General features: G+C 36.0%; 1 protein-coding gene across 2 annotated transcripts; it reads right to left on the reverse strand.

Annotated features, from left to right (window-relative positions):
- Positions 1 to 1255: 1255 nt before the first annotated feature.
- Positions 1256 to 117394, reverse strand: NDUFS4 (NADH:ubiquinone oxidoreductase subunit S4). 2 transcript variants are annotated; one of them, XM_007972250.3, is made up of 5 exons: positions 117268 to 117394; positions 75795 to 75873; positions 32908 to 33080; positions 21003 to 21076; positions 1256 to 1467 (listed from the first exon to the last, which is right to left on the reverse strand). In XM_007972250.3, the coding sequence occupies exons 1-5, from the start codon at positions 117360 to 117362 to the stop codon at positions 1364 to 1366; spliced, it is 525 nt and encodes a 174-aa protein (XP_007970441.1). In that variant the 5' UTR covers positions 117363 to 117394; the 3' UTR covers positions 1256 to 1363. The 2 variants fall into 2 exon arrangements, with proteins under 2 accessions (XP_007970441.1, XP_072870870.1); XM_073014769.1 differs by lacking the exon at positions 117268 to 117394 and adding an exon at positions 78496 to 78709.
- Between the last annotated feature and the right edge of the window lie 26785 nt (positions 117395 to 144179).

A 144179-nucleotide genomic window follows, 5' to 3' on the forward strand; every position in this document is an offset into this window, starting at 1 on the left:
GGAGGCAGCAGAGCTTGCAGTGAGCGGAGAATGTGCCACTGCACTCCATTCTGGGCGACAGAGCAAGATTCCGTCTCAAAAAAAAAAAAAAAAATCCTAAGAAATCATCTGACATTAACTCCATTAGCTATTTTTAATTATTTTCATAACTAAAAATAGAGTATGAGTTTTGCAGACAGACAGATATAAGTTCTAGCCCCAGATTTGGCACTTAGGACTTGCATAACTAAGATACAGGGTCTTACTCTGTTGCTCAGGCTGGAGTGCAGTGGCATGATAGCTCACTTTAGCCTTGACCTCCTGAAGTGAAGTGATCCTCCTGTCTCGGCCTTCTGAGTAGCTGACTACACATGAATGCCACTATGCCAGGCTAATTTATTTATTTTTAAAATTATTTATTTATATATTTTTAGAGATGGAGTCTTGCTATGTTGCTCAAGCTGGTCTCGAACTCCTGGCTTCAAGTGATTCTCCCACCTCTGGGATTACAAGCATGAGCCGCAGTGCATGACCTGTGTGATCTTGAGCAGACTATTTAATCATTTTCAGCCTTGATTTTTGTCTTTTCTTTGCAAAATGGGTAAAAAAATAGTTCCTGCTAATAGGGTTATTATGAGGGTTAGTATACGAAGTGTTTTTTGAATAGCCAAACAAAGCATGTGTTTAACTCATAATGTATGACCTAAATGTTTAACAATAAAAGCATGTATCTACTTATATTTCAAAAAAACAACTGAATATTACGAATCCCCATGAATGAACTGATTTTTATTTTCTCTGAGTCTTAATTCCTAAGAATATGAAATCTTCACCTGAACTCCTCATAATCAGGAAGTGTTGATTTCTGGGCAGAGATTACTATGAAATGCAATTCATTGAGGCTCAAAGTACCTTACTAAATTATAAAGTAGTAATTAAAAGAAGAGAACTTTAATAATGATGAGACAGGGGTTTAAGTTTATAAGACTGCAGTGTTATCGTGTACTTCTCTACCTATGATAAAACAATTTCTAAGACAACATTTTAATAATGTTGCCTGGTGATTTATAAACAATATTAACTTGAGAATGGCTATAAAAAGCAAATATAAAACTTCAATGTTGCAGCTGATTTCAAGCATTCCTGTTAATAGATTCTAAGTACCAAGATTTCCCAGAAGTATGATCACCTCAAATCTTCTCTCTATATAGGAAATTGAAACATGCCCAATTTGAGACATCAAAAAACATTTAAAATAGACACCACAAAATGTATCTATAGTTTAAAGGTCAAATTTATTAGGAGATTATGCGATGTATATGGACTATAAATACTGCACAGCTGACTTTATTAACAGTCAAGCACAGATATAGTCAGTGCCAACCTATTTTGTGGATACTCTTGTTCTTTTGTTCCAAGAAAAGTTTGCACCATAAGACTTGGACTTGGGTTTTGGAACCTTCCTCTCTTCAACGTCATAGCTCCATCCTAGGAGGAAAAAACAAAGACAAATCCACAGAAACAGAATTAAAGAGGATACCTGAAAAGCACAGCAAGCAGAGGCTAGCTTTTGTAACTTAATGTTCACTTATCATCAAGAGTATATGTCAACACATCTGAGATATACTTACTGTTTGTTCCCTTATAATCCTCTGTGAGAAAAGGGTCCAAAAGATTGCCTACAGATTATTTACCATATCTCAAGTTAAAGATGTAAACTATGATTCAGTTTCTCCTTGTTCAATTACTGATATCTATGTATTACATTAAAATTTCCATTGCTCTATGTGGTTTAACAAAGGACTTTAAAAACAGTTGCAATGAAGAGCAATGAACAACATAACCAACCTCACTATTCTTCCAAAAATTGGTTTCTTTACAAGAGTTAGTTTAGAACTCTTCCAAAGGGATATAGAAAAATATGTACGTGTGTGTGGGTGCGTGTGTGTACTACATAGTTGAAGTGGACCATGAGAGGTTACTTGGTTCAACCTCCTGGACTTGGACAGGCTACTGGTTAAACTCAAAAAGATTTTCAACATTTATTTCAAGGGCTATCTCACTAATTGGACTCACATGCGAGTCCCCGATAAACGGTGCAAATTGTTCGGCCTGACCAAAGGCCCACTAGATCAGAATCTCGGGTAGGGACCTAGGAAACTACACTTTATCAATTCCAGGAGATTTTTATGCATACAAAAGTAAGGGCCACTAATCAAAGCTGTCTATTCTCTTCTGAGTATTTATATTTTCCATCCAAAGTCATTTCAGCATTTTGTAATTTTGAAAACTGGGTATATGTATGTCTACATTTTCTGTACTAAGTTCTATTCTGTAGTTCTCCTAAAACATGGGAAACAAATCAACATCCTCCTCCTTAAAAATATAATTAAGTCATTCTTTTATTCCCTAAGCTAGGTAACTCCTGTAACATTCACTTTTCTTCATAAAAGCCATTTTCCCACACCTGTAATTTATTCTTCTCTTAGGATTTTATTCAAAGAACTCATCTTGAAACCTCTAATTCATGGCTGTATCATGCAGTCACTTATAAAACATCCAAAATGTGATTATTATATGGTCTAATTAAGTGAGCTTCTTGATCTTGGTGAGTATAGTACCTTCTGCCACAAAGCTTACATTTCAATAGTCCCTTAGTTAGTACTCAGTTTTACCACAAAAGTTAAGCCTATGAAACTCAACTCATCAAAGTATACTACTGCTACTGTACACAAAGGAAAGTAACAACATTTAACAGAGTATTTTAATTTAAACTTTTAATCTACTTTATCCATAGCAGAATATTACATTCCCAACTGCTGGAACTCCATCTCCAAAGAAAGTCCAATATAAGGAAATGGGGAAGCAGGAAAGCAAATGAAACATCAGAATCCAGGAGAGAAAATATTAATTTACTTGCTCAATATAATCTTATTTTCACAGAGTAGAAAATACGTTTTGAGAACTTTCTTATCCATTAAAAAAAAGTTACAAAGCTATAGCTTACTTTAAGAGAATCTGGACTTATAAAGTATGTACGTAACCAGTAGTTATCTCCATTTCAAAAAATTTACTAAAGGGCATAAGAAGTTTGTATTTCATAAGGTTGTCATGAGGATTAAAGTACACGTCTTGTACTTCATATGGATGTCATAATTCATGTAAAGTGCTTAGAAAGCACCCCCACTTAACATTTACTGAGTTCTATGAGAAAGAACCTTTATATGAAGTAATATTATCCCCCTTGTACAGCTGAGTAAACTGAGGCTCAGAGAGGTTACGTAACTAGCGTAAGGTCACTCAGCCAAGAAGGGACAGAATCAGGATTTAAGCACAGCTGGCCAGATTTTGGAGGCTACGCCTTACCCATTATGCTACACTGTCTCTTGTGGTTTATAGTAGGCACTCAACAAATGTTAAGTATTATCTGGTCCTCAAATTTGATTCACAACTTCCTAGCAACATGTCTCTATATAAATTTCCATTACATTAGAGCCCACTAAATTTGAATTTGTGATGTTTTGGGTATAGCTAGCTATAATCTAACCTAGTTATTAACTACAGAAACGGGTTTTGGTAAGCAAATTAATACTGTGATCTGAGCATAATAACTTTAAAATTATAAACTACTTAAGCACGTCCCATATTAACCAGCAAATGATGCTGATAATTACAAAAAATATTCAATTTAATAAAGGAGGTATAACAATATTTACCGAGCATTGCCATTCATTTGATAAATATTATTGATTGCCAACTCCATGTCAGAGACTCTTTTTAGACAGTGGAGGCAGACTAGTGAATAAAACAAAATTTTCCTGAACTTCTTGAAGTTAGTAGGGGAAGAAAAGTTAGTAAGTATATAGTATATTAGGTGCTAATACAGTAATACCTAAATTAAAAATGTGTATTACATCCTAGTAAGTACTAAGGAGAAAACATTTTAGATGGGGTATACAGGGGAGCCCTCCCTCCCTGAGAAGTGGGCAGAGAACAGTAACTGCAAAGGCCCTGAGGCAAGAGCATTCCTGGTGCACTAGGTAGTATGTTCTAGTCCCCATGCTGAGTGCTTGAAATGTATTTTTATTGAAATTTTATGTATGGAGTTTATAGGTTGCATGGCTATAAGGAAGGCATTGTATATATCTTAATTTTACATTAACTTAAAAAAATATAGAGAAAATAAACAGCCTAAGGTCACAGGGTTAATAAGTGGCAAAACCAGGATTTTAACCCAGATGGACTTTAACACCTAACTATTTTATTAATAAAACTACATTTCTTTTTTTTTCTCTTTTTTTCTGAGACGGAGTCTTGCTTTGTCGCCCAGGCTGGAGTGCAGTGGCGCGATCTCAGCTCACTGCAAGCTCCGCCTCCCGGGTTCACACCATTCTCCTGCCTCAGTCTCCCGAGTAGCTGGGACTATAGGCGCCCGCCACCATGCCCGGCTAAATTTTTGTATTTTTAGTAGAGATGGGGTTTCACCATGTTAGCCAGGATGATCTTGATCTACTGACCTTGTGATCTGCCCGCCTCGGCCTCCCAAAGTTCTGGGATTACAGGTGTGAGCCACCACGCTCGGCCTAAAACTGCATTTCTTTAAAAATATTCTGCAATTACAAGTTTTACCTATTTCATTCATTTCCTTTTATTTGAAAAAATATGTTGAAAAGACTTTTAAGAGTCCCTGGGAAATCTATGTTCCACATATGCTCTCCCACAATTGTGAGGAAGGAAATCGTTTCTAGTGTAGATTCTGTATTTGGTTATAATGACAGCTGGAAAACTAACCCAAGACCTCCATAATCTTTTCTTGCCAAATGATAGGTAAGAAACCTAAATCTCTCTCCTCTTACTACCTCCCAACACACACTCACCAGGTCAATAAAGACATTAGGAAAGAAACTGCAGAAATGAGAAAGCACTCAAATATCTAGGAACCAGTAATATACACACAAACACAAACCTGATAGTCACTTTCTCATTCACTCAATTACCCTTTCAGCCACCAGGGAGAATTCTCTGTACTACATCAGATCTCAGACACAGATCTAATATCTATTCTGGTTATGGAGTTTCAAAATGTGGTCAGGGTCACTGCAATGTGAGAAGAATGAAGTTTTATACACATAAAAGAACAACTGGTTTGGGTTTTTTCCTGGTAACTAAGGAGTGAGCTGGCTCCTGGGAATTGTGAGCCAGATTACAGTTGCTGTTGATGGTGATAACAACAATAAATAGAAGTATCATGACAGGGATTGGAATGTGGATGGGCAAAGCACCCTGTGAAAAACAAACAAAAATACACACAGAAGAAGCCTGCATTTGCTAATAAGATCCATCTCTATATAATTACCACTGACCATTCATGATTGTTAGGACGTGTAGGGCAAAACATTTATTATCTTCCCATTTCTCTGTGATAAACAACTTTGTTTCCAAAGTTGCACATGCAACTGTGCTTCCCTAAACGCAAAGGAGTATATGAGGAAGTCCAATGACAATTCACAATAGAGACTAAAACTAAAGTAAGAATCCACGTACATCTTTGGATTTTCTATTCATTATTCAGAAAACTTTTCTACTACGTAGGGCTGTCATCATAATAAACATTTGCTGTTTTTTGAGATACTGTTAAGAATCTGATCACATTTCCAAGCATCCTCCTCCAAGGTGTTTATTTTACAGTGACTGGATGAACAAATTTACTGGTCCCACTATACTCGAATATAAAGGTTACCTGAGCAAACAGTGAAGTTGAGCTAAAAAGGACAACACTTGAAAGGACATTAAGCATGTGTGCTTAAGAATAGGTAAGTTACACAAATTATACTCATCTTTCCTACTTCCTATTTGAAACTTGTTGCTAAAAATAAAGAATATATTTTGCAAGAAATAAAATATAGATATTAAATGTTTAAATTTCTATAACAATGTCTTTTTTAACCCTAAAATAGATAAATATATATATATTCTTTTTTTTAAAGAAAGAGCCCAAACTTGTTTTTCTGAATGGGAAAATGGAAGTGAAAATACTTGCACTCTCCGAAGAATGCTTATATGCTTATATAAAATGAAGGTATAGTCTACAATCATAATGGTCCCATATGTTGTCCTATAGGGTACTGAAAACCAGCCCCTTGCTCTTCCCAGCTGTGCAACAGAAGAAGAGCAAAGCAATGGAGTCCAAGGCAGCTGCCCCAGGGATGGGTAAAGCCCCCAGTGCTGCTGTCACTTCCTGGAGGACAGTAGCCATATGGCACAGATTTGCCACAAACCCAACTACCAGCACCTAAATGATGAGAAGCTGACTCCCTTTGCTGTTTCACACACTGAAATGCTTTCACAAAAATAGCTTGAACTTTAAGCCCTAGTATCATTTCCCTTTGGAAAATGCTGTAGTAAACTTAAAATGTGATCTTTAACATCCCATGCCCAATTTCTTTTTCTGAAATATGCCAGTTTATTTTGTAGATCTCCACATTGTGGTTGGAATATTCTATTTCCTATGATATAAATGGTATAATCTTTTCAAATGCCAAAAATCCCCAACCTCTGAACAAAACCAGGCCACAATTAACTTACGAATTCCACATATAAGACAGAAAAATAAAATCAATTCCATTCATTTTTATGCAGAATCATTTCATTTATGGTTCAGTAATATAAAAATACAAACATCCATCAGTTCTTTTATTGCTTGCGAAATGTTTTACCTCAACCTTGATTGACGTTCTGTTAAAGGTCTTTCTTCTCTAATAACTTAATCTCAAACCCTGACATGAGTTTGGAAGTGAACAGCTAAATGATTTTTCCTACTCTCCATTTGTGCACTGAACAAGAACTACCACATAATTTGGCACAAACTGACATAACTGACAGTCACTTCCAACTGAAGCATGGGATCAGAAGAGCAAAGCTTTGGGAGGCCAAAGCAAAGTACACTGGTACTTGGCAGGTTTCTAGATTCTTCACCAGGCTATGCACCTATATTATATCTGGCTGAAAGCAGAGCATAACCCTAACATATAATTTTAAGGAGGAGAAAAGAAAAATAGCTTTTTAGGAATTTCACTTTAAAAGTATCTTTACTTTGAAATTACCAATTAGATATATAATATGGGGGTAGGGTAGGGTAGGGGGTAAATGGTTCAGAATAACATAAAAGTATCCTAGATCTTTAGAAAATACTATGGAGAAATAACAGCAGTTTTGGATACACTGCAAAGCAAGTCTTCCCATGAAGTTTATATAAAGTGATTTAAACAAGCAAATAAGGTGAAAACATGAGGCACCTGAAATATTTGTTAGATTAGTAGTACCCTACACCTGCTGTAGCTGTGACACCTCTCAATACTGCTTTGATGTGACAGTCAACGGCTCCTTGAAATTTTATCTTTTCAAATAATATACTTGTTATGTAATATTACTATTGTTTTCAAAGCAGTAGTTGTAACTATTCAGCATTTTCCACAAAACAAACCAAGGTAGTAATCCACTACTCCAGCTGTTGTGTTCCAAAAGTACATCTGAAAATCAGTCATTAGAAATTTCTGGAGGAAAAAACTACACAAATAGCCAAAAACCACTCCCAGAGATCTGCAAGCTACTCATAGGGATTCTCAGAATCCTATTTAATCTATAATATACCAGAAATGTCACTAAGTCACCATATATAATTCTCTCTAGCTCTCGCGCGCTCTCTCGCTTGCATGCTCGCTGTCGCCCTTGCCTTAGCAGCATTTTCCCAGCCACAGACAGGATACGGGATTAGACACTGGGAGGAAAAAGCTATGTATATAAAAAAAAATCTTTCGTGAATTCACCTATTAACTAAAGTTTGTGACTCCTAAATCAACACCGATGGTGCTTCTGTGGTCATTTGTGACATGTGGAGAATGCCAAAAAATTTGAGTCCTGTAACACACATTTCTAAATGAAGGGAAGCAGGATAATGCTCTGCCTTCTTGTTTCAGCTCTCATACTGTAAACAAGCATACTTTCTGTGCTCTATTTAGTGCCAGTTTTTTGCATTTCTGTGCTGGTTTTTGGTAATTTCACTGTTTAAAATGGTCCCCAAACACTGTGCTGAAATGTTATCTAGTGTTCCAAGCAAGCTGTGATGTGCCAATACGTGTTTCAGATAAGCTTTGTTTAGGCATGAGTTATAGTGCTGTTGGTTGTGAGTTCAATGTTGATGAATTAACTGTATTAAATAAGGTGTCTTTAAACAAAAACACACATAGAAAAAGGTTATGTACTTGTCAGATGACAAACTATGTGACCAGAGGCCTGCAGGAACCTAACCATGTATATCCCCAGGAATAAGAATTCTTGCCAATTTAGTGTTTCATAGTGACTTTAAAAAACGTAACTGTGGGGCCTGGCACGGTGGCTTGCACCTGTAATTCCAGCACTTTTGGAGGCCGACGCAGGCAGATCATGAGGTCAGGAGATCAAGACCATCCTGGCTAACACGGTGAAACCCCATCTCCACTAAAAATACAAAAAATTAGCCAGGCATGGTGGCGGGCACCTGTAGTCCCAGCTACTTGGGGGGCTGAGGCAGGAGAATGGTGTGAATCTGGGAGGTGGAGCTTGCAATGAGCTGAGATCGAGCCAGTGCACTCCAGCCTGGGTGACAGAGCGAGACTCCGTCTCAAAAAAAAAAAAAAAAACATTAACTGTAAATAAGGAGAATCAACTATAACTGATAGATATATAAAGTCTGTCCTCTCTCATAGCTTTGACTCCCCTCTCAACCCAGTCCTGGAAAAACCAGTTTTGTCTCAATTTGCAATTCATCTCAACATTTCTTTACCCCACATAAATCTGTGCTGTTTGGCTTGTCCTTTGAACTGGTTATAACATTTGCCCTGCTCCCTTATATCAGATGAGTAAAATCCTTCAATACATGTTTATTGTATATCTATGCTAGAGTCAATGTATCTTTTTCTGGAAAATTTCTTTTAACAATTTTGGAGGTCCCCTTGAGACATCTTATAGATTTATCGACCAAAACTTCTTCATCAAAGAAATGGTATACCTCATGCTTAAGCCTGCATACCTCTTTTCTTGGCTCTAAAAGGTGAATCCAGCAGCAAGAGAATTCTGCTGACTCTGGTCTTTTGCTCTCTACTAATCTGGGGAATTGGTTTTGCAATCTGACCATCTGATGATCCCCGTAAATGGATTAATGGTTTATAGAGGTCTATTCTCTGTTGGGTAGGAAAAAAATGGAGAATCTAGTTTGTTAATCTATTCTATTTTGGACTCAAATCAATTAAGAATTAGTACTCAGAAAAGAACAGCTCTTTGGTATTTCATCATTTTGTATTATTAACTAATGGCTGAAAGTTTAGAACTGAAGTTATAAACTCTGTGTGACTATATGTCTATCAATGTCTGTATAGAGAAAAGCCTTATTGTGCATGTATTTAAGGCTTTTCTACCTTTAGGTGGCATTGATGAATTAGATTATAAAGTCTTTTTAAGGAACTCTGTTCTGATTAGCTTATAGAGAAAAATAAGTGATTATGTAAATTGAATCTTAAAATTTTCAAAGAAGAAAATGGAACTTCTCATACGTTCAGTGTGCTAGAAATTTTTAAGAGTACTTAAAGAGTACTCTTAGAGCAACTAACAAACATTTTGAGACTTTAAGTTCATATCGTGTAGGTAAATCTTGACAAACAAGACTAATAATTTTGGTTTAATAAAACAGCAAGGTTTTCTCTGGTTTATCAATGTTAAATATACAAACAGACTTTTATTCCACTTGTGTATTTTTTAAATTATACATGTTTACTGATAAAATAAGCCAGAATTACTTGTTTAATGTTTAGTCATGAAAAATGTACACCTATGATTAACCAAATTGATTCATTATTGACAACTTTATTTCAACAATAATTACGTTTTGTAATACGTCACTTTCAAAATTAATTTCCAAGATCGTCGAGTAATTAATAGATATTTATTAGATATCCAGATCTTTTACTTATTTTTTAAATTATTTTTTAAGACTAGTGGAGTCAAGCTGTGGGAGTGGAAAAGGAGTAACGAAATCTGTAATCGGTTGTGATCAATTAGTTGTGAACCCTAGATCTCTTCTAAGTAAGACAGAATACTAATCCATTGATAATGATAGGGTTCAGGACATGCTACCCTAAAATAATGGCACCTTGGCATTTGAAGAAACAGAGAAGGCCACTCTGACCTCCTCCCACCCTTGTACCTTGAAGTAGACCATAAAATAATTCCCTGGCCTTCTCATGGAAGAAATCATAAGACATTCATGTGCCCTATAACCCAGAGGCAAGGAATATTACAGAGGGATGGACTTAAGAGAAGAATCTGAACAAACAGGCCTGGCTAAGTTCTCTCTAGCTTATTACTACTGGATCATACCTTCTTTATCCAGTCATATTTCCACACACAATGTACTTTTTCTTCAAATTTAGCATAAAATACACAAGTATTCCTGTTTCTTTGGGTTTTCATTTCTGAAGGGTCCTGTATCACATAAAATTTACATTAAATATGTGCTTTTCTATTTTTAACTGTCCTTTATTATAGGAGATGAACCTATGTGATGGGTGAGAAAAGACATATTTTCTCCACTATAATTACTAAGCAAAATTTTAAATGTATATAGTTTTGCTACTTATTTTCATATGCTACAGAGAGGCTGTATCTCTGGGTTCGTTAGTGAACATTTTCATTTTTGCCACCTGGAGAAGTTGAAGTATAAGGAATGCATATAGCTATAGAAAGTTATGTGTATTTATGAGATCTGCTAGTCTACTAAAATGCTGATGTGTAACCATTTCAATTATCCATCTCCCAGTTTCTCTATGGAATCAGTCACTTTGGTTAAAAGATACATATAAATGAAACTCGAATAGGAGAAATGGTGGTAGAGAGGTAAAACTCTGCATGCAAGGTTATGAGATATGTTTTTGTTTATTAAAGGAAAAAGAGAATAGTTATGTCCTCAAGTAAAGTGACTGTGCCAGAAAGAGAAAGAGAATGCTAAGAGCTAAGGTTCTTTACCATCATATTACTTTCTATATTTAAGTTTTATTGTGACTTTGCAGTGAGTGGCCACATATCATTTCTCAGGTACCTGTGATTCTATATCTATCCTAACTGTTCACATCTCCTGACAACTTTTGATATTTACCTTCCCACAACTGAATCCTAAATGTAAAATAAAACTTTCAGGATTTCATTGCACCTAGAATTATCTTTGAGATTCCCTAGAGGGCCTCTGGAAAATTACAAAGATATATTCTTTCATTTTGTGAAAACAGAGGTGCTAAAAAGAATTAGGTTTATTTTATAAGCTATAATTAACGAGCTACTTGGGAAGAGTTGTCAACTATGAGAAAAGTTGTCAATTCAGAAAAGATCCTTAGCCATCCCAAGGTTAAATTTCATGGGAAAAGTGTTATTAACCAAAATTTATGCTATATGGTAAGTTCCTGGGGAATTATCAATGCCTTCACTGCTCAAGATGTGTTCTATTTACCTGAGTCCTTGTACTGCTTTGCCCAACAAATAATTACAGTATAGTTTATCAGTCATAATTTGTTATTTTTAATAAAAACATTAACTTGATTGCATCTTTACTTCTGTAGTTTAAATATTGCATCTTCTAGGCCAGTAAATGTCAACTGGAAATCAATGTCACTTCTCTGAGTTTTATTAATATACCGATATTTAGGACATACTCCAGACTTAAATCTTTTTACTTGATATTTATATATTTTAAATATATGCCAAGCATATTCATGTTATGTTTCAGTATTATTATGTCATATCTCAAGATTTTTTCTCCATAAAATATGTTCATTTTTATAAATCAGATGAATATTCACTGTCTTTGAAAATAGGCTTAAGTGACCACATTACCAGATATTTTGCTGAAAACGTTTGTGGATTAAGTTGCACTATTCTTGCTATGAACTCTTAACCATATATTTCACTTTAATTTTTTTTTTTTTTTTTTTTTGAGACGGAGTCTCGCTCTGTTGCCCAGACTGGAGTGCAGTGGCGTGATCTCAGCTCACTGCAAGCTCCGCCTCCTGGGTTCCGCCGTTCTCCTGCCTCACCATTAATGGGCCAGGTATGGTGGCTCACGCCTCTAATTCCAGCACTTTGGGAGGCTGAGGTGGGTGGATCACCTGAGGTCAGGAGTTCGACAACAGCCTGGCCAACATGGCGAAACCCCATCTCTACTAAAATAAAAAATATTAGCTGTATTAGCTGAGCATGGTGGTGGGCGCCTGTAGTCCCAGCTACTTGGGAGGCTGAAGCAGGAGAATCGCTTGAACCCAGGAGGCTGAGGTTGCAGTGAGCCAAGATCACACCATTGCATTCTAGCCTGGGCAACAGAGTGAGACTCTGTCTCAAAAAAAAGAAAAAAAAAAAAAAAGAAGGAAATAAAATTACCAGTAATGTTAACTACAGCCATTTTGTCTTTTATAATCTACAAATAGTTTTTATTTTTTTTTGTTTTACTCTGATGCTTCCTGGCAAACTCTTGCAATCAGCTACAGGGCAGAGTGCTTTATCTTCAACAAAGGACTGTCTCAGAACCCTGCGGAAATGGCCCATGCCAGATGCTTTGAGGGTAGAGGCTTTTGATGCCATCACTTAATTTTAAGACCATACAAGTAGACTGACTCAGGATATCCAGAGTGCTAGTCAAGAAGCAGATACATTTATGATCCAGTAGAACAAATAATAATTATATAGGACTGAAGAACTGATGAGGATCGATCATAATTTTATGTTTGGAATACCGCTGATATTGTCTCAATGTATTCTTTGTACATGTAAGAAAGCTCTCTTTCCTCTTAAGGTATCTATAACTCATTACAATTTAGTAGAGTTTACTTTGTAAATTGAAATATTTGTAAATATCTCATTCTCCATGACTCCTCCAGAATTCAGAAACTCTAATTGAGTATTCTTATTTTCATGACAATATAGTTATTTGCATATGTCCAATAACAACACGTCCTTCTGGGAAAAGTGGCCTAGCACTTGGCTTATAAGATTCCCAGTCTTATGGTAGCAAGGACTCTTAGGATAAAGGTAATACCAAATAAATCTAGTGGCAAGTTCCCGGCGTGGTTTCCTAGCTCAAGAGACTTAAAAGTCCAATCAGAGATTCCTTGTAAAAACTTTCACCAAAGCAAACAAGAAAGCGTATATGACAAATTAACACTCTTGCTACACGTATGTAAATAATAAGGCTAACTATCATACCAGTCTTATTTTGTGATCACAAATAATCTCTTGCTGAGATTATCTCCTAATCAAAACGGAGAAGGAATAGAAAAATAAAAATTTTTGTTTCAATGGAAAACTATGCATTGTTTCTAGCACACCCTTTCCCTTCCAGGTCAGATTTTAGATCAGTTCCTTATCTTTTAGCTACCGGGCAATTCTTTTTAGGTTGTACACAATTGATACACATGCAATTTCTGTCCTGTGTTCTACTTAATAGACCTCCCCCACCAAAACCCAATTTTGTCTCTATTTGCAATCCACTACATTTCTTTATTTCACACGAATTAGTGCTGTTTTGACTTTTACTTTGAACTGGTTATGATATCTGCCTTGTCCCCTTATATGAATAAAATAAATTCTTTTACTTGCATTTTATACCTGTATGAAAGTCATGATTCTTGCCTTTGAGTTTTTGTTTTGTTTCGTTTTGTTTTTTTAAGATACATGGATGTGAGGTTGAGACCCTCATAAGAAGTTACGTTAGGTGGAAGCCCAGACCTTACTGATGTTCACTTCTGGGATAATTCTAAGTACTAAGCTACATCTCCAATTATTTCTTTCTTTATTTTCCTGGATCCAGGGCCAGACCTGTTTCCTTCCCTGCTTCTACCTTCTATTACTTCGGAGGCGGGTTTTCCACCTCAATAGACCCACTATGAACAGAATGCAGTTTCACAGCTTGTCCTCAGCCCTCCTATTCCTGAAAGAAACCTTCCTTTATTTTGAGAATTTCAAAGAGTTTTTATAGCTAACAACAATGAGAAAAACACAGGGGGTAAAATGACATACTAGAGAAAAGTCACAAAGTTTCAAATCAGATCAAACGGGGGGGGGGGGGGGGGGGGAAGGCCATTTCTAGTTTTCATTAGCATGTAAATGGTAGTAGATTCTAGTCTTCCACCGTCCAAATTTTCCACAGCTGTCTTCCACCTTCTCTCTCCATGATGTAGCTTCCTCCACCCCGATCCTTCTACCCCATCACTTACTACATAACACAAGGAAAGACAAAAGCCACATGGGTGAGAAAGGTGGGTCTTTTTAGTACACAAAGAACTGAAGTGAGGTTCATCTACATTTCAGAGGAAACCCCAGATATTCTTTTTCCCTCTTTACAAAGAAACGTTATCATTAAAGAGTTCCTTTGGAATAGATGCTGAGCTTAAGATGTTTAGGATAAGGCCCTAAGGTTAAGGCTAAAAGAATCAGGGGTTATTTATATTTGCTTTGTGTGTCAGTATGTTTGGGGACATGGTAGTGGAAAAAGGGAGAAAGAGAAGTCATAGGGAACATTCAATCTTTTCTTCTTTTCCACTCCCCAATTTCAGAACACCAGCCTTCCATAAGAAGTGAGGTAAAGAAGAGCGAGCTATGCAAAAAAGATATAAGCTGAGGGGACAGCTGCAGAAATTATCAATAGCGGGAGAAAGAGAACTTCTTTTCATCTCAAAAATGAGAGTATTCTTATATAAAAAGATGAGCCTGTATAATACCTTATTTGGTTAAGAACTGAAAACAGATGATTAATGGGGGAACTTGTGTACTTATAGATATACTATAGGTATACAGTACATCCCTACATTATTATCCCTCCCTATTATCTCTACTATAAAGATACTATAGAAACTTATAGCATCTCTAGAGTACACTATATAGAGTATATATAGTATATTCTCTCTATATATAGATACGATCTAGATAGTATATATAATATATAATATATAGTCTAGAGATACTCTATAGTCTATTCCATATATCTATATAGTAAATATATATATAGTATCTCTATATTATACTCTAGAGATACTATAGGAACACTATGGTATCTCTGTAGAGACCTACAGTATCTCTATATTATTTTATAAGTAACAAGAGTTTCTGCATATCCTTAATTCATTCTAGGTAAGAGTACCTGAAGAACAGAACTATATTTCTTAAGAAGTATTACATTTGAACTTTTCCAAGTTGAATATGATTTTCCTGTTTCTCACATTTACTACAGGAATTAATGAACTATTTATATAGAATATTCTATTTACATAGAATATATATATAACGTATAAACTGTATATTGCTAAATATATTGGTGCTGTTCAGTAGAAATATGTAAGCCATACATAAGTTTCTAGTAGCCACATTAAAGAAAAGGAAATATATAAAATTAATTTTAATAATTTACTTAGTCCAATATTTCTAATTATCACTTCATAAAATAAGAATTGAGATATTTTGTTTTTTTCATACTAAATCTTTGAAATCCAGTGTGCATTTACACTTACAGCACATCTAAATTCGAATTAAACACATATCAAGAGCTAAAATCACATGTGGCTAGTGGCTACCATACTGGATTTGTGTAGATCTAGATTATTATTTGTTAAGATCTACTAGCATCATAGTATCAGGAAAACCATTGGACTTGGAATCTAGAAGGTTAGGCGTTGTCAGAAGCAATGTGATTGATCTGGGGCTTGTTTTGTTAACTTCTCTAGGTTTTGATATCCTATCAAAGGGAGAGTTTAGAATAAATAACATACAGTTTGGAAGCAATTCAAACATTATGAAATCATCATTTTATGTATGTTTCAATACACTTCAGGATGCTAAACCTTAATAAACTCAGGATAAACTCCAAATTAACTTGACAGGAAAACATTCATTAGTTGTATTTTACAAACACACTAAAATGTAATAAATTGTTAATCATCCTACTATACTTTGCTTTCTTCAGGTTTCTAATTACAGGGAATTAACAGATTAACAGTTCTTCTAAAAAAAACAGTAAGTCACCAAATTAAGGTGATTTAAAGAAAAGTTTAAAGCATAATCTGGAGAATCATTTACAACATTACTAAATTTGCTGTTAAAATTCACCAATATTTATTGAGCACATTAAAATATAAATAGGACTTGTTTTCCCTGGTAAATTCTTATAATCCAATAGGCAGGATAAAATATTACAGTTTGAGTGTAAGAACCATGCCTTATTTAACTATCCCCAGAGCCTAGCCATACAGCACTGACATAAAATAGGGTGTGTTCAACATGCTTCTGACTGAGTGCAGTACAAAAAAGGTAAAAGAGAAAACCATACTATAAGAGCTGCAAGAAAGGAACAAATTACTGTGAAAGTTAAAAGGAAGAAAGAGGAGTTCATCCAGTAGTAGACGGGAGGTGGAAGTGAAGGAGGGGAATAAGAAAAGGGATGAAGAAATGAGACAGCATATGAAATAGACTTTGAAGACTAGGTTGGAGTTTCATAGGCAGGGATAAGAATGAGAATAGTATTAATGAGCTTGTAGAGGGAGGAAGGTGTATAGAAGGTTTGGAATGTAAGGGCAGAAAGTAGAGTTGGAACACAGTAAGATAAAACTTGTTAGTGCTTTGGTAATAAGTTGGTGCCTATACTGTGAAGAACTTTGAGTTATCAGTTGAGGAATTTGTCTATTAAACATAGACTTTTGAAGATGTTTGAATAAAAGGTATTTTGGGACTTATACAAATGTCAGAGTATTGAGGCAGTATACATAACAGTTTAGACTAGAGATCACCTAAAATTTTCTGTAAAGGGCCAAGTAGTAATTATTTTTAGGCTCTGGGGCCATATAGTCTCTATTACAACTACTTTTCTACCACTGTAGCTGAAAAGCAGTCATAGACCATATATAAATGAATAAACACGACTGTTCAAGTAAAACTTGTTCACCTTCTTGTAAGTATGTCAGTGACCCTGTTACTTAATGTTACTTAATGTCTCTAAACTTGTTTCCTTGAACAATTAAATGGAGATAACTGTTCCTGCTTCATAGAGTTACTAAATGAGAATGAAAAGCACTTAGCATAGTGCCTAGCTCATGATTTAGTGTTTATGTTACTTTCTGTGGTGATAATACTTATTACCCAAGTCTCAAAATATAATTAGAGGGCATTAAATATGTTTTGTAAGGCTGGGTGCAGTGGCTCACGCCTGTAATCCCAGCACTTTGGGAGGCCAAGGCGGGTGGATCATCTGAGGTCAGGAGTTCAAGGCTGGCCTGGCCAACATGGTGAAACTCCCGTCTCTTCAAAAAAAAAAAAAAAAAAATTAGTTGGACATGGTGGTGCATGCCTGTAGTCCAGGAAGCGGAGGCAGGAGAATCGCTTGAACCTGGGAGGTGGAGGTTGCATTGAGTCGAGATCATGCCACTGCATTCTAGCCTGGGTGACAGAGTGAGACTCTGTCTCCCCAACCCCTCTCAAAAAAAAGTTTTCCAGAAAGCAACTGAATCTGAAAATCTTACTCCTCTTATTGTATTGATTTTCTACAATCTTTAATGTCAAGGGAAACCATGCTCATGACTTCTCTTTTTATTTGACATTTAAAAGGGAAATGAAAAAACTAAGGTGATGAAAGGTAGGCTTTTATTTTCAGAATAGTCCCTGAATTGATATACAAATAATCAACTGTATATCAAATACAATTGATATTTGATTTGTATATCAATGATCAAATACAATTTGATAACTGTCAAAAGCTAATATACTTTTAGGCTACATTAATATAAAATATAATTTGATAAGTGATATACAAATCATCTTTTGTGTAGGAATGTGGCAGTTTTACCCTAACTTCCTATTTCTAGATACTACTGAAAGGAAAGCACTAACGCCCATAAATGTATAACCTTTGTCATATTTTACTGTTAACACAGAATCAGCTGTATTAACAAAAACTCATTTTCCCCTAGACAGCATATGAGTAGGGCACTGGGCTAGAGAGCAAAGAAATAAAGACATATATGAACTAGCCCATGGGCTTTAACATCCTTAAGTCTATAGTTTTTGAACATTACCCAATCCAACTTCTCATTTCAAAGATAAAGAAATATGCTTCTAAAAGGCTAAGGTGTACTGAAGCATGACTTGTTCAAGTTCTGCTGTGAGGCAGACCACTGTGGAATGAGAATCTTAGTTACCAGCCTCTTAATCCAGTAGTCTTTACATATTAGTGCATCTGAACTTTTTTTTTTTTTTAATGCCTTCACTTATCAGAACATTGGTTTGCTCAACCTTCAATAGCACTAGCTGACAACAAATGACTTAGCTGGGGGATAGGGAGGATCCATTTGTATGTCCTTCACTACTATTTACCTATCCAAGAGGGGCAAATCAGAAGGAAGGGGATGCTGTGGAATTTGGAAAAGATCCCCCACCTCCACTTCTGTAATGCTTCAATGGTGTTTATTTAGATCTTGCTTCCACTGTAGCTGAAGAAACAGGCTTTATCTATTTAAAGACATAGAATGCTATACATTAAATAAATAAGGCAGATCGTAAGTACTATAGCAAAATCAAGAGTGGAATAATCATTGAGGACGTTTCCAGGAGATGAGAATGGTTTCAAATTCTTGAGTAAAGAAATATGTTTCTTTCTATTTATTTATTAATTATTTTTTGAGACTGAGTCTCACTCTGTCACCCAGGCTGGGGTGTAGTGGTATGATCTCAGCTCACTGCAACCTCCGCCTTGTGATTCTCCCGCCTCAGCCTCTTAAGTAGCTGGGACTACAGGCGTGCACCACCACACCCAGCTAATTTTTGTATTTTTAGTAGAGACAGGGTTTTGCTTTGTTGGCCAGGCTGGTCTACAACTCCTGACCTCAGGTGATCCACCCACCTCAACCTCCCAAAGTGCTGGGATAACAGGCCTAAGCCACTGTGCCCGGCCAGAGAAATATATTTTAGAAAGTCATTTATTCCATCAGATATTGAGTGTCCATTATATGTCCGGTTTTGTGCTAGGTGTTAGGCACAAAGCAGTAACCAAGACAGGACATAGTTCTGCTATCTGATAGGTTAAAATTCCTGATTCACTGTTAGCCTACAATTTTATGTCACTAACCATTAGGCTTTTTAAAGTTACACTTTCTATAGACTTTGATAGTGTTCCTCAATTTTCTTTCCTGGGGAGGTAGAAGTCAGATGAGAAAGCCACTTGATTTTAATAGGAAGAGTAGTGAGCTCACACCGGCAATTCACATGGCAACTGTAGTCATGCAGTCCTTGTGACCACTTAGAGAAAGACTAACCAGGGATTTAACCATTTAATTAGATTTCCCGTTATTAAACTCACGTCACAGACTTCAAATGAATAATTTTCAAAGTGTTGGACATGAAATATGGTAAGCTGAAAAGATAAAAAAAATTAATGGAACTGTTTTCCATAACTATGTTACAGTTTAAAAAGAGAGCAATGTTATTTTAAGTCACAATAATATTTTAAAAGACCACTTTTAAGAACAATTATGTAATTAAGAAACTTGGAACTTGCCAACAAAGTATAAATAAAGAATTACACTTAAGAACCTTTTGAAAAAAGTTTTTTAAAGTCTATTAATAACATAATAGGATATATTTATATACTATCATATACTTACTATTTGTGAGACCCTAGTATAACCACGTACTTTTACTTTTATTAACTCATTTAATCCTCATAGTAATTCTCATTGCACATATGGGGAAACAGAAGTATAAAGTCATACAGGTAGTGACTCAACACAGATTCAAAGGCCGATAGGTTGACTTCAGACTTTTAATCATAAGCTATACAATACTAAGTGGAAAAGAAAGCAAATATGTTAGATTATAACCTTTATAGGGCTTTCACATTTCTATGTCAGATATGTTAGACAACACTAATAATCTCTTATTTTTATATACTGCCTTACAGTGACAATGCACTTAGACAAATTCAATTTGACAAACTAGAATAACAGGATACATTAGGTACAAATGTTTAGTAGTGCATTTGAATCTAAGGAAAACAAACAGCAGACATACTGGCTGGAGGGAGATGAAGGTCAGAACTAATAGTTATCAAGTAGAATATCTATTATGTATCAGCTATCTCCCGCTTCATGAGGTAGGTACCCTTATTTCAACTAAGAAACATTAAGTCCATTATGAAACTAATCCAAAATCATATAGCTTCAAAGTGGCATAATCAAGATTAGAATCCACACTAGTCTGACTACAAAACTTCCTTTCACTATACTATGTTGGCTTAACAGCAGAAAATAAGGAAAAAGGAAGACATTTTGCATTTTTGTTGATAGCAACATCAATATAACCCAATGATGTTAGGTGGCTGCCCTAAAAGCGAATATACTCTTAGGCCGCATTAATATTATTATACAGTTGAGATTAGGGTTGGTATTACGCCCACCATATCTAGAAAAGTAGCAAATGTGGGCATTTAGGCTGAAGGGAAATTTTACAGGCAATATGACAATATTTTCAAATAATTGAAGAGTTATTAAATAGATTAATAGACTAGATTTTGGCATTGTATTTTGGCTCAAAGAACTTAATTGTAAATGGAGGTGTCAAAACTGGACTAGGCTGCCATATATGTTCAATTAAGTTTAACCAAATGTTAGTAATTTTACAGACGAATTCATAAACAAGGTAGGTGTTCAGTAGTTTCATTCCCTGTCTGTACTTTAAATTAGAGCACTTTGTCTTTTACATGTTAGATGAGTATTCCAATTTAGGTTTTTTTTTTGGAGGTGGGTGTTCTGACGCAGATTAAAAAGTCTGAAACCACTGAATTAGATACATTAAATATTAGATACATTGAAAGCACTGGATTTCAACTCAAATTCTGTATACCTGATTGATTTTAATTAAGGTTAAGAACATAAAACCATATCTTGACTTTGTCAAAAACAGACCAAACATACCATTTTTTTCAGCAAAGGAAACTGCATCTTCTTTAGTACGGAAGGTTAGAACCATGTTGGATAAGGGATCAGCCCTGTAAGAAACAATTTTTTTCCAACGTTTAACATCAAGCTTTGGCTGAGAAACAAAATCAATATTTAAAATAAAATAAACAGCTACTATAAAATCAAATAAGTACATTACCGATGGAATATTTTATTTGTAATAATCTCTTTAAAACTGTTAGTTGGAATACCTTTTTCTGTGTTAAATTTGGGAGATTTTCTAATATGTATTGTCAAATAATAAAATTCATAATTGCAAAGGCATTCAGTTAGTCTTTAACAATTTTATTCAACTCTAAAAAAAAATCTGAGATGAATTAAAAAAACCCAGGAGGATTCTTAAATGGAACTTAAAATTTACTATCAAGATTACTGATGTGTAAAATTGCTAGTACTATCATTACCCAAGAAAATGCAACAACACATTCTTGTTTTTTTTTAATTAACTTCTTCTGAGTCTCCTTTTTGAAGATTATCCACTCTTGACAAACCTTCCATCACTAACAATATTCTTTTAAAGCACAAAAAAATAAAGCTCCAAGATCTGACATCCAATTGAATTCTTCAATGTAGTACAGTGTTAATGTTTACAAATCTACATAGGCTCTTTAGAAAATCCAACTTCAAGAAATGTCACTTTTATTTATTTTTTTAAATTTTTTAATTGTTTAATTTTTTTTTGTTTTGAGATGGACTCTCACTCTGTCGCCCAGGCTGGAGTACAGTGGCGTGATGTGGGCTCACTGCAACCTCTGCCTCCCAGGTTCAAGCAATTCTCGTGCCTCAGCCTCCTAAGCAGCTGGGATTAGAGGTATGCACCACCACACCTGGCTAATTTTTGTATTTTTAGTAGAGACAGGGTTTCACTGTGTTGGCCAGGCTGGTCTTGAACTCCTGACCTCAAGTGATCTACCTGCCTCAGCCTCCCAAAGTGCTGGGATTACAGGCGTGAGCCACTGTGCCCGCCCCACTTTTATTCTTACAACAAGGTAGAACACTGTTTGCTACAAATGTTTATTGTGACTCTATCAGAGGTGAATAATATAGCATTCTATGAAACATTGTTTAGAAATGTGGAAGTAAAAAATATATAAAGGAGGATTCAAAAGGTAATTTGGAAGTGGAAAGATATGAGAAGAGAATAAATGGGGAGTACCTCTCACTAACGGGAAGACCCACAAATTACTGCTGCCAAAGTTCTGGTCACAGACCATGGTTGCTACTCTGAGATTTCTATAATTATATATATTTTTATCATAACCCACCCCCTACCCTTTGTAAGCAAAAGAGCTTCATATGGCTGGCTATATTAGTACTAACATCATAATTTTATATTGGTTCCTCCTTTTCAAAGCACACATGATTTTCCAGTTGATAGTTAAACTATACATACTGAGAACAGAAGTGTCAACATAAATATGATGCAGTAATCTGTTAAGTGTTGATAGGCACACTGGCTTAGTTGAGAATAAGAAACAAGACAGAAAAAATTGCAGGAAAACTTAGCCAGGAGACCAGAGCTCTGTTTCCTGCAAAGATGGTATAGCCTGTATTATTATCCTCACTTTATGAATACATACATATAGAAATCAAATAGTAACAACTTATATCCATTGTATCCAATAGTAACAACATTCATCCACTGGAAGAAGCCACTATTCTTCCAGCCATTCGGTTTCTACCCTTCTCATTCTCCTTCATTTCCTGTATTTTGCAGTTCTTTTCTAGGTATGCTGTCACCACCAGTTTAAGCTCTTTTTCATTCTTCCCATAACCCCATCCTAACTAATCTTTCTGCCTCCTTGACTCCAATCCATCCTTCACCAAGATTAGTCTTTCTAAAGTTCAAATCCCAAACTTACTCACTGCCCAGTTCAACAATTTCAAATAGTTTTCACTGTCTATCACATTAACTTCAGGCTTCTACCCTGGCATTTAAGCACTGCTATAACATGGACAGAACTACTTGCTAGCCTTCTTTTTAATTACTCCCCTGAGAAGTAACCAACCAGTCAAATCAGGTTGCTAATTGTTTTTATATAAATGCAGGCTGTACTTTCCCATCAGTTCAATTTGTTCCTTCCTCTTGGAATACTCTCCTATTATCTGTATATGGAAGTCCATTCAAATAATCCCTCATGGTTCACTTTGAATACTAACTTATTCCATGAAGTCTTTCACATCCTACCCTCCTCCAACTGTATATAATCTCTTTTTCAACCTCCACTAAATATAATTTGTGCTTTTATTTTTAGACTTTATTTGCTCATTTCTCAATTACTGAAGTTCCAATTTGAGTAATGGCAGAATATTATATCAGATTTATCTAACTATAAACTCTGGACAAAACAGAAAAATAATTTTCAGAGACCAGAGAGTGACTAATAGCAGGAAAAAAACTAGGGTTTTCTTTCAAAAAAAGGAACCACAATGGATTTAGATCCAACTTTATACGGTGTTTCCCATAAGATATTCTCTAGTCTAGACAAGCTAGGAGCATCGAGAACTCAAGCAGAAAGCTGTAATCTTAGAGCAAGGTGCCTGGAGATGGAGTCCAGGATTGCCAGAGCAGCTGGAAAGGAGTAATCCACAGAGCAGGGAGCTTTTGAACTGTACATGATTGAGCAAGGCTTCAAAATGATAGCTGGGAAGGCTGAAAGAACTGAGCAAAGATTTCAGCAGCTGCCTGTTACAGGGGAGACTGAGTCTGAAGGGACAATGTGGGTAAACACCTTGTGCTTTCTATCAAAACTTCAGAAAGGCCGTGCCTTTTTATTTTTTAACACTAGGTTCCAAGACTAAGGGTAAAACTGAAACAGATCCACTCCAACAATGCATAATCCTCCACAAGTTCAAGGTGATCTGTCAGTAATTTCACTGTCTGTTGGAACAAAACTTACCAAGTTGCTACTATCATTAATTTGAGAAACATCAGGGATCAGATAATTAATAGATTGTTATTTCTTAATATAAATTGTTTGAATATTAACTAGTGACTAATATTTCAGGGACTAATTAGCATATTAGAAAGCCACATATCCACTATAAGATATTACGAGATTCTTCATTTTAGTACTATATCATACGTAATAACCCAAACAAATTTACACAAATAACCATCAATAAACAGTGTGCAATGGATGAATCTCACAAAGTTAAGCAAAAAAGCCAGTCACGAAAGAGCACATAAAGGATGATTTTCTTGAAGTGAAAAAGAAAAAAAAAAAGGCAAAACTAATCTATGTTGTTAGAAGTCAGAACAGTGGTTACCTCTGGAAGGCTGAAATCCAAAAAAAGCATGGGATGAAATGGGAACTTCTGAGGTACTGGAAATGCTGTTTCTCAATTTGGGTACTATTCACATGCACATGTGTTCAGGTTGTAAAAATTCACAAAGCTGTATGCTTCTGATCTGTATACTTTTCTTAATGTATATTTAAATAAAGTTTAAAAAGCAATATTAAGCCTGGCAAAATAATACATTGTATCTGTTCATATTTCCAAGGTTGATTTTAGGTATTTTTCCTCCAATATCATTTCATATACTTTACTACACACTAATGAACATCAGTAAACCAATAAAATGATACCAAAAATTGTTTCATAATTATAATGTCCAACATTGGTTGGCGAATTGCTTTTTGTTCTACATCATAAAACAGACTTTGTGAAGATATCTACCATTTGTGTATTTCAATGATCATTTTCTGCTTACGAGCAAAGCCTATTTAATATTATTCAAAACAGATCTAAGTATCAATACAATATAAAAATTAGCATTATAAATATCAACTGACTCTTGACTTTACCTAAGAGAACTATTCATGCATAAAATATATTGGTGAAACATTTTGGCACTGCGAATTTTTCTTAGATGCCCTCTGAATGGCACAGAACAGCAAGTGAATGACTTTCTTCTTGGGAAGTTTAGCTTATTTATTTTTTTAGTTTAAGTATCAATAGCAGTTATAAGTGGCTCTAAATGCTCTTAGTTTGATTAGCACCATTCAGAAATATCAGGTGGTTATCTTTCTGCAAATAGCAGACATATATAATGAAGACCATAGAGAAAAAATATGTAATATTAAAACCAATATTTTAATAAATACTTTTGTTGTTATTTTAAAAATATTCTGATGTAAGAAATGCCAAATAGCTGGGCAAAAAAAAAATTATATTCTGCTATAGAAGTTATGTGTGCACACTCCCTCCACCCTCCATCAGGCCAATTCCACTGATTGGGTGAATGCAAAAATGTTAAATACATATTACCAAACACATATTACTTAAAAATAGTAAATCCATATCCAATTATAAAACATATAATTGGATTAGAAAATATATAACTACACTACATCAACAGATTAAAGAAGAAAATGCCCTTCAATAGATGTTACAAAAACATTAAAACTCAATACCCATTCCAGATTTTTTTTTTAATTATTGGTAGATCAAGATTAGAAAAGAACTTTGTCCATTTTAGTATATCAGAAATATTTCTGCTAAAAAATGAAAAGGCAATAAGGATGTTGAATATCATAACTAATATTCAACTTTGCAAATTTCAGCCAATGCAACAAGGCAAGAAAGAGAAATTGGCTATAAGGAGAAAACAAACTGCCACTATTGTTAGATTATACAACTAGAAAATCAAAGTGAATCCCTTGAAAAACCATGAGAACTAACGAGACAGTACATAATGTGGCTTATATGTAAAATCAACTTTAAATATTAGCAATACTCAACTAGAAAATGTAATGAAGAAACCTCATCTGAAATAGTGATAAAACTAAAATATCTAGGCATAATTTTAATAAGAAATGTGAAAAACTTATACTAAGAAAATCATGACATTTCACCAAAAGACATATGAACTTAAATATATGCATATACATACAGTGAAAAAAGTCTGGAAGGATATATACCAAATTGTTGTGGGGGCTGCTATGGAAGGAGGGGGAGTATACTGGTGAGAGGGTAGTAAGCAGGGGAGGGAGGGGAGTAACTGGTAACATTCCTGGCTTATATGTTATATATGGAAACATATATCTATAGTTTAAATCTAAAATGCAAACAGTCATTTACTTGTTCAAAAGTCAGTAATGAGATGAAAAGTAGACAGAATCCTTATTTAAATTTAATTTAAAAAAACCTGAATGACCTGATTAAAGCAAATTCTAAAAGTGCCTTGGCAATGTGTTACAACGTAAAGGGGAAAGATGATACAGACAATACTTCCATTTGCTACTTACTCATCATCAAAAGAATTATCTGCCAACCTAAGTAAGATGTCCACTTTGATAACTTAAGGCTTGAGGATCAAGTGATGAGAGAATTTGCAACATCTACATTAGTGCATATCTCTGCTTAAACTGTTTGACCTTCTATGTCCACTATGATGTGGAACAAATCCTTGTTTCCAGAAGCTGAATGACAGATTCATAATTTTCCAATGAAAAAATATTTTTAAAATTTAACACAGAAGTCACATTTTCAGAATGTGATTAACACAAAAAGTACTGAGTCCAATGATCACTGAGTTTCAATGACCAATGTACACTAATACAGCTGAGGAAAAATAAATCATTTTTAGGTTTAATCAAAATTAAAGTCCTGCTTACAGAAATAAATGAAGAGTAAGTATCTACTAACCTAAAATATAAAAGACTGTAAAAAAAAAATGAGATTAATAACCAATAGTTATCTTTGGCAACTCGCTACAATATTAAACAAGGATAAGTCATGTTCTCTCTGTGCAACAGGATCAAGGAGATTTAAAAAGTAAAAACACTTGGGTCAAACCCAAAGGATAATTTTGCACCTGAAGATATTTTTCATATTTACACAAAGATAAATCTTTTACCTTTGAGTTCTAACATTTAAAGACTCAGGTAATTAAAAGAGCATAAGAAAAGCTCCACTTTGGATGAGAGAAGAAATGTAAATACAGTACTTTAAAATATGAGTTTAGAAATCTAAAAACAAAGATCAAACACATTTATCTTAAAATCCTACATGTGAACCAAAGTGGCCTTTCAAAAAAATACTGTAGATAAGCAGATAACAATGAAATGTATTCAGTATATTTTAAAAAAATAAAACGATGTTTATAGTCACGAAGCCCATTTTCACAATGAGGATCCTTCCCCTCAATCCCCACTGAGGAAAACAAATGGGAAAAGACTTAAGATTTCAAATTTCTGTCACAATATTACCATTGTAACTTTGTAAAATTACCTTTTCCATTAGCACTGCCTCTGCTGCTCAATGAAATGTGTCCTTTCCTGTGTCTTTAAAAGCAAGATAAAAAAAAGAAAAAAAAATCCTTCCAAAGGTATATAAAAATAATCTCTGCAGGTGTTACATTTGTCATATTTCTTATACTGCATACTTCTAATCCTCTGTAATACTCTTACATCAGCAGGATTAGATGTCTGTTAAATCCTCCAAGCCATTCCATCAATATGATAGAGCTAGATAGAATTATCTATCAGTTAGAAGAAATGAATAAAGTTAAGCCCAAGATCCCCTAAATTAGGAAACCTTGTGGCTTTGGAAACAAATATATTCTAGGTATAGGATGAATAGTCATTTCTCTTTTAGCATATCCTAAAATCATCCCTTGACCACAGCAAAAAACACATGAAAATATTAACATTCTCTTTTCTCCATTAAATATAGTAATTCTCCTGATTAAAAAAAAAATACAAGTCTATATGAACTTATCTAGCCAGGTTTAAAGTATTTTATATCTTTAATATTCTACATATGAGTATTATATATATAATTGTAAAATAAAATATAAGTAGGTTGAGAACCCAAACTATGGTAAACCCATTAATTTATCTGGGACACAGGTTTACTTTTTAATTAAGTGATAAAATTTAATTAGATGATCATGAAAAACCTTCAGCTTACAATTCCAACAATTTTATAAAAAGCTTTAAAATATCTCACAAAAAGAAGTCAGAATTCAATATGTTCAGGCAGTAAAATTATATACTATTTTTGTGTCATTAAAAATGCTAAAAAAAGAGTAGCAATTCTCTATTCTAATCAAATCAAATAAGTAAATATTTTAAATAATAATTTTTTTCTTATATTTTTTCATGCTACTGGTTGTTTCTTAACATCAGAACAAAAAGAAGTAATGAATATTTTTAAAAAATATTCAAGATTCAAAATAACGTCTCAGATAAACGAATTGCAGACAGGGTCTATTGCTTCAAAAAACGTTTTACTTTGGCAAAACTACGTTTTGAAAAGAACTTTACCTCCCAAACATGTAGTATATCTCATTTTCAATCAATATGTAATAAAAACAGCATTTCCATTTTTATGCACAGTAGGTTACAGTTTTGTCTTAAAGCATCAGAGTATTAAATCACTACATATTTCAAAATTTAATTATGCTATTTCCAGACTAAGCAATACTATAATAATGATTGTGTGAACCTTTGTACAAGCACAGCAAAGTAAAACTTTATTTATTTAAACAACCCACTAATGGTCTTCAGGACACAGTATCCCCAAAATATGGCAGCTTGGCATTTGAGAAAACAGCAGAAGCAGGAAGGTCTCTCTGACACTCTCCCCTGAAGTAGGACATAACAGAATTATCTGACCTTCTGAAGTCAGTCCTAAGACCCTCATTCCAGAACTGTCCACCCTGTAACAGGAGGAACGGAATGTCCTCATTTCTGAAGACACAGAGACACAGACAAGAATCTGAACAAACAGGTCTGGCTAAGTTCTTCCTACTTTATGATCATTAGATCATAAACTCTGTCCAACCATCTTTCTGTATGACTGTCCACTCTTCCTCAAAACTAAGCACAAAAATACACAGATTTCCCTGTTTCTTTGGGTCTTCATTCCTGAAGGCTCCTGTATCACATAAAACTTACACAAAATGAAACTGTATGCTAGAGTCTCTTGTTAAACTATCTTTTGTTACAGATGTCTCAGCCACAAACTTTGCAATAGATGTGAGGAAGATATTACTTTTTCTCCTCTATACCACTCAAATGTATATTCTTATATAAATATTTTACCCATAAACAATTTAGAGTATATAAGGCACAAGTACTCAAATAATGATTTATTACTGAATGTTGCTGGGAATGTATTACAACAGTGAGTCTGGGGAATAGATGAACATGTAAAAATCCCATGTGATTGAAAAACAGTAATCATTAACATTTCAATCACTGGATAGGGACAAATTTTTTTCCTTATAAATTCTTTCAGCTTCTAGAAGCCTGTGGTTTACCAAATGACTCCATATATTATGTGAAACATAAAATAAAAAGGATACCAACACCTACACCTCAAAAGAAAACATACAAATGGCCAATAAACATGAAAAATGCTCAACAGCACTAATCATCACAGAAATGCAAATCAAAACTACCATGAGATACCATTTCATACCAGTCAGAATGGCTATTGTTGGCAAGGATGCAGAGAAAAGGAAATGCTTACATTCTAATGGTGGGAATGTAAAGCAATTCAACCCCTATGGAATACAGTATGGAGATTTCTCAAAGAACTAAAAACAGAACTACCATTTGACCTAGCAGTCTCACTACTGGGTATCTACCCAAAGGAAAAGAACTCATTTTGTCAAAAAGAAACCATTCATAATAGCAAAGTCAAGGAATCAACCTAAGTGTCCATCAACAATGGACTGGATACAGAAATGTGGTACATAAAGAAAATGTGATACATAAACATCATGCAATACTATGCAGCAATAAAGAAGAGTCAAATCATGTCCTCTGCGGCAACATGGATGAAGCTGGAGGACATTATCCTAAGTGAATTAATGCAGAAACAGAAAATCAAAATACTGCATGTTCTCATTTGTGAAAGCTGAACGATGGGTACACATGGATATAAAGATGGAAACAATAAACACTGGGAACTCCAATAGAGAGGAGAGGGAGAGGGGGCAAGAGTTGAAAAACTGCCTATTGGGCATTGTGTTTACTATTTGGGTGATGAGTTGACTAGAAGCCCAAACCCCAGCATCACCCAATACATTCATGTAACAAACCTGCACATGTACCCCCTGGATCTAAAATTTAAAAAAGAACAAAAATATTCAATTACGTATGAAAGGCCTTAGACTACAGGGCAAAATTTCCATGAACAGGGGGATATTCTAAATCACTTTATTATGAAAGCAAACACAAGATAGAAAGAAAATAGAGATTCCTATTGTTTCTGATATAAGGAAAGGTAATCCCCAGAGAGCATCCCCTCACCTATGCCATAATCAACTATCTAGAACAAGTCACGGACGTAGCCATACCTTATGGAAGAGGATGATTAGAGTTGTAACAAAAAAGCAGATATCCTGGGGCATCTTAGAATTCTACCTACCACAACCACCCTTGTACAACAATGTGATCTAACATCTCACATTGGTGGGGATATTGCGTTTTTGTAAGGGGAAAAAAAAAGGTCTCAGAAAGTATTCTCCTTGATACTGGGGCTTTTAATCCTCAGCATCTTCTACTTTTGGGAGGCCAGAAAATTATTTCTTGGTTGCAAAGGAGGGCAGTCCTGTGTCTCATAGCACTGCCATTATTAACTAGATGTCAGCAGAAGCCACCACTTGTTACAACCAGGAATGTCTCCACACACTGGCAAATGTCTTAAGGAAACAAAAGCACCCTCAGTTGAGAACCACTGCTTTTGTCTATATATGACCATACTTACTGATGCAGGCACCACCAGGAATCTCTTGAAACAGTAAGGTGCATTGGGAAATCTGACCTGGTATTTATTCTTTGAAGTTAGAGTTAATGGGAGACTTCTGTTTTCCTGACAAGCACTCAGAATATACAACCCACCAGAGCAAGATTACTTAGGAAAATTATCTCATGTATGAAAAAGTTTGGAAGCCAAATGTTCCTCCATCTGTTGTTTTCCAGAAACTGGGTAGATTCAGTTTTCCATTTGGTAGCTCCCTTTCTAACAATTTCCAGGCCAGGTCTTATACTACTTCTACAGGAGACATGACAACTATGGGCTTCGAGGGAGATGAGCTGATTCCATCCCTTCCTTATAACCATGACGTGGCGGCCTCATCTCACATATACAGATTCACTACAAAGACTAAGTTGGATAAGTATCTATTTCTCAGCTTTATTACCAGTGAGTGCTCCAGACTCTACTTAGGTGGTATGACAAAGCAGAATATTCTTAGCAAAGTGTTTCATTTTGGTTCTCTTAATTTTATAACACATTGAATTATAACTAATCTCATAACAAATTTGTAGATCTGTGGAAGTACATTTGTATTTTTATGATGTTCTAACTGAATTTGTATTGTTTGACTTTTTTCTCATTTTAATAAATGAACTAAACTGCAACATAAGAAAAAAACTAAAAAATTGTGCCTATATATCATTTGCCTAATAAAATAATTATATTTAAACTGCAACATGATGTTTTCTTAAAAAAAGTCTCCCAAGTAATCAACAGGAAATGATGTTGCATATTATACTTTTCTAAAACAAGACAGTCTACATTTTCTAATTTAAGTTTATAACTACCTTCAACGGGAGACTGGACACATATAATGTTCTAAGAGTTTCAATATGAATGACAATTTTCTAGCTTATCTGCCTAATGTTTTCTCTAATGTCAGCTTTTTAAATTGAACTAGAATCAGCCCTTCTATTTAACATTTGGGCCCTATTCCATTATGGAGAATTAGGTCACTGACTTCATTAGTACCACAAGAATTTATTCCAACACACTGTTAAAAAGCAATTCAATGGCCAGGCGTGGTGGCTCACACCTGTAATCCCAGTACTTTTCGAGGCTGAGGTGGGTGGATCGCTTGAAGCCGGGAGTTGGAGACCAGCCCGGGCAACAAAGCGAGGCTCCATTTCTACAAAAAGATAAAAAAAATTAGCCAGGAGCTGTGGCATGTACCTATATTCCCAGCTACTTGGGGGATTAAGGTGGGATGACTGCTTTATCACTCAGGAGTTCAGGGCTGCAGTGAGCTAGGATCACATCACTGCACTCCAGCCTGGGCAAGGGGGCGAGACCCCATCTCTAAAGAAAATAATAAATAAATAAAAATAAAATGTAATTTATTAATCACAATATCTCAGGAACTTACAAGTTTCCCTCAAGTTAGCTAATTTCTAAATTCACCTAGTTCTTACCCCCCCCAACAAAAAAGATATATATATATATTATATATATATAATATTACAAAGAAGTTTATTGTAATTTTAAGACAAGTTAGTGTCACTATATTACAAATACCATTCATACAGTATCTTGGATAAAACAGTATTCCCCCTTATCTGAGGAGGGGGGACAAGTTCCAAAACTCCCATTGAATGCCAGTGGATGTTTAAAATCACGAATAGTACCAAATCCTGTATTTTCCTAAACACACAGACCTATGATAAAGTATAACTTATAAATTAAGCATAGTAAGACATTAACAATAAGTTGCAATAAAATTGAACAATTATAATGATATACTGTAAGGAAAGTTATATAAGTGTAGTCTCTCTCCATCTCTCGAAATATCTTATTGCACCGTCCGTCGGATAACTGAAACCGTAGAAAGCAAAACTGCAGATAAGAGGGGACTACTGTATACATAGCTTTGAGTTCCATAACAGTGCTCTCAAACTCAGTCATTTTTATCTAATAAGTAGTACTCTGAAAAAGACTATGTCACAGTTTATTGTGCTAAGAGCACAGCATCAAAAAGTACTGTCCTAAGTATACTGTACATAAAGGAGTTTGAAATCATATTTAAAATAAAAATCTACATAGAAAAAGAGAGCTGACAATATTCACATTAACCTAAAGTACTCACGTTGATGCCCAACCCATCAAAGGATTTTCCCATCGCTCCCTGGTATCAAACTCCATCTTCCATTTCTTTGTGTTGTTTACTCCAGACTGCATGTTATTGCGAGCAGGAACAAAGATCCTGACTTTTCTAGTTTTTATATGCTCTTCTGGAACACCAGTTAAAGTACTGAGATCCTACAGAAAAACAGGCCAAAAAAAAAAAAACATATTTCAAACAGCCTATATACTCACTTATGCAATTTTGTTGTTTCCTATATTCATACAACTCCATTCAGATTTGTTCATAAATTGGGAGAAACTTTCTGGTTTATTTCACTACCATTCTGATACTTCAAAATATAAATTGCTATTTAGATACCTGTAAATGGTTTATTAGGGGGAGGTGGTAGGAGACAGTGGAAAAGGATTGTAAAAAAATTTACGCCCTTTTGTCCAACAAAGCATTGGCATTTTCTGAAGAGACTGTTTGCTAGGAGAAGAGCCTATAGTCAACAATGCTCTTACTTTGTGAACAAGTGTGAACTAGTCAGAGGAGAAAAAATATAAAGGAAATATGAAAAGGGGATATAAAAAGTATATCTTTATTTGCATGTTTATTTAAATCTTAAATAGAAGACAATCTGTTATTTATAGTTTCTGTGTCAAATTGCTTACCCACAAGGCATTACCTTCAGAGGGAAACCTGAACTTTTTGTAAACAATTAAAATTAACAACTTTAATTAGCATTTTGATGTATCTCCCTTTGGTGAAACCTACTAGAGAAATGATACGATCAAACATACTCTGCAAAAGTAATCCCAAACAGTGGCACAATTCTTGCCAAAATGTGAGATGAAATCAATGGTAACTTTAACTTGATTTTCTATAATGTTATCCAGTAACAAATGCTCATTTTAAAAATGCACAGAATTTTGATGCCCCAGAATAGATACATTTATCAAAACATAGTGGCAGTCAGGACACAAATTAGTAAAGTAATTCAGAGTTTAAAACCTATTTATGCCTACTGTTCCATTATTGGAACTCTAAGCACGTGGGAGTTATTTATATCCTACTGCTCAAGGCCATTGCCAAGGTCTGATTGCAAACATTGAAAAAATTGCAACCTCAGACATAAATGGGTTAAACCTCCATTTAGTAATGGTAAAATACTTTATGTGATCAAAGTAAATCACACTGGGGTCAACCATATGCTTAATAATGAAGCATTTTAAAATCATGGTTCATTTACTAACGTAAATTTTGGATAACTTGGTAAAAACAAGACTTAACATAAAAACGATTATACCAAACTTGTGAAAACGAGAAAATGTCTGTGAATTTTTATGTCATTATAATACACACCCTAGTGAAGACTAATGTTTATTTGTAGTTTCAATCTATCAATGCTATGAACCAAATAATTGGCAAGAATACTTAGCTGCAGTACATACTAGTGGGAAAAACACTTAGGCACATTTCTGACTTGACTAGTCTCTCTATCCACAAGATTGAAAACCAGTTCTTTAAGTTATTTTAGTTGGCAACCAATCCTCTATTTAACACAATACCTTTCCACCTGCATCAATAATTAGGTGTGGCTACTTTGTCACACCTTGTCTGTTTAGAGAAACTATCAAAATTATCCATATAAATATTTACACAAATATGCACTTCTAATATGTGCCTACATTTATTTATTTTTAAAGTTTCTCTATATCTAGGTTAAAGTAAAAACAAAATGAGTGAAGTTGGCACATAATTTTTAAAGGTGTGAAATATTTTAATTGGTAATTTCTAATATTCAGGTTCAACTTCAAAAAAAGTTTAAGCATTATTACATTTAACGACTTCCTGAAGCATATATGTCTCTAAGAGCTTAAGTGGCTCAACTCCTGGGAAGTCCTCAATGTTTAAATCCTCCTTTGAATTCACTGTAATACTTGCAATCTGCCATAGTAGTTTATTATTTAATATTATATACAGCTTAAGCTGGGTATAAACAAACACTATAAGCATGTTATAGAATTATGGGGTGGGGCATCTTTTCCAAATTCCAAAGCATTCCCTCTGTTCTGAGCTGAGTTCATAAAAGCTGGAGCTGTAAATTATGTCTATTTTTAGAACTATATGAAAGGAAACACATTAAACTCTTAACACTAGTTACCTCAGGAAGATTAAACACTTTTACTTTACCTACTTCTATACTGTGATACATATATGTCAAAGTGATTAAAGAACTTAAGATTTTAAACTTTTTCAAGTTTTGAAAAAAATTGAAATAGTATTTCCTGATTTATACTATAAAACAGTATTTGATCTACAAAGTAGAAAGGACAGTATAAATTTTAGGACAGAAAACCTTTTTTAAAAAGTGTCTACACAATGTTGCTAAGCTATTTATATTTTGAACTCGTAACTACCAAACTTCCATGTCTCCTCCAATTACGGCAATTATTTGATATCTTCCCCTAATTTAAAGTTGGCATTTGAACAAGTGGGTTTCTGATTTTGGGAATCCAAGTTGTCATGACACAGAATCACTGTTTTTGCATGCAGAAGACATGTAAGGTACTACAGCCCAGTTGAGCTGCTGCCAAAGACAGAATAAAGAGGCTTGGCATCTCTCATATACTTGACACCTAAAGGGTACAGAGGCTCTAAAATTCCTAGTCCCTGTAGGCACACTCTCAGTCTAGACAACCTGATTTCTCACACTTTAAAAATGCATCACGGCACCCTATTGTTATCATTTCATCCACACAGCTTCGGCTAGTGACAGAAGAACCTGTTCTTTAAGTGCATTTCAATGGGTTAAAGCTCCCACTCCAAGATTCCATGAAAACAATGTAACACTTGAAAAGAACTATGAGGCGCTATGCTGAACTCTACTTGTGTCTTCAACGCTTTGTGTGGTTCCCTCTAAATTCTCACGGAGCTACCTGAGATCTAACTTCCACAAAAAAAATTTAAAATCTGTAAACTATTTAAATTATATTGAACTAATTGTATTCTTTATGGATTTCTACTTTTGTATGGCAATATGGATCACCTGTGAGTTTTTGAAACCTATTTAGAAAAGCTAGAAATGCTTTGGAGAAAGACGTCACTATTGCCTTTTACAAATTTCTCATTTTATTGGTAAAATAGAGATAAATAATTTATAAATAATAATTCAAAAAACGAAATCACATAGGTATGAAAAGCCTTCAAGCTGGCACCTGAAGAACCTCAAGACTCACCAATTAATAATTATCTATAAATTCCAATAAAACAAGCTACTCCATAAGTAATATACAGATTTATTGAATTTTAAAACTTTTAATTGTTGAATAGTTGGGTCAAGTATGAAACCTATGTTTCCATTATTAATGTCATTATCCTAATAAAGTTTCAGAAATACAACCTTGTGTACAATATGCTATTTTAACAAATGATAACTAATAAGTCAATGATTATTCACAGATTAAGGGCATTCAAGTCAAAATTTGCTAATAGAAAGATGCATGTTATAATTCCAAAGTTCATTCTTTCAATACTATATCTTCAACAATTTTAAATTTTGGAGGAGATGATAGCTGACCTGCCATTTCACAAGTCTACATAAATGAAGAGGAATTTAAAAAATCACTATGAATGTACCAGTATATGTATATGAACTTTATTCTTTCAAATACCAATTTCCATGATAAAATATTAGTTTTCCATATTAAAATTGTATGATTCGGTTATCAACTGTCTCCATTTATCTTCTGTGAATTCAACTTTTTTTTTCTTTAACAAAGGAAGCAGGGAACAAGCAATGGGAAGTTGGTGTCAAAATGCAGAAAAACCTCCCAGCAAGCTTCTTGCAACCACCCAGGATTTAGAGTCTTGCTGGCCGCTCTCTTTTCAATACCAGAATTTCACACATTTCAATGACTATTATGACTTCAAAGAATCAAATTTTCATCATTGTCCGTCATCTGCCGGTTGATTTGTATAAAGGAGTTCTTCTGCATGCACTCCAAACAAAAGCCTCCTTACTTTTGTGGCTATATATCAAGTTTAAAAGTTTTGTTTGTGACAGTTGTGTCTTTGGTAAATTAGGGTAACACTGAAGGAGTGCAGCTGCTCTGCAGGAACCTCCTTTTTGGCACCATTTCACTTAAATAAAAACTGAATAATTAGCTTCTGCCTTTATTAAACCACAAAAATGCCACTGGCCTTAGTAATTACTTCCGGTTGCCCCACCCACTTAACCTTAACAGTTTACACTTGTCATAAAGAGAAATAAATGTCAGGTTTTTGCACTTTGGGATGCATTTTTGCTAGATCTCTCAGTACACCCAGAAAATCCAAAATTTTTACTATGCTTTTCCTAGTAAGTTCATTAAGTTGCATGTTAGTATGAATCAATGCTGAAAAGTTTTAGTAGAGTACATACTGAAACATTAAAAATGCTGCTTATAGAAACTTGTTCTATTGCAGACTATTAGTTATTTACAGCTAAAACTAATCTAAATTTGATGACCGAATTTATATTCTATTTCAACCATGAAAGATGTTAAAAGAAAAACAAGTCTTAGGCCTGTAATAAAAACTTTCTTTCAAGTAATCCACAGATACTTAAAGCAAGAAACTCATTAAAGGTCTCATAAATAAGGACATTTTACAAAATAAAATTTTACAGTTTAAAAAATGTAAAGAGTTGGCAGATAGCATTATCATATGTATTTACTTACTGTGGAAGAACCTGAACACTTCTAAAAACTTAGGGGCCATAAGGATTCAGATATAATAAAAAATATAAAAATAAATTTGAGTTGTGCCAGTAGAATCAACTTTTGTTTGTTTGTTAAAGTAAGAAATTGATGTTGGAGTCCAACCAGGCAATGAATTAAGTGTTGGAATGTGACATCTGTTATATTTTGCATACTGGGCAAAATTATTATCGAGCCAAAAGTGTAGTTTAAATGAAATGCTGTGGATAATATGATAGAAATAGTTCATGCAAATGATGCTAATGATCATACAAGGAGTAAAAAACTAATAATTAGAGACATGTTTTTCAATCTCAAACTATTTTTACCACTCCTAGATCCTTCTGAGCAGGAAAGCCCTGGCTAAAAGCAAAGGGCTGAGTCAAAACTGGGTTGGAATCCCAGTTCTCAACTGTGGGCAAATTAATAGACCTCTCCTTTTTCATCACATATAAAATCAGTTTGCTATGCTAAAATGAGTACTAAATAACATATGTGAAGTGCTTACCTTCAACAACAAAAAGAATGTTTCTCATTTATTCAACGTATTTTTAGCACCTACTACATATTAGACACCGAACACAATGAGCAACAGTGAAAACAGGATCTCTGTCCTCAAGAAAATAACAATTAAATATTTTTTAAAGGACATTCTCTGTCCAACCACACCAGCTCTCAGGGAAGTTTGTAATAAAGATCCCGGTCTTTAAGGGGATTCTGTCATCTCAACCTTAGCTGCTTGGTTAGTCACTTAGTTAATGTCACAGGTTAATGTGTGCGTGATTACAGGCATGCCACGTTTCATGGGAAACTGGAGATCCATAACCACTATAACAACAAAGGTCTTTTCTTTCTTTTTGCCTATCTTTGGAAAGGGTTGTCTCCTCCCAATTTCATGTTAAAATTTGATCCCCAATGTTGGAAGTGTGGCCTAATGGGAGGCGTTTTGGTCATTGGAGCAGATACCTCATGAATGGTCTGGTGCTGTCCTTGTGGTAATGGGTGAGTTCTTGCTCTATTAGTTTCTGCAAGAGTTCCTCCAAGAGCTGGTTGTTTAAAGAGCCTGACACATTACGTCTCTCTCTCTTGCCTCCTCTATCACCATGTGATCTCTGCACAAGCCGGTTCACCTTCACCTTCTGCCATGAGTAGAATCAGTCTGAAGTCTTCATCAGAAGCAGATGCTGGCACCGTGCTTCTTGCACAGCCTACAGAACCATGAACCAAATATGCTTCTTTTCTTTATAAATTACCCAGTCTCAGGTATTCCTTTAGAGCAATACAAATAGACTAAGATACTGCCCACACTGGCTCCTTCCTCTTCCTTCTGGACCTTTTTTTCCATTTTCTTCTGCTCCCCTTTCCTCCTTCTGATCTTCCATAAAGTAACTTTGAATCTTGATATTTTCCCCTTCAAGTTCCTACTTTCCCATCCTTCTGTCTACCCCTGCCAGACTCCCTCTCTTTCCACTCCAACCCCTGAGTAATTTGAACTTCAAGTACTCCTACTCTCCAGGGATTCAAGGTATCCCAAAAGCAACCATGTAAGGCTGAGAAGAGGAAAAAAAAAAAAAACTATCTGAAAACAGAAATGGATGTTTTGTTTACTTAGATGAACTTTGGGGAAAGACAACTGCTAGATGTTTCCTCAGTCACTCACTCACCTAAAAATTTCATCCACAGCCTCCGTAAGAAAAATCTTTGATAATAGGCAAAAATACGTTACAAAAATCCTCCTTGGAAAAAACTTACATTCTTTTTCTGTGCCTTTGAGATGTAAATTTCCTACCTGTCTTCTCTTGAACTCAATAGTTATCTTTTAGAAATATAAACTTCAGGGAGACAACTGTTACCAAAAGAAAAAAAGAGAGAGGAAGAAGCAAGTTTAAACATAAGTTTAACTATTTAGTTTCTTTGCTTCTATGATATTTTTGATAATTGCCTGATTTTTCAACAAGAAAAATAAAATGATGCTTAGCTTTGTTTAATGTCTCAAGAAGTTGTCATGAGCAGTTTGAGTATAATTGTTGAGCACAAGTAAGTTAAATAAATATAACTGGAGTAAAATTTGTAAGTGAACTTTTCAATAATAACATTTTATACAAGACGTCAACTTAAAAAGAGGTTCCAAAATCTTTTTGGTAACTTGCAACTTTAAAGTTATACTTAAGTAAGATTAAGTAACAGATATTCATTAAACGTCTAGGTCATTTCTTAGTAAAATAAAATGCTGAAACATTAATTGCTGAACATAAATTTGAATTTATATACTTTTGGCATATTGCTTTTATACACTATAGAGTATCTAAACATATTTGGTCTGTTAATAAAAATGAGAAATTGTACTATAAGGAAGCATGTTTCTAGAAATCATAATATTAATCTACAGAATATTACTACATGACAGTTCACAATTGTTAAGTATTAAAATTCTAATATATATATAGTTTAAGTTACAAATTTAGAAGGGTGAAGAGAAACAACTTTTATACAAAAAAATATGCAATAAAGGATGTATTTTTTGGTAAGAGAAGTTCTAAGGCATGAGGATATATTTTCCATTATGGGAAAAGAGTAAATTAATTCCGTGCTAAAGTAAAATGAGTAGTTTGCCAGAATAAGAGAAAAAAGCAGGAAGAAAAAGCAGTTGGATATTTGTTTCAAGACTAAAAAAGGCTTATGGAAAAGGAATCTTGGGGAAAAAAAATCTTATCTCATGTGGTCAAAGATGGCTGAGATTGAATGAATTCATTTACATAGTTTTATTAAAATTAGCTATAGCTATAGTATTAATAGTACACTGATGCAAAACTAGAAATTTGGTTTTCTCTGTTAAAATGACAAATTTTCCTGGAGTACTGGTTTAAGAAACCAGTACTTTTCTTTATCTGTTAAGTAACTGGCCAAATAAACAAAGATTTTGTGTTTTATCAAGATAATTTTTTTTTTAACTTTTATTTTAGATTCAGGAATACAAGTGCAAGTTTGTTGTATCGGTAAACTCATATCATGGGAGTCTGGTGGACAATTATTTCATCACCCAGGTACTAAGCATAGTACCTAATAGTTATTTTTTTCTAGTCCTCTACCTTCTCCCACCCTCCTACCTCAAGTAGGCCCCAGTGTCTGTTGTTCCCTCTTTGTGTCCATTTGTTCTCATTATTTAGCTCCACATATTTATAACTATGTAGTTTTCTGTATTTGCCTTTAAAATCTTTTGTCACTGGTAATGTTTCACAGTGCCCTATGGGCCTATTTAATCAAATGCTTTAAACTTTTTGACATTTTTTTACTTCTTAAAGTAAAATTCTTATTTTTATACAATATAATTACTTGCACAAGTTCAGGAAGAATATGTTCTTGTAACGGGAAATTGTGTATTTACTGCTTATATTACCAAAGCTTTGACTAGAATGTCTTTTAAACCTCTAATTTTGGAACTTTCCAGAGGGTCCCTGGAAAGTCTCAAAGGATTTGTCTCTCAACCTGCTGGAGATATTAATTAGGCTTATTTGATATATTAAATTATATGGGAAGCACTGTCAAATAATAAGTGATGTTCAGACTTCTCAAAATTATTATCTGTGAGTATGTTATTAATGAGCATTCCATAAATTATTTGACATTTCAAAAATTCTGATACGTTCTGGTATAATGCTATCAATCATAATTCTGGCTAGTATGTTAACATTTTGTATACCAAAAAACTGCCAAACTTCCTTGCCAACTGCATCATTATGATAATGAACAGTCATCAGACTTTTAACCATGGCCATTTTAAGTCTTCTGTCATTCATAAGACAGTTACTATATATTTTGATTATTTTTTGAAAGTGTTTGCAGTGAGCTGTAGTTTAAATTGCCTCATCTTCAAGAGGATTAATGAAAAAGACTGACAAGTACTCTGGAACACAGATTTCTGGTAACTTTAAGATTATACCATTGGACTGCATAAGAATTTCCAGAACTCGAATGAAGAAACTAATGGGTTCGTGAAACTGCTCATCAAGATCAAGCAGAACAAGAACTAATTACATGATGGTGAATGAACTAATGAGGATAATTGTTTGTCTGAAACATTGTGGGTCTTTAATGTTTTGTTTTCCAGATTTAAGGAAATTCGTTTTTCTTTTCTTTTAAGCTATCTATATAGCTTACAGCAATTTAGTATACTTTTATAAACAAAAATCGAAAAAATTCTCTCCCTGCATAATCCTTCTAGAATCCAGGAACTATTAGCAAGTATTCTTATTTTTATATAACATAGTTACTTGCACAAGTTCAGGAAGAATCTGTTCTTGTAACAGGAAATTGTATATTTACTGCTTATATTACCAAGACTTTGACTAGAATGTCTTATTTTCAAATACAACCAAATAACTTTAAGAAGCTAAGTTTGACTTTATGGAGCCAATAAAAACCCCTTATGGGTTAAAAAACTGGCCTGGTAACTAGAATACATGGTTGTATGGTTGCCTTACAGCTAGGTGAGTAAGGAATGCCACTTCTTGGAAGGCCCAGGAACCTCAGGATATTTGGGGTCCTCAAAGAGGAATTCACCTAATCTGTAGGAATGCAAAGTCTTATGAAGAGTCCTTGGCATGGCCTTCTAGTCTTGAGAGGCTTTTACAAATTCAATCTGAGACTCCTCATGAAAAGTTCCAACAAAACAGACTTAAAAAGAGCCTATGCTGCACATAATGTAAATAATCAGGCTAAGTATATTAGTCTGTTCCCACATTGCTATACAGAAATACCTGAAACTGGGTATTTTATAAAGAAAAGAGGTTTAATTGGCTCACAGTTTAGCCAGCTGTACAAGAAGCATGGCTAGGGAGGCCTCAGAGAGCTTTTACTTTTCACTGCAAAGCCAGAGCAGGCATCTTCATGTGGCTGGGGTAGAAGAAAAAGAGAAGAGGGCAGATGCTACATACTTTTAAAAAACCAGATCTCATGATAACTAATTTACTTACTATCACTAGAACAGCACAGATGGGATGGTGCTAACCTGTTCAAGAAGAACCACCACGATGATCCAATTACCTCCCAACAGGCTCCACCTCCAATGTCGGGGATTATATCTCCACACGAGATTTGGTAGGAACACAGATCCAAACCATATCACTAAGTTTAGTATGATTAAACTTATTTTGCAAACAAATTAGTCTTAGTTTGATTATCTTTGATAAAAATGAGGATGACTGTTGAAAGAAAAATTATATTTTAGAAGAAAACTATAGTGTACCTATTAGATCCTAGCACATTGTTTTTGAAGTTTTGTTACTTACCTACAAACTGGAATGAATCCTAAATTCTTCTGGTTTCTTCTAATATCTAGCTACAGTTGTCCAAACTAATATTTCCAGTTTTCTCTCAACCTTTGACTTGGAATTACTGAAATTAAAAGTTCCCTTTTCCTGAAGTCTTATAAACTGAGGCTGGATAAATTGATAGAAACTTCAGAGAAATCACAACAACTCATGTGTAGACAACGTTTATGACATTCAAACTGCAAACCAGGAAAATCTATCAGACTGCCACTGCCTGTAAAACTTTGGTTTTTTAAAAAATCTTTTAGCTGGATACAGTGACACGCGTCTGTAATACCAGCTCCTCCTAGGGAGGCTGAAGTGGGAGAACTGCTTGAAAACAGAAGTTTGAAAGCAGCTGGGGAGACCCCATCTCTTTAAAAAATAAATAGTAAGTAAAACATTTGTTATGCTTTTTTCTTGTTAATCTGTCTTTTGTTACAGTAGTGTCAGTCATAAACTTTGCAATGGGTATTCCAAAGATTTTCCCCCTAATAGTAGTATATGATTTGACATATGACATAACCAAATCAAGTCTACTAAGGAACTATTTTATGATGAATGCAATTTTAGAAAAATGATGTAAAAATACAATTTTTCCCCCAAATAAGAAAAATCTATTGGAACACCTTTTTGCATTTTTATAAGGAAAACCAAAAAATCTTAGTTTTCTAAGTTCAAACTCTGGAACAACTGAAATTGTTGAAAAATATGCTTAACAAATAAATCAAGGATCAATGCCTCGATGAAAACCAGTATGTTTAACAGAAGCATTTTGAAAATTATTAAACTAATATATTTTTTAATACTTACAATTACAAAAATGTAACATTTAATAATTTCAACTTTTTAGCAGCTAAATGGATTTGCTTTTTAACCCAATACTTCAGGATGTTTTTTTTTATTTTTACTTATTTATTTATTTTGAGAAAGGATCTCACTCCATCACCCAGGCTAGGATGCAGTGGCTTACTGCAGCCTTGAGTTTCTGGGCTCCGGTGATCCTACCACCTCAGCCTCCTGAGTAGCTAAGACTATAGGCCACATGCCACCATGCCTGGCAAATTTTTTGTATTTTTTTTTTTTTGTAGAGACGGGGTTTCACCATGTTGCTAGGCTGGTCTTGAACTCTAGCAATCCACCTCCTGCTGAGTAGCTGGGATTACAGGCATGAGTCACCATGTCTGGATGGATTTTTGGTTGATTGGTTGGTTGATTATTTATTTATTTATTTGACAGAGTTTTTGCTCTGTTGCCCAGTCTGGAGTGCAATGGCGTGATCTCAGCTCACTGCAACCTCTGCCTCCTGGGTTCAAGCAATTCTCCCACCTCAGCCTTCTAAGTAGCTGCGATTACAGGCGCCCGCGACCTCGCCTGGCTAATTTTTGTATTTTCAGTAGAGATGGGGTTTCACCACGTTGGCCGGGCTAGTCTCGAACTCTTGAGCTCAAGGTGATCTACTTGCCTTGGCCTCCCAAAGTGCTAGGATTACAGGCATGAGTCACCACACCTGGCCCGATTTTTCAGATTTTTAAATCATCAAGTCATGTACCTATTTTAGGATTCCTGGCAGCTTTTCAGAAGCTATAATAAAAGGTGGGGGGGTGGGGGGAAGTCTGGCCATTAGGTACCTGGAGCTTATATAACATTACCTTTTGCAAAGAACCAATCTAAACCAGATAAGGTGGAATATGTCTGTAATCCCAGCTACTTGGAAGGCTGAGGCAAATCAACTGTTTGAGCACAGGAAATTTTAGACCAGCCTGGGCAATAAAGCAGGACCCACAGGGAAGGAAAAAGGTAAGAGGGACAGGAAGGAGGGGGAAGGGAAGGAAAAGAAAGGGAAGCCAAGAAAGAACAGAACAGAACGGAACCAATCTATTATTTCTTAATTAAATAATACTCTTCATCTCCTGGTAATAAATTAAAAAGACTAAAGAACATATAGCATACATTAAGAATTATGAAAACAAAAGGTATGGCAGTAAACAATTAAAGATGAAATAATTTCTTAGATAAACAAACATCAGGACAAAGGGTCAGAACATAAATTTCCTAAAATTAAGCAATGGTTTAAGCAATAAAGGAACTTAATTATATCTGAAAAGGACATTGGAAATAAGAGAAAATAATGGATTGAAAACTGAATGCTTATGATTTAATAATGAAATATTCATGAGGCAATGATGTGCAAGTCAAACTAGATTGCAAGAAGGCATATTAAAAAAGTGTAAGGGGATTCCTTGTCAATTTAGCATAAGAATAAAAAACTATGCAACAGAAGTTTCCTTTCTGTTGTTAAGAACTGGTCCTAACTCAGTTGCCTGAATATACTATTAAAACCAGGGAAGCACTAAGTAAGCAAATATACACAAACCTTAAACATTATATTATAATGCAAGAATGTACATCTGCATTCTTTTAATAATCTGATTTGGGCCATGCCTTTTGAGTATAGGTCCATTTATCAGAATCCCAAGTGTTGTTTTTTCCATAAACCATCAAGAAAATATGTCATCTACAATTTATAGTTTTGGTTTTGTAAATGTGAAGTGAGAATATAAAAATGTTTGTGAAATAATCTGAGTCCAAAATCTGTCTAGAATTTAATGATTTCCTTTTACACCACACACAATCCTTTTACTCGACATACTTTGACAGGAATTATTAGTATGGGGGAGACAAAATATCTTTTCTTCTACCCATCTTAGGTTCATGGTTGAGAGTCCCAAAACAAAAGACAGTTTAACAAGAGAAAAGCGTACAAATTTATTTAATATAAGTTTTATGTGACACGGAAGGCTTCATATGGAAATGACCCAAAAAGGAGTTAAACCTGTGTGTTTTTATGGGTAGGCTAGATGAAGAGTGTTTTTATGGGTAGGCTAGAAGTAGTCAGAAATATGATACGACAAAGGGGGTGTGATCTAATGGTAACACACTGCAGAAACTTAGCAAAGCTTTTTGTTCAGATTCTTCTCTGTGATCCTTTATCTTCCTCAACATATAGGTAAGGCACCTCTCACAAAAAGGTTATATAACCTGCTTCAGGGAAAGGTTAAAAAAATCCTTCATTTTACAACCTACCTCATAAGAGACAGGGAGCAGGGAAGGTCAGAATGACCTTTTGCTTCTGCTTTCTTCATAAAATATTCAATATGCCACGTCGCCATATTGTGGGGTTGCAAGTCTTGAATACTATCATTAGAAATTCACCTTTATCGTCTTCTCAAAGTATTCAACAGAACTGTAACAGAAAGGACTCTCTTGTCCTCATATAAGCAGACTGTAGCATTCAATTACATTATGAATTACAATGTCAAGTATAACTGGCAGAGACAGGTATGGAAGTAAGCTTGCTGAGTCTTGAGAAAGCATACGACTCAATGACAGAGCTGAAGTTTGGCAATATACTAAAATGAAGCCTTAATTAAGCTATATATGTAGTATGTCAAGGGTGTTAGTAGGTATATTTTATAAAGAATTGAGAATATCAATAACTGAGCACATTTTTAAAGGTTGGTTTAAAAAGTAAAGATTCATTAACAAAGCCATTGTTGCAAAAGAACTGTCACAGTGTAGTAGATGGATCCTGCTGCAATCCATAATGGTATCAGGCTACCACTCTTGCCTTTTACAAACTATAAAACTAGGAAAGTTGCCGGGTGCCGGTGGTTCACGCCTGTAATCCCAGCACTTTGGGAAGCCGAGACGGGTGGATCACGAGGTCAGGAGATCGAGACCATCCTGGCTAACACTGTGAAACCCCATATCTACTAAAAATATAAAAAATTAGCCGGGTGCGGTGGCGGGCGCCTGTAGTCCCAGCTACTCGAGAGGCTGAGGCAGGAGAACGGTGTGAACCTGGGAGGCGGAGCTTGCAGTGAGCCGAGATAGCGCCACTGCACTCCAGCCTGGGCGACAGAGCGAGACTCCGTCTCAAAAAAAAAAAAACAAAAAACTAGGAAAGTTATTTTAAGCAACTATTTTCAGATATTGGACAACCTGATGACAGAAAGCACAGCACTGTGATCTCTGAAAGAAGGAAAACTCAAGATGTAGTACTATAATTGTCTCAGCTTTATGCATGGGGGCACATTTCAGACTATGGTACAGAGAGGTAAGTCCCAAGCAGAACAAAGTGATCTCACAGAGCAGAAAAGGTAGGGATTGGCATTCAGACATGCTGAGTCAAATGACATTTCTGAGGCAGAGTTCTGAAGAGGAGTTAAGCAAAACAGGAGTTTCAGAAATCTGCACAGTGTTTGTCTACAATGAGAGTCTGTGAAGTAGGACAAGCAATGAGAAGTTCTAACAAGTCAGAGTGAAGATTTTGCCGAACACTCTGGGCATTAAATTGAGACACAAGAAAGGTAAAACATAAGAAGCAGAGCAACTCTATGACCGCCCATGCAATGCTTAATATCAATCACTAAAAGGATTAAGCTGATCAGCAGTAGTAGACTGCTGAAACAAAACTAAACGCTGTATAAAGGAAGACAATAAAATCTAGGCTCCCAGTAACAAAGCAATCAGAACATCAATTACACACTTAAAAATCATTAAATGTATTTTCTGGCAAGCTGGCCAAATAGGAACTGCTCTGGTCTGCGGCTCCCAGTGAGATGGGCGCAGAAGACGAGTGATTTCCGCAGTTCTAACTGAGGTACCTGGTTCATCTCACTGGGACTGGTTGGACAGTGGGTGCAGCCCATGGAGGGCGAGCAAAAGCAGGATGGGGCGTTGCCTTACCAGGGAAGCACAAGGGGTCGGGAATTTCCCTTTCCTAGCCAAGGGAAGCCATGACAGACTGTACCTGGAGGAACAGTACACTGCAGCCCACATACTGCGCTTTTTTCCATGGTCTTTGCAACTGGCAGACCAGGAGATTCCCTTCGGTGCCTGGCTTGGTGGGTCCCATGCCCACGGTGCCCATCAAAGCTAAGATCCATTGGCTTGAAATTCTCGTGGCTAGCGCAGTAGTCTGAGATCAACCTGGGATGCTGAAGCTTGGTGGTGGGAGTGGAGTCCGCCATTGCTGAGGCTTGAATAGGCAGTTTCATGCTTACAGTGTAAACAACGCCACTGAGAAGTTCAAACTGGGAAGACCCCACCACAGCTCAGCAAGGCAGACTGCCTCTCTAGATTTCACCTTTGTGGGCAAGGCATTGCTGAACAAAAGACAGCAGTCCCAGTCAGGGACTTATAGATAAATCCCCAATCCCCCTGGGACAGAGCACCTGGGGGAAGGGACAGTTGTGGGCAGCTTCAGCAGACTTAAACATCCCTGCCTCACAGCTCTGAAGAGAGCAGTGGTTCTCCTAGCACAGTGTTCAAGTTCTGATAATGGACAGACTGCCTCCTCAAGTGGGTCCCTGACCGCCATGTAGCCTGACTGGGAGACACCTCCCAGTAGGGGCCGATAGACACCTCATAGAGGAGAGCTCCGGCTGGCATCTGGTGGGTGCCCCACTGGGACAAAGCTTCTAGGGGAAGGATCAGGTGGCAATATTTGCTGCTCTGCAGCATCCGCTGGTGATACCCAGGCAAACAGGGTCTGGAGTTGACCTCCGGCAAACTCAAACTGATCTGCAGCTGAGGGGCCTGTTAGAAGGAAAACTAACAAACAGAAAGGAATATCATCAACATCAACAAAAACAATGTCCACACCAAAACCCCATCCATAGGTCACCAACATCAAAGACTAAAGGTAGATAAAACCACAAAGATGGGGAGAAACCAGTGCAGAAAGGCTCAAAAACCAGAACGCCTCTTCTCCTCCAAAGGTTCACAACTCCTCACTAGAAAGAAAACAAAACGGGACAGAGAATGAGTTTGACAACAGAAGTGGGCTTTAGAAGGTGGGTAATAACAGACTCCTCTGAGCTAAAGGAGCATATTCTAACCCAACACAAGGAAGCTAAGAACCTTGGAAAAAGATTAGACGAATGGCTAACTAGAATAACCAGTGTAAAGAAGAATATACATGACGTGATGGAACTGAAAAATGCAGCAGGAGAACTTCAGTAAGCATACACAAGCTTCAGTAGCTGAATCTATCAAGCTGAAGAAAGGATATCAGTGACTGAAGATCAAATTAATGAAACAAAGCGAGAAGACATGATTAGAGAAAAAAGAATGAAAAGAAACGAACAAAGCCTCCAAGAAATATGGGACTATGTGAAAAGACCAAATATACATTTAATTGGTGTACCTGAAAGTGACAGGGAGAATGGAACCAAGTTGGAAAACACTCTTTAGGATATTATCCAGAAGTTCCCCAACCTAGCAAGGTAGGCCAACATTCAAATTGAGGAAATACAGAGACCACCAAAAAGAGACTCCTCGAGAAGAGCGACCCCAAGACACATAATTATCAGATTCACCAAGGTTGAAATGAAGGAAAAAATGTTAAGGGCAGCCAGAGAGAAAGGTCGGGTTACCCACAAAGGGAAGCCCATCAGACTAACAGCAGATTTCTCGGCAGAAACTCTACAAGCCAGATGAGAGTGGGGACCAATATTCAACATTTTTAAAGAAAACAATTTTCAACCCAGAATTTCATATCCAGCCAAAATAAGCTTCGTAAGTGATGGAGAAATAAAATCCTTTACAGACAAGCAAATGCTGAGAGACTTTGTCACCACCAGGCCTGCCTTACAAGAGCTCCTGAAGGAAGCACTAAACATGGAAAGGAACAACTGGTACCAGCCACTGCAAAAACATGCCAGATTGTAAAGACCATCAACGCTAGGAAGAAACTGCATCAACTAACAGGCAAAATAACCAGCTAGCATCATAATGATAGGATCAAATTCACACATAACAATATTAACTTTAAATGTAAATGGGCTAAATGTGCCAATTAAAAGACACAGGCTGGTAAATTGGATAGAGTCAAGACCCATTTGTGTGCTGTATTCAGGAGGCCCATCTCACATGCAAAGACACGCATCGGCTCAAAACAAAGGGATGAGAAAGGAAGATCTACCAAGCGAATGGAAAGCAAAAACCAAATAAACAAACAAAAACAACAACCAGGTGTTGCAATCCTAGTCTCTGATAAAACAGACTTTAAACCAACAAAGATCAAAAAAAGACAAAGAAGGGCATTACATAATGGTAAAGGGAGATCAATTCAACAAGAAGAGCTAACTCTCCTAAATGTGTATGCACCCAATACAGGAGCACCCAGATTCACAAAGCAAGTTCTTAGAGACCTACAAAGAGACTTAGACTCCCACACAATAATAATGGAAGACTTTAACACCCCACTGTCAATACTAGACACATCAGCGAGACAGAAAATTAAGAAGGATATCCAGGACTTGAACTCAGTTCTGGACCAAGCAGACCTAATAGACATCTACAGAACTCTCCACCCCAAATCAACAGAATATACATTCTTCTCAGCACCACATCGTACTTATTTTAAAGCTGATCACATAATTAGAAGTAAAACACTCCGCAGCAAATGTAAAAGAACAGAAATCACAACAAACTGTCTCTCAGACCACAGTGCAATCAAATTAGAACTCAGGATTAAGAAACTCACTCAAAACTGCACGGCTACAAGGAAACTGAACAACCTGCTCCTGAATGACTACTGGGTACACAACGAAATGAAGGCAGAAATAAAGATGTTCTTTGAAACCAATGAGAACAAAGACACGATGGACCAGAATCTCTGGGACACATTTAAAGCAGTGTGTAGAGAGACATTTATAGCACTAAATGCCCACAAGAGAAAGCAGGAAAGATCTAAAATTGACACCCTAACATCACAATTACAAGAATTAGAGAAGCAAGAGCAAATAAATTCAAAAGCTAGTAGAAGGCAAGAAATAACTAAAGTCAGAGCAGAACTGAAGGAGATAGAGGCATTAAAAACCCTTCAAAAAAATCAATGAATCCAGGAGGTGGTTTTTTAAAAAGATCAACAAAATTGATAGACTGCTAGCAAGACTAATAAAGAAGAAAAGAGAGAAGAATCAAATAGATGCAATAAAAAATAATAAAGGGGATATCACCACTGAACCCACAGAAATACAAACTACCATCAGAGAATACTATAAACACCTCTATGCAAATAAACTAGAAAATCTGGAAGAAATGAATAAATTCCTGGACACATACACCCTCCCAAGACTAAACCAGGAAGAAGTTGAATCTCTGAATTGACCAGTAACGGATTCTAAAAATGGGGCTATAATAGCCTACCAACCAAAAAAAGTCCAGGACCAGAAGGATTCACAGCCGAATTCTACCAGAGGTACAAAGAGGAGCTGGTACCATTCCTTCTGAAACTATTCCAATCAATAGAAAAAGAGGGAATCCTCCTTAACTCATCTTATGAGGCCAGTATCATCCTGACACCAAAAACCAGCAGAGACCAAAAAAAGAAAAGAAAATTTTAGGCCAATATCCCCGATGACCATCGATGAGAAAATCCTCAATAAAATACTAGGAAACCAAATCCAGCAGCACATCAAAAAGCTTATCCACCACGATCAAGTCGGCTTCATCCCTGGGATGCAAGGCTGGCTCAACATATGCAAATCGATAAATGTAATCCATCACGTAAAGAGAACCAAAGACAAAAACCACCTGATTATCTCAAAAGATGCAGAAAAGGCCTTCGACAAAATTCAACAGCCCTTCATGCTAAAAACTCTCAATAAACTAGGTATTGATGGAATGTATCTCAAAATAATAAGAGCTATTTATGACAAACCCACAGCCAATATCATATTGGATGGGCAAAAACTGGAAGCATTCCCTTTAAAAACCAGCACAAGACAAGGATGCCCTCTCTCACTACTCCTATTCAACACAGTATTGGAATTTCTGGTCAGGGGAATCAGGCAAGCAAAAGAAATAAAGGGTATTCACTTAGGAAAAGAGGAAGTCAAATTGCCTCTGCTTGCAGATGACATGATTGTATATCATGAAAACCCCATTGTCTCAGCCCAAAATCTCCTTAAGCTGATAAGCAACTTAGGAAAGTCTCAGGATACAAAATCAATGTGCAAAAATCACAAGCATTCCTATACACCAATACCAGACAGAGAGCCAAATCATGAGTGAACTCCCATTCACAATTGCTACAAAGAGAATAAAATACCTAGGAATCCAACTTACAAGGGATGTGACAGACCTCTTCAAGGAGAACTACAAACCACTACTCAACAAAATAAAAGAGGACACAAACAAATGGAAGAACATTCCATGCTCATGGATAGGAAGAATCAATATCGTGAAAATAAGCATACTGCCCAAAGTAATTTATAGATTCAATGCTATCCCCATTAAGCTACCACTGACTTTCTTCACAGAACTGGAAAAAGCTACTTTAAATTTCATATGGAACCAAAAGAGCCTGCATAGCCTAGACAATCCTAAGCAAAAAGAACAAAGCTGGAGGCATCATGCTTCCTGACTTCAAACTATACTACAAGGCTACAGTAACCAAAACAGCATGGTACTGGTACCAAAACAGAGAGACCAATGGAACAGAACAGAGGCCTCAGAAATAACCCCACATATCTACAACCATCTGATCTTTGACAAACCTGACAAAAACAAGCAATAGAGAAAGATTCTCTATTTAATAAATGGTGCTGGGAACTGGCTAGCCATATGTAGAAAGCTGAAACTGGATCCCTTCCTTATACCTTATACAAAAGTTAACTTGAGATAAATGAAAGAGTTAAATGCAAGACCTAGCACTATAAAAACTCAAGAAGATAACCTACGCAATACCATTCAGGACACAGGCGTGGACAAAGTCTTCATGACTAAAACACCAAAAGCAATGGCAACAAAAGCCAAAATAGACATATCAGATCTAATTAAACTAAACAGCTACTGCAGAGCAAAAGAAACTATCATCAGAGGGAACAGGCAACCTACAGAAAGGGAGAAAATGTTTGCAATGTATCCAACTGACAAAGGCTAATATCCAGAATCTGCGAAGAACTTAAACAAATTTATGAGAAAAAAACAAACAGCCCCATCAAAAATGGGTGAAGGATATGAACAGACACTTCTCAAAAGAAGACATTAGTGCAGCCAACAAACTTATGAAAAAATGCTCATCATCACTGGTCATTAGAAAAATGCAAATCAAAACCACAATGAGATACCATCTCATGCCAGTTAGAATGGTGATCATTAAAATGTCAGGAAACAACAGATGCTGCAGAGGATGTGGAGAAATAGGAACGCTTTTACACTGTTGGTGGGAGTGTAAATTAGTTCCACCATTGTGGAAAACAGTGTGGTAACTCCTCAAGGATCTAGAACTAGAAATAACATTTGACCCAGCCATCCCATTACTGGGTATATACCCAAATGATTATAAATCATGCTACTATAAAGACACATGCACACATTTATTGCAGCAGTGTTCACAACAGCAAAGACTTGGAACCAACCCAAATGCCCATCAACGATAGACTGGATAAAGAAAATGTGGCACATATACACAATGGAATACTATGCAGCCATAAAAAGGGATGAGTTCATGTCTTTTGCAGGGACATGGATGAAACTGGAAATCATCATTATCAGCAATGGAACACAAGAAGAGAAAACCTAACACCCACATGTTCTCACTCATAAGTGAGAGTTGAACAATGAGAATACATGGATAAAGGGTGGGGAACATCACAACCTGGGGCCTGTTAGAGGGTCGGGGCTAGGGTAGGGATAGCATTAGGAGAAATACCTAATGTAAATGATGAGTTGATAGGTGCAGCAAACCAACATGGCACATGTATACCTATGTAACAGACCTGCATGTTGTGCACATGTACCCCAGAACTTAAAGTATAATTAAAAAAAAACAAACATTAAATGTGTATGTAAAAGGGAAACAACTACAATAACAAAATAATCAATAGAAATAGGCCCTGAAATGATGTAGATTTATAAATAACTACTATAAATATGTTTAAAGATTTAAAGAAAAAAGATGGACAAAATGAGTGAACAGTTCAAAAATTTCTACAGAAAAATGGAAACCATATTAAAGAACTAAATAGAAATTATAGTGCTGAAAAATATAGTATCTAAAATGATAAATACTGTAAGGGATTAATAGAAAACTGGACACCAACAGAAGAAAAGATCATTAAATTTGAAGACAGGACAATAGAAACTAACCAAATTGCACTACATAGTGGAAAAAGACTGGAAGTAAAATAAACTGGGCCTCAGGGACTGGCTGGAAAATATTAAGCCGTACAATATAAGTGTTATAGAAGAGGAAAGACTGAAGCAGAAATGGTTTTTGAAGAAAAATTTCCAAATTTTCCAAATTTTAAGAATACTAATAAAAAATTCCAAGAATCTTAATGAACCCTAACCAAGATATATGTAAAGAAAACCACACATAAACACAGTATAACGAAATTTCTAAAGTTTAAAGATAATAATCATAAAAGTAGTCTTAAGACACTCTACCTACATGGTAATGATGCTAAAAGAAAACAGGTAACTGTAATCCCAGCACTTTGGGAGGCTGAGGCAGGCAGATTGCATGAGCTCAGGAGTTCAAAACCAGCCTGGGTAACATGGTGAACCCCATTTCTACAAAAAATAAAGCCAAAACTATCTGGGTATAGTGGTGTGTGCCTCTAGTCCCAGCTACTCAGGCCTCTAGTCCCAGCTACTCAGGAGGATGAGGTGGGAGGATCTCTTGCACCCAGCAGGTCAAGACTGCAGTGAGACAAGATTGTGCCACTGCACAGTGAGACCCTATCTCAAAAAACAAAAACAAACAGAAAAAACACACCAAACAGCAACAAAAACAAAAAACCCAGAAAAGACTGACAGCTTTTCTTTTAAATGAGAAAAAAGACAATGATGCCTACCTTTACTAATTCAATTCAGTGTAGTATTGGAAGTTCTAGCCAGAGCAATTAGACAAGAAAAAGAAATAAAAGCCATCCAAACTTGTAAAGATGTATAATTATCTCTGTTCCCAGATGACTTATGTGAAAAACCCTAAAGATTTCACCAAAAAAATCTGTTAGAGATAATAAACAAGTTCACCAAGGTGGCAAATATAAAATCAATATACAAAAATCAGTTATGTTTTATACACTCACAATGAAAAATCTAAAAAGTAAATTACAAAAACAACCCCATTTACAATAGCATAGAAAACAATGTAATACTTAGGAACAAATGTAACTAAGAAAACAAAAAATCTGTATACTGAAAACTACAAAACACTGTTAAAAGAAATTAAAGACATAAAGAAGCGGGAAGACATCCTGTGTTCGTCAACTGGAAATGTCAGTATTGTTAAGATGACAACACTACCCAAATCAATCTACAGATTCAATGCAATCCCTATCAAAAAGTGACATTTTGGCCGGGCGCGGTGGCTCAAGCCTGTAATCCCAGCACTTTGGGAGGCCGAGACGGGCGGATCACGAGGTCAGGAGATCGAGACCATCCTGGCTAACACGGTGAAACCCCGTCTCTACTAAAAAATACAAAAAACTAGCCGGGCGAGGTGGCGGGCGCCTTTAGTCCCAGCTGCTTGGGAGGCTGAGCTTGCAGTGAGCTGAGATCTGGCCACTGCACTCCAGCCTGGGCGACAGAGTGAGACTCTGTCTCAGAAAAAAAAAAAAAAAAAAAAAAAAAAAAGTGACATTTTGGGGTAGGAAAAGAAAAATCCATCCTAAAATTCATGTGAAATCTTTGTTTCAAAACAATCTTGAAAATGAAGAACAAAGCTGGAGAACTCACAAATCCCGATTACAAAACTTACTACAAAGCTACAATAACTAGTGTGGTAGACAGAGAATAGACATACAGGCCAATGAAATAAAATAGAGAGCCTAGAAATAAACCCTTGCATATACAGCCAACTGGTTTTTTAAAGGAGTGCCAAGATCATTCAATGTGGAAAGCACCAACAAATGGTGCTGGGAAAACTGGATATCCAATTCTAAAGAATGAAAATGAATCCTTGTCTTACACCATATACAACAGTTAACTCAAAATGGATCAAAGGGCCGGGCACGGTGGCTCACGCCTGTAATCCCAGCACTTTGGGAGGCTGAGGCGGGCAGATCACGAGGTCAGGAATTCAAGAGCAGCCTGACCAATATGGTAAAACCCCGTCTCTACTAAGAATACAAAAATTAGCCGGGCATGGTGGTACGCGCCTGTAGTCCCAGCTACTTAGGAAGCTGAGGTTGTAGTGAGCAGATATTGAACACTGCACTCCAGCCTGGGCAACAGAGGGAGATTCCATCAAAAAACAAAACAAAACAAAAAACAGATCAAAGACCTCAATAGAAGAGCTAAAACTATAAAACTTTGAGAAGAAAACACAGGAGGAAATCTTCTTCACAGTGAATTTGGCAAGGAATTACTGGATATGACAATAAAAGCATATGCAATAAAAAACTACAGATAAAACGGATGTCATCAAAAGTAAAATTTTTTTTTTGCATCAAAGGACATCTAGCTGATAGAGGATTAATATTCAGAATATACAGAAAATTCTGAAAACTCAACAGAAAAAACAACAATCCAATTCAAAATGAGCAGAGAACCTGAATAGACATTTCTCCAAAGATATATAAATGGCTAATAAACACACAAAAAGATGCTCAACATCACTAATTTATTAAGAACATGCAAATCAAAACCACACTGAGATACTACTTCACACACATTAGGATGGCTATTATAATGAAAATGGAAAATAACACGTGTTGGTGAGGATGTAGAGAAATTGGAAACTTTGTGTATTGTTGTGGGAATGTAAAATGGTGCAGGCAATAGGGATAACAGCATGTAGTTCCTCAAAATGCTAAACATATAATAACCACATGATCCAACCATTCTACTTTGGGGCATCTTCCTAAAAACTTGAAAGCAGAGATTTGAACAAATATTTGGACATCCATATTAATAGCAGCATTATTTCCAATAGCCCTAGAAACAATCCAAATGTTCCATGATGGATAAACTAAGTGTGATATACACATAAAATGGACTATTATATATAGCCTTTAAAAGGAATGAAATTCTGACACATGCTATAACACAGAAAGTATAATACAGGTTATGAGGAACAGGGGAGAGCATAAAGGATAGTTACTATTTAATGGGTACAGAGTTTCTATTCGGGATGATGAAAAAGCCTGGAAATAGATAGTGGATGAATAGAATGTTGAGATGACTGCTCAACATTATGAATGTGGTTAATGCCACTGAATTGTGCTCTTAAAAATGGTAAACTTGGTATGCAATGTATATTTTACCACAATTTTTTTTTTTAAAGGAAACTGGAATGGCATTTTTAACTCATTCCAATCTTCAACCTAGAATTCTATATCCAACGAAAAGGTCTGCTATGAACTGAATGTTTGTATTCTCCCAAAATTTGTATAGTGAGGCCCTCATTCTAAATGTGATGGTGTTTAGAAATGGGGCCTTTGAGAGGTAATTAGGGTTAGATGAGATCATGAGAGTAAGGCGCCCTTATGAGAAGAGACATGACAAAGCTCACTTGCTTTGTCTCTCTCTCTGTGGCCATGCAGACACATCAAGGAGGTGGCCTTCTACAAGCTAGGAACAGAGCCCTCAACAGAAACGACCATGCTGGCACCTCAACCTTGGAATTCTAGCCCTCAAAACTGTTCGAAAATAAATTTCTGCTGTTTGAACCACCCAGTCTATGGTATTTTGTTGTGGCACCCTGAGCTAAGACAAGGTCTTTCAAAACCGGAGTCAAAATAAAGGAATTTCCAGATAAACAAAAGCTGAGAGATTTTTGCCCAACAGAACAGCACTGTAAGACATGTTAAATAAGGCTCTTTAGGCTAAAGGAAAAGGATACCAGATGGAAATTTTATCTATATGAAGTATAATTATTAAGAGTAACAAAAATGAAAAATTTGTGAGTAAATATAAAAGATTTTTCTTCTCACTTCTAAATTTATTTAAAAGACAACTGCTTAATGCAAAAATAATAATTTACTATGAGGTTTACAACAAATATGGAAGTAAAATGTGTGTCAACATTAACAAAGGACTGGAGTGACAGGTGGAAGTATTGTTTTAAGGTTCTTATATTACATATAAAGTGATATATTATTAGTTCATGGTAGACTATGAAAAGTTAAGGATGCATATTGTAATCCCTAAAGCAACTGTTAAAAAAAAAAAAAAAAAGAAAGAAAAGAAAGAAAAAGGAATTCAGGACGAATAGAAAACAAGCAGCAAGGTGGTAAATTTAAACCCAATTATATCAATAAATATTTTGCACATAATTTTTTAAACACAAAATTAAAAGACAGAAATTGTCAAACTAAACAAAAAAGTAAGGTCCACATGTAAGCACGAAGGTCAAACTTTAAATATAAACTCACAAATGAGAATAAGATGTACCATACAAAAAAAAGAATAAGAAAACTGAGGCAGTTATATATTATTATCAAATTCGACTTCAGAAAAAGGAACAGCATCAGAATAAAGAGGGATATCACGTAAGGATAAAGCAACAACTTATCAAGAACACACAACAATTTTCAATGTTGATACACCACCCAACAGTGGAGTTTCAAAATAAGTGAAGCAAAAAAGTGATCCCACACACACAGGAAAGATACCACTTATGGTCTGAGATGTTAACTCTTCTCTCTCAAGAACTAACAGAAAATGTGGATAAAAATATTGGTAAAGATATACAAAATGTGAGTGACACTATCAGTCAACTTAAAACTTAATTGAAATTTTTGGAACACCAAACTCAAAAACTGAAGAATGCATAATCCTTCAAAATGTACATGAAACATTAATCAAGACAGACTATATACTAGGTGACAAAAAAGTCTCAAGAAATCTGAAAACTGAAATCATACAGTATGTTGCTGACTACAAAATTAAATTTGAAATCAGTAATAATGTAGTTCACCAAATAAATGAAGATAAGTACTGTAGATATTTCAGAGGATGATGTTTACCTTGCATTGTTCTGGAAAGGCTTTATAACAAAACAAAAACATAGACTGAACGTAAGAATAGGGAGAAAGTTTCATAACTTCCTCAGATACATTATTTATGCCACAAACTCTGCTATAATGCATTATAAAATAATAGTAACAGTGGTACTAATGTAGTAGCAGCAGCAATAGTTGACGCTTATGTAGCACTAACTGCTATGCATTGGCCTAGTATTTTACAGAGATTTGTGACAGAAATCTCATCAACCAGCAATACCCACCAATTTATAGTACAATGATACATAAATTTACAAGTTGATCCTCAGGATGTACTAAGCCTTGAAGTACTTCTAAATCAATGTTACATCATTAATGTGTTAAGTATTTTTATTATACTCTAATTCTTAGATATATGGTATTTATCTATTAGGTAGAATTTGCTACACACCCCCTATGTCAGAGTCTGAAAAGTATCCACAGAACTAGGCCATGTATATTAAAAATAAAGCCATATCTCTGAAGTTACATTGAGTTAATTGGTAAAATCCTCTCTAAAGTATTCTGTATCAATTATCTCTAGGTACCAAAAAATATTTAAAATGTTGATACTTTTTTGTTTTCTTTACATTTTTTGAGATACGGTCTTGCTATGTTGCCCAGGCTGGTCTTGAATTCCTGGGCTCAGGCAATCCTCCCACCTTGCCACTGTGCCTGGCCTAAAATGTTGATACTAAACCCTTCAATTCAGTAATCCCACTTCAAAGAATTGATTCTAAAATAAAGATGTCATCAAAGATTAGACTTAGGTATAAAGAGGTTCATTCTAGCATTGCGTATAGTTGCAAAACACTGTAAACAACCTGTAGTACCAAAGCTGCACGATGGCTGAGGTATTATGGTACAGCCAATGACAGATTATACATTCATTTATAATTATGTTTTTGAATAATTTTAAAGAAATATAGTCACATTATAATAAACTGAAAAAACAGGATAAAAAACTATAAAACAGTTTGTCTTACATATAAATACATTAGATATGAGTGTGTTTAAATATTCATATAAAAAAGAAGTAAATTCACCAAGACTGAGATTAAGGTGATTTTAACTTTCTTCATTACGCTTTCTTCATTTCCAAATTAATGTTTCCACAATATGTACATATAACTATGCTTTTAAAAAAATTTTTTTATTGGTAGTAAAAATTGATATATTTACAAGGACTAGAGGCACCCGCCACCACGCCCATCCTTTTTTTTTTTTTTTTTTTCTGTATTTTTAGTAGAAACAGGGTTTCACTATGTTGGCCAGGCTGGTCTTGAACTCCTTGAACTCCTGACCTCGTGATCCACCCGCCTCAGCCTCCCAAAGTACTGGGATTACAAGTGTGAGCCACTGTGCCCAGCCTCTAATGTGATTTTTGGTATGTGTATGCCTTATTATTAAAACTTATTATTATTATTATTATTGGAGATACCTCATTCAGTTGCCCGAGCTGGAATATAGTGGCATGATCTTGGCTCACTGCAACCTCTGCCTCCCGGGTTCAAGCAATTTTCATTTCTTAGACGCCCGAGTAGCTGTGACTGCAGGTGCGCGACCCCACAACCGGCTAATTTTTTGTGTTTTAGTAGGGACGGGGTTTCACCATTTTGCCCAGGCTGGTCTTGAACTCCTGAGCTCAGGCAATCCGCCCACCTCAGCCTCCCAAAGTGCTAGGATTACAGGTGTGAGCCACTCTGCCCAGCCTAAAAGCCAGTAATTTTTTAATCACACAGGGTTTAATAGCCAAATATAATAATAGGAATAAGTACTTTGGAAACTTCCTTGAAGTAATACACTTTCAAATTTCCACCATTAAAAATAAATTATAAATGACTAAAGAAATTTCTCACTGGAAGGATAATTATATAGCAATACATCTATCTACCAATTAAAGAATTACATAGTTGATTGTCAGAAACTGTATAATGAGAGATAATATTATAGATGATATTAGCGCCACAGGCTGTTAGAAAAGGCAAGTTACATGACAAAAATCATTACCAACTATACATGTACATACATATACACACATGACTGACATAGGACCACTGTGAGGCCAACATTGGGCTCCCAGGTACCCTAGAACTCAGTACCTGCACTGCAGATTTGATTCACAAGAATGGTCTCCATAATAATTCAAAATTGATTAATAATAATAATTATAATTCCAGTTTGCTTCTCTCTCCATGCTAACAACTCCAAGTAGCAAAAAAAGGGAAGAAAAACACTTTTTACTGAATAATGAACATAAATGTGTTATTTATTTATTTTGGGGACAGGGTCTCGCTCTGTCACCCAGGCCCGAGTGCAGTGGCATGATCACGTCTCACTGCAACCTCAACCTCCTGAGTATTAATAGCTCAGCTCCTGCCTCAGTCTCCCGGGAAGTGAGGACCACAGGCACGCACCACTACCCTTGGCTAATTTTTGTTCTTTGGTAGAGATGAGGTCTCCCCATTTGCCTAGGCTGGTCTCAAACTCCTGGGCCCAAGTGATCCTCGCACCTCGGCCTCCCAAAGTGCTGGGGTTACAGTTGTGAGCCACTGCACTCAGCCTCTCCTCTTGTTTAGTGTTGGTATTCTCAATTAACTTTCAAAACAAATATAAAAAGGTATGTTCATTTTATAAGATGAGGACACTCACAGAAGTTAAATAATTTGCTTCAGGTTATACAGCTAAAAGAAGAGATGACTAAAGATCTAAGGCTGTATTTATAATTAGTCCATGATCTTGCCAATATCCCATATATCTCACTAGAGTGAACATTTCAAATAATGTAATAATGTATAACCCACTTCTTTTTCGGTTATTAAATGTCTCTAAAAGTCCTATATATTTACAAAAGAGGAAATACGACAATTTAAAAACAAGTGCTTAGAGGGTGGGGCCACCTTTTGTCTCTCCCCACTAGTTCTGATATTGCTCCTTAGTAATTTTGGGAAAGTGAGAGAAAGAAGAAAAATGATGAAAGGAACAGAAGTATGTAATAAAAAGAATGGAAGGAAGAAGAAAATGGGAAGGAGACAGGGGAATGGGGAAAAAAATGACATCCAAAGAATGACACAGAAAGCCAAAACTGAAGAGAGACAGGAGAAGGCAGGAAAAATGAAAAAAATGGGAGGCAACAAGGAGGTATCAGGAAAACATGTAGCCAGAAAGGGAGAGAGAGATGACGTACAGCTACACAGCAAAAGACAGAGAGAGAGTCAAAAGACAGAGGGAAAAAGCCATACAAACTGCAAAGAGAGATTTCAAGAAGCAGAGAGAAAGAGGGGGGAGAGGAGAGGCAGAGCAAGAGGAAGTAGAGTTAAAGTTAAGATGAAGACAGACAACTATCACCATCAAACCATGCCACTGGCAAAAGCAAGGTACAGAACTCAAATGTATTTGAAGCTATCAGCACCAAACTGGTGGACAGCACCTCAGCCAATTTATTCTTATCTTCCTTTACCACTATGATAAGCCTGTAACATTTTTTCCCTTGGTCGAGAAGGGCGCGGGGCAGAGAAAGAAGGGCTATGGAGAATGAGAGAGATAAGTTTATTATTCCTGGTCCCAATATTGCCTTTCTCAAAAAGCAATTTCAAATTCAGAAGATTCCTTAATAGAAAAAAAAAAAATCACCAAATTGTTATATCATATATAAAACCTATGCAAAGACAAAAATTAGGTTCCTTCAAATAAAAATGGCGGCAAACTAACCATTTCCTTTGAGCTTCTTTAAAGTTGCCCTTAATCATAATAACTTAGTAATTTTCTAGCTTTTAGAATTAAATCAGATCAAACCACTTTTGTACTTAGAATTATATAAAGGCTTCTAATTATAATTCGAATAATATTCAAATTTCTTACTATGGGCCTAAAGGGCCTTCTCACCTGATCCAGCTCCTGCCCACACCTCTGATCTCATTTTGTATCATTCTCCTTTCTTGTTATGTCATATCTTTCCATCTGTTATTTGACTACTACCAGCTACGCTTTTGGTCATTAGCTTTTCCCTTTACTCAAAATGCTCTTACCTTAGATTCTCACATAGCTGCTTCTTTCTCATCAATTCAGATCTTAATTCACATAGCACACCATCTCAAAGTGGGTTTCGTTGACTGCCCTACTGAAATGACCCCTATTTCACCCAAACCTCAGCTATTCTGTCTCATCACCTAGCTTTGTTTTTTCCATAATATTATCTATGAAAAATACCGTAATTATTTATGAATAAAGCTAGCGTATGCTTAAGCATGAGAATATAAGCTCTAAGGACATGGATGTTGTGCTTTGTTCATAGCTACATCCCCATATGCTTAAAAAAATTGAATGAAGGAAGGAAAGTATAGTAATATTTTACATTATAAATAAGAGACAAGCAAAAAATCTCTTGAATGATCTTCACATATTGTCCTAGATGAAAACTACTAGACCGAGAGGAGTTTTAATCTCAGAACAACCTAGGCACAGGCTATAGCAGCCATATTTGAATGTTTAAGATATTATAATGCATACTAAATCAGAAATCTGGTTTTAATTCTTTGGATGTCAAATCTTAAACTACCTAATTAGGTTTAAAAATTATCTTGAATTGATACATCTTAACACAATACATACTCAGTAGTCACTGGAATAGATGTACATCAGTACACTAATCAGATCCTCAGTTCTTTAAGTTAGCATTCTCAGTCCAACATTTTAGTATATTTCTGTATCCTGTATGTTGTTTAGAGAAAGCCAAGTTTATTTTTCATGTCTATTTTATTGGAAGCATTAACATTTTAAAAACTCTCATCAACTAACATGCAATATGCTGAAAGCCTTTAGAAGTAAAATATTAAACATGAAACAACAACTGAACAAAAAGCCTATTCACATGTTTCTAGAAAAGTATGCCTTATAAAGAAGCAGCTTTGTGGAGACATAGTATACTGCATACAGTAAAACTTCCATATCACTGCCCTATTTTTCAAACTTTCCCATCTTGTAAAACATGAATATCTCACATACTTGCAGGTGGTATTTTGAAGAACAGAATAGAAGCAGAGACTAGGTCATATAAAATTAGAAAGCCTGAACACAGAAATAGAATCAAAGTTTTCTAGTCTCAAATTTTAAAGTCTATTCTCCTTTCTTTTGCTCTAATTCTATTCTGAGATACATGATATAAAAAGAAAACATAACTGTCACCAAAAGATGCTACTTCTATTTCTCTACCTCCTCTCACCCAACCTTCATTGAGAACTTACTACAAAATGATAGATATAAGGCTTTAACAAGTTTAAGTATTTGGATTAATTCTTGGGTTATAAAATTATCTGGCAAGCTGGCTAATTCAAAAGCTATAACTTTAAAAACAAAGTACTATTTACTACCAAAAAGACCAAAACAAAACAAAAAACCCCAAAACCAAACTCAAATACAATGTAAAATAAAGCATCAGGTATCTATCTGCATACACTAATATAAATTTGATGGTTTCTTTACAATTACATTCAGTTAAATGAAAAGTATTAGATAAGTAATTTTCAAGGAGATAATATACAGTTTATGTACTTCAAATTCACTAATGAGTAACACACTAATAATATATTTTCCGATATAAATGAGTACTCTCTAGAATATGACAAAAAACCTAAACTTAAAATCCAAACAAATAAAATATTATCAATTCTATTTTCTTGAGAGCCAAAGTTTCCTACATAATAACATGCAAGAATTTTAAATTCTTGAAAGCAAGTGCCAAGTACTATACACAATTTCCATACACAGCAGGTAGTAAAGCAAGAAAAGAACTGACACAGTTACTCTCCTTAAAAGAGACATACAAAGGAGAACTGTTACACAGCACTAGCATACTACAGGTCTATGCATTAAAGATGTTGTGGCTATTAACAGTTTAAACCTTTACTGTATTTTGCTAATTGGTACATAGAACTTTAAACCTTTTGAAAGATACAACATTTCAGTCAGTTCAATTCTCCAGTATTGTTCAAGTATTCCAAGTAGGAACAAAGAGGAAAATAAATCTGCTTTAATTGCTGAAGAATCACAGATAATAGAGATGGCTGAATACTGTAGGGGAAAGATCTTTTGTTCCTTAAACAATTTAAATATAGAACGATCGTTCTCTAAGTTTTAATGGTTCCTGTCTGTATATAAAAACTGTAATACTTAACATTCATTTTCTTTGTGATATTTAGTAAATCTAAGTTTATATAGCTTGATACTACATAAAAACATTTCAATAAGCATATATTTTAAACAACAAAGTTCTGCAGAATTTTACTTATCTAAAGAATTTAGAAATAATTACATTTGAAAAATAGTAGCTGACTTGATTTAATGATCATCATAGTTAAATATAACAGGTTTTAAAATCGTATCAAGGAAAGTAGAAAACATTCATTTTAAATGATTAATTATTTTGATAAACTTTCAACTATTTAAGAGCATGTTTTATTTATAAACATAAAAACAAACTTTTAATATTAATTCATGTTTATAGATATATGTCATGAGATTAAAATATGAAATACAATGTAATAATCTTCCAAACATGTAAAGCAATCACTTTTTTTATGATTATTTACCGATTAACTTACACAAAAAGTACAAAAAAAAGAACTTTCCTTCTAGCTTCAGGAAGTCTTAACGTTTTTCATTACTTCAGTCTGGTATTTTTCAAAATCAATCTCTCCTACACACACACGACAGTACTAAAAAAGGAACAATTAAGGAATGACCATTTCACTATGAAATCTACACTTCCAAAATCACTAGTCATTACTTCTTCCTTAGAATTTTAAGCAACAGTATTGCTGCAGTCTTAAAGGCTATTCATCCTTTTTTTTTTTTTTTTTTTTTTTTCAATAGCTTGTGGGTAGTGTAAAAACTGACACAGGGAAATACATTGTAAAAAAAACAAAAAACAAAAAAACTATATTTGCTTTTAAAACAAAATTTACTGCAACAAACATTTATCTTTAGTCATGATTCTTCTCTTTTTATATTAGAAGTTTCATCTAAGTAAAAGAATAAAAATAAGTATTTTGTAGGATGAAACACTTGAAGAAACACTATACATATTTAGTGAAAGTCCTAAAGAAAAAAACCCACACGCTAAACTGCCACCATGGTAGGTTCTCAAAGGCTGCTATTCTTTGATGTAAAATGAAATACTACTTAGTGAATAAAACATAAAAAACTCCTGTCTACCCTTCAAAGAGACATATCCTTTGACCCAGAGCTCCAGACTAAAGCCTTGAAATTTTTGCACAAGAATGCTGCGTGAGTAAAGTCCAGACAAAACAGACACTTGAGATGCTAGAAAGCTGTATAACCCCAATTGCAGACACTACTCCTTCCAATAATCTAGCAGAGATACCACTGCCATACACCAAAAGAAAGTAATCTCACCAAAAGAAAACTGACCCCTTAGAGGGGGAAAAAAAAGTAAATAGTCAAAGCAAAAGCAAGCCTTTAACTTAGGGTTATCTTTTTGTGTAGGTCACCTCTTAATTATCAATTTTTAATTCAAGTTAGCAGACTTATATAAGTTTTAATCTATAAACCTTTAGTATGTCAGGAAGAAAAAACAACATAAATACTTGTACAGCAAATGTAGTTGTTTTATTTTCGAAGGCTTGCAAAAAACATTCAATTTTACAAACTTCTTAGAATAAGTTAAAGTAATAAAAAATTTTTTAACTATTACAAATTGACAAAAGAAAAATTGTATTAAATAACCTGCTGCTGCTTACAGACATTCTAAAACAGCAATACTAAAACCTCATCCGCTGAGCATGCTACCAGTACTGCGTGCTAATTAATCAAACAGCGATTTATTTATCACAAGCCTCAGCAAGTACCAAAGTTTAAGTGCTGTTTAATTGCTATTTGGAAGAAATTTTCAAGTAGCAAAATACAACCAATTGGCAACATTCAGAATACTGACAACATATGTTTTACATGCACATCTGATTTTTAAATAAAGATATTAGAGTGTTAAAAATGTCCAAAGTATTAGGATTTTACATTAATAGTATTGTGTTATAATTTCTCAAGAAAGTTTTGAAATAATAGATGTCCTTCCCCACTCCACATACCTCCGAAAGATTTAAGTTTCACAGATTGCTAAATAAAAAGTTTCCTTTTTCACATACATTTAAATTGAGGATGCATATCTAACTATACTACCTCTGTAAAAGTTAAAACAGGTGGTGCTTAATAGTTTTTAAACAAAATAACTCAGTATATAAATGAAAACAATGCAAAGTGTCAATACAACACTGAAGCATAGTGCCTGGCACATGTAAGTATTTATTGAATAAATAAACAAAGAATGAAGGAAAGATAGCAGCCAACATGATTTACATAAAAACAATATATTACTGTCTAAACTATTAAAGCTTATTTTGTGTCATTTTTAATAAGAAATTGAAACTACTCCTATATTTTCGGAGGGTATTTTTCTATTTTCTTAGTAATATTTTAACTGTACTAAACAGTTATATAAGGCAATTGTCATAAACAAGGAATCAGGGTGTAAAAAACGGGCTAAAAAATGATTAGAAAGCAAATTGAAGGTATACCTATGTAGGACTAATTTATATTTTGGTTGTTTTTTAGGGAAGTACCTACTTAAAATCTTTAAAGAGCATTGCAAATTTAACTTCTCTCTTTTCTATGGCTGAAGTGAATATAAAAAAGACAACATGTTCATTGGACTTGGGTATTCATCAAATGTCCTGAAAGGAGACTGAGGTGGAGGGAGGCATAAAGAAAAAAAAGTTACCCTTATAATAAAGCACAAAGGCAAAGACATTCTTCACCTAACCTCCATGGCACAGCTCCTCCTGCAACAAAAACCAAGGGCCAAGCAAACAACCATTCATAAGATCTCCTTAGTATCTGTAGGAAGTATCATATATTAGGAAATAATGGTACAGCCCACAAAAAGTTTTTTTTTTTTTTTAAGCATTGTGCTTCTAAACATAAGCTCACAGGATTATTTTCAGATGCTGTCGTCTACTCTTTTGATATTTACATTCTTGTTAGTTTCAAGAATAAAAAGATTAGTTAGCAGTTTATACATAAAAAACTAAAATTGACTAATTAGAAGCACAGAAAGTACTCTGATACCATATTCTTTATTAACAATAATCCAGGATTTGCCACAATTTTCTTATCTGAAGATTTGTATTCAACAATGTTAACGTTGTATATAGTTCCAAAATGAAAGAATGGATTCTTGTACTAGAAAATGCTAGGCAGACTTTTCCTTTCTACATTTTATGCCTAAAAGAAAGATAGGATACATGTTGTTGATATACAATTGATGTTCAGGAAAAAAAAACACACAATTTTTTTCTTCGTATTTATATTAGCACTGATATCCACAAAGTACTATGAAAATTCTTGTAATTTATTATACACTGTATAGAAAACTCTAAAATGTAATAGTAAAAAAATAAAATAAACTTTATTGGGTAAGATGTCCTTTGAGTGACTCTGTGAATATCTTAAAAATGATGATCACATACTAAAGATGGATGAAAAGAAACACAACTTGATAACAGCACACATAAGAAAGAATCTGAGGTTTTAGCACTCCATGAAATCCACATAAGAAGTATGATAACCTAAATTTAAAGTTGCCTTACTAGAACTGCTATGATTAAAAGGAATAAAGGCAATAATCCCCACCACATCTGTAGTATGAAAAATTCTGGTAAAAACATTTTAAAAGAGATTCAGTCAAACTGAATGGCAATCAAGATGATTAACTGACTGGAACTCATCTGAAATAAATCAAAGCCCTGGCGATGTTTAACCCAGAAAAGAGAAGACTTAGGAGAATGATTCACAAGCTTTTTGATGTTGAGATTCCTTTATACTGTTAAAAACTACTGGGACTCCAAGGTTTTGTTTTTAAAAGATATAGGCATATCTCATTTTATGAACTTTGCTTTACTGTGCTTCACAGATTAATGGTGCTTCGTTGGTTTTTTTTTTTTTTTTCCTCCAAATTTAAGGACTCTGGCAACCCTCTGTTGAGAAGTCTACCGGTGTGTGCTCACTTCAAGTCTTTGTGTCACATTCTGACAATTCTTCCAATATTTCAAACTTTTGCATTATTATATCTGCTATGGTGCTCTGTGATCAGTGATCTTTGATGTTACTATTGTAACTGTTTTGGGGTGCCACAAACTGCGTCCATATTAGATAGCAAACTAAATTAATAAAGGTTGTGTGTGTCCTCCACTGACAAGCCATTTCCTCATACCTCATCCTTTCCTTGGGTCTCTCTATTCACTGAGACAATAATACTGAAATTAGGCCAGTTAATAACCCAACAATAAGAGTTCAAGTGAAAGGAAGAGTCTCCTGTCTCTCACTTTAAGTAAAAATTTAGAAATGATTAAGCTAGGTGAAGAAGGCATGTCAAAAACCTAGACAGACCAAAAGCCAGGCCTCTTGCACCAAACAGCCAAGCTGCGAATGCAAAGGAAAAGTTATTGAGGAAAGTTACAAATGCTATTCCAGTGAACACCTGAATGATAAGAAAGCTAGACAGCCTTATTGCTAACTGGAGAAAGTTTCAGTGGTCTGGATAGAAGATCAAACCAGCTACAACATCCCCTTAATTCAAAGTCTAATACAGAGCAAGGCCCTAAGTCTCTTCAATTCTATGAAGGCTGAGAGGGAGGAAAGCAGAGGTTGGCTCAGGAGGTTTAAGGAAAGAAGCCAACTATATAACATAAAAGTGCAAGGTGAAGCAGCAAGTGCTGAGGGAGAAGCCACAGCAAGTGATCCAGAAGATCTAGGTAAGATAACTGACGAAGGTGGCTATACTAAACAACAGATTTTCAATGTACAGCCTTGTATCAGAAAAAGATGCCAGTTAAGACTTTCATAGCAAGAAAGAAGTCAATGCCTGGCTTCAAAGCTTCAGAGGACAGGCTGACTCTTAGAGGCCAATGCAATTCCAGTGCTCACTGACCACTCTGAAAACCCTAGGGCCCTGAAGAATTATGCTAAATCTCTTCTGCCTCTGCTCTATAAATGAGTAACAAAGTCTGATGGCAATATAGCTGTTTACAGCATGGTTTACTAAATATTTTATGCCCAGTGTTGATACCTACTGCTCAGAAAAAAAGATTATTTTCAAAATATTACTGCTCACTGACCATGCACCTGGTCACCCAAGATGGAGATGTACAACGATGTCGTTTTCATGCTTGCTAACACAACATCCACTCTGCAGCCCGTGGACTAAGGAGCAATTTTGACTTTCAAGTCTTATTATTTAGGAAACACATTTCATAAGGCTATAGCTGCCATAGAGAGTGATTCCTCTGATGGATCTGAACAAAGTAAATTGAAAACATTCTGGAAAGGATTCACCTTTCAAGATGCCACTAAGAACATTTGTGATTCATAGGCGATGAAAATACCAACATTAGCACGCGTTTGAAAGAAATTAAGTCCAAAACCTTAAACTGGGAGAACCTTTCCCTTTCTTTCCTCTTCCTCCTTCACTTCTCACTTATTGTCACCTTGTAATATTCAGAGAGCACTTGGATTATGGATCTGAACAGAGAAATGCTTACAGATAATCATTAACCCACATGCCAATAACTTATACTTAAAGATGGGATGGAGTTGTAAAGTGCTTTTATAATACAATATAATTGTTAAAGGCAAGGGTTGACTCTTCGTTTTATTTTGACATGGCATGTCCTGAAATAAATATTGATTTGATATGGAAAAACAAAAACAAAAAACAAAAACAAAAAAGAAAGAAGTTGAATCCAACCCTCATGAATGACTTTGAAGGGTCTAAGACTTCAGTGGAGGAAGTCACTGCAGATGTGGTAGGTGGAGCCTAAAGAAATGATTAAGTTGCTACAATCTCATGATTAAACTGGAACAAATGAGAAGCTGCTTCTCATGCATGAGCTAAGTCATATCTTGAGATAGAATCTACTCCTGATAAAAACTGTGAACGTTGTTGAAATGACAACAAAGGATTGATTATTCCATAAACTTAGCTGATAAAGCAGCAGTGGGGTTTAAGAGGCTTGACTCCAATTTTGAAAGAAGTTTTACTGTGAGTAAAATGATATCAAACAGTGTCACACGCTACAGAGAAATTTTTCATGAAAGGAAGAGTCAATCAGTGTGTCAGAGTTCATTGTTGTCTTATTTTAAGAAATTACCACAGCCACCCCAACCTTCAGCAACCAACACCCTGATCAGAGTCAGTAGCCATCAACATGGACACAAGACCTTCCACCAGTCAAACGATTACAATTCCCTAAAGGCTCGGCTGATCGTTAGCATTTTTAAGCAATAAAATGTTTTAAAATTAAGGTATATACATTATTTTTTAGACATAATGCTATTGCACACTTAGCAGACCTCAGTGTGGTAGAAACGTAACTTTTATATGCACTGGGAAGCCAAAACAAAATTTCATGACTCACTTTAATGTGGTATTTGCTTAACTGTGGTGGTCTGGAACCAAACCATCAATATCTTCAAAGTATGCCTGTATATCCATAGATATCTATCACATAATAAATTAAAATGAAGAAAAAAAATTAATTTAAAATAAGCCAGTTATGTAATAATATAAAGATTTTAATTTTAAAAACTCTATTTTCAAAAACTAAAAAGTGAGAAGAGTGGCATTCATTTGCATTTTGGCACTCGTTTGAAAATTTAATATCTAGCTTAATGGAGGACAGCTGAATTCTAACATCTGTTCTTGCATTCAAACCGTTTTGGTGGATTGTTTCTATTGCAATATATGAAGAAAACTCATTATCATACAGATATGTTGTTAGAAGAAGGAGCAAAATTTTGATAGCCCTAATATTTTCATACTTGATTACCTTAAAAATCCATTGTTCTATTTTGTACTTTAAAGGAAATGTTTACCCATATGTATGATTTTACATCAGGCACTGGCCATATGAAAAATACTGGTTCACAGAGGTATACAGATATTCCAAACGTTAATATATTGTGTTACACAGTATCAAAAATCACATCTGTTACCAATCCCGCTAGAAGTCTTTTTTTTCTTTTTTAATATAATTTCAATTTTTAATTTTAGAATCAAGAGGTACATGTGCATGTTTGTTACCTGGGTGTATTTTGTGATGCTGAGATTTGTGGCAGCTAAATCCCATCAACCTAGCACTGAGCATAGTACACAATGTTAGAATTTTTATAGAACTTAATTCTGCCATTGATGTGATTGAGCTTGATATCCTTCTAGTATTTAAAGACTGTTCCGGGAGAGAGAGATGAGCGCAAGGGTTCAAATACTAACACTGCATTTGAAGTGTATCATGGGCAACACTTCCTTGAAGTGACAGATTCATTTTCAAGAAAATGTCTGCCATGTACCAAAAATAATAACCAATTGATTTCAGCTGGAAAACCATAGTGACATTCTGGCCTATCTACAGTTTTTTATTAAAAAAACAAAAAAGTATGGTTGTATTTGTACTGAACGTATACCTCCATTTTTCTTGTCATTATTCTTTAAACAGTACAGTATAACAGTTACATTGTATTAGGCATTATAAGTTTTCTAGAGATGATTTAAAGTATATGGGAGAATATGCATAGTTTATATGCAAATACCATGCCATTTGATATGAGACTTGATATAGTTTGCATATTTGTCTCTGCCCAACTCTCATGTTGAAATGTAATCCTCAATGTTGAAAGTGGGGACGGATGGGAGGTGATTAGGTTATGGAAGCAGATCTCTCATGCATAGCTTAGTGCTGTCTTAGTGATAGTGAGTTCTTATGGGATCTGGTTATTTAAAAGTGTATGGCAGCCGGGCACAGTGACTCACGCCTGTAATCCCAGCACTGTGGGAAGCTGAGGCAGGTGGATTACCTGAGGTCAGGAGTTCGAGACCAGCCTGGTCACCAGGGTGAAAACATCTCTACTAAAAATACAAAAATTAGCTGGGCCTGGTGGCGGGTGCCTGTAATCCTAGCTACTGGTAAGGCTGAGGCACAAGAATCACTTGAACCTGGAGGCGGAGGTGGCAGTGAGCCGACTTTGCACTGCTGCACTGGGCGACAGAGTGAGACTTTGCTTTAAAAAAAAAAAGAGGGAGGAAAAAAAAGTGTATGGCACCACCCCGTCCCTTGCACATGTTTTTGCCATGTGATGTGCCTGCTCCCGCTTCACCTTCCACCATGAGTAAAAGCTCCCTAAGGCCTCAGAAGCCAAGTAATGTTGGTGCCATACTTGTACAGCCTGCAGGACCATGAACCAATTAAACTTCTTTTCTTTATAAATTACCCAGTCTCAGGTATTTCTTTCTTTTATTTTTTATTTTTTTATTTTTTTGAGACAGAGTCTCGCTCTGTCGCCTAGACTGGAGTGCAGTGGTGCCATCTCGGCTCACTACAAGCTCCGCCTCCCGCGTTCACGCCATTCTCCTGCCTCAGCCTCTCAAGTAGCTGGGACTACAGGCGCCCGCCACCATGTATGGCTTATTTTTTTTTTATTTTTAGTAGAGACGGGGTTTCACCACGTTAGCAAGGATGGTCTTGATCTCCTGACCTTGTGATCTGCCCGCCTTGGCCTCCCAAAGTGCTGGGATTACAGGCGTGAGCCACCGCGCCCAGCCTCAGGTATTTCTTTATAACAATACAAGAACAGTCTAACACAGGACTTAAGTATCCATGGATTTTAGTACTTGAGGGGAATCCTAGAACCAATCCCCTTACAGGTACTGAGGGACAACTAATACTTCAAGAAAGATATTAACAAAGCTGGGGAAAATCTATATAGGGCAAGAAAATTCAACAGTATGCAACCAAATGACATATAATTAAAAATACCAAACCAATCCAGTCTGTCTACCTCTCTGATACACTTCATAGCACTCTGTTTAGGGCAATGTATTACTGGCTGACTCACTCATTCTTCAAACTAGAAAGAAGAGAACTTAGAAGGGTTATTAGTGAACTCTAAAATTTGAAAACTATAGAAAAGGCAACCTCTTGAGAGTTAAAAAAGATGCTCGTAGGAAAAATTAAAATAATAGTGCTCTCATTAATGAATACACAGGATGTGAAAATCATCCTCACCTCACACACACATAACTGCCTCATTTCTTTTGTTTTGTTTTGTTTTTGAGACGGAGTTTCCCTTGTCGCCCAGGCTGGAGTGCAATGGCGCAATCTCGGCTCACTGCAACCTCTGCCTCCCAGGTTTAAGCGATTCTCCTGCCTCCGCCTCCTAAGGAACTGAGATTACAGGCGCTCATCACCACACCCAGCTAACTGTTCGTATTTTTAGTAGAGACGGGGTATCACCATGTTTGTCAGGCTGGTCACGAACTCCTGACCTGGTGATCCGCCCACCTCAGTCTCCCAAAGTGCTAGGATTACAGGCATGAGCCACCATGCCCGGCCCCTCATTTCTTTTATACTTGACTAAGCAACTGGTGTTTGATTAACATTTAAAGAATAGGTAGATGGTGACTGGATGAAGACCTCAGGGTTAGTAAAAAGCATCCAGGTAGAGTGAACAGGAACTCCAAATGCCTTGAAGCAGGAAAAAGAATAGCAAGTTCCAGGCTTGATGTGGCTAGACCACAGAATATAAAACACAGTAGTATAAGATAAACCTAGAGAGGAAGGCAGGAATTAAATCATGCAAGATGTCAAAGGCCATGTTAGGATTTTAATGTTTACTCTAAAGGCAATGGAAAGCACCAAAGGACGCAAAGCGGGTGACAATACCAGCATTTCAAAGACGATTTTGGCCATCCTAAGGAAAACTAATCAGATTAGGATTAAGAGTCTAGGGAGATCAGGTAAGAGACCACTGTAGACATCTAGGTGAAAGATGATGTAACCTAGATTAGGATGATGACAATGTCAATAGGTAGACCTAAGAGATAATTTTAAAATAAAACCAGTCAGCATAAGATGTGAATTTTCCAAACTGTCTCTATTTACTTATACATTTATTTGTCTGTATCTCTAATGGTACCAATAGAAATTTAAGTGTGACCTATTACTTAGATTATGCTTATAGGCTCAAAGTTGAGTGATAAAATACTGTACAATAAAAAAGGGGGTAGCTAAGAAACACACCTATATATCTGATAATGATAAAACAGATATAAAATGAAAAGCATACATATACAATTACTCAATTCTATCAGAAGTTTTGGAAACATTACAAAATGTATGCTATTGAAGCATAAATATTAAGTTGCATGTAAAGTAACAGACCACACTCTAAAAAATTTTATAAGTGATGGCTGCCAAAATTCTCTTTGTTACTGATTTACAAAAGATTATTACTCATTTGTTGTTAGTCTTGCTAGTTGTAATCTCTCATACATATGAAGAAAATGTGTGTGTGTGTATGCATATACACATATATACATACAGTGACAATAAATATTGTATGCTTCCAGGAAAACCTAATATACTTAGTTTTAGATAGTGCTAGCAAGTATCTCACAACTTAAATAGGAGTGCAACTGAGAAAATAAAAAGCAAAACATTCATTACAAAAAGTAGTGAATGTTCTAACTGCTAGTTACAAACACCACAAAAATGAAAGCCTTTCATAATTTTAATATATTAATATTTGCATATGATTTTATTTTTGTATATAATGCTTAATATAAATTATCTTTTGATGACAAATATTTCTTCTAATTTAGGTATAATCTAGAAATTCAAATTCAAACCACTTTCCTGAAAACTTGGAACACCATACTGAATATCTATAGTACAAAAATAACCCTGAAGGCAGAACCATAGCAGTGTGTAGTAGAAAATCCTTACCAATTTTTCATCAACTGTTATGAGTTGTGTGTCTTGAGTCTGGTCCTGTGCCAATCTCCATGTGGAAGTGCTCAATGACCTGCAGTGCAAGACTTTAAGTTAAGAAAGGATCCAGGCAATGAGAGGAGAGACAGACAAATCTTACATAAACAAGCTACTTTAACAATATCTGTCTTATTTAAAAAAAAAAAAAAAAAGGAAAGGAAAGAAAGAGAAGAGGGCACAAAAGTCCTTTTTCTCTGCAATTAGTTCTGTCTGCTGAGTTTTTGGCAGACTCACTTGACAGTTCACAACAGGCTGCGCTTTATGTCAGTCTTCAGGCTCTCTGTCACAGAAAGGCCACCAGTGACAACTACTGTACTGCTGTCTATGAGTGTACAGTGGCTGATTTGTCACGACCAGCCAGAAACATGCAAAGCTATACCAATTGTTCTGGAACACTGATTCTTAAATGGATGGCATCAGAAATGAAAAGAAAAAAATCCCAATCATAATAAAAAGTTTCTTCACTCTAATTTCACACCAAAAGTACTTTACATGGGAATGATTTGTATAATTATTTTAACTAATGTTATTAGTTTAGTTCTGTAGCCCATTCACAAAATGGGAGAAATAAAATTGGTTAAAATGAAAATATTAAGTTAGAAGTAAAATGGACAGAGAATCTAGCCCCTTTACATTAGCATTTTCCTACTGTCACTCCAATTACTTAACATTAACGGATGTTTCATGTACACATTGTTGTTTATACTACTGAATGTCATACCTATCCCTGACTGTGCTGTGGCATTTTAGCATCTTAAAGAGTTTTCCGAACTATTAGGCTATCTGATGTAGATTTCTCTTGCAAAAAAGTAAGTATATACAACTATGGCTCAAATTTCCACCCCAAATATATGGATTTGGTACTTTCTTTTTTTAATACAATATATTCACTATCATAGTTTTAATGCAACATAATAACCAATAACTGACAAAAATAATTGACACAAATAGTTGAACTTTTTGTGCTATAAGTTCAACTTTTGATAATGTGTACACAGTCATATAGAAAACCTTCTTAGTTATAATTTAAAGATAACATAATACAAGAGGCTTTACTGCTTTATGAATCTACTTTAAAATGTGTCAATTATTTCCCAAATTTAAGGTATTATGTAATTCTTTATCATTGTAAATGCCCCACTCAGAAATATACCTACACAAAATGTATTAACATGGAAATAACTTTAGATGATTTACACAAAGTTAAAATATATGTCCTGGTTGTTGTATTAAAGTATAATTAAGCACCTCTTAATATCTATTTTATTTTGGGAATCATTAAAGTCAATAACATGGCAATAAAAAATTTAAATACTTTAAAATCCACATATTACAAGAAAAACACTGGGTAATGATAAGAGAACTCATGAGAACCTGAAATATCAGAAAATGCCATCACAGTTTCTAAATACAGTAAGGAGTTCCCCCTCATCCTTGCAGGATACATTTTAAGACGCCCAGTGGATGCCTAAAACTGTTGATAGAACTGAACCCTACATATACTGTTTTTTTAATACATACACACCTATGATAAAGTTTAATTTACAAATCAGGCAATAAGAAATTAACAATAACTAATAATAAAACAGATCAATTAAGTAAAATAAAGATTACTTGAAAACAAGCACTGCAATACTGAGACAGTCAGTCTTATCACCAAGATGGCTACTAAGTTTCGACTAACACAGGCAGGTATCCTATACAACCTGGATAAACTAGATAAAGGGACGATTCACATCCTGGGTGAGACAGAGTTGGATGGCATGAGATTTCATCACACTACTCAGAATGGAGCAAATATTAAATTCATGAATTGTTTTGGGAATTTTCCACTGCATATTTTTGGACCACAGTTGACCATGGGTAACTAAAACCGTGAAAAGCTACACTATATTTTCTCAAATGAAGACACTTGTTAGATGAAAACAGTACAAATTATTAGGTAGATTAAAACTCTATACCCATTTTGTGCAATTTTTTACTGCAAAGGGGATTTAACTTACAACAATTATGTCATAATTGTTTAAGAAAATCTTAGTATATATTAGTTGTAATCCAAAGTAAAGTTCTTAATTTATAAAATCATATTTTACTTTACTTTAAGGATAGGTATATTTTAATAATTTTATATGAAAATACATAATTTACTTTAAGGATAGGTATACTTTAATAATTTTAGGTTAACCTCCAACTTACTGTAATAATACAGTTATATAACATCTTTTATAAACATGTGAAATTATTATAAACAAATGAACTGATAAAAATTTATATCAAGCTGTATGTAAAAGACAATACAATAAAAAGGGCAAAAATGTTAAGTAAAACAATCCTACCATAAAGTTAAAACTCACAATAAAAATCTGTGGTAAAAAAATTTTTTTAAGATATGTTAGACTGCAAAGAGGGATTTTATTTTTTATTTAAAATATATGTATATATTTCAGAAAAATCTGCCTAAATTAAAATGCATATATAATGTGTGCTTGTGTAAGTTGTATCATGTGATAAGTAACTACCTTCTAAGTAGAAAACAATTATTAAAGGACTCAAATATCAGATGTGGAGAAAAGTTTTTCTCCAATTCTGGACAGTTAAGGTAGCAACGAAGGTCCAGAGTCAACTATGAACACAGCATTTGATAAAGTATACCTACCGGGCTTGGCACAGTGACTCACACCTGTAATCCCAGCACTTTGGGAGGCTGAGGTGGATGGATTGATCACCTGAGGTCAGGAATTCGAGACCAACCTGGCCAACATGGCAAAATCCCATCTCTACTAAAACTACAAAAATTAGTTGGGCTTGGTGGGGCATGCCTGTAGTCGCAGCTACTCAGGAGGCTGAGGCAGGAGAATCACTTGAACATGGGAGGCAGAGGTTGCAGTGACCCGAGATTGCACCACTGCACTCCAGCCTGGGCAGCAAAGTCAGACTCTGTCTCAAAAAATAAATAAATAAATAAAAAATAAAAATACGCCGGGCGCGGCGGCTCATGCCTGTAATCCCAGCACTTTGGGAGGCCGAGGTGGGCGGATCACCTGAGGTCGGGAGTTGGAGACCAACCTGACCAACATGGAGAAACCCAGTCTCCACTAAAAATACAAAATTAGCCAGGTATGGTGGTGCATGCCTGTAATCCCAGCTACTCAGGAGGCTGAGATAGGAGAATCACTTGAACCCGGGAGGCAGAGGTTGCGGTGAGCCGAGATCGTGCCATTGCACTCCAGCCTGGGCAACAAAGAGAGAAACTCCGTCTCAAAAAATAATAAATAAATAAATAAATAAATAAATAAATAGATAGATAGATAAAAGTTATACCTACAAAGTATAATCTATAGTAAATTTTAGACTATGCATGAATTACATAAATATCTGTTTGTTGATTAGCCCGTAAGGAATGTCACATCAGTGAAATGGTAGATGTAAAGAAAATATTAAGAGTACAAAAACCTTGCTAAGAAATAAAGATACAAGGCCTACAAAGTATAAAGGAAAAAAATGACAGAAGCTATTACATAAAACCAAAAACATCAAAACTAAACATACAGTAAGTGAAGTGTAAGACAGACAAGAAGAAAATAATACAAAATAGAATAGTAAGGAATCAACATCTAAAAGAGGTAAAAGAACTCCTACAAATAAGTAGAAATAAGTAGGGGGTCATTTCTAAATTTTAAAAGATGAACTCGAACAGCAACAAAACAACCCAATTAGAAATGGGGAAAAGACCTAAATAAAAATTTATCCAAAAAAGATATACAAATGGCTAATAAGCACATGAAACGATGCTCAACAGAACTAATTAGAGAAAAATGCAAATCAAAACACAATGAGATAGCATTTTACTCCCCTTTACAACATTTTAGTATATAAAAAAACAGAAAATAACAACAGAAATGTATAGAAATTGGTACCCTTATGGGAATATAAAAAGGTACTACTACTATGGAAAATGGTATGGCAGTTTCTGAAAAATTAAACAGAATTATCCTATAATTCAACAATTCCATTACTGAGTATACACCTAAAAGAACTAAAAGTGGAGACTCGAATATTTGCACACCAATGTTTATAGCAGCATTTTTCAGAATAGACAAAAGCAAAAATATCCAAAATACTAATAATCAGATTTTACTGGTCAATGTACCAAATAGTAGTAAGTGTTCATGTAGAAACAATGACTAATATGTAATCATTAGAAAATAAATGGTAATTTTACTTACTCTGCTGTTTAATACTCATTTTTGACAAACTTAAAAATATTGTTTGCCTCATGGGTTTGCCTTTATTTTTGTCCATCTATTTGTTTTGTTAATTTGCCCATTCAAATTTCCAGGTTTGTAAAGTATCATTCTTAATTCTCAGCCCAAAGGATAAACTCTGAGGGTTGTGATTGTGATTATCAATTACCATTACTAGTCAAGGTAATTATAAGCGTACAAGCCATTTATTCTGCTTTTCTGAATAAGTTTCCTGAAAAAGAGATATCTTGAAAATGAAAATCAATAAACCTTATTTCTAATCCTCGTTTTTATCAATAAATCTTATTTCTAACTCAGGTTAAGTAAAACAATTTGGTGAGATTTTTGTCTTTTTTATTGTGTTGTCTTTTACATACAGCTTGATAACAATATGAAATAAATTTTTATCAGTGTATTTGTTTATAATAAATAGCTCAAATGTTTACAAAAGATGTTTTGCTGTAGATGAGAAAATCTCAACTCCTCTGCTGTTATATTTTATTTTTTGAAAACATAAAATGAGGAACTTCTTGCTCTAAAGTTTCTTCTAGTGATGGCAGTGTATTTGATTCTAGTAAGTGGAATTGACAATAGTTCTACTTTGTTTTAATAATCCCCTATAGAAATGCTATGCAAGAATCACCCAACTCACATAATAATCTGTTTTTCTTCAAAAAATCTTTCAAAATCACATACATCCACCACATTTTCTTTCTTTCTTCATCCATCAATGAACATTTGGGTTATTTTGCTACAAACATTCATGTGCAAGTTTCTGTGTGGACATTAACTTTGCCACTCGTTTGGGTAAATACTAGTAGCGCAACTGCTGATCATATGTTAAGACTATGTTTTAGCTTTGTAGGAAACTGCCAGACTGTCTTCCAAAGTGCTGTACCATTTTGCACTGTCACCAACAATAAATGAGACTTGTTCTCTTCATCCTTGCCAGCATTTCGTGTGGTATTTTGGATTGCAGGCATTCTAACAGGTGTGTAGTACTATTTCATTGTTGTTTTAATTTGTAATTCCCAAATGACATATGATATTGAACACATTTTCATATGCTTATGTGTCATCTGTATATCTTCTTTGGTGAGGTGTCTGCTTAGATCTTTTGCCCACTTTTTAATTGGGTTGTTTGTTTTCTTATTGAATTTTAAGAATTATTTGTTACTGTAGACATAGCTCTTCATGAGATAGGTGTTTTGCAAATATATCTTCCTAGTCTGTGGCTTGTCCTTTCATTCTCTTAGAGGAGTATCTTTCACAGAGCAGAAGCCTTTAATCTTAATGAAGCCTAACTGACGCATTTTTCATTCATGGATGATGCTTAGTGTCTTCCTATCCATGTATCTATTAGGATCTTCTTTGATAATCCTTTGTCAGAGTTTTCTAATTTTCTTCATATAGATCTTATAAATGTTGTTTTTAACACTTCAAAATACACTTTTCAAAAAGTCTTAAACAGTGAAAAGATTTTTTTTTAATTACACTGAAAAACAGTATCTGAACAACACTACTGACCCAACGTACTAACACTATGTCCCTTTTGAAACAACCTATCAACTAAGAATAATTCAGTAAAATTCCCATATTCCTTGTAGCAGTTTAAAACTGTGACTACAAATTTCTTTGACACTCCTCCCTCCCATTAAGAGCTGAAGTCTGTATTCCCTTCTCCTAGAATCTGAGCTCTGTGATTCCTTGATCAATATAAGAAAGTTAAACGGAGGTTATGTGTGTTTCCAGCATCAGACCTTAAGAAACTAGCAGTTTTCACTCCCTGTCTCTTAGAATATCATTTCTTAGGATGTTTCGCTTTTGGAACCCAGTCACCAAGTTGTAAAGAAGACCAGGCTGTCCCACAGAGAGGTATATGTGAAGAGGAATTGATAGCCAATAGCACTTTGCCAGCCATGTGGGTGAGGTATGTTGGACACGAAACCTCTAGTGGAAGTTGAGCTATCCCAGCACACACCACATGGAGCAGACCAACTTCCCTGCCAAAACCTGCCCAAATTGTACATTTGCGAGCAAAACAGAAGATTATTGTTGTTTTAAGCAACTGACGATTGGGACAGTTTGTGTCCAGCTATAGATTTAAAAACATCCCTATAAATAACTAAATATGATTTTATAAACATTAAAATTGAACCAGTAATTTCAAAAGACCAGAAATGTGTTGAACTTTTAGATAAAAGTCCTAATCCTATAAAAACCATTATGGAGTCAATCTTTAGCCTTTTGATTAGAACTAATTATGTTGGTTGTCAATTTATTACAAATTAAATTAACTCAGATTCACATTATATCATAAAGTATTTCCATGTTAAGCCATAAGGAAATATTACTGAGAGTTCTAATTGAAATAAAATATATACATATTCTCCATGGCACAATAATTAAATGTGTGGATATTAAACCTTTGAAAACTTTCAAGCTAATAATCTTGAAGCTTTTCAATTATCTTGAATCAATAAAGAAAATTTAAACTGTCTTCAGCATACTGTATTCATTAGATAGAAAAAAGAGAGAATCAATTGTTAATGGGAAAATTAAAGATGAAAGGTCAAGGGACCACTTTATTTTATTATTTACTTTTTGACACAGGATACGGCTTTATCACCCAGGCTGGAGTAGAGTGGCAAAACCATGGCTCACTGCAACCACGACATCCTTGGCTCAAGTGATCCTCCCCTCTCAGTCTCCTGAGGAGCTGGAACTAGAGGCACACGCCATCCCACTTGGCTAATTTTTTGGATTTTTTTGTAGGCATATGGTTTCACCATGTTGCCTAGGCTGGTCTTGAACTCTTGGGCTCAAGCGATCCTCCTGCCTTGGCCTCCCAAAGCGCTAGGATTACAGATGTGAGACACTGAGCCCTGCCTAAGGGACCTTTTTAACATTCTGGAAAGACTGAGTAAAAAAAAAGAAAAAAAGTAAAAGAAAAGAACCCACAAATGCTTTGTTTAAATTAGAGAAAACAATACTGAAGAAAATGTATTTAAAATCTCTTTAGAACACCACAAATTCTTTTATTCTCACTTAAATTTTTTGCAATAATTTCTAATCTTCATCTACAGTACTGAATATTATCTTAAAATGTTCAGCTGATCAAATCAGTAAAAAGTAAGCATCTCCTGCTCATAGAGGAGGAAAAAGTAAGGATCCTTTTTCTTATTCTTCGGAACCGCCAGGTAGAACTATGGTAGGAACTAACAGCAGTTGTGGGTCTGGACACAGTCAAGCCCAAAACTGAAACTAATCATTTGAGAGTCATCCAACAGATTAAAGAAAGATTTGTGCAAGAGGGATAAGGGTAATTATGTTCACATAACAGACTCTGAAATGGAATTGAGGAGTAATAAGTAGGAGAATGTGGGCAAGATACTGGAGGATCATAACAAAGAAACTGGAGGGTGTGATAGAAAATGTAACATAAAGGAGAAAGAAATGTATCTACATTTATAGCAACAGGTTATCAAAATAAACATACATGAGGTAAAAATAAGAAGAATAAGAAATAAACATGTCATGGTGATGATAGTAATTATATTACAAAACACAATGAACATATGAAATGTTCACATTTTAGCAGGTCAAATCATTGAGCTACCTTGGCCACAAAAGAATATGTCTACTGGCTTGGAATGCTTTAATGGAAGAAACTGTGTTGCTGTCCTTTGACATGTCTTATTAATAACTGGAAGCAATTTACCACAAATATGTCAATTATTAACTTATAAATTAAATACAATAGTAATACAAATCCTAATAGAATCTGTATAAAATTAGGTGATTCTCATGGGGAAGAAAAAATTCATAAAAAATAACTAAGGAAATTTCAAAAATAATAAAGTAAGATTTCCTTGCCAGATAACAGACTACTGTAATTAAAATATCATTGTATATGCCCAGGCACAGACATAGACATCAAACAAATAGTACAGATCAGAGTACAAAAACAGACTATGTAGATGTATAGATTTATTACATAATAAAAATACAATTTTAAATCAGTGGTGAAAGGGTGGACTATTCAATAAATAACATTGAGACAACTGGCCATCCTTTCATGGAAGCATAATGTCTGAATCCCTTTCTAAAAGAATTACATCATATACTGAAGAATTCCAGATGGATTTAAAAATCTACGCGCGCACACACACACACACACACACACACATAAAATGCAATGTGTGTGTAGCTGTGTGTAAAAAATACTGGGATAATATATAAAAGAGGTTTGTTTTAATAACTTTTGAGTTGTTAAAGCCTTCCAAATTAAGGCAAAATATCCACAAACTAAGAATGAAAAATAATTTCTGATCAACAAATTCATATAAAGGAAAAATCAGAGTTAATAAGTAAAACATAAAGGACCATAAAAAATGCTTACAAAGCAAAAGCAAAATCATTCCAAAAAGGGAGAAGGAATGCAGATGATATGAGCACAATAGATATTAATATTAATATCAATAATCACTTTAAATGCGAATAGTCAAAATACACCAATTAAAAGAGAGTTATCAGAGTAGATTTAAAAAAATAAGACACAACTACATGTTACTGAAAAGAAACTCATTTTTAATTATAAAGACACAGATTAAAAGTAAAGGGATGGAAAAGACATAGCATGTTTTAACACTAGTCAAATCTTGCTTCAATAGCTATATTAATCTCAGACAAAGGGGACTCCAGAACAAGAAAAATTAACAGGGATGAAGAAGGCATACATAGTGATAAAGGGATCAGTTCTCCAACAAGACATAACAATAGTTAGTGTGTATGTACCTAACAAGAAAATGTCAAAATATGCTATGCAAACACTGATGAAACTACAAGGAGAAATGCATTATTATTGTTGGACACTTCAACATTCTTCGAATAATAATTGACAGAGCCAGTAGGCAGAGTATCAGTAAGAATATGGTTGAACTAAACAGCACAATCAATTAACTGGATATAATTGGCATCTGTCAACTGCTTCATCTAACAATGGCAAAAGACTCATTCTTCTCAAACTCAAGTGAAACATTCGCCAAGATGGGCCACATTCTGGGACATAAAACATACCTTAACTAATTTAAAAGAATAGAAACCACACAATGCAAGCTCTCAGTCAGCAATGGAATTAAACTAGAAATCAGTAACAGAAAACTAGAAAATCTCCAATTACTTGGAGATCAAACAATACACTTCTAAATAATTCATGGATCAAAAAAGTCTCAAGAAAAATTTTAAAATATTTTGAACTACATGAAAATGAAAATACAATGTTCAAAATTTGTGGGATGCACCAAAAACAGTGCTTAGAGAAAAACTTATAGCTCTGAATGCATATATTAGAAAAGAAGAAAGGTCTAACTAAATAAAATAATCTAAGCTTCCACTATAGGAAACTAGAAAAAAAAAAAAAGGGCAATATAAACCTAAGGCAAGAAGAAGACAAAAAAATTACAGTAAACATCAATGAAATTGTAAATAGGAAATTGGTAAAGAAAAATAAACAAAACCAAAAGCTGTTCTTTTAAAAGAGCATTAAAACTGATAAATCTTTAGTCAGGCTAACAAAAAAGAGAAAGAGAGAGACAGATGAGAGAGAGAGAGAGAGAGAGAGAGACAAAGCCCTAATATATAAAATGAAACAAGTGTCACCGCTACTGAGACCATGGACATTAAAAAAATAGGGAAATAGTATGAACGACTCTATACCCACAAATTTGATAACTTAAATAAAATGGGCTAATTATTTGACAAACAGGAATTACTAAAAATCTTACAAGGAGCAATAATCTGGACAGGCCTATATCTATTAAAGATATTGAATCAATAACCTTCCAAAAAAAGAAAGCATAACATCCAGACGGTTTCCTGGTGAATTCTACCAAACATTTAAGGAAGAAATGACACTAAATCTCTACAATCTCTTCTAGGAAATAGAAGCATGTAGTAACTCATTCTATGGGACAAGCACTACCCAAACATCAAAACTAGATAAAGGCATTACAGGAAAGGAAAACTATAGACTAATTCTCTTATAAATATACATGCAAAAATCCTTAACAGATATTAGCATGGAATTCAACAATGCATAAAAAGATTTATATACTATGACCAAGCAGGATTTATTCTAGGTATGATTCTAAAATTCATATGGAAAGACAAAAGACTCAAAATAGCCAACACAATACTGAAGAATGAAGTCAGAAAACTGTTATTACCTGACTTTAAGGCTTACTACACACTGCACAGTTATAGTAATCAAGACTGTGGTATTAGCTATAGAATAAATAGATGAATGGAACAGAAACAGACTATTCGAATATAGTCAACTGATCTCTGAGAAAGAAACAAGGGCAATCCGATAATGGCAGTCTCTTCAATAAATGATGCTGGAACAACCAGACATCCACATGCAAAAACTTAATCTACACAGTGACATTATACCTTTCACAGAAATTAACTGAAAATGGCTCATGCACCTAAATGTAGGAAGCAAAACGATCAACTTCTCAAAGATAACATAAGAGAAAATCTAGGTGACCTTGGGTTTGGTACTGAGTTTTTAGATACAAAGGCAAAAACATGATCCATGAAAAATAAATGAGTAAGTTGGACTTCATTAAAATTAACAGCTTTGGCTCTGTGAAAGATACTATTAATACTAAAAGAATGAAAAGACAAGTCACATGCTAGGAGAAAATATCTGCAAAACATATATCTGATAAAGAACCTGTATCTACAATAAACAAAGAACTCTTAAAACTCAACAATGCCGGGTGCAGTGGCTCACGCCTGTAATCCCAGCATTTTGGGAGGCTGAGACGGACGGACCACTTGAGGTCAGGAGTTCAAGACAAGCCTGGCCAACATGATGAAACCTGCCCCTCCCTGCTCCTCTCTACTAAAAATACAAAAAATTAGCTGGGCATGGTGGCACATGCCTGTAATTCCAGCTACTAGAGAGGCTGTGGCAGGAGAATCACCTGAACCTGGGAGGCAGAGGTTGCAGTGAGCCAAGATTGCACCACAATGCACTCCACTGGGCAACAGAGTGAGATCCCATCTCAAAATAACAACAACAACAACAACAAAACTCATCAATAAGAAAACAAACAACCTTGCCAACTGAAAACTGGGTAAAAGATCTAAACACACACCTCACCAAAGAAGATATACAGATGATAAATAAGCATATGAAAAGGTGCTCAATATCATATATCATTAGGAAATTATAAATAATAAGACAGCACTACACACCTATTAGAACGGCTAAAATCCAAAATACCACACCAAATGCTAGAAAAGATGAAGAGAACAGAAGTCTCATTCACTGCTGGTGAGAATGTGAAATGGTATGGCCAATTTGGAAGACAGTCTGGCAGTTTTCTACAAAACTAAAACACAGTTTTAACATATGATCAGCAACTGTGCTCCTAGGTATTTACCCAAGAGAGCTGAAATCACAAGTCCAAATGAAAACATGCAAAAGAATGCAAGGGAAATGAAAAAGAAAATCATAAGATATCACTTCATGTTCATTAAGATAGCTATTATCACTCCCCAAAAAACAAAAAACCAAGCAAATAAAAAGTAGCAAGTACTGGCAAGGATGTGAAGAAAATGGAACACTTGCTCACTGCTGGTGGGAATGCCATTATAGAAAACGGTAGGGTGATTCCTCAAAATATTTAAAATAAAATCATCATATAAACCAGCAGCTTCACTTTGGGATTTATATTCAGACAAACTAAAGCAGGGACTAGAACAGATATCTCTACACTCATGATTATAGCAGCATTATTCACGGCAGCCAGAAGACAGAAGCAACCCTACTGTCCACTGGCAGATGAATGTGTAAACAAAATGTGGTATATACATACGATTGAATATTATTTTGCCTTAAATGGAAGCAGATTATGATATATGCTACACCATGGATGAACCATGAAGACACTGTGATAGGTGAAATAAGCCAATCACAAAAGAATAGTATAAGATTCTATTTATATGGGGTATGTGAAGTAGTCAAACTCATAGAAATAGAAGGTAAAATGGTGGTCGCCAAGGGCTTATGGGAGAGAAGAATAGAGAATTACTATTTACTGGGTACGGACTTTCGTTTTAGAAGATGAAAAAGTTCTGGAGATAGCTGATAGTAATGGTTGCACAACAATGTGAATGTACTTAATGCCAATTAATTATACTCAAAAATATTTAAAATAGTAAATTTCATAGTATGTATAAACCATCACACTATTTTAAAAAGAGCATGCCTTATGAAGAAACAGACAAACCCTGGTTTACAACACCATTAAAGACACATACGCAAAAGTTTGTCAAAGATGAAGATTCACAACTGCCTAGAGACAGCCTCTTCACATATGTACATAAAAATACTATGTTTGAATCTATTAATCACTCATCTCCTTGGAAAATTACAGAAGTCCAGAATAAAGCTGTTGAACTTCAATATGATTATTCATTTATACTGCCTCATGGAACAAATTTTCCCAAATTATATACTTTTTAAAAACTACTAGTGCTTGTCTATGTAATACAAAATATGTGAGTTTTTGTTACATGTCCTACCAATTACTAACCTCTAGATTTTTTAGACTTTGCATAGTATCATTATTCAACATGTTTTACATAAAAATAGTTGATAATTATGAATCTTTATTAATAGATTTATGTTATAAGCAAGCACATAAGAGCAAATCTTAAATATACTTATGAAAATGTAACAGACAAAACACAAGGAAAAGGATTTCCAATTAAACAGTTTACTCCTCTAGTGGACATTTTTGGCTAAACTGTCTAGTTCACCTTTCAGCAACAAGATCCTTAATTCAGTCAAAACAGGATTACTTCAAAGCTACTTGGCATATTTTTTTAAAAAAATCATTCCACCAATCAATCATGCGTAATTCTGTATATTCCTCAAAAGGCTTGTTAGTCATTCCAGCTGGGGACCCATATTCTAGTTGTTCTCTGTATTAGTCAGGGTTTTCTAGAGGGACAGAACAGTATATATATACACACATATATATATGTAAAGGGGAGTTTATTTTACATATATACATATATATGTGTATATATGTAAAGGGGAGTTTATTATTAACTCACATTATCACAAGGTCCCACAATAAGCCATCTGCAAGCTGAGAGCAAGGAAAGCCAGCCCAAGTCCCAAATCTGAAGAACTTGGAGTCCGATGTTTAAGGGCAGGAAGCATCCAGCACTGGAGAAAGATGTATGGCTGGGAGGCTAGGCCAGTCTAGTCTTTCCATGTTTTTCAGCCTGCTTTATAGTCTAGCCACAGTGGCAGCTGATCATACCCAGATTATGGGTCTGCCTTTCCCAGCCCACTGACTCAAATGTTAATCTCCTTTGGCAACACCCTCACAGACACACCCAGGATACGCTGCATCCTTCAATACAATCAAGTTGACACTCAGTATTAACAATCACATTCTCCTTCTAATCATATTTTGAGACTACACTCCCATAGACACTTCTTGGTTAGGTATAGGAAAGTAACTTACTTAAATTAGTGAAATACGAGGGGAAATGACATTATCCAGCAGTAGCTTTAGAAGTCAATGTGTAACTGCCTCTTTGCCTACATCCCAGTAACCAACAGTGGTTAGTGTGAGTTCCCAAGTGAGGATACACGGAGTAGCATTCCTGACTGTCCCACAAGGGAAATGCAGCATGAACAAGAAATAAATATCCGTTATTTTAAGCTACAGGTATTTTGGGGTTTAGTATCCTGACTGATACAGCTTGATAAGCAATTCTCTATTCAAGTACTTCTCTAGGGACTGCCACATGAGAATTTAAGTTGTACGATGTCTGTTTTACACTGACTGAGGTTGGGAGTGTTACAGCTTGAGAGTTTACTATTTTCAAATGAATCAAGATGTTGCTTTTAAAAACCTACATTTTGGTCTTTAAGGGCAGAATAATTTATTTCCTTACGCTTTTGAAGGTCTGAAGGTGTCAAAAAGCCATTAGATGATCTGCTTCACAACTGCTCTAATGCTACTGTGTCATCTTGGACAGATCACCTCCTAATTTTTTTTTTTTTAAAAAGATGGCTATGCATTTTCTCTTCACTTTGATGTATTCCAACTTGTCACTTTTGCTTTGGTTTAGGATTCTTTTGGTCTAAAACTTCTCTGTATCAGCCCTAAGACCACTGAGATTACGTTTGTGTAAAAAATATCTTAAAAATAAAATAAAAAGTGAATTGAAAAAGAAAATATGGTGAAAATATAAGGCATGACATTTCATTGTTTGGCAATATTACATCAAAGGGAAAGCTAGTTGGTATAAGTTGAATACTTCAATTCAAAAATAAAGTGCCTAAGAGTGGTATACTTGCGAACAAGACTGACATACAGTTTTTTAAAAGACTGTTCACATCATTAAGAATAATGAATACATTATTAGAATACAATATTAGAAGAAAACAAAACTCACCAGCATTCATATATTTTTCACTTCATGAAACAAACTGGAAAACAGTCATGTACTGACTTCAGAGTTAGACTCATGAGAAAATTCTAGATCTGCCACTTAAGAGCAATATGATCTTGAACAAATTATTTCACAACTCTGCACTTCAATTTCCTCATCTGCAGAAATAAGGATAATAATACTGCAAAGAAATACTGGTAGAATTAAATAACTAGTTAAGTAATTGGCATGAAGTAGCTGGTGTGTGGAGAAACAAATGCTCACTTCTTTCCCTCTAGTCACAAGCAGGACCAATTCATAGGAAGGCAAGAGAGGAAAGAGAACCCCACTGAAGGCTCAGATGATTGTTAACATTCTTGAGCGGTAAAGGATTTTTAAATAAGGATATGTATAATATTTTTTAGACATAATGCTACTGCACACTTAACAGTCTTAGAGTGTGGTGGAAAAATAACTTTTAGCACTGGGAAAACAAAAAATTTGTGTGACTCGCTTTACCATGGTATTTGCACAATATAGTGGTGGTCTGGAACCAAACCTGCAGTATCTCCAAAGTATGCCTGTACAACAATCACTTATTAATAATTGGCCTCTCTGCCTCTAGTCTTCTCTTCCTCAAAGGCACCTTCAACCTAAACAAGTAATTATACTCAATCATGCGACTCTTTTGGTTGAAATCCTTCATTGACTGAGTGGTAATTTACCTTAAAAAACTGAAGTATTGCCAGGCATGTTGTCACGCCTGTAATCCCAGTTCTTTGGGAGACCAAGGCCGGTGGATCCCCTGAGCCCAAGAGTTCAAGACCAGCCTGGGCAACATGGCAAAATCCCATCTCTACCAAAAAAACACAAAAATTAGCTGGGCGTGGTGGCACATGCCTGTGGTCCCAGCTACCTGGAGTATCACATGAGCCTGGAAGGCAGAAGTTGCAGTGAGCCATGATCGCACCACATGCTCCAGCCTGTGAGACAGAGCGAGATGCCGTCTCAAAAAAAAAAAAAAGTATTTAGGGATAGAATACCATGGTATTTACAATTGATTTTCAGATGGCTTAGATCAATATACGTGTTTGTCTGTTGCTCATCGATACACAGATACTCATATATATGCATTTTGCTCATTTATATACATATATATGCAAAATCAGCAAAATACTAACCTACTAACCATGTTAAATCTAGGTGGTATGTTTATACATTCACTGTACTCCACTCTTCTGCATATGTGAAAATTTTAATGGAAAGTTAAAAAATTGAAAGCAAAATGAAAATTATGATTAGATGCCTCTGTGGAAAAATATATTTTCTTAAATATGCATAAATGGACTCTAAGCATAAGAAACTAATAATGATTTTTTGGGAGTGGGGTAAGCAGTGGTAAACGAGCAGATGGGACAGAGAAGGAGACCCTCAGAATTTATTTTATATATATATAAAACTCAGCTGGGTGCGATCGCTCACGCCTGTAATCCCAGCACTTTGGGAGGCCCAGGCAGGCAGATCACTTGAGGTAAGAAGTTCGAAACCAGACTGGCCAACATGGTGAAACCCCATCTCTACTAAAAATATAAAAATTAGCCGGGCATGGCGGCACGTGCCTGTAATCCCAGTTACTCGGGAGGCTGAAACAGAAGAATCACCTGAACCCGGGAAGTGGAAGTTGCAGTGAGCCGATACTGTGCCACTGCACTCCTGCCTCGGTGATAGAGTACAACCCTGTCTCAAAAAATTAGAAGAAACAAACAAACACACAAAAAACTCTATGACTGTATTATTCAAGATATTACACTGAAGAGTAATGTTGACTATATTTTTGCTTATGACATGATTATGGTGAGGATTAAATCAGATAATGTACATTAAAACCTTAGTAAGTGCTTGGCACTTGGTCAAGGTTCAATGAATATAGTCCAGCTCTTGAAGTAAGAAAAATAATCTTCAGTACTAACAGTACAAGTTAATTTTAATCAAACCATAGAGATGGCCAGTCATACTCTCTAGAAGTGGCTATTTGTGAACATGAACTTCAAACAGCGTTATCAAAATGTAGATCAAAGGGCTTTTCTGACTGGCATAAATCAACACTGAAATTATTTTCCTTTAATGAAATGAGTAGTATTTGAAATATATGGTTGGCTAGAAAACCTGCTTGGGCACCACTAGACAAGCCTGTACGATTTAGCAGGCTCAGCAGTCCAGACTTTTAGAGTAACACACACTCTTTAGAGCTCCATTTGGACCTAGGATTTACTACTTGGTGGAAGATACTGTTGCCTGACCTGACCAGTCCTGCCGTCAGACTACTACTGTTATTTAGCTTTAGTGAACTAAGATTCTCGTCATGGGGCCTATGAACCACCTCTTCACAGAGGACACCAAAGCATGGCTTGACTAGACAGGTGACCATTCCTATAATCAGAATATGTTCTCTACCTCATCTTTAGTGAGCCAAGGTATCACCTCGTAGAGCTAAGAAACTTAAATGAGATGTAAATGTTAAGCATTTAAGTATAGTTCCTTACCTATTCCAAGAAAAATTATTAGCAATGATCATTATTATTACTTCTGAGAAACTAAAGTTGCTAGATTACATTCAACTAAAAAAAGGGTTCAGATTAAAAATAACTAAACAGGCCAGTCGTAGTGGCTCACGCCTGTAATCCCAGCACTTTGGGAGACCGAGGAGGGCCAATCACGAGGTCAGGAGTTCAAGGCCAGCCTGACCAACAAGGTGAAACCCCATCTCTACTAAAAATACAAAAATTAGCCGGGCGTTGGTGGCACATGCCTGTAATCCCAGCTACTCAGGAGGCTGAGGCAGGAGAATTGCTTGAACCTGGGAGGCGGAGGTTGCAGTGACCTGAGATCACGCCACTACACTCCAGCCTGGGCGACAGAGTGAGACTCTGTCTCAAATAAATAAATAAATAAACAAACAAACAAACAAAGTGCTGAGATTACAGGTGTGAGCCACCGCACCCAGCACAAACATTTTTATAGTGGTTAGCTTAATGAGGAAAATAGTCTGCTTGTTATTCAACTTATGCTTTTACAGGCCTTCATACTGTTTAGGAAAAACTCAACAATTATTTATTATAAGATTGATTCAAATCAAGTTGATAAAACTGTAGACCACTAGAACAGAATGAGTAATCAAAAACTCCCACTGGCTTCCCTTATAAATTATTAATAGTTACCTAAAAGCCTAAGTCAATGACTTTTTAATAAATACTACCAGAATTATATTGGCAATGTGCTTTTAATCACAAAACCAATCTAATCAACAAGAAAATGAGACACAAAACCAGTACTTCTTCAACTGACTTTTCATAATATCCCATAATTTTAAAATATTCACCTACGATTTTTTAACTTTAAAACATTTGTGGCCAGGCACTATGGTTCACGTCTGAAATCTCAACACTTTGGGAGTCTGAGGTGGGTATATCACTTGAGGTCAGGAGTTTGAGACCAGCCTGGCCAACACGGTAAAACCCTGTCTCTACTAAAAATAGAAAAATTAGCTGGGTGTGGTGGCATACACCTGTAATCCCAGCTACTTGGGAGGCTGAGGCACAAGAATCACTTGAACCCAGCAGGCAGAGGATGCAGTGAGCTGAGATCCCACCACGGCACTCGAGCTTGGGCGACAGAGTGAGACTGTCTCAAAACAAAAACAGAAACAAAAAACATTTTTAGTTATGCTGGTAAATATCCAGGCAATAAAATACTCTGAGGAGAAGTTTAAAAGATCTAACAAGAGTTAATACTTATTACAAATTGGCATACCTATGTTTAAAAACTCATTTGAGGCCAGGCATAGTGGCTCATGCCTGTAATCCCAGCACTTTGGGAGGCAGAGGCAGGTGGATCACCTGAGGCTGGGAGTTCGAGACCAGCCTGGCCAACATGGTGTAACCCCATCTCTACTAAAAATACAAAAATTAGCCAGGCATGGTGGCAGTTACTCGGGAGGCTGAGGCAGAAGAATCACTTGAACCCAGGACGCAGAGGTTTCAGTGAGCCGAGATCGCACCACTGCACTCCAGCCTGGGCGATAAGGGCAAAAATTCGTGTCAAAAAACAAAAAAAAGAAAAAAAGAAAAGAAGCTCAGTTGAACTCTGTCAACCATGCACATTTAAGAATGTATACCAAGATTCTGATTCCTATTCTCAATTCACCAAACATCTACTATGAAATATCTATTATGTCTTATACACAATGCTAAACTCAATAATAACTTGCTTTCAAGATTTTATAGTTTATTGCGAGAAGGCAGACATATAAACAATAATTTCAATGCCAATAGTTTGAATGCAAATGGTAATTTCTATGAAAAGGTACAGATGAGGTACTTTTCTATGCATGGAGAAATAACTGTGCATTGGGGAGTGGGAGGTATAGTGAGATGCAGCAGGACTGTAAGGAAAAGCTTTCCTAACAGTGTTGCCTGTACCTGTCAGATACTTTTGTTTTCAATGATCATCCAAGGCTCCAAGACTGAAAAGGGAATTAAACATTTAGCATATGACTTGAATTCTTTCACACATTTTGTACTTACAACCACGGTCATAACTTTTAAATGTAGGTACAGTACCACCTAACCAGTAGCTTAAATTTTGGTTGAAAAGCCATGAATTCTTCATCTTCCCAAATTTATTCCCACCAATGCTTCTTCTTTTGCCACCCATCAACTCCCAGTAATTGAAATGAAATAATAAAATGTAACAATATCTACAATATTTAAAAATACCTTAAACTCTAGTTAATTCCTATTTTTGAGCTGCTTTTATTTCCAAAATACATAGAATTGAACAAATTTAGCCAAATAAAATCATGTGGTATATTTAATGCAGACTATAAATAGAATGTATAATTTTCTATTTCAAAAGTCTGGGTTTATACCACATATCAAGCACTCCGTTATTCTAAAATCTATAACATAATAGCTATACAGCTATTTATTACAGAAAAAAATTACAATTGGCAATTACTTAGATTTGCAATACATGTCCATTCCTTCATGAACAACTTTGGAGTTCTAATAACCCAAATCACATGGAAAGCTGTCTTTTTGACAGAATTCCACATATACTTTTTAGTAAATATTGCCATAAGATAAAGTCTGCAATAGTATTATTCAATAGTATGAAATAAGAAGCATAATAAAGTTATAAAAGTCATCATTTTTTGGTAATCTCTGACATTGTCCATGATGGCTACATTTAAAACCCAAATAGTTATTTCATAAGAAAAAAAATATATAAGGTCGGGTGCGTTGGCTCACACCTGTAATCTCAGCACTTTGGGAGGCTGAGACGGGCCGATCACGAGGTCAGGAGATCGAGACAATCCTGGCTAACACAGTGAAACCCTGCCTCAACTAAAAATACAAAAAGTTAGCCAGGCATGGTGGCAGGCGCCTGTAGTCCCAGCTACTCAGGAGGCTGAGGCAGAAGAATAGTGTGAACCCAGGAGGCAGAGCTTGCAGTGAGCCAAGATCACGCCACTGCACTTCAGCCTGGGCAACAGAGTGAGACTTCGTCTCAAAAAAATATATATATATTTTTTTATATATACAAATGCAAACAATTGCATTATAAATGCAAATATAAAATATAAATGCAGATATAAAAAATATATTTTTATAACAAATGCAAACAATTGCATTATATATATTACATATATATAATGCTATACTGCTTATGGAGATGCTGCTATGCATTAGTTTTAAATTTCTATATGATTCCATAATCAAATTAGTCCACAGATGTTTACCAAGTATCTATTATATGAAGTATCTATTACATGCTAAGTACTGTGCTATCCTATAAAAACACACAGATGAAAAAACAAGTTCCTGATCTTGAAGAACTTAAGTCTAAGGAGAAACACAGACAAGTAAACAGGCCATCACGATGAAGCATATAAGTACAGCACGTCTTTGAATAATATCAGCTTGTTCTAGTTCATTTTGTTATATGTTGATGAAAAAGAAAAAACGAAATTAATTCCCGGCCAGGGTGTGTGAAGTTTGCACATCCTCCTCATGTTCACATGGGTTTTCTCTGGGTACTCCAGTTCCCTCCCACATCCCAAGGATGTGTATGTGAGCTGAATTGGCATGTATACATGGCCCCAGTCTGAGTGAGTGTGGGTATGCATGAGTGTGCCCTGCAATGTGACGGCATCCTGTCCAGAGCTGTTTCCTGTCCTGTGCTCTGAGCTATCGGGGCAGGCTCTGGCCACTCTTGACCCTGAACTGAAATAAATGGATAAGTATCTTACTTGTTTTTATTCATCTTTCTTAAACATGTATATAGCTCACTTTTATTTTATTTTATTTTATTTTGAGATAAGAGTCTCACTCTGTTGCCCAGGCTGGAGTGCAGTGGCATGATCTCGGCTCACTGCAACCCCTGCCTCCCGCGTTCACGCCATCTTCCTGCCTCAGCCTCCCAAGTAGCTGAGACTACAGGCGCCCAATACCACACCCAGCTAATTTTTTGTATTTTCAGTAGAGACGGGGTTTCACCATGTTAGCCAGGATGGTTTCAATCTCCTGACCTCGTGATCCACCTGCTTCGGCTTCCCAAAGTGCTGGGATTACAGGCATGAGTCACTGCACCCAGCCCCAGCTCACATTTATTTTAATGATTAATATTAGAAATGCTTGGGCCTTTATTTAGAAATGTGATGATGTTTTTTTAACTCTTGTTTTATATCAATTAGCCTATGGTTAAATTGGTTTTGTTTATACATTATTTCCCTTAAAGTAGCAGTTTCCAAAAACATAATGATAAGAGAGGGCGTTCTAAGACTTCATATATAAGTACTTAATCTGAACTTGTGAGTTCAGACAATGCTCCTCAAAGAAAATGATGGTTAAACTGCCACCTGAAGGATAAACAGGACTTAAATAGGCAAAGGGTGTTGCGGGTAAGGCAGGGGCAGAGAAGGAACAGATAGGAAAGCAGAAGACATAGTCTAGGCAGACAGAGCCTTAATTACAGAAGAGAGAGAAAACATTTAGGGGTTGCAAGCAGTTGAGAAATACTAAAATATAGAGTTTATGTACAGCTGGAGATTGGGTCAGAAGGGGACTGATGAAAGTATGAATGCCAAAGAATGAAGTGAGCAGGGAATACGAAGAACTCTGTGGCATGTTGGGAAGTTCAGACTTTTGCAACATGTACCCAACATGGAGAACAAATTGAGACTGATGAGAGGGAGATCAGTTAGGAGGCAGGATGACAGCAATAGCTGCAGCAAAGATAGAAATTGATTCAGAGTTAGGAAAATGAACACTAGAATTTAATGACTAGGTGATATGAAGCCTAAGAGAGGAAGGAGAGATGGCTTAGAGTTGGCTTAGACAAGTGGCTGGGTGTTGGTGACAATTACTAAAAAGGAAAATAAGTGTAGCCGGGCACAGTAGCTTGCATTTTTAACTGTTTTTTAAAAATTATCTACCCATTTGTAATTGTCATGTAGATGTGTTGAATTTCTTAAGTGAAAAGTACATATGACACAAATAAATCATATACATTTAGGCCTTAATGTATACAGATGGTAAATGAAGTCATTGTGGATAATGAGATACAGGGAAAGTATATTAGTTTCCTATAGCTGCAGTAACAAATTACTACGAAATTGGTGGACTGAAACAACACACATTTATTACATTTATTCTCTTATAGTTCTAGACGTCAGAAGTTGGAAATCAGTCTCACAGGGCTAATATCAATGTGTCAGCAAGAATGGACTCTTCTGGAGGCTCCAGGGGAGAATTTGTTTCTTGTTTCTTCTAGCTTTTAGAGACTGTTGGCATTCTTTGACATGTACTCACATCACTCCAATCTCTGCTTCCAACTCTTCACTGTCTGTTTCTCTGACTCCACCTGCATCCTTCTTATAAGGACCACTGTGATTACATCAGGCCCACCAGGGTAATCTTCCCATCTCAAGATCCTCAACTTAATCACATCTGCAAAGCCTCCCTTCCTTTTTATTTTAAAGAGATGGGGTCTCGCTCTGTCACTCAGGCTGGAGTGCAGCGGTGCAATCACAGCTCACTGAAGCCTCTAACTTCTAGGCTCAAGCAATCCTCCCGTCTCAGCCTTCCAAGTAGCTGGGACTATAGGCACATGACACAACACCAAGCTAAATTTTTATTTGATTTTACTTTTTTGGAGACAGGGTCTTGCTATGTTGCCCAGGCATGCAAAGTCCCTTTTGCCTTTTCCCCTTTCTGGGGATGAGGACATGAAAATATTTGGTGGTGGGTATGTCATTATTCAGCCAACCACAGAGAACACAGAAAAACAAAGGTACTGGTAATTGTCTAGTGTGTAAACTGGATGGTGGGTTCACAAGAATTCATTTTGCTATTATGGTTCCTAACATATATATGATACATATATTCATGTGTATATAAAATATTATATAATTTGAAACATTTTAGAAAGAGTAAAAAGGTATAAATCAAACTCTTAAGAAACAATGATAGTTCAATGAATGGGCAAAGATAATGTATAATCAAAGAAAACTGTGACGGAGTAAAGCCAAAACAGAAGTCAAGGGAAGAATCTTTCAAGAATGAGACAATCATCTCCTTGGATGGTAAAGGTCATGTAAGATAAGAACCGAGAAGCATACATTCAATTAGCAACAGGGTCACTGCTGACCTTGATCAAAGCTATTTCAGTGGAATGGTAGATGCCAAAGATAGACTGTTTTGGGTTGGGGAGTGCATGGGAGGTCACAATTTGGAAAAAGCCAGGTGCACAAAATTCTATTATATATTTATGCATAAAATACTGCAAATAAATAAGACGAAATCAAGGATGTTCTGATAAACCAAAACAAGAAATTGGAATCTAGGTAAGATTTACCAAAAAAAAAAAGGAAAGAAAACAAAAAGAAAAAAAGTAGGGAGGGAGAAAGAAGCAAAAAGGAAAAGAAAGAACCTATAAAAGAAAGAATAATGATGATGCTATTGCGGAGGAGCAGGACAGTGATGATAATGTTCTTTTTATGATTTTTCAGGCACTTATAGCATATGCCAAGCACTGTACTATGCATTTTATATACTTTACAAAACAGGAATTATTATGTCCATTTTACGGAACAGGACACAGAAACAAGGAAAGCACAGAGTTAGGAAGTATCAGACCAGGAACTTAAATGTAGGTAGAGCTGACTCTAAAACCTGGGTTCTTAACTGGTCTGCTAGACTGACATGACGGGTCCAATATACTAGCTCAAGTATGAGAAGGCTGAGAAAACAGCCTAACAGCATGGCTAATATCATGAACCAACAGAAAATTTCTAGAAAGTAGTCTTTCCCAAAGCTAGGGTCAAGGACACTGGTAAGAGACTATTAAGGGAGTTGGCCACAACAATAATTTGAACTTAAAGCCAAAAAACTAAATCTGGAACCAAAATTAAAAACTTGAGCCTTAATAAGGGGCCACTTACAAGCAGTAACTAAGATGGACATAAACCATGGACTTCATCAGCAACAGAATAACAATGTTTAAAGTCTCAGCTAAGGAAAGAAGAAACTAAAAATTGTTAAATAAACTCAGATGCATGTTGCATCCATTCTAGTATAAACTATGCACTAAAATGGTATGCTGAAACATTAATAAAATGGAAGACAAGACTGCCACAATGATAATCAGTCAGAGATGAAAGTGGGACAGGAGCAAGACTAAAAGGCAGCTGTTGAAGAAAATTCTCTTAACTACCCTAAGTCTTTTAGACAGTATCATTGAAGAGAAAATATATGCTCATCCAGAGAACCAGATCTAGGCTACCAAATTCAAAGAAAACTGTAGGTTGATCTTTGTTAGCTGGGATGTTATACACAATCCTGGGTCAACTACCCTGGCACATGGCATAGGAATATTCTGCTATCATGAATTCTTTAAACATAACATTATATAGAAGAAGCTATCTCTTTCCATAAGAACTATTATTACTTATAGTTAAGTGAGTTGGAAGATCTCAATTTCCAAATCCTTTGTCATATCCTTCAGAACAGGTGAGTGAAACAAATTCCAGTAAGGGTGAACTCTTCTACAACCTGGGAAAATATCAAACTATAATATAATCACCAAGAGACTATCTAAAATGAGATGTTTACTATAGTTAGATGAAACAATATACCTAAAGTAATTACCTCAATGCCTAAGTGCTCAATAAACAATAGCTATTAGACCCCTTACCAGGGCCAAAAAGAAAAAAAAGCAAGTTATAGAGACTCTTTAGTTATGAGGTTCCTATAACAGACATCTTTGATACTCATATCACACTCCCTTGGCCCACAGCTATAGGAGCTCATAATCCCATTATCATCTAGCATCCCACCTCAGGTGAACCCATTATGCCTCAGCATCTTCAGAAGCACAAGTATAGTTTAAAGCACAGAAGAGTTAACATCTTTAATCAAAGGGGAATGAGAACTTATGGATAAACGGTCAAGCCTTCCACCTTTCAAATGGGTAACACTGGGTAGTATTCTACACACTACTCAGGTTTCTCTACTGCTCCCAGCAACAATCGCAACATCTTATTTTTTTGTTCCCTGTCTCACTCCCCAGGCTTTTCACTACTACTTTCCAGGTAAGCTCTCAAATAAACCATCTAGGCTTATGTCCTTGTCTCAGACTCTACTCACGGAGAAGCCAAACTAAGATGAAGCCCTACACAAACCCTGAGAAATGAGTATTTGGCCTCTGTTTGAACACTGCTAATCCTCAAAACAGATGTTCCAAGAGCATACACCCTAGTCAAGTCTGTAGAAATGCAGCCTTTGAAGCTAGAAAAGAAATACAAATATTTGTTGAATGGGTGAACAAACATTAGCAAACAAAGTCTCAGAATTCATTAGGAAAAAAGGTAGAAGGTTAACCCATAAAATATACACAAACTTTATTTGTTCCCTGAAGATAACACTACACAAAATATTCCTGTTTGAAATTTTTGACTAGGAGGCCCCAGCTTTTATTACATCTCACTCTTAAGGTTCCTATGATCTACATTCATACGATACAGTAGTATAAGAAGAACTACAAACATTGAGTATTTTTTGTAAACCCTTAGTCTGTTTAATCTGACTCAAATCAAGTATTTCTCCAGGATTTTTAAACTTGGTATCAGAGAAAGGAACTTTCAGTCCCTCCCTGGTAATAAAGCTATGGAGATATAAACCTGAAAAAATTTATATCAGTTACAGTTTCTACCACATGGGAAAAAACAATCTGAAATAGAGCTGTCATTCCGAGACAGAGACAAATTAGAAAAACAGCCTGGTGACCTTCTAGCTCAGGTCCCTGAGACTAGCTAGGTGCACCCTTACCCTTTCCATTGTTTGGTAATGTAAACCAATTCTCTCTTCTTGCCTAAGCCAGCCATCTGAGATTTTAGGTTTCTGTCACTTGTGAGAAAGGTTTAACACAAGAAGTTAAACACAAGTATAAAGAAAACACTGTATGAGACCTAATACTATCTATGGAAGGGCTACAAAGCCTGGGATCCATTAATTCCCCACTCTGATTTTATATATATGACTGTATCTATTTCAAAAAAAAAGTCACCGAAACTTCCATCAATTACTCCAAATAGATCTCTGACCTCTACACCCTCTCAAAGAAGATTTATTGTTTGATGGTCAAAACCAGTGATTCAATGTATTTTTCTGCCTCTGCATCACTTACATGGGCAGTATCTTTTATTTAAAGTCATGATTTTCAACCACAAGTACATGTATTGTGAAATCCTTTCTCTATGCCATTTCCAAGATTATGGTATGTGAATTCCTCCCTTTCTCCCACCACAGTTGAGAATCAACTGGTTAAGAATCTGATTGTATAAGCTAGGCACGGTGGCTAACGCCTGTAGTCCCAGCACTTTGGGAGAGAGAGGCAGGCAGATCACTTGAGGCCAGGAGTTTGAAACCAGCCTGGCCATCATGGCGAAATCCCCATCTCTATCAAAAATAAAAAAAATTAGCCAGGCATGGTGGTGCACACCTGCAATTCCAGCTACTCGGGAGGCTGAGGTACATGAATCGATTGAACCCGGGAGGCAGAGGCTGCAGTGAGCCGAGATCATGTCACTGTGCTCCAGCCTGGGCGACAGAGCAAGACTCTGTCTCCAAAAAAATCTGATCATATAAATAATATTTTGAGTCATTTTAGATCTTTTAATCCATTCAGATGTGCTAAGATGCAAGAAACGTTAGAGTTTAGCTTTAAAAATAATCCATCCTAGGATGGGCTTGTCCTGAGTAAAATGCAGCAAACACACTCTACCCTGTATTTCCCACTGAATGCAACCATAAAATCTGGAAAGGATGCATGGAGCAGCTGTTTGAAGTCTCTGAAAAGGAAATAGCAGGCAAATCAGGGAAGATCATCAGAATTCGAAGGACCACTGAACCAGCAGTGAGTCTGAAACAGCTTTTCCCTTGAATGTCCCCAGCCTGAACTTAAATGTGGCTGGAAACATGAAATGAGCAATTCTCCAGGAGAAGCACTCTGCCTCAAGGAGCAAGAAAAGAAACGAATGCTCAGAGAAATGACAGAAAATCCCCATTTTCTTCTCTTTTCTCTCATACACCATGAATCAGCCACAGGCAATCCTATAGCCATATGCAGTGTGGAACGTGCAGGAGCCAAAAATCTGAAGGAGGGTTCTTCCTCTATGTCTGTTGGAGCTGTGGTTCTGAAAAGGTGGGGCCAACACCCATTGCTTTTCTGTTTTTTCTCTCTCTGTCCTTTAGTCCCTTAGCCCCTGATTTAGGTACAACTATAGTGTAAGGTAATGATAGCCACAATTTTCTGGATGGACACTGATAAAGGAAACTTCAGGGAACTGGGTTCTCAGAACATAAATATAAACAAAAAATAAATAACAAAAAAAAAAAGTCTCCAAATACATGGAAATTAAACAAAACACCTCTAAATAATCTACAGATCAAAAAGGAAGTCTCAAAGGAAATAAAATATTTTGAACCAAATGAAAATACAACATATCTAAATTTGTAACATGAAACTAAGCAATTCAAAAGAAAAGATGAAGAAAAATTTCCTAGCTTATTTTATGAGTCCAGCATTACCCTGATACCAAATCTAAACACAGTACCAAAATAAAAAAGCAACAAACTACAGATCAGTATCCTTCATAAACACAGATGTAAAAATCTTCAACAAAGCACTAGCAAACCAAATATGCCAGTATATGAAAAGAATTCAACACCACAACTAAGTGGGGTTTATTGAGAACGCAAGCTGATGCAATATTTGAAAATCAATCTACCATATTAACAGTCTAAAGAAGAAAAACAAGACTACACCAACTGATGCATAAAAGGCATTAGACACATCCATTTATGATGAAAACTGTTAGCAAAGCAGAAGCAGAAGGGAACCTCCTCGATCTAATAAAGAGTTTTTCTACAAAAAACCTTTAGCTAACATCATACTTAAAGGTGAAAAACTGAATGCTTTCCCTTAATATTGGTAAATGAAAAGAATGTCTGCTGTTACCATTCTTAGCATCCCCCTGGAAATAAAAAAGAAATAAAAGACCTAGTGATTAGAAAGGAAGAAACAAAATTTCTCTCTTCACAGACTGCATGATTATTTTCTTAGAAAGCCCAAAGAATCTACAAAAAATTTATATAATTTGATGTAACAAAGAAATGTGGCAAGGTCGCAGGATACAAAGTTAACCACAAAAATCGATCACACTTCTATCTGCAGCAATTTGAGAATAAAATTTAGGCTGGATTCAATGGCTCGTATCTATAATCCCAGTATTCTGGGAGGCTGAAGAAGGAGCATCACCTGAGGTCAGGAGTTTGAGACCAGCATGGGCAGTATAGCAACCTGTCTCTACAAAAAAATAAAATAAAATAAAATAATAAAATAAAATAAAATAAATAAGAAAATTAGTCAAGCTTAGTGGTACATGCCTATAGTCGCAGCTACCTGGGAGGCTGAGGTGGGAGGACTGCTTAAGCCCAGGAGCTCAAGGATGTAGTGAGCTATGACTGCATCACTGCACTCCAACCTGGATGACAGACCAAGGCCCTGTCTCTAAAAAATAAAGAAAAGAAAATTTTAAAAGCAATGCTCTTTACCATAGCTCCCCCAAATCGAGATACTTAGGCATAAATCTAACGAAACATATACAGGATCTGCACGTTCAAAACTACAACACTGATGAAATAAATAGAGACATACCATGTTTATGGATTGAAAGATTCAACACAGCAGAAATGTCAACTTTTCTCAAATTAATCTATAGATTTAATACAATACAATCAAAATCATAGCAGGATTTCATAGATATAAAAGAGCTGAATCTAAACGATGGAAGGGAGCTAAAATAGCTACAATTTTGAAAAAAGAACGATGGGCCAGGTGCAGTGGCTCACAACTGTAATCCCAGAACTTTGGGGAGCCTAGGCAAGAGGACAGCTTCAACCCAGGATTCAAGACCAGTCTGGGCAACATAGGGAGGCACCCATCTCTACAAAAAAAATATAAAAATTAGCCTGGCATGGTGGTGTGCACCTGTAGTCCTGGCTACTCAGGAGGCTGAGGTGGGAGAGAATCACTAGAGTCCAGGAGGTCGAGGCTGCGGTGAGCCATTATCATACCACTACCCTACAGCCTGAGTAACAGAGCAAGACTCTGTCTCTTAAAAAAAAGAAAAAAAAACAAAGGCCAGGCATGGTAGCTCACGCCTCTAATCCCAGCACTTTGGGAGGCCAAGGCAGGTGGATCACGAGGTCGGGAGTTCAAGACCAGCCTGGCCAGCATGGTGAAACCCCGTCTCTACTAAAGATACAAAAAATTAGCCAGGTATGGTGGCATGCGCCGGTAATCCCAGCTACTTGGGAGGCTAAGGCAGGAGAATCCACTTGAATCCGGGAGACGGAGGTTGCAGTGAGCCAAGATTGTGCCACTGCACTCCAGCCTGGGCAACAGGGCGAGACTCTGCCTAAAAAAACAAAAACAAAACAAAACAAAAACTTCAAGAAGAAAATACAGAAAAAAATCTTCACAGCCTGGGGTCAGGCAAAGAGCTCAACAGCAAAAGCACAATCATTAAAAGGAAAAATACTAGTAAACTAACTTCATCAAAATTTAAAACTTTTACTTTGTGAAAACTAATGTTAAAGAATGAAAAAGAAAAACTACAGATTAGGAGAAAATATTTGAAAATTACACATCTGATTGGTAGAGTTCAGGACATGCTACCCCAAAATGTGCCACCTTGTAATACTGAAAAACGCCCAAAGTAGGAAGGTACCTTTGACCTTCTTCCCCCATCCCTTCTTTTCTGAAGTAGGTTATGAAATCTAGGATTATCTAACCTTCCCTATAAAACTCTAATGTGAGAGGTGTCTTCCCTATATCAGAAAGAAAGGAACACTGTTATCTCTGAAGACAAATGGTCCACCACAGAGATGAACCAGAACAAACTGGCTTTGCTGTTTCCCCCAGCTTATTACCATATACCAAATCCCCTTTGTTCTATCATATTTCTCCCTGACTATGTACTCTTCACCTAACCTAAGCATAAAAATACACAAGTTTAACTGTTTCTTTGGATCTTTATCTCCTTATGAAAGCTCCCATGTTACATAAAACTTATACTAAATACATTTGTATGCTTTTCTCTTCTTCAACTGTCTTTTGTTGTAGAGGGCTCAACCATGAACCTAGAGAGATATATTTTTTCCCATACATGACAAAGAATTTGTATCCAGAATATTTTAGGAACTATAAAAGCTGAACAATAAGAAAATAACATGATTAAAAATGGGCAAAAGACATAAACAGATACTTCACCAAAGTTCAACATCATCTGCCATTAGAGAAATGCGTATTAAAAGCACAATGAGTTAGCCATCGTACAAGTACATATCAAAACCAGAATGAGATACCATCTTACACTCACTAGGATAGTTTTAATTTCAAAAAGATAGATAATAACAAAGTTGGAGAGGATGCAAAGACACTGGAACCCTCATTCACTGCTGGTGGGAATGTAAAACAGTACAGCCCCTTTGGAAAACAGTCTGACAGTTACTCAAAAGGCTAAATATAGAGTTATTACATTATCCTGCAATTCTACTCTGAGGTATACACCCAAAACAATAAAAGCATATGTTGACATAAAAACTTGTACCTGAATGTCCACAGAACACTATTTATATAGCCAAAAGGTAGAAACAATCCAGATGTCCCTTAAAAATAAAATGTGGTTTGTCCATACAATAGAAAACTATTCTTCAACAAAAAGGAATAAAGTACTGGTACATGCTACAACTTGGATAAACCTTGAAAACATTATGCTAAGTGAAAGAAGCCTGTCACAAAAGATGATATATTATATGACTGCATTTGTATAAAATGTCCAGAATAAGCAAATCTACAGAGACAAAAAGAAGGTTAGTCATTATCTAGGACTCGGGGAGAAGTGATTGCTAATGGGTACAGAGTTTCCTTTTGAGTGATGGAAATGTTCTAAAATTGTAGTTTTGGTTGTACAATTCTGTGAATATACTAAAACCCATCAAATTATATACTTTATATGAGTAAATTTTATAATATATAAATTATAGCTCAATAAAGCCATTCCAAAATAAAAATCCACAATGAAATACCATTAAACACCTACTAGAATGGCTAAAATAAAAAATACAGCCAGGCACGGTGGCTTATGCCTATAATCCCAGCACTTGGGGAGGCCGAGGCAGGCAGATTACGAGGTCAGGAGTTCGAGACCAGCCTGACCAACATGGTGAAACTCCGTCTCTACTAAAAATACAAAAATTAGCCGAGCATGGTGGCGTGCACCTGTAATCCCAGCTACTCAGGAGGCTGAGGCAGGACAATCGCTTGAAATCGGGAGTCGGAGCTTGCAGTGAGCCAAGATGTTGCCACTGCACTTCAGCCTGGGTGACAGAGCAAAACTCCGTCTCAAGAAAAAAAAACAAAAAAACAAAACTGACAATACAAATGTTAACAAGGATGCAAAACAACTAAAACTTTCATGTGGTGCTGGTGGAAAGCAAAATGGTACAACCACTCCAGAAAACAGTCTGACAGTTTCTTATAAAGTTAAACATATACTTAGCTATGACCCAGGAATCTCCTACCCAGGCATTTACTGTAGGAAAACAAAATCATAATTCACATAAAATCCTGTATGCAAGTGTTTACAGCAGCTCTATTTACACTGCCAAAAACCAGAAATAATTCATATGTCCTTCAATAGGTAAACGGATAAATTGTGGTACCTTCACACAATGGAATACTACTTAGCAGTAAAAAGGAACAAACCATTGATACATGAAACTTATATGAAGTTCAAAGGCTTTATGCTGAATAAAGACAATCTCAAAAGGTTATATACTATATGACTACATTTATACTACAGTCTCAAAACTCTAAAACTATAAAGATGAAAACAGATAACTGTGAACAGGGATTACAGCGTTCAGGGAAGGATAACATGAGGGAGTCTTGGGGTAATGAAGTCTTTTGGTATTCTGTACCCTGAAACAATACAGTAAAACAGTTATTTGCATAATATTACACTGCATTCTGTACTATGATTATGGTGGTGATTACACATAACCCATACATGTGTTAGAACTCTAAGAAGTATACACCAAAAGGGAAACAGTTAATTTTTCTTTATAATTTTAAAAATAAAATAAATCCAACCTAGTCAACTTTTTTCCTTAATTCAATCACAGCTCATGAAACTATCATCTCTGATAATCTCATTTAAACAAAAGTACAGTATATAGTTCAAAGATCAACACTGACAAAATGGAAAACATCCTAAAGCGTACCAAGAGGTAGTAAAGCATCAGGAAATTTGATCATTAATAAAGAGTAAACAAACTGGACATGCTAAGCCTGGAGCACAGACTTGCAGGGAGAATGAGTGACAACAAATGTCTTCAATTATCTGAAGGGCTGACAAGTGTATACGGGGTTAAACTTGTTCTACATAGTTTCAAAGAAAAATATCACTTACCAGTAAGTCTAAACGTACAGTGTGTTCTCTGGGGTTATCAGAAAGTCACCAAACTTCCTCAACAACTAGATAATCAAGAAGCAGGAAGTTCTAAAGATTCTTGCATTAAACAAAGGATTGGACTTAATGATTCTAGAGTTTTCTTCCAACTTAAATATCACATAAATCTATGAACTATAACTCTAGAGTTAACCTAAAAAGATGGAAGACACTGAACATCTAAAAAGGCAACCTTTCCTGCCAAAATATCATTTTTTATTGCACAAAAGTAAATATTACAAAGCACTTTAAGTTTCACGTTTTTTAAAAGGTTGAATACAAGATCTGAACAAAAAGCCATATTATGAAATGTATTTTATTTCCCCAATCTCATTTGTACTATGAATATTAAAATTAAACTCAAATTATAAATGTCTAAGTCTAATCTTATTAGACTTAAAAGGCAAAAGTCATAAATTTCATGCAAATTTCTGTAAGTATATTGAAGAGATCATTTGAAAAAGAAGTACTCTTTCCATACAAAGAGTGGTAGTCCGCAAAAGAGCCAAAACATCTGTATTCACTTTAAAGCTCATCAAGACAGACTGACATTTTTAGGAGAAGCATATGGCTTGCTGAACAGTCATCTAGAACAGAATCTTTTGTCTAGTAAGCCCTATTCAAGGACCATTTACTTATGTATGAAGTGGCTGAATAAAGGAAAAAACATATTTTTGAGTCCTAGAAAACACAAAGAAACAAACTCTTCATCTAGCTTTGTTTAAGAATACAGAAAACATATTGCAAAAGCAGCCAGATTTTACTCCCAGAGACAGTTCTCTCAACATTTGAAACAATTCAAACACGAAAGAATAGAGAAGCATGAAACTTTCTTAGAGAACTACAACCAGCCAAAGACCACCTCCCTAAAAAAGCCCTTTCCATTTTAAAGGATAAAACACTTTCTTAAAATTTTGAAGGGCAGAGTTCAACAGCTGTGCTATATTAAATCTGAGCCCTTCCAAAAGGAAGAACAAGAGTCTCTGGAGAGACAGTAATATGGCCTGCTTTCTCCAAAATTATCAAAATGCCTTTTTTCCCTCTAAGGAAACTTTCTCCAAGAAAATACCTCTTATGTGCATGGGTGAAAAGCATAAAACTTAATTTAGAATAGAAAAATATGCAAAAATGGAAGAATTTTTGTTTCTGGAAATCTCCCTGAACTTTCTTCCAAGGAAAAATGTATTTCCTAAGTCTTACAGGATATAATATGGAAACTTCTTTTTTTTTTAATCAGTTTTCAGCCCTAGCTTCCCATTAGAATCACTATAGAGCTAAGCCTCAACCTAAACTTACTGAACCAATATAGACTGGGGACAAGGCATCTGAATTTTTTAGGCACACAACAGATAATTTTGATGCACAAGGGTTTAAAAACCAGTGACCTGGAGAATGAGCCCATAAAAGAAAAATTAAGTCTAGTGAGTACAGACAAGAAGAAAAGGTCACCTTTGAGCAATTAACTAGTTCTAAAGAACCTAAAGTCGTATTTACCTACCAAAATACTCAGTAACAGACAACAAAATAGAACTTGAAACAAGAATTCAGAATTGCTGAATTAAAAGAAAAAAATTAAAATAGTTTATTAAACTATTCAAATATTTAGATGAAAGTTGTTGTGAAGAACGTGGTCACTGCATAATGCAGGTTCGACAGGGTTCCATCAGGATCTTTGGACTTCTACAAGCTAGAAAAGTCACAAGAGCTCATATATTAAATACGATTACTTGTTAACCTTAAAAGAGCTCAAGTCTTTAATCACAAACAGTAAACTTCTGTCAGCATCAGAATTTTATTAAGCATACTTGGTTTTACACAAAATTCTAATAGGTTTAGTTGGTTGACATTCAAATCCATAATAAATGAAAAAGGGGTGCTAAAACTGCTAAAGGGAAGCAGGCCAGTTAAGGAAGAATGTAACACTATTAAAAAGCAGACATGAGAACTCAGAAAGCATAGCAGACACTTAATCCTTCCTAAAGGCCACAGAATACAACTGCTTTTCCTAATGACCAATGGAATCAGTAAGAAAACAGAAAAAAAAAAAAATGTCCAGTATATCTTGTTTAACACATGCATTATATATATTTTTAAGAGAGTAAAAAAGTATAAGTCACCTATGGAAAGTCCCTCACCAAAAATAATCACAAAATTAAGGGGGAAAAAATCATTAGCTTAAAAAAATAAACAACTAATTGTGCATTTGGTAACTCTCACTATATAAACGGAACCATGGAGCAACAGTAAAAATAAGAGTATTCCATGGTCTCTCAAATAAAGAAAACACTTTGCTAAAAGGCAGAAAAAACAGAGAGGACATTAGGGTTTGAACTGATTACTAGACATAATACTCCTCACTGCAAAAGTCAACATATTCATTTAGACTGCTATATCAGAGTACAGTTAACCCTCTGCATCCGTGGATTCCACATCATGAATTCAACCAACCTCAGATTTAACATATTAAACGGGGCTGGGCTCAGTGGCTCACGCCTGTAATTCCAGCACTTTGGGAGGCCAAGGCAGGTGGATCACGAGGTCAGGAGTTTGAGACCAGCCTGACCAACATGGTGAAACTCCATCTCTAATTAAAATACAAAGAAATTAGCCGGGCGTGGTGGTGCGTGCCTGTAATACCAGCTACTCGGGAGGCTGAGGCAGGAGAATTGCTTGAACCCGGGAGGCAGAGGTTGCAGTGAGCCGAGATCGCGCCACTGCATTCCAGCCTGGGTGACAAAGCAAGACTCCATCTCAAAAAAAAATAATAAAGTAAATAAATAAACAAAACACTCGGTGGAGGGGAATAACTGCATCTGTACTAATCATGTACAGTCTTTTTTCTTGTCATTATTTCCTAAACAATACAAGATAATAATTATTTACAAAGCACTTACATTGTATTAGGTATCATAAGTAATCTAGAGATGATTTAAAGTATATAGGAGGATGTGCAGAACTTATATGCAAATACTACACCATCTTAAATCAGGGACTTGAGCATCCACGGATTTTGGTGTCCTTGAGGAGTCCTGGAACCAATCATTTCCTGGCAATGTAAACTTAAGTAATTTCACTTCTGTACCTGTTTCCTCATCTGAAAAATGAGGATTACAACACCTGAGTTGATAGGATTACTGTGGGAAACATATGAGACAATACAAGTGAAATCCTTGACACAGTAGCTGATACACAGTAAATTAAAAGTAAATGTTACTTGGAATTAATTTTACTCAGAATAAACCATTCTCAGCTTCTATCAAGGGATATATTTTAGAAGCTTTTCCATTTGAAATTGTTTGTATTCAGTACAGACAATATGTATTCTGTCTAAATTCTATGTATACCTCACTCCAAACAGATCTCTTCTAGCAAGTATTATACAGGAACCAAGTTGCTCCATCTTTCTCCATTAAGTTCCATGTATTATTAACTTTTTCTTTGGAGTCTTGCCCTGTCACCCAGGCTAGAGTGCAGTGGTGCAATCTCGTGTCACTGCAACCTCCGCCTCCCAGGTTCAAGCGATTCTCCTGCCTCAGCCTCCCGAGTAGCTGGGATTATAGGCACCCGCCAACGTACCCGGCTAATTTTTGTATTTTTTAGTAGAGACAGCATTTCACCATGTTGACCAGGCTGGTCTCCAAATCCTGACCTCATGATCCACCTGCCTCGGCCTCCCAAAGTGCTGGGATTACAGGCGTGAGCCACCGCACCTGGCCGTATTACTAACTTTCTAAAACTTCACAAAGTTACTCTTACTCCAAAAAAGTTATCATGTTCCAAGAATACCCCTTCCCAAATAGATTCATTTCCTCTTGCATTTTTAAATTTGAATACAAAAGAAGTGTCTGAACACTGCCAAAGTGTATGAGTACAAAATTTATTCATAAGACAACTTCAATCCAAAAGTTAAGAGAGTTCTAGGTGAATATCCTACACTCAGACAATTGCAAATAATTAGAAACAATACGTGTTGTATATAGTTTATATTCATATTTACGTAGGTTAGTGCCTACCTGGCTATCGCTGATGAGGCTATTAAAAGAAACACTGTGTAACACTCCCTGCTTTTCCTCACAACCACTCATCTCTAAATATGTATTTATTCATCTGTAAGATAAGCATTTACCTGCTACATGCAAGCCATTACACTAGATGCCATGAAGTACACAAAAATAAATAAAAATGTGGTCATGTCCTCAAAAAGCTTTAAACCTCACTGCTGATATACCAGTTCATGTGCTAAAACCTGTGCAATTGCAAATATGCGTGTATACAAAATAGAGTCAGTATAGGTTGCAATGCTGAGGTAACCAACAACTAAACACCTTTGTGTCTTACAGCAAAGGTTTATTTTTCACTCAATTTATATTTTATAAAATCTTGCAACAAGAATCAGTTTCTGCTTTGTGCTATGTAGTCTACAATCCAAGATGTGGGCTAAAACAGCAGACCCCACCTAGAGTATGCCTACCTCACATCAGAGGGAAAAGGAATATGACAAAACACAGGACAGCTCTCAAAGCTCCTGTTTGACATGGTATATTATTTCCACTAACATTTCACTGGATAAAGCAAGTCATTTGGCCAGTGGTTTTTGGATATGTAATCCTGTTACACATAATGGTAGTGAATACTTTGAACAATAACACAATCTATCAAAATACTATGACCAAGATTAAAGAAATGAAAAATATTCAGACTATTCAAACCGATAATAAAATTACCATTTATCTAGGGAAGGCTTACTATATGCCAGACATTACATATCAAAATATTTAATTTTCCGGTTGGTTACGGTGGCTCATGCCTGTAATCCCAACATTTTGGGAGGCCAAGGCGGGCGGATCACTTGTGGTCAGGTGTTCAAGACCAGTGTGAAACCCTGTCTGTACTGAAAATACAAAAATTAGCCAGGTGTGGTGGCAAGCACACCGATAGTCCCAGCTACTTGTGAAGGCTAAGGCAGGAGGATCACCTGAGCCCAGAGGGTGGAGACTGCATTAGCCAAGATTGTGCCACTGCACTCCAGCCTGAGCAACAGAATAAGACTGTGTCTCAAAAACTAATAACAATTTTTCTAACAAAAATTAAACGAAGATGTCTGCTACTGATGAAAACTGACTAAGTATGGGCATTTGGAAAGAGGAAAAGAAACAAAACAAATAAACCTATCAGAAAACATATTAGAAACCTTTCAAGCTCTCAAACTCTGGCTTGAATGTGTTATAAAGACAGCAAAAATAGCTGCCCCTCGGAGAGGAATTTAGTTTATCTGAAGTAGAAGTGAACCTATTGGTCTTAAGTGTCCTAAATCTGAGCTTAGCCTATTTCCCAGCAAGCTGTTAACATACACAGAATTCTTGTCAATCTTAAGGACTGCTTACTAATTGGAGGGTCCAAATTCAATTCCCCATCGAATTGAAGACTCAATTTCATGCTACCTTATATAATGCTGAAGAACGAAATACAGCAACAGAATAAAGCCTGCTTTATCAGGGCATAAAAGAGGCCTCACAAACAGGTCCCATACACTCAGTCCCCACCAGTCATTAATTAAAACCCTCTGGTGACTTAACACCCTAAAGACTTGTTTGAGGAAAACACAAGACCTAGTAAATACTGAGGTGAGATAAATATACATGAAGATACTTAAATAAGTGAATAAATAATAACATCACTGCATCAAATATCTTAAGTATTGCTATTTTCAAATACAGTGCCATTTCATCTGCCTGATAAATGCATTTAGAATAGTTAAATTTACCCTGGAAAATCCCTTAGGAAAGTCAGGGAAAGGAAGGATAAATGTAGACAATTTAGGGACGGGTGCGGTGGCTTACCCGTCATCCCAGCCCTCCGGGAGGCCCGGGCGGGTGGATCATCTGAGGTTAGGAGTTTGAGACCAGCCTGGCTAACACGGTGAAACTCCGTCTCTACTAAAAATACAAAAATTAGCTGGGCGTGGTGGCGGGCACCTGTAATCCCAGCTACTCCGGAGGCTGGGGCGGGAAAATCGCTTGAACCTGGGAGGCAGAGGTTGCAGTGAGCTGAGATTGCGCCATTGCACTCTAAACTGGGTGACAAGAGCGAAACTACATATCAAAAAAAAAATAATAATAATGTAGACAATTTAACCCGTTTTTTTCCCTTCTCACATTCAGTACAGGGAAATGAGAAACACACGGAAACCGAGACCAACACTACGGCACAAGCTCAGTGAGTAACTAGATTAGGTGAATCACCCACATTAGATCAGGTGAATCACCCACATTACTTAATTTTTTCTCTTGTGTGTATATGTTGTTGCATTCTTTGTTTTGCTTTTTACTGATGATATACTATAATTGAATTCATATGTTAAAGTAGCAGCTAACAGCATCCTTTTCTTCAGTTCCCTACTCCACTCCTTACCTTACTGATTCCACTTCCCATATTCTACTCAAATGATCTGAAATGTTACATGATTTGCAAATGTTTTTCTAAGCATTACAGTAAAATGAATTTTAGATGTAGATTTTCCCATTAATTGGTTCCTTCTACTCACCTTTTTCAGATCCTCATTACTATCAAATCATAATGGAAAAAGAATGCTTAAGGGCGAAGAACAAACAATATGTAAGGGAGAGGGTCTATAAATCTCCCTCAAATTAAGATGAACATGACAAGCTCTTGGGGTAAAAATGTGGCACAGAAAACAAATAAATGTGTTAATTTGTATTTAGAAAATGTCTTCTTTGGCGTTATGCTAAGATTTTTTTCAAGATTAAATGATTTATTTTCAAATCTCTTACATTTGCAAGCAAAAACTCTTAAGTTTGGATATGCAGTAATAATTATCATCAGAGTTTCAAAATTCTAATATCATCTTAACTTCAATTACTATAATTGCTGACAAAATGGCTGTGACTTAAAATTACAGCCATGTTTTGATTAGCCATAAACCAGTGGTCCCATCAAACTTGTTTTCAGTTCTGGGGCTACCATGAATACATTATTATCTGGGAATGCACTATTAATCCCTATAATGTGTACGGAGGGAAAGGCTAATCTTGGTCACCGCTATATTACTCTAAGTTAACCACTGTTTTACCTTAACCAGTATTTTACCTTAGAAAAATACTCAACCCAGGCTGACCAACATGGTGAAACCCCGTCTCCACTAAAAATACAAAAATCAGCCAGGCGTGGTGGTGCGCGCCTGTAATCCCAGCTACTCAGGAGGCTGCGGCAGGAGAATGCTTGAAAACTCGGGAGGCGGAGGGTTGCAGTGAACCGAGATCGCGCCACTGCACTCCAGCCTGGGCGACAGAGTGAGACTATATCTCAAAAAAGAAAAAAAAGAAAAGAAAAAAGAAAAATACTTTCCATATATGGAACACTTAACTACAAACATCATTTGCCTTTCCCTAATCTTAGCACCCTTACTTTTGAGTGACTATATTCCATGTATTTAGTAATCGTTTTACTAAAGCTTTCAAGCCTTTTCACAAGCCACGGACCCTACTGGGACACTCTCTTCTTTCCCACTCAACACCCATTACTTAAACCTTAATAAAACTCATCCTTAAAAATTCTTCCGAATTAACTCATCCTAATTTTCTGCATTCCATTTATATTTATTTAACACTAAATCAATTAGCATTCCATTAGACTTTCTTTTCAACCTTTAACCACTTGCATCCCCCTCCTACCCCCTTCAAATCTCTCCATCCAGCCTTTCTAATCTTTGTTCTAATATGTGTGTGTATGTATGTATAGTAGTACTATAATAAAACTCTGGAAAATTCTGAAAAACAGAAATGGAAGGTTAATACGGCCGAAAAAAAATCATCACAAAAATGTTTCAAGGAAACACAGTAACAACTCAATCAACTGACAACTGAATCTGACAATACTTTGGAAGAGTACTACTTTAGGTTCTCAAGGACGCAAAGAGCTCTCAACAACTCAATTCAATCCCTGAATTATTGTGAGGTTTTAATAAAATCCCTAGAAAACTTCCGGGCATTACCACCAGCCTTTTAAAAATTACCTCCAATATTACTAGCCGTGATATTTTTACTAACACTGAATTCCAAACAAGTTTTCCTCCCAAGCAGACTGATGAATAAACAACTTTCCTATGCAGAAACCAAATTAAAACCACTTAAAACCATGGAAGGAATACGTGCTTTAACCCTTCTGTAAGGACTGGAGTGCTGCGTGGGCAAACAGGTGACAAATGGAAGGGATGCAGAAAGTGAAGACAGAAATCAGTGAGACACCTCCCCTTCTCTGAAGGCTAAGGTTCAGCTTGCAGCTCCGGCGGCAAATCCTCCCCACGGACCCTCTCCCTCAGCCACAAGCCAAAAGCTTCCAGAAAACCACAGGTCCTCCTCCCTGGCCTCTCACTCACGCCCTCACTCGCCTGGCCAGCGCCCATTGATAGCAGACAGTCCCTAGTCCGCCCGACCTCTCCCGAGAAAAGGGTCAGCAGAGGACGCTTTCCCCGAGGCCTCCTCCGGAATTCAGCCAGCAGAGACTCCGCAAAAATGGAGGGACCCAAGAAGCTTGAAGAAAAGTGTGACAATTCTGTTACCTGGTCGGAACCCTGGAAACGGAAAGGGCAGCTACAGCCACTACCCTTCGCCACAACGCCTGCCTCAGCGCCACTGACATTGAGACCGCCGCCATCTTGCTGCAGGCAAACACCAGGATGAAAGGACGGATCACCGCAAGGGACTAACTTCTTTCGTTCTCAAGCTAGTGCAATCGCAATGTTGCGAAATTCTGTGGGATTTTCTTTTCTTTTTAATACTGAGGCTTAAAAAAAGAGGGTAAACGTTTAGTTGAAAGAATTAAGAAGAAAAATGTGTGGGAAGAAATGCAGAAGTGCATTAAATGTAAATATTGCCGCCATAAAGTGTAATCTTTACTGCTTGTTAGGACTGGTGTTTTACAATGATAATGAAAAGATCAAAAGATACTTGCATATTTAAACACCTGCAAGTCGTAATTTATTGAAGAAATTAGAATGGTTGGGGCTGAGCCCACTGGAAAAGCCGGAGAGCTCTTTGGGTCCTTTAGAATCTAAAGTAGTACTTTTCCAAAGTATTGCCAGATTCACTTTGCAAGCCCTCAGGACAGGGCTGCATTCAGTTTGATGTTCTGTAGTTGTAATGTTCATATTTTCCAAACGAAAAATCTAGATACATGATCTGGCAAAGGATTATTTTTTGACATGTAGATTTATATGAAGAATCAATGGAACATAATATTTTATGTCATTGTTTCCCCAGTAAATCCTAAATGTGCATTCATAATCCATAGACATGAAGAATGATATTAATGCTCCATGCGTATACAACAAAAATTATCTTCCAATACAAGTGTTGGAAACATGTTTGTATTGTGGACTTCTGACCTTAAAGAACAATGATTAACTGAATTATATAAAATAAAAAGCAGGTTAGTTTTGGGTTTTGTTTTTTAAGAAATTTGTTTAAAGAGTGTTTTCCTGCTTTTAAAATTAAGCACATGAAAGCATAACCTTCATTAAATAAATAGGAACAACAGGAGGATGGGGAATGACTTAGTTTGGCATTATGGGTTAAAGGAAAACCCACTACATAAGGGAAAGGGGGAAAGAAAGAAAAAAAGTCATACTCGGGTAAAGAGAAATGCACAGGATGAAAGAAAGCAAGAGAGAGATGCCTCAGAGAAAATTTTCTTTTAAACTTTTCATTTTGAAATAGTTGTAGATTCACATGAAGTTGCAAAGACAGTACAGAGATGTCTTGTGTACCTGTTTCCCCCAGTGATTACATCTCATATAACTCTAGTACAGTATCAAAGCCAGGAAACTGGCATTGATATAAAGTATTTGTATAGTCCTATATCATTCTATTACATATTTTGTGTGACCACCACCATGATCAAGATACAGAACTATTCCACCCTCACAAAGATCTCCCTGGTGCTAACCTTTTTAGTAACACCTGCCCTCCTAACCCTAGTGATCTCTGTTTCTGTTTTTATAATTTTGATATTTTGAGATGTTATATAAATGGACTTATGCAGTATGTGACCTTCTGAGATTGGCTGCTTTCACTTAGCGTAAGCAAGTTGTTGCATTTATCAATAGTTCATTCCTTTTTTATTGCTGAGTAATATTCCTCCAGAGCATGGATGTACCACAATTTGTTTAATCATTCACCTATTGCAGAACATTTTGGTTATTTCCCATTTGGGGCTATTACAAATAAAACTGCTGTGAATAATTGAATACGGGTTTTTATGTGGACAGAAATCTTCATTTCTCTGAGATACATGCCCAAAAGTGCAATTGCCGGGTCATGTGATACATGTATGTTTCATTTTTTAAAGAAATTAGAATCTATTTTCCAGAGTGACTGTAACATTTTACATTCCCTCCAGCAATGTATGAGAGATCCAGTTTCTTCGTATCCTCACCAGCATTTTCTATTATTATTTTTATTTTAGCTGAGCTAAAGTAAATAATAAATGTATAGTAATACCTCATCACAGTTTTACATTTATTCCCCTGGTGGCTAATAATCTTGAATATCTTTTCATGTTTTTATCTGCCATCTGTATATTCCATTCAGTTAAATATCTTATGTCTTTTGCCCTTTTTCTAATTAGTATTATTTGTTTTTTTTCTGTAACATTCTGAGAGTTCTTCATATATTAGATGTGTCTTTTGTCAGATGCATGAGTCACAAATATTTTCTTCAATCTGCAGTTTGTATTTTCATTTTCTTAACAAGATCTGCCACAGAACAAATATTTTTAATTTTGATGAAGTCCAGTTTATTCATTTTTTAAATTTATGGATTGTGCTTTTGGTGTCATGTCTGAGAACTATTCTCTAATCCTACATCCTAAAGATTTTGTCTTGTTTTCTTTCAAAGGTTGTTTTAGTTTTACCTTTTACATTTAAGTGTATGGCTCATTTTGGGTTCATTTTTGTGAGTTAAGTTTTCCATTAATAGGTGTGAGGTTTTGGTTCAGGTTTTTGCTGGTGGCTATCCAATTACTCTAGCACTACTTATTGAAAAGTTTAGCCTTCTTCCATAGAGTACCTTTTGCACCTTTGTCAAAATATCAGTTGGCCATACTTGCGTGTGGCTATTTCTAGGTTCTCTATTTCAGAGAGAAATTTTAAGCCCAAGGGTGGCTTTGGTGTCTGGGTGAATTTTAATAAAGATTTTCTATGTCAAGAAGTAACGGGATGTGTCCCAGTGTTCATAAGAGCAACTTACTATAGCCCTGTTACTGGCCCTATCAACCAAAGCTCAACCTCTCCACCTACCACCTATTCTAGTCCCCAACTTCCATGGATCTGAATTCCCCAGGAAAGCCCCCAGTCTCTAGTCTCTTTGTCTTTTATGCAGTCCATAATCCAACATCAGCACTGCCAGCACTCCAGTGGAATCTTTGATTCCCTTCACCTTCTGCTGGATTCCCTCAGCTGCCCATTCCTGAGGTCCTTTCTGACCTTACATACAGGACATAGGTCTTAGAATGGAACAGAAATAACTTGATATGTGCATTTATTTGTTTATACTATCTCACTTATACCACAGGCTGTACCATTAACCATAATAGAATGTCTAGGTCCAAGTGCCATTTTTGTTATTTCAATGTGCTGCCCCAAAAGATATTAATTACTGGGGTCCACTTCTTTGCCTCTTCTGTAGTCATCTTCCTTGCCCTTCAAACCACAGCTGTGAGTCACATCCTTCAGAGTCACTCCCTGTAGTAGAAATTATGTTTTACAGGCATTTTTCACCTCCGCCATCCTTGCTGACAGAGCCTGACTCCAATGATAGACACTAAAGTTGCTCTATGTTGGCTTTCCCATGAGCTCCTACAGGTAGCACATGAACATGTCCAAAGCCAACGGGATCTGAAATCCCTTTTGAGAAAAAAGACTTCTGGAAAAAAAAAAAAAAAAAAAAGACATACAAGAAGAAATACCTCTTTTCCTGCCTCTGAATTCAGTTGTATGAGAACATAATGCCTAGAATTGTGGCATCTTCTGAACTTGAGGGGACAAGCATAAGAACTTAGCTAGCAAGAAGAGGTGGAAGAATAGAGAGAGGAAAAGAGTCTAGGGCTTTGTTGACATCATTGAGCCAATCCTGAACCGACTTCTAAACCAAACCTGATGAAAATACTTCCAAACTTCCTGTTACATGAGATAGTAAATGACTTAATTGTTTAAACCTCCATTAGTTAGATATTCTGCATCCAAAAACATCTTTTCCGATGCTCTTATGTGAAAAGTACTTCTCTGACTTTCCTTTATGTCAACTCTTTCTGTAGAGTCTCCTAGCATCATATCTTCCTTCTTCGTAGCACCTCTCATGCCTCAGTTTTAACGCACTATCGTTGTCACTTTCTCTACAATGTAAAGTAAGTTATCTGAAGACAAGGACAGTATCTGATTTTGATGATCATTTTCCCTCACAGGGAAATTCATGAATTTCCCTGTGAGGGACTAGCGTAGTCCCTCACATATAGTAGGCTCGAAAGGATGTATGGAATAAGTGAATGAAACTAACTGGAACTTTTAAAATGTCAAAAAATGAAAAAAAACCAGTGCTATCTCTATTCGCTATTTTTGCTTAGGAAAAGCTCGTACAAATTAATGTGATTGATCTCTTGGGTCTACAGATCTTATTAGTTTCTAAAATTTCATGTTTGATCAGTTTCTGTTTCCTGAAGAACTTGGTGAGATATTGGGGATAGGAGCTCCATGTTGCTGGCAAGATACCCGAAAACATAAATTTACCTTTTACTGGGCTTGAATTAAAAAAATGTAATAACTTCTTTCATTTTCTTTTTTCTTACATTTCAAATAAGGATACAGACCTGAGAATGGAACAGAAATAATTTGCTGTGTGCATTTTTTTCATAGCTTCAACCAAACTATACCTTCTATCAGGCATAGTAAAATGCCTATGTCCAAATACTGTTTTATTATTTCAAATAGGAGTATTAAAATGTAAATTGACTTTACTTTTTGCTTGCACTTCATCCATGATGGCCAAAAGAAACATTTATCTTAGACTTTTTGATGGCATGTGAAAGTTACAGTGGATCCGAGGTTGTCTGTTTTTAATTTTGCCGCTTGCACATGGGTCTTTAGTAAAGCATTCAGAAAAAAATAAATTAAAACCAGACGTTTCTATCAAAAGTTTCACATACAATCACTATAGACACGACAAAATTCCACCATCACTTTATTGGCTACAAACTAATTTTTTTAATCACATCTCATTTTTCACTGCTAATTTATTTGAAAAACTTAATACCTTATCATCTTATAAAATTATCATGACATCTAGCAGTGCAGCTGAGGTTTTGGCAACAAATGAAAGAATTTCTACCTATAGTGAAGATCTGTCACTTGAAATTATTTTTGGAAAACAAGAGGTACAAATAATCAAATTCTTAAGAACTCAAGGAATTTTCCCACATAAATTTCAGAACATACTTCATCACCTGCTTGAGTTTCACCCCTAAATTTTCAACTGTATATAGGTCATTCTCAAACTTAACATATACAAAACCAAAGTCATTCTATTTCTCCCCTTTCTCTTGCCCCAAGAAAATCTGTTCTTCCCCTCAGTATCTCTGCCTTGGCAAGATACGTACTATCATCTTTCTTCTAATACCTGTCATCAACTGTAAAAGGCTCCATTATTTTCTGTACTATTAAGAAAGAAAACAACACAGCAATTGAACCATAACATAGCACTAATTATATATCTTGATTTCAGAGAGGTAAACTGTGGGAAAATGCACATCTTAGAATCAAAGAAATATAGTAATTGTCTGCCTCAATATATTTTCTCCCCCTTTTGTTGGTAATATAACCTGTTATTTTATTTTATTTTATTTTTACTGGTTTCTGGAATAAAGACTTTATTTTTCAGCCTCTTTATACCTTGGAGTAGCCGTGTGACTAGGTTCTGGCCATTGAAATACAAGGGGGCAGTATCATGTGACAACTTCTGGGAATCTTCCTTTAAATACAGATAAGAGTCACACTTCTTTTCCCCTCCTTTACTTCTTTTATCCTGCTGCCTGGAGGTAAGTGTGAAAACTCAGATCGTGAGGATGATATCTATACTTAATGATGAAAGAATAATGATGTGGAAGAAGCCTGGATCTCTAACCATCATCTGATTCCATAAGAAATGCCAATCCTTTGATCCTACCACCATTTTCCTGTTCTCCACTCCTCTGATGAGGACCTTCTTCTTTTACTCAGGTTCAATTCTATGGCCAACTATTTACTTCTGCTCATGACTCTCCTGTCTGTTTCTCTCTTTTTTTTTTTTTTTGGACTTAGCAAAACCGCCACCTAAATTAAATCCAACTCTCTTTCTATTCTGCACATGCACCCATACAAGTGAACAGGACTGGAGGCAAGTATCAAACCATACTGATTTGTCTCACTTGACCATAAACTTCAAGTTGGCCATATTGCTACTTGGCAATTACATTAAACTTCTTTGCATTCTTATCCCATTAATTTTCTCACTTTATTATGTGGATCTTTCACACCTTGTTCTCTCTCCTCGAATCCCTCCAGCTCTCAATTCTTGCAATGACTTTCCTACATCACTGAGAAAAGTGGAGCAATCAATAGAAGACTTCTTCAGATACTCACTACCTTATCACTTGCCAGCAGCTGCACTCACATACTCTACCTTCCCTCCTATTATCGTATATAAATTATCCCTCCCTCTATTTAAAGCTAGTCCCTTCACTTGTGCACTAGATATTATCCCATCCTGAACCACCTATATAAGATCTTTCCAGTAAGTCTGCCCTGTAGAAGAAAGTAGGAGAAAATCTTTAGGACATAGGGTTGGTGAATAGTTCTTCAACCTCATACCAAAAGCAAAATCTATGCATTTTTTTAAAAATGGATATAGCTGGGTGCAGTGGCTCACACCTGTAATCCCAACACTTTGGGAGGGTGAGGTGGGTGGATCACCTGAGGTGGGGAGTTCGAGACCAGTCTGGCCAACATGGTGAAAACCGGGTCTCTACCAAAAATGCAAAAATTAGCTGGGTGTTGTGGCACACACCTGTAATCCTAGCTACTTGGGAGGCTGAGGCTGGAGAATAGCTTGAACCCAGGAGACAGAGGTTGCAGAGAACCAAAATCGCACCACTGCACTCCGGCCTGAGCAACAGAGTGAAACTCTGTCTCTAAATAAATAAATAAATAAATAAAAACTGGACTTCATCAAAATTAAAAACATTTGTTCTGCTACAGATCCTGTTAAGAGGATGAAAAGAGAAACTACAGATGGAAGAAAATATTTGTGAACTTTGTATTAAAAAAACTTGTATCTGGAATATACAAAGAACTCTTAAAATGTAACAGGAAAAACATCAAATATTGCCATTTAGAAACTGGGCAAAAGATACAAGACATTTAACTGAATGAAATATACAGATGGCATATAGGCACATGAAAAGGTTTTCAACATTATTAGCCATTAGATGAATATAAGTTAAGACCATGATGAGACATCACTACACACTTACTATTTATTTTACTCTACCTTCAAAGTAAAACTAGAATATGACCACTTCTCACTCTATTGCTAGCACACAGGTCCATGCTACTATCATCTCTTGCCTGGAATGCTGCAAGTCTTTTAATATGTCTCCCTACATTCATCCTTACCCACTTATAGCATATTCTCAATACAGCTGCCACAGTAGTCTTTTTAAAAATATAAGGTAATTCATTTCACTCCCTTGCTCAATACCCTCCAGTGGGTCCTAGCATCAGAGTTGATCTCGTACATCTGCTATTACTTTTTTATTCCTCTCTCTGTTGTTTTCTTAAACATGCCAGGCAGGTTTTCAGGTTAGGGCCTTTGCATGGATTGTTCCCTCTACCTAAAATACATTTCCCCCATATCAACATGGCTAACACCCTCCATTCTTTAAGTCTTTGATCAAATGTCACCTTTTCAGTGAGGCTTTCCTTGACATATATATCAGTCAGTGTCTTGTAAGGAAAACAGAAACTGCTTTAGATATTTCAGAGGACATCTAATTTAGGGGAATTGTTTAAACAGGTGATGGCATTTCTGAGGAACTAAACAAGGAAGATCATGAGGCAACTCAAATATTAGAATCAGCAACATCTGCTATCACCCCTACGAGCTGATACACCACAGGGAAAACTGGTGTTACCAGAGCTCTAAAGCTGGGGTAGCCAATGGGATTTGAAACCACAGCAAGGGCTGCTTAGCGGGAGTTGGGATCAGGGAAGGAGATGCTGTCTAACAGGAACTAAAATCATGGGAAAAACAATGCAACCACTGCCAAGGATAACCCCACCCCAAGCAGGGTGAGGAAGGATAAGTAACCCCAATTTACTCTCCAATCTGCCAGTGCCTCCCATTAGCTAATGCAACTAGAAGCCAGAAGTCAAGAGAACTCAGGGGAAGTTGTATCTTATAAATAGCAGAACAGGGAAAGGCAGGGAAGGAATCCGATAGCAAACTGGCAGAAATCCAACAAACCACCTTATCCAAAATTGTAAGCTCCCAATCTTCACACCTACCACTTACTACCAAACCCCTTACTCTGCTCCACTTTCTTATCTATCAGGACTCATAGTTGTAAGCAACAAAAACCTACTGTGGTTATAAAAAGAAAGTTATCGAAGATCCAAAATAGCTCAGTCAGTGGAGCATCAGTAAAGGGAGTTACTGAAAACATACTGAGTGGGAAATCGAATCACAAGAGGTCTGAAGAACTGAGCTAAATTTTAAAAGGGCAATAATAAATGAGCTAGGCAGAAAGCAGGACCAAAGCCAAATTATGCCACAAAAGGTAGTTCAGTGAGGACTCTAGTATTGTGTTAAATACAGGATGCACAGCTTCCTAGACCCCATATCTGGAACCAAGACCATTGCTGTCCATGAAAACTATGCCTGCTGCCACCACTACTACCACCTATCTCCAAAGTGGATCCTTCACTGCCCTGGACACCCAGTGGCTCCCTCTCCAAAATCCAAGGCAAATATATCTCAATGCCTGAATCTGAGTCACATCCTTATATCTTAGCTGCACAGGAGATGGGAAAGGGGATGGGTCATTTTCAGGTTTCTTGGTAAGAGGCAGTCTCCACCTCTTGTCAATATCCATAAGATGGTACTCTCCCAAACATACAAATGGGATTTACATGCAGGGCAGTCAAAAAAATTACAAATGTTCACTGCATCCTTATATGTACCCAAAATGCCATCACTTTTCTCTCTTGGATATCCTCTATTCAATCTTATTTTTTTAGAAAATTCCAATGCCATCTTGAAGACTTAGGTTAACAGTTGCTCTTTCATTTAATGTCTCCACTCCCACCCTCCAAGAAGTATCCATCAGTCTTTTCTTTTTGCCATCACTATATATTATATAAATTTCCTCCATGGTACTATATATATATTTTTTTCTTTCTTTCTTTTTTCTTTTTTTTTGAGACAGAGTCTTGCTCTGTCAACCAGGTGTGAGTGTAGTGGCACGATCTTGGTTCACTGAAATCTCTGCTTCCCAGGTTCAAGCGATTCTCCTGCCTCAGCCTCCCGAGTAACTGGGATTACAGGCATGTGCCACCATGCCCAGCTAATTTTTGTGTTTTTGGTAGAGACAGGGTTTCACATGCTGGCGAGGTTGGTCTCAAATTCATGACCTCAAGTGATCTGCCCACCTCGGCCCCCCAAAGTGCTGGGATTGCAGGCATGGGCCACCGCACTCAGCTGGCACTATTTTTTTTAAAAAAAACTAGTATTATATACCTACTATGCCCTGGACATAATAAGGGCTTTACATATTTTATTTGATCTTTAATAATATACTCAGGGATTTACATATTTTATTCTATTTTAATTTTTAATCACATAGTAAGGGCTTTACATATTTTATTTAATCTTTAATCATCTCTAAAATGTAAGTATAAATATTTTCTTTGTGTTGCAAATGAGAATATTGAACTGCACAAAAGATAAAATGACTCACCCAAGCTGGATACTTCCAGAAAGCAAAAAAGACAAGATATGAAACCCAGTCCATCAGAATCCAGTGTATGAATTTTTAACCATATGAGAGATACACTTTTTAAAAAACAAAGAGTGTGTGTGTGTGTGTGTGTGTGTGTGTGTGTGTGTGCATACAAATAAGAAACAAGAGTGGCAAATGTTGATAATTATTGAAGATTTTGATGAATATATAGGTATTAATTATACTTTTTTTTTTTAAATTAACACACACATACATATACGCATATCTTCTTCAAACTTGTTTTTTTCCTGGAGTATTTCAAAACAAATCTTGGTCATATATTTTACCCATTGATCCGCAGAAGCGTACGGAATTCACACTAGGATCCTGCCATTAAAATGACTCAATTCCTACATAGTAGTTTCCCAATGCCAAAATCCTATGGAACCAGAATCAAATTGGTTCATCTTGGGACAAATTTCCACCCCTGTCAATCAACAGGACTGGTGGTAGCACTGATTAGATATGGCTGCCAAAGCCCATCCCTTCAGAAGAGACCAATGCTAAAGGAAAGTGTATGTGCCAAGTGAATACCTCAACTTTTGCCTAAGAGGTTTTATGTTGCTCTTGAACCCCTAAAAGAAAAAAAAACTTTAAAATGTTTGTTGACAGTGAACATAATTGGGTTAATTTATTATAAGTAAGACTGATATTACACCTATAGTAATTTGTGACTCAGGTAGCATTAGTCTCTGGTACATTTGATTTCCTTGTATTAGTTAACAATTGCTTTAACAAATAAACCCTAAATTCTCAGTGACTCATCACAATAAAAATTTATTTCTCTGGTGGCCAGGTGCTATAGCTCTCACCTGAAATCCCAGCACTTTGGGAGGCAAAGATAGTCGGATCACTTGAGGCCAGGAGTTCAAGTCAGCCAGCCTGGCAAACATGGCGAAACCCCCTCTCTACTAAAAATACAAAAAATAGCCAGACGCGGTGGCAGTTGCCTGTAGCCCCAGCTGCTCAGGAGGCTGAGGCCTGAGAATCGCTTAAACCCAAGAGGAGATGTTTCCAGTGAGCCAAGATTGTTCCACTGCACTCCAGCCTGGGTGACAGAGCGAGACTCTGTCTCAAAAAAAAAAAAAAAAAAAAAAAAAATTTCTTACATGTCAGTAGAGTTGAGGGTATTCCCTATCAGGCCAGAAAACTAGGCTCCATCCTTCTCCAGGTCCTTGGAGATCTTTCCATTCAATAAGCCAAGGAGAAAGCTATGCAGGTAGTGTGGAAAGTTTTTATGGATGAGACTTGGACATAGCATATATCACTTCTACTCATAGTCCATTAGTCAGAATTCAGCCATACAGTCACACATAACTACAAGGTAATTCTGGGAAAAATAGCATATCTAGGTGCCTTGAAGGAAAAGGAAATGGACTTCAGTTAACACATAAAAGCCTCTGCCACAGCCTGCTCTTCTGATCACCCAACATCCTTTTACTCTTTTCTCCTTAGATACAGAAAACACTCACCCTCTTGCAAAGACAAGCAAACCAAAGTTTAAAGCAGACACTGCATCTACACATTGTCCATGTAGATGTGCCAAATTGTGGGCTACCATGATCTAGAAAAGGATAAGTTTTATGAACCCCCACTGCCATCCACATATTCACTCAAATTACAATGGTGTAATTGCAATACACGTATCTATTTAGGAAGGAAAAGAATTAGAGATATCCAGCTCTCATTGATCTTTGCAATATTTATTTATTTACTTTAATTTTTTTTTTTTTTGAGATAGAGTCTCGCTCTGTCACCCAGGCTGGGGTGCAGTGATGTGATCTCGGCTCACTGCCATCTCCACCTCCTGGGTTCACGCCACTCTCCTGCCTCAGTCTCCCGAGTAGCTGGGACTACAGGCGCCTGCCACCACACCCAGCTAATTTTTTTTGTATTTTTAGTAGAGATGGGGTTTTATCATGTTGTCCACCAGGCTGGTCTTAAATTCCTGGCCTCAGGTGATCCACCCACCTGGAGTGACAGGCGTGAGCCACCGTGCCCAGTCGATCTTTGCAATTTTGGAATTTTGCTGGGCAGGCATTATGAAGGTTCTGAACCTTAACCAGACCTTCATTCTCTTCTCTGGTAGGAAGTCCATTACCCATTGTTCTCTGTGATTCCTAGATCCTGGCCTCTAGGAACTATGTGCTTGTCTTATATCCTCCATAGATACAACCGAAGTGTGTCCCTCTTGGTTGTGGCCCATGTTTACTGCTTGCTCCTAGTGTGCAAGTTTGGGCTTGTGATTATATTTTAGCAGGAAAAGCCACAGACAAAACCCCTCAGACACCGAGTTAAAGAAGGAAGGGGTTTATTTGGCCAAGAGCATCAGCAAGACTGCTGTCTCAAGAGCCAAGCTCCCTGAGTGATCAATTCCTGTCCCTTTTAAGGCCTCACAACTCTAAGGGGGTTTGCGTGAGAGGGTCGTGATTGATTGAGCAAGCAGGGGGTGCATGACTGGGGGCTGCATGCACCAGTAATCAGAACGGAACAGAACAGGACAGGGATTTTTACAATGCTTTTCCATACAATGTCTGGAATCTATAGATAACATAACCGGTTAGGTCAGGGGTCAGTCTGTAACTACCAGGCCCAGGGTGCGGCGCCGGGCTGTCTGCCTGTGGATTTCATTTCTGCCTTTTAGTTTTTACTTCTTTCTTTGGAGGCAGAAATTGGCTATAAGACAATATGGGGGGTGGTCTCCTCCCTTATATTGACAATTCAATTCCTTCAGAATCATAGTAGATTTCTGATTTATGTGCTTTTCCGTCAGTTCCATGTGTCAGTAACCACATCTGAAAGTCCTTAGACATAGCTTTCAGGCCTCAATTTTTTTTTTTTTTTTTTTTGAGACGGAGTCTCTCTCTGTCACCCAGGCTTCAGTACAGTGGCGTGATCTTGGCTCACTGCAAGCTCTGCCTCCCAGGTACAGGCCATTCTCCTGCCTCAGCCTCCTAAGTAGCTGGGACTACAGCTGCATGCCACCACACCCGGCTAATTTTTTGTATTTTTAGTAGAGGTGGGATTTCACCATGTTAGCCAGGATGATCTCGATCTCCTGACATCGTGATCCGCCTGCCTTGGCCTCCCAAAGTGCTGGGATTATAGGTGTGAGCCACCGTGCCCGGCCAGGCCTCATTTATTTCTTTATTTCCTTGACCCTTATGGTGAATAGTGATCCAGGTAAATACAGCTAAGAGATTCCTTGCGGGGCAGAGACAAGATGTCTTCACCAAGCTTCTTCCTAATTGCACAAACATCATGAGTAGATAAATGGTTGTGTTTTAAACTACTACGCTTCAGGTGGTTTGTGACACAGCAGTAGATAACTTTATTATGATATGCCTTTTCCTCTTCTCTTACCTGCCCAGCTAACTTAAAGGCACTTAGACTTTGGGTAGGAAGGCCCCACTTGTAATCTGTTTGTTTAGCTCAGTGTATGTTGTATTAATACCATTAATATTTAGGCAGAAGCAACAGTTATAAACCATGACTATCCTGGGCAAACTGGGACATACAGTCACCCTATGGCCCTTTGTTACTCAAAGTCTTTTTTTCCCAGTGTCATCTTCTATTCCCTAAAGTTTAAAAACAGTCAATTTTTCCAGTCCTTTGGGGAACCACATTTCTAGCCTTTCTTTATCCCTTTTATTTCTGTTGGCAAACCAGTCCATTCTTTCCTAAGCACATTTGTCTCTTGTGATAGCTTGCTAAAAGCAGTCAGTCTTATTTTTTCCAGTCACTTCCACTGATGCTACAAGTTCTGTGGTTCTTTCAAGTTCTCCTTGGAGGCAGCTTTACCATGCATTTTGCTTCTGGATATCATGATTCTCTATCTTTTCAGCCTGCTGTATCCATTTCCTCATTGTTTAATGCACAGTCACTAAAACCAGTATCACAAAATCTTATATTCAGCAGTTCTTCACTTTCAATATGAAATGTGTAATGGTTCAAAAATGATATATATACATTTATATATATATATATATTTTTTCTTTCACATGAAATCCAATCTAAGTATTCCTGATTGGTGATTCTCCTCTTAAGTGTTTCTGGAATGTGTTTCAAGGCTCTTTCTATTTTGTAGCTCAGTCCTCTTCATCCTAAGTTTTCAAACTTACCGTGTTCTGAGCGAGGCTGGAAGGTGAAAAAGGGGCATAAAGGATAAGAGACTTTTATGGACCAGACCTAGCAGTGAAGCCACATCCTATTAGCTAAATACATCCTATTAGCTGAAACTCAGTCACATAATTACACCTAACTGCAAGAGAGGCAGGGATGTGTGGTCTAGCTGTGTGCACGGGAGCGGGGTGGGGGGGGGGAACAAAAAAGAAAGAAACAGGCTTTCTGAAAGCCAGCCAGTCTCTGCTAACCTAGGTCACAGAAGTAATAAGATTTGCTCAGTTCGTAATTATTAACCCATTAGAAATAAAAGCAAATTTGTGGATAATTTAAATTTCAGTAATCTAAAAAACATTGTGCATTGAACTTTAGGGGGTATTTTCTCTTTGCATTTGAGTATATATGTGGCTGATACTCTTGAAGTGTCTCTCTAAGCAAATAACATGCACTGTACAGATTTCATTCCTGCAAGGCCAGGAAACTGCTCAGTTTTGCCATCTAGTCTCCTCCTTTGGAACCGTTTGCAAACTAATCCAAAGTGTATCACCTTTCAAATCTTCGTTGGAGCTAAATGTGGTATTTCAACAAACTTATTGGCTTGCAGATAAACATAAAGTAAGTATAAGATGTAATAAAATAATCAGCATAGAATCAGAAATCAACTGATTTCTGAAAATCTAATTTTCAAATCATTGTTTTGTGTTTATTCCATTTTACTGTAGATGCTTGGAGTTAATAAGCATGAAAAAAATATTTTTACGAAATAAAAAATAGTGCTGAAAATAAAGAATTGACTGTACAAAAAAGGTACTACAAAATGTTAATAGTTCAAATCAATTTTGAAAAATGGCTAAATCTGTTATCATTTTTATTAGAATTTTTTTACAATAAAGAGCATGATAAGAGCTGTCAACAGTTTCTCTAAACAGATTAGACTTGTCTTTTTAAAGTCTTAAAACCTAATTATGAGTGAAGCTAGCATTTTGTTTGCTGTGTCTTCTCTTTTCTCATTCCTTGAGAGTTTCACTAAGACTGTACCTCCTTTCAGGCCTTAAAAATTGAGCAGTAATAGTCAATAGATTATATTACCAGGAGGTGTATTAATTTCTGGAAGACATCAAGACTCCAAAGCTTGCCTTGAAATCATCAGTTAATCACGTGGCCCAATTGCAACAATTGAGGAAAGGAGAATGGAGCTATCCCATGCCACTAAAAGGCTTAGCATACTAATGGCCCTTTGACACTACCAGCCATTCAGAAATCAGACTTTGTCATGCTGAAGAATAGACCACTCACCCCCAACAGGAAGCATTGGGGAGGCAAACGTGACAGTAATTCCCTGTCAGATAAAACCGAGGTATTGTTTTGGATTCCATCATATGTGAAAAGAATTACCCAGTCATAAATTTAAAATATTCTCTTTACCTGTTAGTCACTCTGTATTAGAGTTAAGTATTTGTGACAGATTAAGGTTAACAGTTTATAAAATCTAGGTGTTTTTGAATGGGTTGTAGAAATTGGAATATGGTCACTTGCTATATTTTGATAATCTAAGTATTGCTAAAGATTATAGATACATCTGTGGAAGGAGAAAAATGAATCAAGATTCAAGTATTTTATATGTTTTATTAGCTAGTAGAAGGCAGGATATAGTGTGAGAAAATAAAGCATAGCAGGGTATAATCTGCTTAGAGTTACTTTTCTCCATATTTACATAGTTTTAAATGACCTTGTATTAACATGCAACAAAACACTAGAAACAATTCAGTAGAAAGCCAGCATAAAAACCCAGTAATGGTCCATGGAAACTTAGGGAGGTGGGGGGACTCACATTAACACATCAAAACTAATTTGAAGAGGATTTAATTGATCTGTGGGTTGTCAAAGGAAGACTTCAGCTTGTAAATTACAAGTGGGTGTCTGCTCATTACCTTTTTCCTTTTGAAAATAGAGTGAAGAGACAATCTTAGTGTTTTATCTGTTTTTATTTATTTATTATTTCCCACCTTAACTATGAATGCAGTGCCTTATTTTGCCCAATTATCTTTTGTTTGAATCATTTTTCAAAGGGGGAAATATTTATTTCAGGGTGATTATCTCTTGTTCCATGAAAGAGGAAAAAACAGGTTCAAATCAGGGAGACTTCATCAAAGAGACTTGTAATCCCTATTGTGTCTGTGTATTCTTCCCATCAATTTAGAGAATGTGATAAATATCTCTTTGAATCAAGCATTGGCACTTACTTTTTCAGGCGCCAACAATTTAAACGTGGTGCAAAAATAAGATATTCAGATACAGTAATTTACTACATTGAGTCGCTTTTGAATGTAAAAAAAAAACACTTGTAATTCTTTTTAAAATGCCCCCTTTGCTAGAAGTACTTAATTTTTTTGTATAACTTTTATTTTATAATAGCACTATGTTTTGGGGGAAAGAGAAAAATAAAACAAGATCATTCTTTGTGACTCAACACGTTTCACTGAACCCAAGAAATGAATAATTGCAAAAGAATAAGAAGCCTTTTAAAGTTTATTTAGCTCGGAAAACATTCCCCAGACTGTCAGCTGCAGTTTCACTCTCCTGCAAAAGCAATTATTGTTTTACAGTTTTTGAACAGAACAGGTTTACAGCAACATGGAGTTTATTTTCTTGATTGCTCAATTACCACAAATTTTAAAAGATTAATTTTCAAATTTTAATTTTGTTGTCCTTATAGTATTGCCAAGTTTCCACATGGTTTTAATTTAATGTTCATCAATTGGTATGTTTATTACTCCATTCCTGTCTCATCTTGAGGTATACTGGATAATTATTTTTTTCCTTTCAAAACAAAAATGGTGATAAAGGTTACTGGTAGATTTTGAGCTATCTAAAACCTTTATTATAAGTTTTTTAATTTTGACGATTGTGAGAACAGTTTTCTTAAGAGAAAAAGTGCATGTTTTAAAGAATAACATTATTATCTGGGTACAGATACGTATTAGAAATCATGTTTTATCATCCTGGAACAGGAAGAAAAATACTTTATTTAAAAATTCAAGTTAATATTGTGGGTGATTTATGACCATCTAGGGGCTTGTTCGTTTGCTAGTAAGCATCTGTAAAAAAATTACAAAAAATATGTAGTAAAGGTATAATATTGACAGAATACCAGCAAGATCAACAGAAACATAGTCTTTTGAAATAAAAAAAATTCAATTGTATTCCTGATTTTCTTTTTGTGTACCAAAATTAAACCACTTAATGAGTCCTTAGTGATTATGTTTTTTTACCTTACCAATCCATATTTTACTTTATTAAATACTATTTTAATTTTTAGGAAGTTAAAAAAAGTAAAATAAACAATATTTTTTAAAGTAACAAAAAGTAAAATTGAACACCTTCGATGACATTCTCATCACGTGTTTCCATTCCCTGTTCTGTGATTTCCATCAGGTGTTGAGAAGCCCTGGGCAGAGCTGAAACTCTGTTGCACAAGAGCAACTGGTCTGTCAATGATGCTGATATTACAAACTGCACTTTGAAGACTGACTTGCTTCTCTAGCTGGGATGAGCACCCCCACTCCCTCAGCCTACCAGACACGCAAAACCACAAGAAAAATGTGATCATCTTTTTCTTGGAACTCAATTTTACTCCAGAGTAGTTAATTTTAAACCTCATTTTGCATTAAAAATACATAATACTATGAAAGACAGTGCAAAAATCTCATATTTCTTTAGGTCAAACATACGACAGTTCGAAACAATTTTGAAGTTGTGGAGACCTTCCTGATACCTTCTCAAGTTCATGTTTCTGAACTGTTAAGCTGTCCAAGTAGAAAAGCATGAGAAACCCTGAATTAAAACACAGAAATGTGAAATCTTTTTTTTTTTTCCTTCCTAATTGTATGGCAGTTCCTATATGCCCTGTTATCTTAGATGAGTTCTACTTACTCAAATTATAAACCATTTGTCTCTGAAATTTGGGCTTAGAAAAGAAAAAAAGAGAGAGAGAGAGACAGAGTCTTGCTATTTTGCCCAGGCTGACCTCAAACCCCTGAGCTTAAGCAATCCTCCCACCTTAGCCTTGTTAGTAGCTGGGACTACAGGCAACTTAAACTTTTGAAAAAGAGAAAACCCAAAACAAGATAAAGGCAAATGAAATCCAAATTGAGTGATGAATGGTATTTCAAGACTATTGTGTTACTGAGCCACATATAGGGAGGTAATGATGTTATTTCTTCTTGGGCTTTTTATGTTTTGAAATCTTTTTCCTACTTGTAAAATATTTTCCTACTTCTACAATATTTGAAAAAATAAATAAAACCATATAGAAAAAGAAAAAGAAGGGATTAAAATTCACCTTAGGTCTTACCACCGTGAGAGTAACCTTGATTATCAATGAATTATTTATTGGGTGCTTACCATATAACAGACATCTTTCTATGCACACATGTAAAAATTTTACATAAATACAAACATACCATATACATGCTGTTCTATTAATTGCTTTTCTGTAATAAAAATATGTCGCAGACAACAAATATATGTCTACATCATCTTTCAATAGTTGTCTAGTATTCCCTTATGCAGTTCTAGACTACTTAACATAACCATTGTTGTTACAGCCTTTCTTAATTTCTTATCCCTACATCAATCCATTGAGACTGAAGCCTTCTCAAGTTTCCTCCAAAAATGAGTACTTCTGTCATTTCATGATTTTTCGACTGAAGAATACAACAGATAGTCCTTGTATATATTTATGAGTTTATATATCCATATATGTACATATGTGTGTTTGAAATATGTCTGTATTTTTTGTTGTATTTTCTTTAAAATCTCATTCTCCATTTAATATAATTTCCTCTATAGGTTATGATAAGAAGACCCAAATATCTTTACCAACTCCATCGAATAATACATTATTTGCAAATGTAGCTTACACAAGTCCCCTGCTTATAGCAGAATCACTTACGTTGAAAGATGTCTTTCAGAACTGTAACCACTGTCTTGAGGATGAATACACCTAACTAGATCTGAATTTTCAGTATAATTGCACAACTATAGCATGTATTCTTTGGTTATTCTCATCCCTTTATGCTTCATCTTCTCATGGAGTTAGTCAGCCAAACTGAATTTCCTCTGGGGAAATTATATGCACATTTTCTGCATAATCTCTGGAGGTTCAAGCTTTGAGGATCTTTGTACATAATGGAAGAGGAGAGTCCTTTGACTATAATTGTCTTAATCCTTAAGATGTTTTGTGTGTCATGAATGGGGAAGCCATCATTTCATCTAAGGCTTCCTGAGACAGGATCTGTAAGATATTTGCTTCTCAGTGATTTTATTGAGTAATGCATTGAATAGGTGAAGTTCATAATCACTAAATAAGCACATGCTAAATAAATTTGCTGTAACTACATTTTAAGGTCGATTGGTGCCCTCAGGTTATATCTGGTCATACACGATAACATTTCATACTGAAAAAGGATTTGCTTGTTGAATTAAGTGATTTTTTTTTAAAAGTTGATGATAAGGGTTAACATTCTACTCCTAGCTAGATTTGGTACATTAAAATATTTCTTACTCCAGAGGGAATTTTAATTTTGTTCACAACATTTTACCTAGAGACAGTCTTTTCCTTAACAACTATTTTGTTATCAATATCTACATTTTAAACCAGAGTTCATACAGGAGTCTGTTATAAATAGAATCATAAATTAATTTTGCACTGTATGTGGCTAGATTTAATAGAATCAAAGGGACAGTCTGCCCTTTGTTTTTTAAATTGTTTCCAAAAGAAAATTCATAGACTCACATTTATCCTTGAATTACTTAACCTGCAGAAAATTGTCAAAAATAATAACTGATACATTGAACAACGTGGAAACCAAATGGAGGTAGGGGAATTCTCTTTCTAGAATACTTCTCTTAAGAGAGACTTAAATTTCTTTAGAGTGCAGCTTCCCTTTAGATAACAAAATTGAGAGGTGAAGCCAGCTGGACTTCCTCGGTAGAGTGGGGATTTGGAGAACGTTTCTGTCTTAAAAGAGGATTGTAAAATGCACCAATCAGCAGTCTAAAGCTAGGATTGTAAAATGCACCAATCAGCGCTCTGTAGCTAGCTAGAGGTTTGTAAAATGCACCAATCAGTGCTCTGTAAAAATGCACCAATCGGTGCTCTGTAACTAGCTAGAGGTTTGTAAAATGGACCAATCAGCACCCTGTAAAATGGACCAATCAGTGCTCTGTAAAGTGGACCAATCAGCAAGACATGGGCAGGGACAAATAAGGGAATAAAAGCTGGCCACCCCAGCCAGCAACAGGGCAGCCTACTGGGGTCCTTTTCCATGCTGTGGAAATTTTGTTCTTTTGCTCTTCACAATAAATCTTGCTGCTGCACTCTCTTTGGGTCTGTGCCACCTTTAAGAACTGTAACACTCACCGTGAAGGTCTGCAGTGTCATTCTTGAAGTCAGCGAGACCATGAACCCACCAGAAGGAACCAACTCTGGACACAAAATGAGCAAGATGATTTCTTAAGATCACATTTATTGTCATAAAAGGGAGGTCCTAGGAAGTCATACCATCTTCACTTATCTCTCTCTTATTTTTTTTAATTTTTATTTTTAGAAATGGGTTCTTGCTATGTTGCCCAGGCTGTAGTACAATGGCTATTCACAGACTCAATCATAGTTCACTGCAACCTTTAGCTACTGGCTTCAAGAGATCCTTCTGCTTCAGCCTCCTGAGTAGCTGGGACTACAGGTGTGCACTACCACACCCAACTTTATTTTTAATCTCCTCTAAAGATAGAGGGGCTTAGTCACAATTCTCAGAATAATTTTTATTTTGTCTTGCTTTGGCTCTGGAAATACAGCTAAATGGAATGTTTAATGTTTCAAAAAACAATTCACAAATCTTCTATGGCTAGTTATTCCTTTATTGTCAATCAAATGCCAATCCACATTTTATATAATTAAAACTTGAAAGTAAACTTAAATAGGTATTAAAATTATGCACGTTTACCCTAAAATATTTAAATACCATAGACAAGTATTCTTAAGGGTGATCCATAATGTTACAATGCAGAAATAACCACTAAAGCCATTTTGATGCATTTTTTCTAGATTTTTTTCTGTGTGTAAATTTTTATATATATTTAAATTGGAATCTTCTGTTGGTTCATACTGAAATGTATTTGTCTAAGACAGATTCCTATTATAGATGAGGAATTACTAGACAAGAGAATGAATATTTTTAATGGTCTTGATTCATGGCATCATATTACTTTGAACAGAGTTGTGCCAATTTATAACCTTACCAGTTGTGAGTGTGCATGCCTGTTTTGTTTTGTTTTATTTTTGTTTTTTACTGTCTTGCCTACATTAATATTTGTTTGCTTTGCTAATTTAATAGGTATGGTGGGCTAAATGGTGGGCCCATGTTCAAAAAGAGATGTTCACATCCTAATCCCCAGCACCTGTGAATATTACCTTCTATGGCAAAATAATGAATAATGCCTTACATGGCAAAAGGTGTGATTAAATTAAATGTCTTGAGATGGGGATTTATCCTGGATTATTTGGGTAGGCCCTATATGCAATCTTGTGTATTTTTATGAGAGTCAAAGGACGTTTTAAGACACACAGAGGAGGAGGCAACGTGAAGACAAGACAGAGATTGCAGTGATGTGGCCACAACCCCAGGATGTCATGTTGGACTAAGTATACGTGGGTATTTATTATACAGTAAAGGTGCATTCAAAATAGTGGAACAAAAGATGGGATTTTCATAAAATAACATTTTAGCATTTGGCTAGTCATTTAGAAAAGATAAGTCAAATTCCTATGTTTAGATCTTTACAAACTTGAATGATTTAAATGTAAAAGAACTTGAAGAAAATATGTGTATATATTTATATTTCATTGTTTGGACATTATTATAGAAACCGAAAATTGTATTAAGTCTTAGAACTTCCTTATGGTAATGAATACCAAAAACAAGCTGAATGATAAAAAGTTGTGAATCACAACACTTGTTGAAGAAGTAATAGCCATAATGTACAAATGAATAAGCCTGTAAAAATAATTCAATAGAAAAAAATCAGTGATAGGCTTTAGCACTTGCCTGTTATGTGAAGAGGCACAGCTAGCAAATAAATGCAAAAATATATTCAACTTTATTAATAAGAGACATGTAACTAAAACCAACCATAAAATACAGTTTCTACATCTATAAAGTATGAAAAGATTAAAACAACTCATTGTTGTAGAAGGTGAAGGAAAATAGACCCTCTCATTCACTGTGGATGTTTGAATCACTAAAATTTTCCTAGAAGACAGTTTGCCACAGTTTATCAAAATGTAAAATGTCTATAGGCTGCAACCCATCATCTCAATTCTAGGACTTATTGCAAAGGAAAAATTGTGCAAATGCAAAATGATATATATATATTAAAATATTTATTCTGATTTTGTTTATTTTAGCATCTTCCCATCCCAATTCATTAACGTAGAGCTATACAAGACAATTGTGGTACAATCCTGTAGTGGAATACTCTGTGACCATTAAAAATTAATATATGATTCTGTATTCATTCATGAAAAAATATTTCCACAAGATTCTATCAGTGGAAAAGAAAGCATGTATAGAATGATCCTATTTATTTAAAATTGATTGCTAAGTATAGTACTCTGGAATAATAGTATCTGGAAAGATATTCACAAAATCAGCAGCAGTTATCCTTAGGTGTTGATATTCATATTTTGGATGCTTTCTCTTATTTGACTTTTTCTGTACGGTTTTAATTTTTAAAATGAACCCATGTAATTTTACAAAAATATATAGCTACAACTATTTTTAATGCATAATGAAGTAAGGAATGAAATAGCTTATGTGAAGACTAGAAGCAATTGAATTACAGAATTTCAGGAAACACTAACAGTCCAGGTAAAATTGGAAATCACGCATTTATTTTGTCACTGATGTTAGTGATGATACGGTATTCTCCAGTAGAGCTATGTGGCTTTACATTCTATATTCTAAAAGCACTCCTTTAAATATCATGGGCCAAATCTTATGAACTCAGATTATAGAGTTTTACTATAACCGGAAGTGTAAAGAGCATGCAGAACATGATGGGTGGGAATTACTCATCAGATAGAAAGAAGAAGGAGACATTTTGCATAATAGGAGAAGAAGAGGCAAATTAGTAAGGAATGCAAGCAGAGAGAAGACAAGCATTAACTGGATCCCTGAATAGAGATTTGGTGAGCCATCATTCTGGGTCTTGGGCAAAGGAGGCATGTGGCAAGATGATAGGAAGCCTAGATAGCTTGGGAAGAATCTGAGGCAATCAAGCTTTGTACTCTGCTTTCCTGACCTATCACCATGGCTCTAGAATGGTAGATCAGCAAAAGCAGAGTGGGGATTCTAGAGAGATGGGCCTGGAATATTGTCTGAAGCCTATGACCTTTATATAGTACTTAGTGGTGGGAAGAAGAGGTGCTATAAGGACTGGCAGATCAAAATGGCTTGAGTTGGGAAATGAAAGCTGGAGTTTATGGGAAACTTACACTGGAGGCCATGGTGAGAAGGTAGTCATCAGCAGAGGTGACCATGCAGGACCAGACACTCCTGGCAGATGCCAACGCCCACTACTGAGGAAACAGACAGACTTACTGCCCTCTGTTGGAGACAGAGGAAGACCCGGAACAACACTGTCCAGTGGAAATATAATGCAAACTACACATGTGATTTAAAATTGTCTAATAGCCACACTTAATGTTAAAAACCCAAAGAACAAAAAAACCACACTTCATGTGCTCAGTAGCTGGATATCACTGGTGTCTACTGTATTGGACAGTGCAGATCAAGAGAACAGCAAATAGACCAATGGTCCTTCTCCTTCCCATCATCGTAAATACACAGAAGCTTCTCTACTCGGAAACAATGTTGGCAAGAGAGAGTGGGAGAGGAGATCTTCCAGCAGTGAGAAATATACCTGATGGAGAGTTAAAATTATGGATTGATAACTTTCAGCTAGAGGAATCAGTTATTTTCAAATAGACATTATGATTTTTTTTTTTTTTTTCAATTTTCACTGGAAGTTGGAGACTTAAGAACAAGATGAGGACCAGGCACCATGGTACATACCTGTAATCCCAGCACTTTGGGAGGCCGAGGCAGGTGGATCACCTGAGGTCAGCAGTTTGAGACCAGCCTGTCCAATATGGTGAAACCCCGTCTCTACTAAAAATACAAAAATTAGCCAGGTGTGCTGGCGGGCACCTGTAATCCCAGCTGCTTGGGAGGCTGAAGCAGGAGAATCACTTGAACCCAGGAGGCGGAGGTTGCCGTGAGCTGAGATCTCACCATTGCACTCCAGCCTGGAGGACAAAAACAAAACTCTGTCTCCGTGCCCTGCCAAAAAAACAAGATGAGATAACTAAAAATAAAGAAATATGTAATTCTTGCACATTTGAATAAAACGGTACACTTTAACCCTCATCATAAAATTTGAAAACTTGTTTTTTTACTGAGAGGAAACCTAGCAATTATTAAGCATATTAAGTATGTCACTGTGTCTTCCACTGTATTTAGGCATAGTTGCCTGAAGCTAAGTCAGTATTGCTTGAATCCTCCAAATGCTTGTAACCTAAAGTCAAGACTACACAACACTAGCTGTTACAAACAAGTTGTGATAATTGAGAACTGGGTTTTTTGGGGTACAGGAGCTTCATAACATTTGATTTTAAACAGCATGTCAGGACTACTGCAAAGCTTTAGGAAAGCCTTTCTCTGAGCTGTTTTCATTCCTGTGTTATACCCATAAGGCTCACTCTTACTTCTCTCCCTTCACTTGTATGTGTATGTGTGTGTATGTGTGTGTGTTTAAGATTTCATTTTCTTTAGAGCAGTTTTAGGTTAACGGCAAAACTGAGAGGAAGGCACAGAAATTTCCCGCATACTCCCTCACCTCACACATGCATAGCCTCCCCAGTAGTCAACATCCCCCACTAGAGCTGTGCATTTGTTACAACTAATGAACCTACGTTGACATAGCATAGCCACCCAAAGTGAAAAGTTTACATTAGGATTCACTTGGTTTTGTACATTCTACGGGTTTGGCTAAATGTATAATAATATGAATCTGTCATAGAGTATTTTATACAGAGTATTTTCACTGCCCTCAAAGTCTTCTGGGCTCTGCCTATTTATCCCTCCTCCCCCACACTCCCAACCACCAGACAACCCCTTGCAACCACTGATCTTTTTATTGTGTCCATAGTTTGCCTTTTCCAGAATGTCATATAGTTGGAATTATACTGTATGTAACCTTTCCAGATTGGCCCCTCATGCTTAGTAATATGTACTTAAGGTTCCCACATGTCTTTTTATGGCTTAATAGCTAATTTCTTTTATCGCCAAATAATATTCCACTGTCTGAATGTACCAGTTTGTTTGTTCACTTACTTAAGGACATCTTGGTTGTCCCCAACTTTTCCAATTATCAATAAAGCTGCTATAAACATCTGTGTCCCCAAATCCAGAACACTGACAACATCAAATGCTGGCAAGGCTGTGGAACAATAAAAACTCTGATTTATTGCTGCTTTGAATGCCAAATGGTATACAACCACTTTGGAGACAGTGTGATAGTTTCTTATGAGACTAAACATGCTTTTACCATACGATCTTTGCAGTATGCCGTCTCCTTGGTAATTACTGAAAGGAGTTGAAAACTTACGTCTACACCACATCTGCCTTCTCATTTTATGTTCCCCTATCTAGAATATCTTCCTCCTTTCTGATACCTTGTTCTATTCTGCTATAGTCCGAGTGTGTCTCCTCAAGTTCATGTGTTGAAAATTCAATCCCAATGCAACTAGTGTTGAGAGGTGGGGCCTTTTGGGAGATGTTTGGGTCATGAAGGCTCCACCCTCATGAATGGATTAATGCCACTATAAAAAGGACTTGAGGGAATAAATTCTCTCTTGTACTCTTCTGCCATGTAAGGATATAATCTTCCTCCTCTCTAGAGGAACAATAAGTCACCATCTTGTAACCAGAGACCAAATCTGCTTGTGACATGATCTTGGACTCCCCAGCCTCCAGAACTATGAAGGAATACATTTCTGTTTTTTATAAAGAACGGTCTGTGTTATTCTGTTATAACAGCACAAAATGGACTAAAACATACCTATATTTCAAGAACAAGTTTAACTTTCATCCTGGTTGTAAACCCTAACTAGCCTCATTCAATTTAAATAGAACTTATTGGGTGCTTCACATTAAATGGCTAGACTTTGAGCTACATACTCTTTTGTTTTATTTTCCAGTTTCTTTATTTGGTGTCTTATCTCACCAGTGAATTCATGCTCTATTCATGGGAAAAGACTCTTACTTTCTTTATTTACCTAACACATTCAGTGGAGTGCTAACCTTGGGATTAATCCTCAGAGACTACTTTTTGCTTCAATTGAATCAACTAAGTAGTCGCTAATGATTCAATTGGAAGATTAAAGTAGCCAAATGTAGCCATTTTAATGTAGTCATTTTGTTAGCACAGGGTTACTGTTGTAGAAAGGGGAGTCCAAACTGCAAACAGGTAATCACATGGAATTACATTCTGAATGCCGTATTGACAATTTTGATTTTATCTTCTTCAAATATTCTATGGCCAATAAATGTTCCTGACCTTATGTTTTCCAACCACTGTTCATAAAAGTGTTGATCATTTCTTGGCTGTAGTGAGGTGAAAAGGGGATCACCATTTCTAAATACACTATATTTGCATTTATTACTTCCATTTATTCCTAGAAGATGCTCACCCTCCTCAAGCACTTTAACATAGAAAATTATTTCCATAGTTGATTCTTTTGGAGCACCTTCAGTTCTATAATAAAACATGCACATCTTTTATCAATGACTATGGGCTGAAACTATTCACCAAAATATGAAATAAAGACTCCCACCTTTTTGGCTTCACTTTTACCATGCTCACGTAAAGACACAAATTGATGTGTCCACTCAAATTGAGGCAAAATCAGAATGGTTTATGATTATGTACTAGTAGTTGACTTATCAGGAGAAAAATGCCTACCAAAGCAGTATTCTGTGTGTTTTACACACACACACACACACACACACACACACACAGAGTTTTTTGTTTTTATTTTTTCTTTTTTGAGACAAAGTCTCACTCTGTCACCCAGGCTGGAGTGCAGGGGCGCAATCTTGGCTCACGGCAAGCTCTGCTTCTCGGGTTCATGCCATTCTCCTG

This window comes from Chlorocebus sabaeus, chromosome 4 (assembly GCF_047675955.1).
Source record: "Chlorocebus sabaeus isolate Y175 chromosome 4, mChlSab1.0.hap1, whole genome shotgun sequence".
In the NCBI taxonomy this organism is placed as follows: domain Eukaryota; kingdom Metazoa; phylum Chordata; class Mammalia; order Primates; family Cercopithecidae; genus Chlorocebus; species Chlorocebus sabaeus.

What these genes read in the sequence shown, in the direction of transcription:
- NDUFS4 (XM_073014769.1), bottom strand. Translation starts at nt 78,656, where the DNA reads ATGCCCCACCAAGCCCAACTAATTTTTGTAGTTTTAGTAGAGATGGGA. An exon ending in GAGTCACTGTGCCAAGCCCG is followed by an intron (nt 75,874 to 78,495) that starts GTAGGTATACTT and finishes CTTGCACTGCAG; the next exon opens with GTCATTGAGCACTTCCACAT. An exon ending in TTCCTTTGCTGAAAAAAATG is followed by an intron (nt 1,468 to 21,002) that starts GTATGTTTGGTC and finishes TTTTCCTCCTAG; the next exon opens with GATGGAGCTATGACGTTGAA.